General features: G+C 51.6%; 7 protein-coding genes across 10 annotated transcripts; 5 read left to right on the top strand and 2 right to left on the bottom strand.

Annotated features, from left to right (window-relative positions):
• Positions 1–127: 127 nt before the first annotated feature.
• Positions 128–5618, top strand: LOC136749131 (ataxin-7-like protein 2). Its single transcript, XM_066703098.1, has 11 exons — positions 128–257; positions 1203–1271; positions 1477–1581; positions 1689–1896; positions 2071–2336; positions 2453–2535; positions 2813–3030; positions 3177–3357; positions 3507–3628; positions 4038–4896; positions 5277–5618. Exons 1-11 carry the CDS (start codon positions 128–130, stop codon positions 5292–5294), a joined length of 2259 nt encoding a protein of 752 aa, XP_066559195.1. The 3' UTR covers positions 5295–5618.
• Positions 5619–6321: 703 nt separating this feature from the next.
• Positions 6322–9897, top strand: cyb561d1 (cytochrome b561 family, member D1). The gene is made up of 3 exons (XM_066703099.1): positions 6322–6917; positions 8001–8038; positions 8431–9897. Exons 1-3 carry the CDS (start codon positions 6755–6757, stop codon positions 8932–8934), a joined length of 705 nt encoding a protein of 234 aa, XP_066559196.1. The 5' UTR covers positions 6322–6754; the 3' UTR covers positions 8935–9897.
• Positions 9898–12866: 2969 nt separating this feature from the next.
• amigo1 (adhesion molecule with Ig-like domain 1) lies at positions 12867–20845 on the bottom strand. Its single transcript, XM_066703097.1, has 2 exons — positions 20214–20845; positions 12867–19714 (listed from the first exon to the last, which is right to left on the bottom strand). Exons 1-2 carry the CDS (start codon positions 20273–20275, stop codon positions 18061–18063), a joined length of 1716 nt encoding a protein of 571 aa, XP_066559194.1. The 5' UTR covers positions 20276–20845; the 3' UTR covers positions 12867–18060.
• A 34754-nt stretch (positions 20846–55599) lies between these two features.
• On the top strand, positions 55600–61601 carry gpr61 (G protein-coupled receptor 61). Its single transcript, XM_066703096.1, has 2 exons — positions 55600–55788; positions 58946–61601. The coding sequence occupies exon 2, from the start codon at positions 59385–59387 to the stop codon at positions 60798–60800; it is 1416 nt and encodes a 471-aa protein (XP_066559193.1). The 5' UTR covers positions 55600–55788; positions 58946–59384; the 3' UTR covers positions 60801–61601.
• Positions 61602–69169: 7568 nt separating this feature from the next.
• Positions 69170–87870, top strand: LOC136749127 (guanine nucleotide-binding protein G(i) subunit alpha-3). The gene is made up of 9 exons (XM_066703095.1): positions 69170–69766; positions 81202–81244; positions 81462–81603; positions 82867–83024; positions 84114–84242; positions 84585–84714; positions 84937–85090; positions 85878–86079; positions 86215–87870. Exons 1-8 carry the CDS (start codon positions 69649–69651, stop codon positions 86066–86068), a joined length of 1065 nt encoding a protein of 354 aa, XP_066559192.1. The 5' UTR covers positions 69170–69648; the 3' UTR covers positions 86069–86079; positions 86215–87870.
• Positions 87871–89877: 2007 nt separating this feature from the next.
• gnat2 (guanine nucleotide binding protein (G protein), alpha transducing activity polypeptide 2) lies at positions 89878–99178 on the bottom strand. Its single transcript, XM_066703094.1, has 9 exons — positions 98692–99178; positions 94454–94496; positions 93944–94085; positions 93322–93479; positions 92923–93051; positions 92687–92816; positions 91701–91854; positions 91375–91584; positions 89878–90830 (listed from the first exon to the last, which is right to left on the bottom strand). The coding sequence occupies exons 1-8, from the start codon at positions 98807–98809 to the stop codon at positions 91394–91396; spliced, it is 1065 nt and encodes a 354-aa protein (XP_066559191.1). The 5' UTR covers positions 98810–99178; the 3' UTR covers positions 89878–90830; positions 91375–91393.
• Positions 99179–101783: 2605 nt separating this feature from the next.
• Positions 101784–136401, top strand: ampd2b (adenosine monophosphate deaminase 2b). 4 transcript variants are annotated; one of them, XM_066703092.1, is made up of 18 exons: positions 101784–102040; positions 116756–116886; positions 117178–117308; positions 118125–118193; positions 120399–120510; positions 120671–120857; positions 122721–122862; positions 123050–123139; positions 123437–123566; positions 124732–124926; positions 125049–125180; positions 129522–129685; positions 129845–129971; positions 130112–130275; positions 130387–130507; positions 130712–130885; positions 131078–131188; positions 131504–136401. In XM_066703092.1, exons 1-18 carry the CDS (start codon positions 101977–101979, stop codon positions 131717–131719), a joined length of 2460 nt encoding a protein of 819 aa, XP_066559189.1. In that variant the 5' UTR covers positions 101784–101976; the 3' UTR covers positions 131720–136401. The 4 variants fall into 4 exon arrangements, with proteins under 4 accessions (XP_066559189.1, XP_066559187.1, XP_066559188.1 ...); XM_066703090.1 differs by lacking the exon at positions 101784–102040 and adding an exon at positions 104741–105164; XM_066703093.1 differs by lacking the exon at positions 101784–102040 and adding an exon at positions 112313–112438.
• Positions 136402–140160: the final 3759 nt, after the last annotated feature.

The following is a 140160-nucleotide window of genomic DNA, read 5'->3' as shown; positions in this document are numbered from 1 at the left end:
GTAGTGTGTCTCCCTCTCCATCCGCCCGCGTGCCCTGGTGTGCGCCCGGCAGCGTGAGCGCGCACGTAGCTACTGCTGCCCCCGGCGGGAGCGCGGCTGGTGACGTAAGGGGCGTGCCCGCACAGTGATGATGGCGGTGCGTGAACGCGCAGCGGCAGTAATGGCTGCTCTAGATCGGCGGGTTCCGAGTCTCGAGGATTTTGCGGGCCAGAGCTGGAGCTCCTGGGTCGAGAGGGCCGACATTCCCGCGGCGGATGGTGAGTGAGGCCCTCGGCCACAGCCCGGCCCGGTTCGGCGGCGGCTCGGTTCCGGGCGCGGGCTTATTTCCGCAGAAACGCGCGGAGTCCCCGCACTGTAACCCAAACAAAGGATCCGCTGGGTCCTAGTGCCGCCCAGGTACCGCGCCGCTCGGTCCGGCAGCCCTCCCGGGTCCTAGAGGATTGAGCGTCGCGAGTGGAAATGCCCACCACGGCGAAATGGGCCCCGGGGCGCCGTGCGCGGAGCGGGGGCAGCGCAGGGGGCCCTGCGGCTCAAAGCTCAGCGCTTTAAAGAAGTGCCGGACTCTGCTGGGGAGTTCAGGGAGAGATGTGTAAAGTAACTGGGATGCATGCGGCCGGTGAGGGAGGGAGAGAGAGTTGTGTAGGAGGGGAGAGTCCTCTCACAATTGCTTCTATCTTGTTGCATAAAAACGGGTTGCAACTCAGTGGCAGTGATAGTGAAGCGCAGAGACAGACAGACAGACAGACAGACAGCTGTTGTAGAGGATGTCACCTTTCTGTCTCCGCTCTGTCTGGGAGTGTCTCTCCCCGTCATTCCTGGCGCTGCTGCTCTCCAGTCCAAACACACGGACTACAAATGATGGCAAAAACAAAGCCGCGCAAACTCACCAGTTGCTGCCCTGGGAAGCGCCCGGAGCGGAGCGGGTCCTCCATCTCTCTGCACTTTCTTTGAAACGCTTGACTTCGGTTCATCTGTTTACACGTCCATTCCGCCAATTTGTGTAGAAAACTAAACTGCTGCACAACAACAGAAAGCGACGAGTAACGGAGGAGGTGAACGTGTCGCCTGCACACAGCGTGAGAAACGCACTTTCAACCGGCACCGTTTGTCTGCATGTCTAGGAAAAAACGAAATCGGTCTCTGTGTCCTTCTGCCTGCTAGTCTGTCTGTGTGATCACTGAGTCTGTCTGTCCCTCCTGCAGGACTGGATGTGGAGGAGGGCGGCAAGAACGGGCGGAAGAAGGTGGAGGCGATGACACTGCGAACAGAGGGTGAGGCCGGCTGTTCATTTACCGCTACTCTCTCCCATCCTTCTCGCTCCTCTTCCCTTCCCTCTCAGCAGGGATGTGAAATGGACTTTCTAACACAACAAAGCACTCCATGCCAATCAACAGCGTCCTGCCCCAGTGATCACTGTCGTCACAGTTGTGGTGCGTGTGTCTGTGTGAGCTGACTCTCTCTCTCCCTCCCTCACAGACATGTCTATCTTCGGGCTGTGTCCCGCACACGATGACTTCTTCCTGGTGGTGTGCAGCCACTGCAGCCAGGTCGTCAAGCCTCAGGCCTTTGAGAAGCACTGTGGTGAGCAGGGGACAGGCAGGGAGAGGCTGTGCGAGTGTTTGACGAAAGCTGTTCTTTAACGAGGTTTACAATGTCATTTCTCTGCACCCCTCCCCTCCCCTCTCCAGAGCGCAGACATGGGCCCCTCAGCAAGCTGTACAGCCACCTGCACCCCTCCCCCTCCGCCCCACTGCCACGCCTGCGCCCTGGACACCCCCCTGCTTACCATGGGACGTCCCGGGCCGGCAGAGACCGGCCTCAGGGGGTGACCCCCCCCCGAACCCCACTGCAGCCGCCCCCACAGAGGAGCGCCAAGGGCCAGAAGGATGGAGGCGGGTAAGATTGGGCTTTATATAGTGCCTTTCAGAACGCGTGACCCAGAGCAGGTGGGGAGACAAGGAGTGGCTTTTAAACATCGCTGCCCTGGTCTTAAATTAACTGAAAGATGCGAGGAATGCAACAGGAACGTCAGTTATTCGAGTCTGTTGAACGATTCTCTCTCTCCCCCAGCAGCCCATTTGCTCCGGCAGTGAATGTCGAGAAGGCGCCCCCCCAGTTGCCGAGCGACAGCCCCAATGTGAAGCTGCCCGCCCCCCCCGTGCCCCCCCCGGCACCCTGCTCCCCTGGCCCCCGGGACCCTCCCAGTGTGGGCTCCCCTCTGTCCCGCACGACGCAGGGCACCCCACCCTCGGAGAGAGCGCTGTCCCGGCGGGGGGAGGTCAGCCGGACCCCCGAGACACCTCGCAGTGGACACAAGACGTACAAGAAAGTGTCCAGTAAGTCGGGACAGACAGACAGACAGACAGACAGACGCACACACACACACTTACGTATACGTCTGCTTGCACATGCACTCACACAATCGCACGCTCACGGCCCCGTCTCTCTGCAGAGAAGGAGTGTGACCTGGACAAGCACTGCGGGGTCCTGGACCCGGACAGGAAGAAGCTGTGCACCCGGCTGCTCACGTGCAATGTAAGTCTCTCTCTCTCTCTCGTTCCCTCTCTCCTGCGCTCTTGTTCTCTGTGGTTTGCGGAGCACGAGACAGGAAGTGTGACCTCTGTGACACAGGATGTAAAAAAACAACAGCATAGAAACACGAGGGAGGGCTGCGCTGGGGTCAGGGATGTCCGGTGATACCGCTGACCCTCTTGAGTCATGGGAAACATCTCTCCCTTCTTCCTGTCTCTTCCTCTATTCCTTCCTTTCCCTCCCTCCCTCACCTCCTCCTCCTCCTCCCTCTCATCCTCAGATCCACTCGGTGCACCAGCGCCGCAAGGTGACGGGCCGCACCAAGAACTTCGACCAGCTGGTGGCTGAGCTCAAGACAGGGGCATCTCGGGGGCGGGAGCGGGGGGCTCCATCCCGGGACAGGTCCGGCCCCCCGAGCCCCGACACCACCACCCCTCCGGGGGACCCCAGCGCCGCCCCCAGCTGCCGGCGCCGACTCCCGAACTGCACCGCGCTTAGGTATGGGCCCGCCGGGGCAAAGGGAACACCCTGGACAGCCCGGGTGCTGCAGAGAGGGTTAATTAGACTAATGAACTCTAACGACGCACCAGTGACCCGCAGGGGCCGCGTGGAGCCACAGGGTCTGACTCTCCATCTGTCCGCAGGTCCGGGACGTCGTCGGACAGCGGCGGGGAGGGGGAGGGGACGGAGCCGGACGCTGAGCCCCTGTGCCCCCCCGAGCACGAGCGGCTGTCCAGCGAGGAAGAGGAGGAGGAGGAGGAGGAAGAGGGAGCGGAGGAGACAAACGACTGCCACTGCACGCCCTGGCACCCCCAGCCTCTCGGGGTGCGGCCACCGAGCATGCACAGACGCACACACTCGCACGGATGCACACACACACGCGTACACAGACGCACACACGCTCACAGTGGGCTTGTACACACCTGTGTCGTGTGCATGGCTGTCCCTGACCGTGTCTTCCCCCCCCCCCACAGCTGTGCTCGTTTGGCAGCCATGCTGTGGGCCGTGGCGTCTTCACCTTCGACCGGCGGCTTCACCACCTGCGTGCCGCGCTCAGCAGCATGGTGGAGAGACACCTGAGTGCTCACCTGTGGAAGTGAGTGCCACGCCCGCTCCTTTGCCACACCCGCTCCCTCCCCCTCCATGCCTGTATTAGTCTCTTCCTTCTCATCTGTCTTTGTATGTGGTGTGTGTGTCATCGTCATGCTTCTGGTCTCCTGCGTCTCTCTGATTTGAGATCCAGCCCCTCGTCCTCTGAGTGTTGAGCTCAGGTGCTGCAGGTTGTGTTGCTCTGCACACGTTGTTTCTGTGCTCTACATTGTGAGTTCTGGTCGTGGCTGTTCCTAAAGTAAACCTTCTACCCGCTGTTAAAAGCTCAGTCGCAGCTCTGCCGTGTCCTGGTCAGCGTCCAGAGACTCTGGTCTCCTGTGTTTACGGCTAATAAGAGCTGCAGGGTTTGATAGTGAGGCCCCAGAAATACATTTTGTGTTTTGTTTGTTTCACAGGAAAATACCTCAAGCAAAAGACCTCCAATCACAGCGTACCTCGGCAGCCACCCCAGCCTCCTCCTCCTCCCCTTCTTCCTTCCAGCATTCTAGCTCAGCTGCTAGTCTTCCCAGCGCTTCCTCCCTCAGGCCCTCCTCTTCCTGTGTGATGTCATCGGCCCTCGCCAAAGACGCCAGGCTCCAGCCGTGCCCCGCGGCCTCGCCCGGCCCTGGCACGAGCAACGTGGGGGGGGGCGGGCAGTCCATCACCTCGCCGCTGCCCGCCAACACGCCCTCGCCCTCCCCCTCGGGCCCCGGCCGCACCCCCACGCCCGCCGCCAAGCTGGGCAAGCCGTGCCGGCTGAAGGAGGGGGCGGGGCTGGAGCACAGCGCCGCCTCTAGGAAGAGGAAGAAGCCGCCATCGCTGTGCAGCGAGGGCCCCTCTGGCCCCGACCGGAGCCGCGCGCCGCCGGAGAGGGCGGGACGTACGCCCGTGTCCCCCCCAACAGAACCCCTCCGGATCGCCCCCGCCCCCTCGCAAACCCCCTCCCCCCACGGACCGCTCAATGGGACCCTCTCCCCGGGCAACAAGCCCCGCCCCCCACCGCCTCCCTCTCCGCGGCCCCTGCCCCCCCCTGACCCCGGCTCCCGCGGCCGGCCTGGGGGGGGGCAGCCCGGGCTGCGCTGCAAGACCGTCGGGTATGACCACGGGGGCCTGGGCAAGAAGCGCAAGAGCGCCGGCCCCCCAGCCCCACCGCCACGGCCCTCCAAGCCCCACCGTGCCGCCCCCCCGGCCCACTCCAGCTTCTTCTCTTGGAAGAAGGACGTCAAGGGGGCGGCGCTCCCCGCCGGGCTGGGGAGGAAGCTCAGCACGCAGAAGGTGGGTGTGAGTCGTGCGCCAGTGAAGACGGGCAACTGACCCACGGTGTCGGCCGGGCCTCGGACACCAGCGCAGCCGTGTCTCGGCACTTCTGTTCCAGCCCAGCTGTCAATAACTTGGGTGTCCTGATTACACTGACTGTCTGAGGGAGGGTCATGCCTCCCTGCGGGCTGCCAGTGATGTCACTGGTCTGCGTGTACCTGAAATCGTGATGTCACTGGTCGGCGTGTTCCCTTAATCCAGGAGAGTCTTTTAAGCCATGCAGATGTGTATGAGTCAGAAAGACTGCAAGTGGTTATTTAAGTGAGACAATAATTGAGGTTAATTGAGTACAACTGAAGAACACGGTGGTTATTTATTTTATTTGATCTTTTCCGCAGCCAAAACTGCATCACTGAGAGTGCCTGCCTCTGGAGCCGGGAGGAGTGATGGCCGCGGCCCTGGGGCTCTGGACACTGGGAGCAAATGGCCTTGTGAAAGACCTGAATGTGTCTGCAGAGTGAGTGAGAGAGTGAGTGAGCGAGAGTGTATGAGTGTGGATGGATGGATGGATGATGGATGATGGAAGCGAGTGATTACTTTGTGTTTATGTATAGAAATACCTCAAGAATTACCTGTCATGCTGCTAAACAGAAACTTTGTTGAATTCTTATAAAAAAACAAAAGGGAAAAAAAACTTGCAAAAAAACAAACAAACCCTGGATTAAAATATCCTGACCACATCTGACCGTCTTCTTGTCTTTATAATCCTTTGGTTTGCCTTTGTGTCCCGTCCCACTCCGCCACCTCGTCCAATAGCAGCGCAGGAGAGACGCGGGTCACATGCAGAGAGCTGGTAGCTTGCAGTATCACGGGGGTGTCAGACTCTGGGCCTGCTGGGGCCGTGGCATCTGTAGGTACTGCTCAAGAGTAACACTGGCAATAAGTGCAGATTGAGCTTCTCACCCTCACGCTGACTTCCCAGTTTTCAGATTGTGATGAGGACTAGCGCTGAGGTTCTGGCCAGAAGAAATAGTCACTCTGGTAGGATTGGTTTGGTTGGTTTAACTAGCAGTGCATTGCCACACACACTACACAAACAGTGCCTTAAAAAGCAAACCAGCTAACGTCAAATGTTCTGTGTTTGATCTCGTATATTTAGAGGTTAACTCTACCTTGTCAGTTGCCAAACAATAGTGAGGTGCTACCTAAACATGTGAGGAACAGAAAATGCCAAACAAATATACCGTAGAGTGGATTCATTTCTGTATCGGTGAAGTACGTGCTAAAATTCGCGGGAGTAAGAGGCGAGGCCGCTCAGGCAGACAGACAGACGGACAGACAGACACAGCCGCCGGTCAGCTGTCTCCCTCGGCCCGGCCGCGCCCACCCTGAGCCCCTGACGTCATGGCGTGGGAGAAGGAGACGTCACTCAGGCCCCGCCCCCCGCCCCACGCGTATCAGAGCTGTTCCCGTCCGTATCCAGGAAGTGCGTGTAAACAGAGACGGACGGACGGACTGACAGCGCAGGAGCTAATCTGGCCGGCGATCAGCCGCCGGGTTCAACAGGGACTGCACAGGGGCGCCGCCGGGCCGCTGATCGGCTCAGCTCTGTCCCACTGACGCCCTGTGGCGGAGCTTGGTCTGCAGGGAGAGGAGGGACAGCATGCCGCCCGTCCCCGGCTCCGCCACTCCCCGCAGCAGGGCTTCCCTCCAGCAGCGAGGCTGATCGGATCAAAGCGGGCTGCGGAGCCTTGTGGACTAACCTGTGTGTGTGGAAATGTGCGGACCCGCCATCTGCGCTCTGTGACGAGGCGGCCGTCGTGCGATGTGCACCTGAGCCGGACCGAGCCTCCAGCCTGAGACGCCGGTACCGTCCATGCGTGGGGACGTGGAGTACAGCCCGGTGGGGGAGGGCCTGGGCCTGGGCCTGCGAGAGTTCTGGCTGTACGGCTGGCTGCGCACGGCGGCGGTGGTGGCCGCACACGTCGTGGCGCTGGGCTTCACCATCGTCATCACCCTGCTGTCCCGGCCCGGCACCAGTGAGTTTGATTGTGGTTAACCTGTCTATTTTAGCATGTGTACTTTGTTGGCGTTTATATTTTGCAGATGCGCATTCTTGACATGAACACGTTTACCCTTGAAGCCTCAGTGATTTGTAACCGGTGGAACTGAAATCTGTGCATTTCCTCAACCGGTTAGACAGGCCGGCCCGCATTGCTGCCCGAGGTGCGGGGAGGTGCGGGGAGGTGCGGTGGCCTGACGCCCGAGTTGTGTTGTCTGTCTGAACGGGGACACAAGAGCCTGCACCCAGGGCAGCAAAAGACCACCGACCCAACGGCACACAAAATGAATCAAATGACACCCTACAGACCCGTGACCTGGCCTGGTACATTATGAATGAGCTCACACAGACCGGCAGGAATGGGAGAGCTGGTGTTTTCTTACAATTGTGAGTGAAGGCACCTGGGATGTGCAGTATAGTCGCCACCTCTGTTTAAGCTCGCATCCAGCGAGGCAGGGTAGCAGACGGCTCAGTCACAGGGGGACAAGTGTGGCTCTTGATGTCCGCTCCCCCTCGCCTCCGCTCCCTCTAGGGTCTCTTGTGTTTCCCGAGCCTGGCCGGGCCGCTGCAGAGATAACAAGAACAACGAAGGCAGGCCGGGCATGGAGAACCAACAATGAGACGCACAGCTGTGGAACAAAGGCGACGCCGGCGCGGCCACATGGGCACAGGAGCCGAGGCAGACGGTGTCGGTCGCAAACAAAGGGGGTGGTGCTGCTCTGCCAGCTCCATGAATTATTCAGGGCCCCTCTCAGTGTGCCGCATGGTGTTTCCGTGCGAGTGTCTTTATTATTCCGTCTCCACACAGGCAACTTACAGCTGTAACATAATATCACAGCATTTCTACCCTTTTATACACTGTAATGAAGTGCCTCGCTCCAGAGTACAACACACTACCCCCCCAGGACTGAACCCAGAGCCTCCGCTCAGCAGTCCAGGGCCCTGACCCTGTAGGGTGAACTGACACCCCCCACAACAGCACCGCAGTGCGTTACACTTCATCTGAGCAGTGTGTTTAACCCCCTGCGTCTCTCTCTCTCTCTCTCTCTCCCCCCTCCAGGCCTTTTCTCGTGGCACCCCACCTGCATGTCTTTCGCAGTAAGTGCTCCAATCCTCCTCTCAATGCTGTGGCAGGGTGTCGGCGGGGTGGGGGGGACTGACTCTGACTCTGAGCCCCGGCAGCCGACACTGCCTCACCGGGCTGTCACTGCCTCACAGGCACCAGATTAGTTATGCAGGCAGGCAATGAATAATAAATTACTGAAGAAAACAAGAAAGCAAGAGGAGTAATTGCAGGCGTCCTGACCCTCAGTGGCACTGCTCCATTTTGGAAAGTGCACTACACAGACACACACACACACTCGGACAGACAGACAGACACACACACACAGCTCAGTCTGTTTGGTGAAGAGTCACGAGTTCCTCTCTGCGCGTCAGCAGCACTCTGCTGTGGTGCTGAACTGCCTCTCCCGCTCTCCTCCTCTCTGCAGTTCTGCCTGTGCGTGACGGAGGGGGTGCTGCTGCTGTCTGCAGAGGGCTCCCCGCTCTGCCTCCGCTCCAGGCAGGGCCGCGTGCGAGTGCACTGGGTGCTGCAGGCCCTGGCCGGGGTCGCGGCCGCGACGGGGCTGGGCTTCATCGTGGCCAGCAGGAACGCGTCGGGCCTGCCGCACCTGTCCTCCTGGCACGGGCTGCTGGGCGCCGGGACGCTGGCGGCCACGGCCTGCCAGGCGCTCTGCGGCCTCGTGCTGCTCTTCCCGCAGGCCCTGCAGGGCCCCTCGCTCGGCCGGCTGAAGCTGTACCACGCCACCTGCGGGCTGCTGGCCTACCTGCTGGCCACGGGCACCGTGCTGCTGGGCATGTTCAGCGACTGGTTCCAGGGCATCATCAAGGGCGTGGTGTGGTACGCCTTCCTCCCGCTGCCCCTGTTCCCTGCGCTGGTCGTCATGAACCAGATCACCAGCGCCTACCTGCCCAAGAGGAAGATCACCACCTGACCTCGGCCCGGCCGGAGCACGGAGACGGACTCTGAGCTCCACGAACTGCAGAGACTGAGTAGGACAGCAGAGGGGCTGCGTGTGCGTGTGCGTGTGTGAGCGATGTTTGTTTTAACGGCCAGTCTTGTCTGTATTCAAAGTGGTAAGAGGTGGATTTTATTTTATTGATCCTGTTCTGCGATGCTGTTAAACTACACAAGACCCCTGTCGTTCACTTTGTTTATTTCTGTTGTGTGTTTTGTTTTGTTTTTGCACTTGTTTTTAATATGTAGTGTTTTGGGTTTTAGTTTTTACCATTACGTGGTGTTTTCTGTCTTTGTTGCCTGTCCTTCATCCTGCTGTTCTGAGTTGCGTGTGCGTGTGCGTGCGGTCTGGCTCTTCTGCACAGGTGATTGTGAGGGCCCTTTACATCGCTTTTTGATCTATTTGTATAGAAGCACTGATGTGGGAGGAGGGGACACTAATAATAATACAGAGTAAACTTTATTCCAAGTTTCTAATGCCGAATATATGTACACCTTGAACCTCCCTTCAGTGTGTGGACAAGAACTGCTCAACCAAAACGCCAGCACCACAGCTTGTCCTACGCCACATGTGACCTTTAACCTTCCCCGGCTGGGCACTCCTGCCATCTCCGGCTTGGTTCCCCAGCTCCTGCGGCCCGCGTGTCTCGTCCCGGCGCTCCTCGGGCCTGAGTCGAGGAACGACAGAAGTAGAGACGTACCGGGTTCTTCTGAAGCCTGTTAAGCTGGACTGTTTTGATGCATCGGTATTGATGTGGAAGAGCCTGTGGGCTGCAGATCATGACAGCAGGTCGAGCGGCATCCCTGGGACGAACGTGGCGCTGCTCGGCGACGCCTGCTCCTTCAGCCAGAGAAAACGGTTGCCGAGTGCGGTTTGTTTTATTGTGTGTCTTTTTTATTCTTTTTCCCTGGCTCTGTCCATTAAAGCTCTTCTCTGGTTGTTGTGGCTGTTGTTTGGCTTTGATAATGGGGATCCGTGTGCTGTGCACAGAGCCAGGCTGTGCCAGTGCGTCGCCCTCGCCCCTACACGGTGGAGGGCCCTGAGTGAAAGAGGGTGTCTCAGATGAAGAGTGAATGATTGAGGGGGGGGCTGGACATCAGGCATTAATGTGGAGAGAGATTTCAATCCAGGAAGCAGTGCCGGGCGGGCTGGGGAAAGCTCTGTAGCGGTGCTGAGGCTCTACAGGGGGACAGCATTGGGCTGGCGAGGGTGGGGAGTGATGGAGAGTAATAAACACCCAGAGAGCTGTAGAAAAGAGCGGGATTAAAGCAGCAGTGTGTAGGGGGCGCCAGTGCGTAGTTTTCACAGATCATCCGAGCCGCTGAAGCACAGGGCACAGGGTGCAGTTCATCATGGGGTCACTGGGTGGCAGTGTCGAGCCGTGCCGCAGGGTCGTCATGCCCGGCTGCGAGTCTTCTCTCATTACACACTTCAGTCTGAAGGACACACTGCAGCAGCGGTGGAGCAGGGTACAACATGGTCAGTGTGCACTGCACTCCACCTGATCCTATTTTACCATTTATTTACCATGGTGCACTGTATGATTTTATGATGTTTTTATCATATTTGTATTATGATTTTACAGTTTTAGCGGGGAGGGTCGTAACCCCTTTTTGACGTTGCCTGCCATACAGACTCGTCTCTGCCGAGAGAGCCTCTGTCCCCGCTGGACACACAGATGACCGCTCCTCACAGGCCCGTGTGTCCCGAGCGCACGCAGCCCTGCCCGGATCAGAGGCCTCTGCACAGCAGCATACCTGAGCAATGGCTCCTCTCTGCGCTTGCGTTTCTGCCTTTGTTTTTGAGTTCTGCTGATGTTTGTGCTGCTGTCTGTCTGTCTCTCGCATATCGTTTACCCCACACACATATAAATGAACAAGACAGACGCGCAGGACGCACACCGCACACGCACTACTTTTCACCACAAAACTCACTGGCACTGATCTCAATGATGTCTGAAAGCGACTGTGGCGAATTAGCCCATTTGTGGTGACTGAGGGGTGCAGCGCAAGAGTGGCCCTCACACCATCATCATCATCATCACCATCACCACCACCACCACCACCACCACCATCATCAGCAGCAGCGATGGCTCTGGTTGGAAAGCTTGTTTCCAGCAGCAGCGACAGGCCCGGCCTCGCCCTGTCTCGGTGAATCAGGACCCGGCTGTGCTGCAGGCGCCGGCCTGTCGGGTGCTGTTCCCGGCCCGGGGACCCGCAGGCCGCAGCGGAGCAGTAACTGCACATCTCTGCGTCTGTCCTGCGCAGCTTGTAGGCCTGCAGCCCAGCGTGATTTGCATAGTAAACGCAGGCCTGATAAGTATAATAATAATAATAAGGCAGGCCTTCTGAAAAGCAAAAACATAATATAAATAAGTTCTGCTTTCAATGACAGAATGCACATATACATGTCCCACCGTTAGGTTAGTCACTGTGTTAATACTGACTGAGCTGTTCTGATTTATACTGCACTGAATAAAGATGAATCAGTATTCGAGGAACTTTATTAACTTCATTATCTTAAATTAATTAATTACGGGGGCGTGGCCGTGCAGCGCAGGAGATAGCGGTGCATGGCGGGAAACCCGCGCGTTGGCGGGAAACGCGTGTCAGCACGGGGCTTCTACTGCTCTTCAGAGGAGGACGAACGGCAGGACAAACTGAGGTAAACTAATATATAGAGCGAATAAAGTGCAATAAAACAGATACACGACACAACTCAACCGCCTAGCATTGAAGCCTCGCTAATGAGCAGAACATTGATCTCACCGCGGACATTGCTGGTAAAAAAACCTTGAAAACATCCTTGACGCTGTCAGGTAGGATACCTATATATATGTATATATGTCTGCCGATACAGCGCTGTTACAGTAGCATCTCATTATGTATGAGATGTTATTAAAGTGTAAAAGTTGCTCAGGCTGGGTTGCTCCGCAGCGCCCCCTGGCGGCCGCCACTGCTCGCCGGTCGTGACGTCAGTGTGTGTTTAGAGGGGCGCTATAAAATGGCCAACAAGAGACTTGTCTTGATTCTGATTACAAACCTGTAAGATCACGCCCAGTTTTAACTAATAATACCTTTTACTATTAAGTAGGACCGTTTTTCCCTTATGTAGCATATTGACTCACTAACGAGTGTCTGATGTTCAGGTGTAAAGATTACAGCGCTGTGGTGTGTGTGTCTAACACTGCTGTCTGCAGTCTGTCCTCCACCGCTAATGACTTGCTCCTAGAAGAGCAGGAGGGAAGTCAATTATTCATCGCTGTGTACTTTTAGCGCTGCAGGAGGAGGAGGACATGGGGAGTCTGACGCAGCGCTGGGTGTCTTTCTCTCTAACCTTGTCTCCTTCTCTCTCTGGTTATTAATAGAGCACGTGTAGGATGTGTCTGCCCCCCCATGAATGCAGGCCTGTGGATAGGGAGTCGAGATGCAGAGAGACCCGGAGCCGCTGCCCTGGTGGGAACGAAGGAGGAGAGAGAGAGAGAGAAAGAGGACAGGCAATGGCACTTGGCACAGGTAAGAGTGAGCGGGACGCCTGGCCAGCATCCTGCCAACACGCCTCCCTTCTGCCCTCTGTTTCTCTCCGTCTGCCCTCTGCCTACACGTACAGCGCGCTGCCATATTTAACACAGAGATAGGTGTGGAGAGTTGTGGAGGCACAAGCGACAGGGCTGGTGTTGTGTGATGCGGTGTGTGGCGGCCCTGGGGTTCCCCTCCACAGTGCTAATCATAATGACCTCCGCCCGCCCCACCCCCACAGCAGCAGACCCCCCGCTGTGTCGTGCGCCCGATGCCCCCGCAGCACCGCAGCGCGCTCAAAGCTTGGTGTTTTATGTATGAGCGTCACACGACGCAGAACAAGCACAACAAAGACAAAACACAGGCCTGGACTCGGAAAACATTCTTCTCTCTTTTATTTTTGTAAATATCTTTTCCCCTCCTATATAATGTCTATAACCTCTGTCGATCGGGGAATGGAGGCCTGTACACGTTCGCACAGACAGCCCGAGCCCTCCTGCTTGATCAGTACCATGCGTGACATTATTACAGCGGGCCTCTGTGGTTCTGGATGTTGTTGTTTCGGAGACCGGTGCACAGCTGGGCGGTGGCATCAGGTCGGGGTGACTCTCTGCCCAGTGCTGCCGTGGTCAACAGACAGCTGCTTCTCAGAGCCCTGTGAGGGCAGGGCGGGCCTGCAGACACAGCCTCTGCACAGTACAGTGAGAACAAGACAGTGTCTCTTCCCCCACTGGTGTCTGAGTGCTACACAACAGGATGTAGCAGGACAGATATACAGACAGCTTCAACGTGGACTGTGTTACTTCTCATACAGTGGCACTGCCAAATTGCATTGAAAATAAATACATACATACATACATAAAGCTTTACAGAGATAGAAAAAATAAATAAAACCTGAATGTTAAACCTCGCGCCGCAGCTGGCTGGGTTGTACAACATACTGTATTTTGATGCGGATTTTGGTGAATTTGGGTTGGATGCGCGAGCTGTCTGCAGGGTGTGAGCTTGTAGGACTGGCTGCCTGGCTCCTGCACGTGAGACTGGGTGTGGGTTCCCTCACAGCGTGCGTGAGATCGGTCTGCGTCCGGACCCAGAGCCGCAGCTTTGCGTTACTGCGCTGCACTGCCGCTCACCTGGCCAGGGAGACCTGCCTTTGCTGTCCCCTCTGCTGCGCAGCCGCTGACACAGAGACTGGCGCTTTTGTCACTGTCCCACTGTGCATTGTGTTTTTTTAGTTGTATTTTTTGCATGGTTGTGTTATTGCAAGAAATATATATATTTAATATTTTCTAGCCCATTTGAAATAAGCAAGCAAATTACCATAGACGTCTCAGTGCAAAAAAAAGCTCTCAACCAACATCTGTTTCCCTCTGGTCCTGAGCCTGCACTCTGGCACCCTGTTGCACAGCGCCCGAACCAGTTGAGCCCACAGACTGGCACCCAGTGGCACAGCACCTGATCCAGTTTAGCCAGCACTCTGGCACGCTGTGGCACAGCGTGTGAACCACACACCGTCTCGGGCAGAGCAGCCAGGAAGCAGGTTCTGGCCGCTCTGATCCGATTGCTGTTCCTCGGCTGCGGTGCAATAGATATCTGCAGGGTTTGAAACCGGCAGCTGTTACACACAGGTGACTACAGCCGTGTCATGCATTATCAACTTCCTTTTTTTTTTAATGTATTTATTCACTTGTGTAACTTTTAGTTTTTGTTATTACGGTCGTCATGTGGTGCTGCTGCAGCTCTGAGAACCAGTCAGTCCATGTTTCTGTTCCCAAGAACCAATCGGAAGCGACTCTAAACATCTCCGGCAGTCCTCTGAAGTCTGGTAACAGAGCGCCGCAGCTCAAGACACTGTAACACTGACCCTGAAGACGCCACTGACGGGATGCTGCCACTGCAGTAAAGACAGACACCGAAACATGCGCTGCTCATGAAACATGAGGTGCATGAGGTGGACGAGAGCCTGGGTCCGCCCTGGAAAACAGCGCTTTGCCCTGGGTGTACAATACAGCACTGCAGTGTGTTTCATAAAGATATACATTTGTGAAGCAATCTGTAATTTTTATTACATAAACACGTCACGATCGGGAGACAAAAAAGATGACAGAAGTGTTGTGTTTATTACAGCGAGCCGGATTCTTGGAAGTGCCTTTAGATTATTCAAACACAGCGGTTTCTGGTGCCGATCCAGCACTTCCTGGCCCGAGATCACAGCCCGGCCGCGCCGTGTGTCTGGGCTGCGTGTCTCACCGCGGCAGCGACTGGAAGGGCCTCGTCTCCACTGAGGCGGGCGTGATCTGCACGTCGGCCGGGACCTTCATTATTAGTGTGTGACTTTCAGGAAATGTCTAATTAGCCCTTAATTAAGCTGGCATTAAAACACAGAGCAGCCTAAATTGCACTTCTTTACACGACTACAGCTGCCAAAACTGTGACACAGCGGGCGGCTTGCCCCCCGACCCCGGAACAGACAGGGCCGTGTTTTATTTCGCTCACGCACACTTCCTGTGAAGGAGCGCCTGCAGGGCTGGACACGGTGACACAAACACATCAATAAACGAACAAACACACACAGACGCATCACTGAACAAGAGCTACCCTGACTGCTTTCCTTTGCAAAGTACGAGAGGTTCCACCACAAGAAAAGAAAAAGAGAAAAAAATAAGTGTTTATTCTCAAACTAAAGTTTAATGTAACTTAAACCAGGCCGAGAGAGAAGCCTTTGGTCCCCTCTTATCTGCGTAAAGATTTTATTGTCTCTCATCTGATAGATTGGCCTTTGAGTAGCAGAACTGCTTTCACTAATTAGAAAAATAAATAAATTCTGCACAACTTGTGCGTGTATCACAGTGAGACAGATGCGCACAGTTTCAGGGCGTCCATTACGTCTGGTGTTCACACACAACAGGGTGAAAGTACAACCACAGCAACGGAAACACTGGAAGTGGCTTCTCCTTCACCGCATTTCACAGATCTGTTCTGTGCCGGCTTCTACTGGCCCAGACAGGCACATATATAGTTTCACACAAGCCGCATCCCCGGCTGCTTGGGTCTCCCCGTCCCGCCCGTCCTGCAGCTCCGCGGCGTCCGACACTGCCCTGGACAGCTCAGGGTAACTAATCCCCAAGAGGCTTCTGGCATCATCTTGGTCTGTGGATGATTCGTAGCCTGTACTCGCCCTTCCTCCTCCCTGCCTTTCATTCTTCTTTCTTTGGTATTTCATGTCCACTTCCAAAGGCACCACGAGCGGGCAGGGACAGCAGGCTGGCCGATGGCTCTGCCTGATTTTGATGGTGCTGTGAAGCGAGTGTGCTGAAACAAACAAGCAAACAAACAGAAACAAAAGAAAGATCTGACTGAAGCCCGACAGCCAGGCGAGCCTGAGCGGTGTCGGCGGCCGGAGTGCGGAGAGCCTCTGCGCCTCGTGACTGTTCTGTGTCAGCACTTACATTTCCGAAACAAAGCCGTCAGGGCTGCTTATTCGTTGAAGAGAATTAATTAGCCCGCTGCAATTTGGATGTCTCTCGGTTGTCACGACAGACTATCTCTGTACCGTAAGCCGCTCTTACCTTGACAGTAATGCTCTGTAAGACATTGGTAAAACTGCTGCGCAGATGTTTCCTTGTTTCATCTTTTCTTTTGAGATTTCCGAGCTGCCTAGGCCGGTCATACATGCTGGCATTATTTAGTTAATCCCTCATGCCAAAGGGAAAGTTGGGGCTGTCCGCGGGAATGAATGCTGTTCCCTGTCAGAGTTTGCACAGACGGTGACTTATTGTGCTGCACATCAATGAAGCGGCAGCCTCCGAGCAGAAGGCTCTGTTTTTACACGCCGTCCGTCAGCGCTGGGCAGGACTCTCTGAGACAGGCTGTGCATGTTCACCAGACTGATAAAAGGACCAAGGACAGCTTGGGCCAGTCATGGTGGGCGCTGGGGAAGAGAGATGCACGCCTTTTATACCGCCATGCTGCACACATGACCTGGTCTTGGCTTCTGTTTTTTTCTTTGTTTAGGTTTTACAAAACAAAGTGTAAGTCCTTGTATATTTACAGTGTTCAGTCCTGACACGGTAAACAACAGCACACGCAGGAGCCCGGTTTCTGCTTTTGTTTGTTTGCTTGCTTGCTTGTTTGGTTTTGTTTTCTCAGATCTGTGTTCAGCTGCCCTCGGTCTGTGCGATGAATCGACACTGATGTGCACAGCTAGTGTATATATATACATTTATATATATTTCATGGCTTCTTGTATATACAACAACAAACTGAACAACAAAACGAACAGTAAACCAGCTAACCTGAGCTCTGAAATCCAGCCTCTTATTGTTACGACTACAGACGGCAACTGAAGGGAGGGTGACCGTGGGGGATATTTCACAGTACAACCAGCTAACGTCGGTTTACTAATTGGGATCTTCTCTCGCTCTCTCTCTCATCTTTCCTAGTTCATCTTGATGCTCTCGCTGTTTGACATTCTCCCTTCTCTGCTCAGCGTAATGCCACTTAATACCAAACGCCTGACATTTCATCAGCATGTTTTGATGTTGTTGTTTTGTTGCAGTTTTCCTGCCTGTAGGTTTTACTAGATCCCTGTATTCTAGCACATAAACCCTCCCCCCGTGTCTGTGCTTCCCCAGCATCCTGCCTTAGACATTCAGCATGTACATCACTGTGCAAATAATACTGCTGTTCCCCGCTACACTTGCCCACCCTGTCTGGCATGACGGGGCTATTTTACATTCAGCATGGCAGGTCTACTCTTGGACTAAAGTGCCGAGCTTCGTCTTCTTCGGTTTCTTCTTGCATTGACTGTGTTTTTCTTTTTGTTTTTTTTTCATTTTAATGTGACATGCTAACCCTGCCGTGTGAACTCCGTGTCTGCTGTGTGTGCTGGCGGGCGCAGTTGACATCCTCTGCAGGTAGAGGAGCTGTTAGTTGGTGGCAGGCCGTGACTGTGACAGTGGCTACTCATAGCATCGTGCTCCGGTCTGTCGGCAGCAGGGTGTTATCGTTCTGTCTTTCTGTCGGAAAGGGACCACTCGGATGTTTCTGTTCAGTTACAAAATCGGTGCTACAAGGCTCCTGCTCAGATCTTATTTAGCGAGACACAACTTTTATATGCACCTTTCCTATTTGCTTTGAAACTATTATTTTCTCAGACTATTACTATTATTATTATAATATTGTTCTATTTGCCTTTTTTTTCCCCTTCCCCAAATTTTGCTTTTCCATGCCTCTCTGTTACCAGACTGTTTCACAGTATAAATATGAAGTGCTACAAAAATGAAATTGCTGGAAAGGGTTCATTTTTCATTATTATTATTATTATTATTAATATTATTCTTATTAGTATTAGTCTTTTCCTGTTAAGTCTCTTACACCAGGTTAATAATAGAAACTACCCCTACTGAAGCCAGCCGCTCTCTGGAGTCCTGTTCGCACGTGGGCTGAGGATGTCAGCCTTCATCGCCCCACCTTCCCGTTTCCAGAGAAATCCCAGCAGGCAGCTCTGCGGGGGGCGGCTGGGTGGCCTGGACGGAGCACGAGTCACGCAGCGTACACGAGAGGAGGCCCCCGGCGCCCGCTGTTACACCACTATGGGGGTGTCGGAAAACACGGAGCTGATGGACTCTGCGTCCGACCTCCTCCTCTGGCCCCGCTCCCGTGAGCTCTCCGGCCTGTCCTCCGCGGCGGGGTTGACCTTGCCGTTCTGGCCCTGCAGGTCTTTGGAAGGCTCGATGAAGGCCACGTGTCTGCTGAGCCCCGCCTTGCTCAGCACGTCGTGGGTGGGCGTGGTGCTCAGCATGGAGGAGTGGATGCTGTCCTCCTGCTGGCTCTTGGCCTTGCCGCTGCCCGGGCAGCAGAAGCAGCGGCAGGGCGTCAGGTACAGGTAGATAAGCACCAGCACCACGCTGGCCAGGCAGCCCACCAGGGTGGTGTAGGCCGTGTTCAGGGTGTTGTTGCCGCCGTGCATCGTGACATTGTGCACCTTGACCGTCACGTACAGCGTCTCGTTGAGCGAGGTACTCACGGCGAAGCAGGTGTACACCCCCGAGTCCTCGGGCCGCACCAGCCGGATCTGCAGGCTGTCCTTGTTGAAGACCAGGTTGGTGTGGTTGGTACTGACGTTGGTCACCACCACGTTGTTGGGCGTCACCCAGGTCTTGACCATGTCCCTGTGGCGCGTGTCGCAGCTGAGGGTGAGCATCTGGTCCAGGTAGGCCTCCTCGTCTGCCTCCTTCACCGCGCTGCAGTTCATATGGTCCCCGTTGAGCTGGAAGACGCCCACGCTGACCTTCTGGGGGCCCGGCAAGGTGCAGGTGTAGTCGTCCTTGAAGTCCACGGCGGAGCTGAGCCGCCGGATGTGCCAGAGTGCCAGCAGGCTGTAGAGCTCGCAGACACATGCGATCGGGTTGCTGTGGAAGTAGAGGCCGTTCTTGATCCAGGCCGGCAGCGCTTTCAAGTCCTGGATGGGCAGCACTTTGATCCGGTTGGAGGAGACATCGAGCAGGCTGAGTTTGGGCAGCCGGGTCTTGTCCTTGACCAGCTCCAGGGGGAAGCGGGACAGCTGGTTTTGGCTCAGGTACAGCTTATGCAGGCTGTTGAGGCCAGAGAAAGCGGAGCGGTCGATCTGGGAGATGTGATTGTTGTAGAGCAGCAGCACCTCCAGCTGCTCCAGAGGCTCGAATAGGAACTCGTCCAGCTGCCGCAGCTTGTTGGAGGACAGGTCCAGGTAGCGCAGCTTGGTTACGTACAGGAAGGCCTCGGACGAGATGAAGCTCATGCTGTTCTGGTTCAGCAGGAGGTTGTGCAGCTTCAGCAGCTTCACTTTGGTCCACTCGGCCGTCAGCCTGCTGATGGAGTTGAAGCTGAGGTCCAGCACGGCCGTGTACGTGGGCAGGGAGCTGGGGATGGTGGTCAGGTTCATCTTGGAGCAGCTCACGATGTTGCTGGCGCAGATGCAGACATTGTAGTTCGGGGTCAGAGCCGCGGACCCAAGAGGCAGCAGCGCCAGCAGGGCCAGAGAGAGCAGGGCGGCGCGGAGGAGGAGGCGGGCCGCTGAGGTCCCGGGAGAGCGGTCCTGTATCAGGACACTGGACGAGGGGTCCCCAGCCGCGCGGCTCGGGGACTGCATGGCGGGGGGGGTGCGCAGAGCGAGGAGGTCCGCAGTCAGGTGCTTCTCACAGCACGGGGCTGCCGCGCTGCCTCTGGGATCCCTGCCACCATCGCAAGAACTGCAGCTGCAACGAAAACCCAAAACGCGCCTCATTAAGAGCTACAGTCAGCAAGTGAGCGAGACAACCTGGAGTCCCAGACCAGGAAGCAGCATCACCTGCCTGCCTCTCATTTCCCACTGACTGAACAGCCCCACGACCGTCCCCTCCCATCACACTAACACAGCTCTCACCACAACAGTCTGCGATGACTAGGCTTTCGGGATTTGATATGTATTTGGTTAAGAAACACTTCACACTGGCACATGCTTCAGCCTGGTCACTGGTTGTACGATGGCAAGTATGTGTTACCACATGAAAGACACCGCATGTTTGGACGAGACGAGCTGCCTGCATCACAGGCTGCATTTGGCATGGAGTTGCAACAACAACAACAGCAGCAGCAGCAGCAGTATACACCAACACAGACACTCTCACACTCACACACTCATGTTGACAGACACACTTGACACAGACACGCACACACACACACACATCCGAGTAGGCAGAAATGGAGCCATCTCACCTACTGCAGTGCAGTGAGCACGTGCTGAACCTCGCGAGTGTCCAGTGGAAACAGAGGACCATGCTTGGAGCTGCCGTGGGCCCAGGCTGTGCAGTGAAGTTGTCAAGTGTTGCAGTGCACCATTCTCCAGCCTGCGCAGAGGCAGAGCTGGCGCAGAGGGCACACACCAGCCCGGTGAGCGGTGTGGGGAGATCACACCGAAGGACAGGGCTTTACTGCCTCACTCTCTCCTGCTCTCACAGCTGTAGCATTTCCCCAGGCCTGCTGGATTTAAAGTCTGCACCGAGCAGCAGACTGCATGTTGGTCTCTTCCTGCAGCCACCGATAACTGGTTCAAGCAAGCTAGGCTGCACGGGAAGCACAGATAATATTGGAAAAATTATAAAAACTCTCCTTTGTGTTTTCCCTCAAAGACAGAATCCAGCAGGGAAAAAATAGCCACGTGAAAACGTATATCGAAGCAGGAAAAAAACAAATGTCTGCAAGAAGAATCCCCTGCCAATTAAAAACCACGTTTAATTGTTGAAAATACAAGATGTCAATGGCCAGAAGGGAAAGGAAACATGTCTCTCTCTCTTCCTCCTTTTCTTGGCTGCTGTCCCTTTCCCACACCACTATCCTCAGCAAGGACCCCCTCTCCTCCTCCACCTCCTCCACCTCCTCCTACTCCTGAAGCAGACGAGTTATGAATGCGTAAATCAAAAAGGATAAATACATCCCCAAAGCAGATCGCCTTTCTTCCCAAGGAGCTGGCCGTCCGTGTTGGTGCGTCTTCTCTTGCAGCTTCTCAGGCTCATATAATCAAATCCCGGGTTCCTCGGAGGTGCCCGATAAAAACCCGCTGCATTGCTCTTTTTTTCCCTTCTTCCCTCTTCGTGGAGTCGGTGAATGGGAGGCGCGGAGGACCGGGTCTCCGGAGCAGGCGAGCGGCGGGGCTCGGCGGGGTCTCCGCGGCACTGAGGCTGCGAGCTGACGAGCGCTGTGTTCATAGAGAAACAGCAGCCCCGCAATGCCTCAGCATAATGCAGCGTGCGTGTGTGTGTGTGCGTGTGTGTGTGTGTGTGCGTGTGTGTGTGTGTGTGTGTGTGTGTGCGTGCGTGCGTGCGTGCGTGTGTGTGTGTGTGTGTGTGTGTGCGTGCGTGTGTGTGTGTGTGTGTGTGTGTGCGTGTGTGTGTGTGGAGGGAGAGAGGGAGAGAAGTGAAGGACAACTTCACAACACAGCCCCAGTCTGTAGCATCAGGTGTTCAGCCAGCTGCGACAGAACTAGTGTCGTGTTGTGCTGCACTTGTCTTGTGTATTTACAGCGTCGAGGGCTGTAATCCGTGTGTATAGGGAATTATGTGTACATAAATACATATATTTGTATGCACACACACACACACACACAGCTATGCACTCATAACCCCCGTGACACGGGACTCACCCTCCTCGGCAGTGCGGCTCTCCGGGCTCGTCGGTCTGTTCTGCGCCGGGCGGGCGGCTCCGTCAGGGCTCAGTGCGGCGGGGCGGGCGGCTCGGGCTGCTGTCCATGCCGGCGGTGCGAGGGCTGTGCGCTGGCGGGGGGAGGACCACAGCAGCTCCCCGTCCGTGTGCCACAGGGGCGGGGCGCCATCACGCACACCATCGCCACACCACAGCGCCGGGAGATGCTTATTTTTCCGGACGCTTCCGAAGTCGTTGAGTCGAGTCATGCTTTCACTCTTCTGTACTGTTAATACTGTAATTATTCTTATTATTAACAGTGTGTGAGAGCTGTAATGCAGCTGCCCTGTGAGTTGTGTGAGGGACCGGCACACCAGTGGGGACACACTGATACAACTTTGCCTCATTCGCCCTACGAATGTCTTACCTTGTATATAAATTACATGAAATAAAGCTGAATATGTAATGGAGGGAGAGGGGTGTTTGGGATCGCAGGGTATTGAACGGGTCCTGAAAAGGACAGCAGTCCATCAATTCATTTTCACTATGGCTACTGCCATTATATCATTATTATTATTATTATTATTATTATTATTATTATTATTATTATTATTATTACTGAAAGCAGAGTTCGTAAGATACCATTCTGTTCCTGCACGTATGTGCTGCATCGCTCTGTTAACAGTACACTGTCCTCCCCAGGGGTCTCGCCCCCCAGTAGGGGTCTCTGAGCCTCTCACTGAGGCCCAAACGCGGCCACTGGGCCTGGCTGCCCCTGGCTGCCCCCCACCTTCCACTCATCAGAGTTGGTCTTTCCCTGAGAGAGGAGCCCTACCGCCGGCCCAGGACCAGAGATCAGCAGCAGATGCAGGACAACTCACACTGGCCAGGATGCAGGGCACTACCAGTCATGGTTATGACTGACTGGGGCTCATGACTTTGGCTGAGTCTGATTTCTTTATTTTAATTTAATTCTTATAGTGCTGTTCTCTGCTGCTTCACTAGTTTCTTTGTCACCAGACAGAATCCATGAGCCTCCATTGCCTGCTTTGTGCATGAGAGTATAGGGGTGTGTGTGAAGGAATATGTATATAAGTATATTATCATCATCATTGTCCTCTTCAGAGGGCACAGGGTGTGTCATTCCAGAACTGATCTCTGTATTGCGTCGTGCTTTCTGCCATTAGTCTCGGCTGTCGGGCAGCGTGTTCCCGGCTGCGGTCAGGTTGACATCCCCCCAGCGTGCAAGGTTGAGGAGGTGAAGGCGCTGGGCCCCGTCACAGTTCGCTCACTCTCCCAGCGGTGGCAGATGGGCCTTTGACTTCTGCTGCTTGTGTTTGCTACGCAGAGCGGCGCTGGGAATAATCGAGCTGCTCGTACTGCGCTGCCTGTGCTTTGTCGTCAGCGTGCACCAGCACCACTCTTGTGCCTTACATTAAAGCTATGCAATCTGTTTTTATGGCCTGCCATTCTTTCTCGGCCAAGGAGATGCAGTCATGATGCTGTCCTGCTATTATTTGCCCACATTCCACTGATTGCATTCAATATGCCTTTTATTTTGCAATGTGCAGTGCAGCCCTGCCTGTCCTTCCCTGCTTTTATTGGTGGTTCTTCCCGTGTGTCCTGGCACTGCAGATGATATGACCCTGGGGTGGAGCTGCACAGGTTTCAGCTGGTGACCTGCGGTAACAGACCATCGATGCTTTGCAGACATGTTCGCATGTATTGATGAAAGTGCAGCATGGTCTCCCTCCTGCCCCTCCCCTTGTCCCCCGCATAGTCATATAATGAGGTTATTTTGAGACAGATCTGCCTTTCCAGGTACAATTAATCCGTACCCCAGTGTTGATCACCAGCTGTCCGTGCTGCCCCAGGTCTGAGATGCCCTGCCAGTGGTGAAGTTAATGGTCGTCCTGCTGTTTGCTGAGCAGAGGGAGTCTGTCCTCTCGTGACAAGGGAGTCGGTTCTATGCGTCTGGGAGGGCTGGCCCGGCTGGGGCCCCTGACCTGCGTATGCCTAGCATGTGGCTTTGGTGTGCTGCTGGTGCTGCTGCTGCTGTATTTATGTATTTATTTAGTTATCTGGGCAAAATAAAATGCGTCAGAAAGAGCCCTAGAGAGAGACTTTGCCCCATAAAAGTGCATCATCTTTATGATTTAGTCACCCGCTCACTCTCTCGCTCACGCAATCATTCAGACACCCTCTCTGTCACTCGCTCACTCACTGCCTCTCTCAATCACTCACTCTCACTCACTAGGTGACTCATTCAGACACACACTCACTCACTCACTCCCTCCCTCTCTCAATCACTCACTCTCACTCACACACCCAGTACTCAACTGTAAATATTTTGCGGCTCACCATTCGTTGCTTGATTCCGTCAGGAACTTATTCAATATAAATAAATGGAAAGTTTAATTCAATTATTGATTTTTTTTTACATTTCTCTCATGTGTGAAATGTCCCTGGTGCACCCACTGGTGAGACCCAGTGCTGACCTGTCCTCTGTGCAACGTGGGGAGGAGATTTGTTTGCAGGGGGACATGCAATCAGTAGAGCTGAATGTGTGTCAAACTGGAGGAGACCGTAACGAATGGGGGTCACCTTGCTCATTTCTATCGCCTGACGAGGTGCCTGACAGATGGGGGTTTGGTACTGTGCCTGCTGTACGGCATGACAGAGGAAGAAAGCAAACATAAAGTGCTGTAAGTCATGTTTAAAAGGGACATTTATTGAAGGAGGTGGAAACCATTAAGCATCCGTAGAGATTCTATAAGCAGATCTGAATATGGGCTATTACAGAGCTGTTTGTTTTCCTTCACAGTCTGAAATGCTGCAGATGTGTGTTGTTTGGATATTATCTTCTGCCATAAGTCTCACTCAACCCATCGGCAGTATAATCCTGAAGATATCCCCCTCGGAAGATCCTGCAGAGAGCCGAGACTCACCAAGGACTCGTACGGAAGCTTTTACAGGAATTCAACTACAAACAAGCCTAAGAGGATGTTGGCGTGTATTCTGCAGGTTTTATGTCATGTCAGCATGTTAAGGCTGTCAGACACAGAAACAGGGATGCGTGTGGAGAGGGGTTTTGCGCGTGCAGCGTCACGTACAGGGGGACTGCACTGAGCAGGGTGAAGACTGACACCACAGCCCCGGCCCGTCCCCGAGGAGCGGGCGACTGACATTCAAGGCTCTCTGTCCTGCCGTCGATGATGTAACCGGGGGCACGTGACGTGCAGGAGCTTCACGGGCTGTGAAAAGACAGGAGCCGGCTGACTGGCTGCTATGACAACAAACGCTGCAGTCAAGGTTGATTCCCCGGTCCTTTTGTATTCTCAAGAAGATGAAACGCAGCAGCCAGGATGGAGAGCGGAGACGGCTGGGAGAGAGGAGGGTGGGGGGAGAGATGGACTGAATTGGAGGAGTAACGCGTGTCCCCTTCCGTTCGCTGTCCTTCTGACCTCCCTCTCTCAATGTGCCACTGGCTGTGTGTGTCCTGTCCGTCTCTCCCTGCCCTGCTGTGGGTTTGGGTTTTTATTGTTGCTGATGGGCAGCGCCGGTGCCATCTCCTGAACTAGGCTCGGGGCAGCACTGTGTTTGGTACAGAGCGCACTAGGGCACAGTGGGAGCTGTTCCCTTCATCTGATATCCTTGGCCCGTGTGCGAACAGGACTCCAGAGAGCGGTTGGCTTCAGTAGGGGTAGTGTCTGTTATTAACCTGGTGTAAGAGACTTAATGGGAGAAGACTAATCATAATATTAATGAGTTATCACATGACTCATCAGAACAGGGTCTGTGGACCTGGCCGCTCAGTAAGAGTAAGAGTCTCCTGTCCTCTCTCTCAGACTGGCAGTGTTCTCGGGGGGGCGTCACTCCCCATCCCTCTCTTCTGTGTGAGCCAGTGCTGCATACGTTTTTGTTGTTCTTCTCCGAGGTGGAGTGAGCAAGAGAGAGGGAGGGAGGGAGGGATTCTTGTCTGGGTGTGTGTGTGCGTTGTTGAGGATTGTGTTTCAGGCAGGTTATTTTGGTGTCGGTAAGTGTTTTAAATTAAGAAGGTTGCACTTTAGCAGGGGCTAAAAGGAGAGCCTGTCAATTGCTCGTATGTCAGTGTCTGAGGGGTCTCTGTTACCCCCAGACTGAGTGCGTGTCAGTGTGTGAGGGTCTCTGTTACCCCTGGACCAAGTGTGTCAGTGTGTGAGGGTCTCTGGCTCACAGCTGGGAAGTGGTATTGCTCAGAAAGCACATCCTTACCCTACTGTGTAATCAAGGCACCCTTGTGTCGTTGTAAGCTGGAATTAACTTTTAATTGCAGCACAGATGTCTATATAACAGCATGGGCTTTCTGTGGAAAATGCATTCTTCCTCTGCGTTTTTTTCACCTCATGTAATTCAGAAGCAGACAAAAATCTTTAGTCACACAAACTGATACCAATAAAAAGAAAGATACAGAATGTGCAATTGAATTACTTTGTGTACATTGTGTGTGTTTGTGTTTACTTCCTGAAGCTGTTTGACTGTCATCTCCTTTTGCGTCATACATATTATTCCTGCCTGCTGTCTGCTGCTACATTATTTTATTTTGTGAATGTTCTTTTAATCTAAGCAGAGTCAGAGTTAAGACACCTCACTGATCTTGAATAACCAGTGTCAGCAAGAGAGAGAAGGAGATGCAGAGCGAGGCTTTTGGGGACAGCCAGTCACTCGGGATGGTGTTGCCATAACAACCTGTGATCCCGGCACCTCGGCAGGTGACCTGGCCTCCTCGCCGGGAACGTGTGAAAAGGGCAGGCGCAGGGGGGCGCGGGGAGATCACGGCGCCGAGGAGAAAGGCCTGCAGCTCATCAGTGAGTTTGGGCCACGATTCTCACCTCCTACGGCTGATTTACACCGTACGGGAGTGAAGGGAAAATCCAAGCTGTTGCGGTTTAAAGAAACCAGAGACAAACACTTCATGCAACCTCTTTCCTGAGTCCCTGAATCTACCGTCATCCTTTCTTGTTATAGGTTTAATTTGTTTATACATTTATACATATATTATGATGCCTTCCTCGGTCTTTGTACAGTGGCAAATGGAGAGCCAGCCTGAGAAAGTTAACTCTTTGTGGTGTGCGTGATCTCGGCGTGCGTCAGAGCCGTGCTGCAGGTGACGGCTGATTGAGGCCCGATCCTCGATGAGCAGCTCCCGGCTGTTCAGAGTCAATTGTGTTTCTCAGCGTGCCGTGGCTCCCAGGTAAACAAGACGCAAGAAAGATGTTTAGTTTAGATTTTTTTGCCAACTTCACAAATTAGGTGGGAGACTAATAACAAAATAAACTCTTCACACACACACACACGTGTACACGCACACACTGACACACACTCACATGTGAATAACAGGTGCTTGGACTGCTTCAGAGGTAGACTTGGCGCGTGTCTCTCCGTGTCACCGGAGCCTGGGGTGTGATCGCGTTCCGTGTCACCCAATAGGACGCGATGTCAACACAGGCGTGTAAAGGAACCCCTCCACATTGTTCCTGCTGCTTATGTATTTTTGAAGCTGTCGTCAACAACGGGCTGCGGACGGCCACTGGGGCGAAACAGCAGGGATCATCTGTCTGTTTGCTTTGGCTTTCCTGGCAGGCTGCGCATCTCCTTGCCGGCCGCTGTAGAGCCTGTGTTTATGTTCGTGGTCCTGGCGCCGGTCTCAGAGTCTCCGAGTCTCGCTGGCTTTGCGGGAGCTCCAGGGCTTCCCTGTGGGGGGTGGGGGGGGGGTGAGCTGGGAAGTGCTGTTAGATAAGGAGGAGCAGGGGGGTGTCTGTTCGGGAGCATGAAATTGCTGTACGGTTATAAAAAGGACTTTCCTGTTCCATTATGTATGAGCGCAATTAAATATTTATGGATAAATAGCATGACTTTTATTGCACGGCAGATGCTTTTTGTATGATACGAAGCGAACAATCTCACGGATTCACGGGCTGGAGCTGAAATGGAATAATTCAGCTGTTTTGCGGTGCTTGTCTAGCTTGAGTTGGTAAAAATATCTTGACGGCCCCCCTTCCCTGTCCATTACCGGGCTGTGGAGGATGTAGGATGTGCTGCATAAGTGCTGCCCCGTCTCACTGGCCCGTGTGGAGTCACGTGCTTGTGTGTGTCCAGGACCACTGCTGCTGTGGTCAGTGCTGGGTACAGTGTGCCAGGATACAGGGCAACACCGCCCAGCATGGCACGCCTCACACCTCACCGCACATGCACCAGGACTGCAGACCTGTTTGGGGAGGACTTCCTGCCTACTCCCATGCTTCCCATGTTTGTTGCAGGACAGGGATGTCAGATTTATGTTTTAGGCCCGGGTGGTGTTTGATGTCTTCCACTGGGTCAACACTTTATGTGTGTCGTCTCTTGGACCCATAATGACTGTACTTTTACAAAGGGTATGTAAAGATTAATGACAACAAGCAGGAGATGCAGGTGTTACCAATAACACCCTGTTCCCAGGTGTGTTTTAACACATTTGAAACGCATCCTGCAGTGTGTGAATGAAGGTGACATTACTGTGTGTAAAAAAATCACGTGATCAAAATGCAGCAGGGCTCAGGAGACCTAGTCGCGCCTTGCTTCAATGTTACATGAAACGGGAAGTCTCTTTTCTACCTTGTTCAGGCACATGTTTCTGTCTGTCCTTCTTTCTTTGTTTTTCTTTCCTTCCTTTCTTCCTGAATACCGCGCACGCTGGCTGTGACCGGCCCACTCAAGGTCACCTTGGTCTTTGTCTTCCCTTCGCCTGCGGTGTCCGAGTGGTGTCTCCGCACCGGTGGTGCAGGAGGGAGAGACGGAGCAGAAGGAGAAGCAGAGCCCCCCTGCTCTCTCTCCCTCCCTCCAGCACTGCGCAAACACTCGCTCTCCTGCTCTCGCTCTTCTAGTTTGTTTCTCGCACAGGAGGAGGCGAGTCTTGAGAGCTGCCAATCTCAGAGTGCTATTGATTGTCACAGTCTTGCAGGCAGTGGAGCCCCACTGCCATGGATTTGAAGGGCGTGGGATCAATTCTTGTGAGAAGCCGGCCGTCTCTCTTCTCGGAAGTCCTCCAGTGCTTTGTCAGCAGTGGACTCGGGACACCAGAGTGGACCCAGTCTAAGCCGAGTCCTTCGACTCCCTCCGTCCCGCTCTGGGGCTTTCCATATAACCTGTCTGTCCAGGGGCCTGTGCTGCGCCTCTCTACGCACCATACCCAGGGCAGGAGATATGGTAGTCATGGCTTTAGCTGTGCCCTGTGTGTGCGTGTGTGAGTGTGTTTTTGTGAGAGAAACAACACATCCTTGATGTGACTTGCACACTCACACGTTCATAATTCTCCCATGGATGGGCTGTAGAATATATGATCTAGACATAAAAGGCACAAATGAGTCACCATGTGTATATGTACATGTAACATGTAAATAAACATACTTTATACAGACCAAAATACATTAAAATCATATCCCATGTATTTTAAATGTACAAAGAACAGGACAGTTTTGTTGTGTGAAGAATGTTAGGATCACACACCCGTATCACCAGATAGTAAGAGTGCCTGGCCAGCGGAGATGGGAACGGCTGCAGCCCCTCAGCCACAGGAACCCGCGCAGTGAGCGGCCGAGCGGCCGGGGAGAGACTGGGATCTGCTGCATCAGCTGAGTGCAGGGGAATCTGCCTGGTCGCCATGGCAACAGCCCCCCATTGTGCTGCAGGTGTTCTTGCCCTGAATCCCTCCTCTTACACTGCAAACACAGCAACACAGATTATTATTGCCTGTTATTATTGTATTTTTTACCTCTGAAAGCTGGGGAATACCCTGACACAGTTCTTCCTGTCGTCTCGTGTTTCGGTTGTTTGTTTGCCTCCTGTCCTCCGCGCCTCTCTCTCCTGCTCTGGCCAGCGGCCCTGCCTCCCCGTTTGCATTTCTCTACTGTGATCGAATATTGAGCGGAGCCTTTAACATCTTTATGTGTATTTATTTATTTATTCACTGTTTCTGCTGCTGTTCATCCACTAGAAAACCTGCACAATCCAGACCTCACTCTGCAACAGGGCAAGCTGCTGAGGAACAGGGTGCTGCAGCAGCACAGGCTTATTTAGCGCTTTTCAGGGCTGTATGGGACTATAGGGTGTCTGTATGGATCTGTCGGTTTGTCAGTTGTCTTTATGGGTCTATCAGGGTCTGTATGGGTGGAAACATCTCCCGTTTTTTTTTTTTTTTAATCAACATTATCTGCTAACCTATTTGTACAATCCCTGCAGTCAGAGTTAAGGGTGTGCGGTCTGTTTACACGGTCCCTGCAGTATTATTATTATTATTATTATTATTATTATTATTATTATTATCATCATCAATCTTTGGTGATGAAAGCATCCCGCTGTATCACATTGTAATGACCAACTTTGCAGTCACTGAAAGACACCAACGTGAGGAAAGTTCCCCCCACTCAAGATTTACTACCTATAGATGTAAACATCCCTTTCTTTCATATCTTCTTTTCTTTTCAATGTAAGTGCCCATCTGACCTACTTAAGAGAAAGCTGGTCTTGGTGTTTTCAAGCTGTGAAGTGTATCGCTTCTTTTTCATCTCCCGTGTCAGCACTGTATTCAGCGACCCTGAGATGTGAACACTGTCACGTAGCGCCTTCTGTTCAGTCCCTGTTGTGCACCTGGGAAGCTCCTTAGAAAACAGCATAGAGACCAGAACCCAGAAAAGACCCTCCTGCCCCTGCCCTATCCACATGCCCCAGAGCCACACCCACTTGCAGGGCCAGTCATTGTTTCAGATAGGGATGGTGAATTAGTGATAGAGAGAGAGAAGGAGTGTGTGAGAGAGAGAGAGAGGGAGCGCAAGCAATTCATAAAATGTCATCCCTATGCTTCTCTCATGTCTCATCACTTAGCAACAAGGAAGAGATGAACGCATTAAAAACGCATTGAGGATGCACTGTGCACCTTGCCAACACTGGAGCCCTCCCCTCCCCTCCGCTCCGCTCGCTCAGACACGTCTCCCTCCATCACATTCACAGACTCTTCCCGGCTGCTGTTGCTGCTGCTTTGGCTACTTAGTTTCAGTGTCCCTCTCGTGGACTCTCGGGCCCTCCAATCCACTTAACGATGGATGTAATCCCCGCTGCAAATCCCGCTTTTGATAACAAAGCTGCTTCATCCCAGTTAAAACACACCAATAATGCGTTTACTGAGGTCCGGCTGTAGCACAGGGGTTAGAGGTGCTCGACATGAGCTCCATTCTCTGAATCCATGTAAAAATCCTGGACAATGAGCTCCTGACCCTGACAGACCCTCCTGGACTGGCTGACATGCTGCTACATTACACAAAGTAACAATGGAGTTGTGTGACTTAGTTGGATGGACAATGGAGTGTCAGAGTGTGAGAGTGTGTATGTGTATGTGTGTGAAAGAGACACTCAGACTAATAATATATCATAAGTCCATTATTTTACAGCAGACCTCTTCCCTGGAATGTGTCACATTGTATTGGATTAATGCTCTTAAGCAGCTGGAACCAAAGACTAATTTTGATCGGTACTTTATGAAAACGTGTTTTCCAGCTGGCGTTTAAGAATCAAACAGAGGAGAGCAAGAGAGACCAGGGGAGAGGGAGAGAGAGGGAAAGGGAGAGAGAAAGACAGATGGAACTAATTTTCTCTGTGCAACAACACTAATTCAGATAAATCCTTCCTGCCTTCAACAAGACTGAGAGCATTGCTTCCCATTCACAGTTTGCATCGAGGGCTGGGAATTCAGATGTACTAATTAGGCGCGTGAGTGATGGGAGGGCATCCCCACGGCGCCCGCGGGCCTGGCCGTCCACAGAGCCGGAGCCGCAGTCGAGCCGCTATCCCTGGCTCCCTGGGAGACCCCGATCCAGCCCTGCTCCCACCAGGCGCCCCCGATTCAACACAGCAATAACCGCAGTCCTCGGCGGCTGTCTTCATAAATCAAACATCTGAAGCTGAAAAGCAGCAGGACGTCATCCAAGCAAAGCCTCCTGTGATGGAAGAGACGACAGAGAGTGGGAAGGATGGCCTGGCGCAGGAGGGGACGAGCTGGCAGACTCTGTGCGGGGTCTCCATCTCCGGGTTGCCCCTCCGGGGAACTCTGGCGCAGTCGGGGACCCCTGGAGGCTCTTTGCCGAGAAGCCCAGTCTTTCCGGAGCACAGCACTGGGACAGGGGCCTCTGCTGGGGACGCCTTCCCACGTGTAGGACCTGAAACTGGACGTCTCCAAAGTCACTTTCAGTTCCTTCTACGTTAAATAGGGTTGCGTTACACAATAAAAGTGTAAAAAAAAGTGCTTCCTGCGTGCAACGGCTGTCATTGCCCTGCAGGGTCTGTCCTGCTGCCCCGCTGCAGTGTGCTCTAGGGCTAGGGCTCTGCTGCTGGGCACTCCCCCAGTCTGAAGCTTTTTACTCTGGCCATCCTTTCCCTTTGTCCCCAGCCAACTGAGGCTGAAACTTGTTTTCACCAAGATCGCAGCCTGGTCACTGGATAGGCCGCGAGCACGGAGCAGCGTGAATAATTCATTTGAGTAACAACTTTTCAACTATAATGGGGAGCAGGAGAAGCCGAAAAAGTGGCGCAGACTTTGTGTGTGTGTGTGTTGAAATACAAGGCCTTTAGTGTAAAGTTAAAGATGAACTACAGGTGACCCAGCAGTGACCCAACGGAGAACAACCGTGATGAACGCACAATGCTCAACACAGCAGCCCCCCATGCCGCAGCCAGAGGGAGCGACGGAGGGGCTTGTGCAGCGGCCAGAGGCGGGTCAGTTACAGGGGACCTTGGGGTCTTAATGGAGCATGAAAGGTCAAGGCTCTGTGTGGCGTTCCCTCGGGAAGCTGTATTCGTAGAGAATAACTCAGAGGCACTTCCCCCAACCCCCACCCCCGGCTTCACAGACACATCCTGAGGTTCCTGCCTCCCCGACTCGGGCTGCAGCTGCCTCTTCACTGGAGCTGCTGTTCAGGCTGCCAGCCGTAATGACTGTAATTGCCCCAGATTAATTATAGGCTAATTGTGTTGTGGGAGCTGGTGGGGAGGACAGGAGGACACGGCTGCGCGGCGACTCGGCACTGGATGAAGCCTGTTTGTGCCGGGATTCATGCAGTCTGTGTATTATTTCTGTACATAGTCCCGTTACTATTTGCTGCGGCCCCCCGGTACACCGTGAAGACCACCGTCACAGGCACCCGACCCGGCACCCACAGACAGGTGTGGGGTGGGGGGCACCCTAACGGGCCCCCGCTACACAAGGCAGACAGGGAGAAAGGGCTCTGGCTCTTGGAAAAGGATGCTCGGCTGATGAGACCTTCCTGGCCTGGGCCTGCTGGCTCTGTTGTGAGAAGGTCATGCCGATGTTTTCCCCCTCGTCAGGTCAGGTGAAGCATGAGGACCAGCTGTGGAAGAAAGAGGAACAGCTCTGAAATACTCCCAGCAGGTTTCCACGAGCCCCACTCCGGACTCCCGATGGTGCAGTCACTTATGTTGGTTATATCATCTCAAAGAGACCTTCTGCTCCTACCGTGCCGACCGTGTGTGACTGGGGTTGGCAGCAGACGTAGGTGTGACCCGCTGACATCACGGCCCACTGGAGTGGCGATCATTACCAGCACAAAGAAAGCAATGAGGGTCTCAGTAATGGACTTATGCATGTTGCAAAGAGGGTGCGACATAGATAGATTGCATTATAAATCGTTTAAAGTGTTTCTTAAAAAAAAAAAACATCCTGGCTCGATGGCAATTAGCAACACCATTATGTGTAATTCGGCTCAACTGCGTTTATGATTGCGCTTTAAAATGTAATCGAAGCTCTTAGCTGGGCTTTTAGGCTGGTGGGCTGGCTCCTGGTATCGCTCCTAATGCAGTTTGTGAGTGCTGTTTGCGGCCGGCTCCTGTTCCCACGACCACTGCTGGGAAATGAGCCGGAGCTGTGGGAGCCGGGCTGACCCATCCCGGAGGAGAGTCTGACGGCTGAGGAATCTGATTGACGTCTGTGCATCGAAGCGCAGATAAAATTACATCGAGCAAGAAGGCTGTTCAAACAAACTCTTAAAAGCAGGGAAGACACGGGAGTTGCGGGGCCATGGCTGGGAGGTGCTGCTGCCACGACCCCTCCAGAGGGAGTGTAGTGCCTGGAGTCGGACACCAGATTTGGACCACTTTCGCCCCAAATAATCGAGGAAACTGCCACGCCAATAAAACCCTCCAATCTCTGACTGTGGGGGAATTATTATATACACCGGAACCCCCCCATATAAAACAAGCTCCATTTTATTTTTACTTTTTTCAGGTAAAGAAAAACAAGCATGTGCCCCTTCCCAGATATCAGTGGGGTTTGTCTTTACGTGTTGTTGTCAGAACCGGGGGGGGAGGACTGCAGATAAAGAAATTACAGGACAGAAAAGGGCCGTGGATATCCCTGTTCTAGAGACATGGGATTATTATCACTTTTATTTAAAAAGAATCTTCCCTGAAATCCTCCAAACTCCATATAACTTAAGATCAGTATTTGTGGATTAATTATTAATCCAGAGAAGCCCCTGAGGGGATGAGACAGCAGGGCTTCGTGTGTACAGAGCCGGCTGTGCTTTTAATGTCTGCAGGAAGCTTTTAATGACTCTTCTACATTTTAAAGCACCAGGTGGATTTTTTGATGCACTATTTCTATCTATATATATTTTAACTATATTCACCCGCCTGGGTTTTCACTGGGGACTGTTCCCTGTGTTGCTGTGGACTGTCCTATCCTCCCCCATCTGGCGCACTCAAGACCTTGCGCTAATGGATGGCTTTAATAACTTCCCAGCTTGCTTATTGCTTCTGTAACATTTTATAAACTTTGTTTCCAACCTTCCAGCTCTGATTTATTTACATGGTCACATGGTCCTGCTGCTGCTGCTGCGACAAGACAAAACAAAACAAACAAATAATAATAATAATGGAAACAAAAACACACCTGGCAACCAGTCTAGATATCGTCCCCAGCAGAAAACAATCAGGGACAAACCCGGAGCACAGCTGCCCTCGTCCAGGCTAGTGTGTGTGCTCTTGTTTTATGAGGGTTGTGTCAGATATGGAGTCCATTTCAGCGATGAAGACCCCTCAACATTAAGCGGCATACTGGCCATAATGGTGCAGTGTTTCCGAATCGCAGGGGCCCCCAGAGCCTGGAGGAGCCCAACTGCCTGTCCTGCCGACTCCGTGTGTGCCAGTCCGTCGGATCACATCACGATAAGAGTCATAATAATAATCGGTGTTACTAGAGGGACTTTATTGGTCAGCTCGGGTGAGAGGACACAGCCAAATACATATTTGCCAGTCTGCCTCATGTAATCTGCTCTTCTTGCCAGGGGAGGGGAACTCTTGATGGTTAATTGAATCGGGAGCCTGAGGAACATCAGGGCCTGGCTATGACTGAATGAAACCTGACTTATTCAGACGCTGTTAAATAAGCAGGGGACTGTGACCTTGCTTTAAAGCAGTTAGATAATAAGCCCCAAGTCTGCATGTTATGCAACCATTTGGTCTTAAATTATTTTGTAGAATCTCTTATCTCCAGATGGGAGAGCAGGATGTTTCTTACGGCCACGTGGCTGCAGTGCAGTGTCGGTACAGTGACAAGAGACCCTCGGAGGCACTGCACGGGACCCTAGCACACTGGGACTAAATGGAGAACTTCTGCTCACTGGACTGTGGGTCTCATTCATTAAAATTGTAAACTCGGAGACCGGAGGCAGGCTGCACACGCTTTTGTATGCTCTCATGGACGCCTTTACATAACCCCAGCAACAAAAGACATATGCACAGAGGAATGTGCGCCCGGCGTCGCAAAGGATATCTGATCACAACAAACTGGAAAAAAAAAAGACCTCAGATCCACACGGCAAGAGGGGTGGTTCTGAGGACAGGGTGCCCCAAGGTCTGGGCTGGAGTGGAAGGGTCCCACATGTGTGTGTGTGTGTTAGTGTTAACCGGGACCCTGGGTGTGTGAGCTGTTGGGAATAGAGCGCATTCCCGTTTCCCAGTTCCTGTGTGTGGTATCCAGTGATCGGTACAGGGCCCATCTCCTTCTGGTGAATGCGTCCTCAAGCTGCCTGGGAAACTGGGGTAGCTGCGTCTCTTTGAATAAAATGCCACATCTGGCCCGTGTGACATTCGGAGTCTCTGATGTTTATAATTAACCGCATGGCATCTGCTAGAAGCTAATTACATCTTCCCGGTCCAGAATTTAGTTTTCAGATGTTGAAACCAGAGCGTGTGTTGGGGGCTGGGATGAAGCAGAGATGATAAACGCCAATAAAAATAAGGGAAGATATTTTCCTGGCTGCAGCCATCTCCTCAGAGAACTCCCCGGCCGCCTTTTCCGATCAGTCGTCCATGTGATCAGCGTTTCATCGGGGGGGATAGTCAGTGATCCTCTGTGGATCTGTCTCTCTCTGCATCCTGAAGGCGGTTTTGTGATGGTCCTTAGGCCTGGCAAATGTGTGAGGTTCAGGTGTGAGGGGACGATGCAGGAAATGCACCCCCGCTTGCGTCTGCGCGGACTGAGACAAATCGAGTCGAGAAACGGACTTGTGTAATTCCAGCGCGGCTCCCAGACCACTGCCCTTTAGACTGGATTGCATAGCATCCCGGCCCCTCCCTTCTCCAGGCTTATCTCAGTCCCGCAGGTCCTGTAAATGTCATTCTGCAAATGTACAAAATGTCAAGCGCTGCCCCACCTGACCCTTTCCACGGATTGGGCTGCGGAGTTTAGATGACCTCACCGCACTCCCAGAAGCCCTTCCTGTGACTCTCCCCCATGTGTTCACGTGTCCCCACAGGACGGGAGGGGCGGGAGAAAGTCACAGGAAGGGCTTCTGGGAGTGCGGTGACTTTGCAATCACGTGACAGCCTTGTTTCCCCTCGTTCATTGCAGGTGATACAGGGTATTCCACACTGATGTGTGCAGCACAGTGTGCCCTGAATCGAAACCCTCTGGACACGTAGCAGACTCCGCTCTCTCCCCTCCCGGCCGAGTACGGCACCCGCAAATATAATCTTCTTACCAAACAGAATTAACAGATCACCATCTTTATTTTCTTCTGAGCCCCGTTTCACTCTTGCTGGTGCAGCTGTTACTGACTCGGGTGCCAGAATGACCTCACGCTGTTTCGCACATTCGGGGGAGATTAAGCCCACTCGTCAAAACTGGTTTACACATGTGTAGAGGAGGCCGGTGCAGTGACGTCGATCCCCCGGCTGTTGAAGTGTTACTCCCGTGGGCTGGGCCATCCAGAGGTCCGTGGCTGGAGTCTGGGGCCCTTGGACGGCCCTGCTATGGGTTGGCTGACAGTTGCCCCCAACCTCAGTGAATCAAGAGGTCTCTACAGTCAAGGACCCTGTGCGTCAGCACGAGGGACACACAGCTGCCTCTTCAAGGTCAAAGCCTTGAGCCCAACAGCCCGGCCAGACTGCGTGGAGCCCGGCACCAGTGCGGCGATGACACAGGAGCCCTCCTCGTAAACAGCAGCCACTAGCCCCCTGGGCCTCTCCACCTACGCCCCCCTACCATAATCCTGCCGCTTCTGAGCAGCTGCCTCTCGCCCACTTGCATCGGTATGTTAACTGCACCCCTGGCTCTGGTGCGCAGCCTGTGTTTATCAGATCTTTGCCTGGAAAAGGGCTTGAATCTGAGGCTCCGTAGACGTCACTCTGCCGTGGGTTCAGGAGGCCAAATCCCTCGTAAAAACAAATAAAAAAGATCTGTGACCTTTGATTGCTTGGTGTTGACCAGGGTTTGGCATTGATGTAACACAATTGTGTACTGTGGCAAGTCTTGCTGTTTCACAGTCAGGTTAAGATTTTGGTTATTATTTAGGAGAATCATTTCCCTTCCTTTTCTGAAAGCAGGTTTGCCGAGTTTAAGATCGGTAACCCATTGATGTGATACAATAAGGCTCACCTGCTCACCTTAATGTATTTCGTAAGTTGAATAGGTGAGAGGTTTATTTTTATTTATTAATTGTATTTTTCTTACGAGTGACGGTTCAATAATTCTGTGGGAGCCCTGTGCAGGCCTGATGGCACACAGGTTCTGCACGGCACACTGACTGGGAAGCTCTTGTGCGGACAGTGTTGGGAAGTGTGTTCAGACAGGACTGCAGGACAGGAAGAGCGTTACACCCATCTCTGTGCTGGGTCTGGTCAAGGCCTGAGATTTGTGCTGCGCATGGGAGACGAGCACAGCTGCCCAGAAGCACGCAGAGCCTTATCCCCCACACAGGGTAGCAGCGCATAAATGCAGTGGTAGTTTATAGATCCACTCTGCCGTCATTGCGGTGCACATACATGACAGATGGCACGGGAGAGAGCCTTTGCACCCTCCCAAGCATGTGAAAGTATGACACAGAGAACAGTGTCTCTTGCTGTCAGAGTGTTAGATGACTAGGAATCTCATTAATCCCTTGATTACGAGACTCCCCTCTTTCCTTTGGCCCTGTCTGACGAACACCCTGCTGGGACGGTTCTTTACACTGGTCTTCCCCTTTAAGCTCTCGTTCCTGCAGGGCTATGTCTGTGGAAAGCTGGCTCCGGGAGGCAGTTTGTGTGTGTGTGTGTTGTGTGTGTGTGTGTGTGTGTGTGTGTGTGCGTTTGTTATCGAGGATCTAAAACTTCAAAGTGAGGAAAAGAAAGTGTCCCATCTTGCCGTGTTCCTGGAGTGAGAGGAGGTTCCTGACAGCAGCCGCTCCTAAAGCAGGGCAGTGCGAAGCTGGAGGTCTGGAGGGAGCACTTTGCTTTTGACAGAAATGGCACAGAGTCTAATGACTGCTCCTCCCCTCACACACACACACAAGTCTCTCTCTCTCTGACGTGCGTCCCCAGCCCTGACCTGTGGCCTCTGTGATTTTCCTGCATTGAGCATTAATGGCTGCTTTTCCAATGCGCACCGACTCTGGAAACCTCTCTCTCTCTCTCTCTCTCTCACCCTCCGAGACCGCGGCCCTCACCCGGCTGGAGTTCAGCAGGTCCGTGCTGCAGAGGGGCCTGGGCTTTGCCCCTTCTGAGCTGAACTGTGTGGTAAAACTGCCTGGACCTAGGGACGTGTTCGAGGTGAGCTTTAAGAACCCTCAAGTGCTGGAGAGTTTTTGGAACCTGTATAGGGAGAAAAAAGACAGCATGCCCCTGAATGACTTTGTGGTCGACGCCCTGACAGATAGAGAGATTAAAATTGTAACTATTCAGTTTTACAACGAAGCAGTGGCAGAGTACGACGTAGAAGTATGGCTGAGGAGACACTGTGAGATCCTGTCTGAAAGTAGGAGAGTTAATGATGAGGATGGGGTCTGGACCGGTGCTAGGCGGTGGCAGGTGCGCCTGCAGGTGGAAGTGGCCGCCATCGGCGGAGTACGCCATCTACCAAGCACCGTGGTTTTAGGAGCAAATAGGGGGCTTGTCTTTTATCATGGCATGCCCAAATTATGTAGGAACTGCGGGGCCCTGGGTCATTTAGCCGCAGCCTGTACCGTTGTTAAGTGCAAGGTCTGCGGCGGGGAACATCAGACCAGGGCCTGCAAGCAGGAGAGGGCCTGCAACCTGTGCGGTGGGGGAGGGCACCTCTTTAGAAATTGTCCCTCCTCCTATGCAAATAGGGCGCGGGCCCTCGGGGGTGGTGGAGAGAGAGAAAACCAAGCGGAGGCTCCTCCAAAGGTGATACCCCAAGATGGGGGTAGAGAGGAAACAATCCTCAGGAGCCTCATAGGCTCCCTCTCTGACTCTGGGTCAGAAGTGGAGGCAGAGGGAGAGTGGACAGTGGTAGCGGGGAAGAGAAGGAGGGCTGAGAAGAGGAGCATGGGTAGGGGGGGTATGATGAAAAAGAGGATTCATTCTGCAGATTCTCCCCCCCCTGCCGGCTCCTCCCCCGCTCCAGAGTCCCCTCCCTCTAATTTTTATACGCCCCACTCTGACTCCGGAGAGGAGAGTGGTGGGCCTTCTCCACTGCCCCGAGTGGGCAGCCTGGTAGATGAGAGGCCCCCTAGAAATAACATTCCTCCTGCCCCACAACTGAGACTCTCCCAGGGGAGGGGTCAGGTATGCCCTCCCGGCAGTAGTGGGAGAGCCGCAGGTCCTCAGGAGACGAGAGTCGGCGCCAGTGTCCTTTCCCAGAAAGACATCAGGGACGTGATGGCAAGGTCACTGGCGCTGGGGGAGGAGGCCTGCGGCGGCAGACAGCCGGGAAGGGAGAGACCACCCCCTCCCCCACCATTAGTTAAAAGAACGACTAGCGGGGTCTATACAGTTTTCTCCCCAGTTGTACATAAAGCCTCTGCCCTGCCATCTGTTCGTCGGGCCTCGGCCTCAAAGGAACCAGGGAGAACCTCCAGCACCACGGGCCCTGAGCCCAGTGGAGTTTTGCCCGCCTTACCGGGTGGCGGGAGCCGAGCCCCCCCCATAGTCTTCCTAGAGGATCAAGCGGTGAGGCAAATGATTGAAATGATGGGTGCTAGCGCTAAGCTAGGTGAGGGAGAAGAGAGGAGTGGGGAAGAGAAAGGTTTCTTTACATGATTGTTACGGAGCGGGTAATTGCCCTCACAGCCATTATGGCATTAACCATTATTTCAATTAATGTGAGGAGCATTGCTGAGGTGAAAAAGAGGACCGATGTTTTAAACTCTCTGGCTGGAATGAAGGCGGATATTATCTGTTTGCAGGAGTGCGGCATCCCGTTCCAAAAAGAATACAAAGATCTCCGGGACACTTGGACCCTAGGAGAATCCTTCTGGTCGGGGTCCAATGTGTCCCGAGCGGACGGGATTGCCGTACTCCTGAAAAACCCCTTCTTAATAGTTAAAACATTCAAGGTTATAGAGGCGGGCAGACTGGCCAGCCTCGATTTTAAATACAAGGGGGCTGTATTGAGGCTGGTCAATGTCTATGCCCCCACCAGCCAGAGAGAGAGAGTCCTCTTTCTCCCTCAGCTACGCCCGCTCCTGATCGGCACCTTGCCAGTTATCATTTCAGGTGATTTCAACTGTGCTCTGAGGGATGTAGACCGGAGTAAGCCCCGCAACGATAGATCCAGCAGGGACCTCGCTGCGTTCGTGGAGGACTTTGAACTCTGCGACGCAGGTCGGGACCTGGTCCCCTTGTTCACCTGGGTGAGTTCTTCTGGCTCCTCCTTCTCCAGGATAGATCTCGTCCTCCTCAGCAAGCCACTGGAGAGGACCGCCATGTCTTCGGAGGCGGTCTTCTTTTCAGACCACAGGCTCCTGACGACAGAGGTGCTCATTCCGAGCACACGGGAGTCGGGGCCTGGGGTCTGGAAGCTCAACACCTCTCTGCTCGATGACCCTCGTGTGATTAAGACCTTTAGCAGACGCCTCGAGGAGTGGAGGACCCTGAAGGACCTTTTTGATTCTCCCATAGAGTGGTGGGAGATGATGAAGAAAAGAACCAAGGGCTACTTCATTCAGCTGGGGAAACGGAAAGCTCGCGAGAGGCGGGCGAGATATTCCCATCTAAACGCCCGCCTCCAGCGCCTGAGTCTTTTACAGCTCAGAGGCTTCGACCTAGCTGAGGAGGTGGCCCGGGTCAAACTGAGTCTCTCCGCCCTCTATCGGGAGGAGCAAGAGAAGATCAAGGTCCTTTCCAGGGTCCGCATCATGGAGGACGATGAGAAATGCAGCCGCTTCTTCTTCAAGAAAACGAAGGAGAGGCGGCCTGCAATGTCCTCCATGATCGACTCCTCGGGGCAAGAGGTGGAGGGCAGAGAGGCTGTTGAGACAGTGGTGCGGGATTTCTACAGGGAGTTGTACGACCAGAAGGTGGTGGATCAAAATCTGATCCATCACTTTCTGTCCCTGTTGGAGTCCCGCAATGAGGGGGACGAGGAGGAGGAGGAGGATCCAGAGATCACCACCACTGAACTCTCCCAGGTGATAAAGAGTCTTAACTCTGGAAGGACACCGGGTCCCGACGGGATCCCTGCTGAGTTCTATAAGATCTTTTGGGAGGTGCTTAAGGAAGATCTGGGCCAGGTCCTGGGGTCGATGTACAGAGAGGGCAGATTGGCCCCTTCGATGAAGAAGAGTATCCTCTCCCTTCTTCACAAGAAGGGAGACACGAAAGATCTGAGGAACTGGCGGCCAGTCAGCCTCCTGTGCACCAACTACAAGATACTGGCCAAAGCACTGACGCTCCGGCTGCAGCGGCCACTCCCTCAAGTCGTGGGTCCCGACCAGGTCTGTGGTGCCCGGGGGAGATCGGCGGCCGACAACGCCATGCTGCTCAGGGATGTCGTGGCCTACTCGAACGAGAGAGGGCTTCCCCTGGTCCTAATCAGCTTGGACCAGGAGAAAGCCTTCGACAGAGTGGGCCACGAATACCTGCAGCTTGTTATGGAGAGGATGGGTCTCGCTCTTGGCCTGAGGAAGTGGGTCAAGATCATCTACAGCGGCCTAAGCAGCAGGGTCCTTGTGAACCGCCACCTGACCGAACCATTTCCGGTCAGGTCGGGGGTCCGGCAGGGTTGTCCCCTGTCGGCCCTGCTGTACGTCCTCTGCTTGGAGCCGTTCATGCAGGCGATCCGCCGGGACGTCCGGGTGACAGGTTTCCATCTCCCGGGTTCCGGCGGAGAGCAACTGAAGGCCCTGGCCTATATGGACGACGTGGCCGTGGTCTGCACGGACGCTCCGTCCGTGGCCAGGGTCGAGGAACTGCTGGACGGCTTCTGCAGGGCGACGGGGGCCGCTGTGAATAAGGCCAAGAGCGAGGTCTACCTCTCCAGGGCATGGCCTGTCGGCCGGGGCCCGCCGACCGTGTTCCCTGTGAAGCCGTTTATCAAGGTTCTGGGGATCACGATCGACGGGACCAACACGGGCACCCGGAGCTGGGAGGAGGCCATAGCAAAGGTCCAAAGGAAGATCCACGGCTGGAGCACAAGGACCTTGACGATGGCTGGTAAGGTGCTGGTCGTAAAGGCCATCCTCTTCCCGATACTCCTCTACGTAGGAATGATCTTCCCCCCAGACAAGGGTATCGCAAAACTAGTGACCCGAATTATATTTCGGTTTGTCTGGGGGAGCAAAATGGAGAGGCTGAAAAGAGTGCAGATGGTGAAGGGTACCCTGGATGGAGGCAGGGGGGTCCCGGACGTTGTGCGGCTGATAAAGGCGCAGGGGCTGGCCTATGTGGTTAAGAACATCCAGGCTGCTGGCAAGAAAGTGAGTTTCATGAACCGCTTTTATTTTGCCAGCAGCCTGAGACCATTCGGCCTCTGCGCCATGGACAACACTAGGCCGCACTCGTGGGATCCCCCGCCGTTCTACAGGGCGCTCCGAGCCTTTGCGCTCGAAGTAGGCCTCCATAAAGTCGTGCTGGCCTCCTGGGATTATAAGACCATCTGTAGTCAGATGAGATCTGCCCAGGAGACCAGCCGGATAGAAGATTTCCCTCCCGAAACCTGCCGGTTTATCTGGGCTAACGCTACGCACGTTTGCCTCACGAACACGCAGAAAGATGTCTCCTGGATGGCTGTGAGTCGGTGTCTCCCCACCCGAGTGTTTATGCACAGAAGGGGCATAGCTCCTTATGACACCTGCCCCTATAAGGGTTGCTTGGGGAAGGAGACGGAGGCTCACATCTTTAGTGAGTGCCCCTCCGCCCACAGGGTCTGGCTCCTGTTTTCTCCGTTCCTCCACAGGTTCGCCGTTCCTGCGCGGGCGACCGCCCAGCAGATCCTATACGGTCCAGCCAAGGGAATTTCTACATCTACCTTGAGGTGCTGGTGGCGTGTCGTCTGCGCAGTGAAGCAGGCACTGTGGGAGGGACGGAACATCTGTTTGTTCAATAAGCAGGAGCTGGACCCGATCGTCATCGCGCGGAGGGGCATGGTGTTTGTGAAAGACTACGTCAATCTGGAGGTCCATCAGAGGGGCAAGGAGGAAGCCTTTAAGAACTGGCGCATACAAGATCTGGGGGAGCTCAGGATCCCATGATGGGACCCACCTCCGGGGACGGTCAGTTCCCCCTGCTGGAGCCCGAGTCCAAGATCTTTTAAAGATCTTTTAAAGATTTTAAGAATGATTGTTTTTAAAAGAAGATTTTAAATAATGAATCTTAATTGTTTTTAAAGATTTAGTTGTTTTTAAATCACACTGTTTAGGGTTTTTGGTAGAGTTTTGTTATATTTTTTTGTCAAATACATTGACCGTTTTGGGTTTAATTTAAAATGCATTAGACTTTTTTGTTTGTTTTTTATTTTTACTTTTTAATTGTTTTTTTAATTTGTTTAATGCATTTTCTGTTATTTTCAATGTATTTGACTCTTTTGTTGGTGTGCAATTTTTTTGCTTTTATCACGTTTTGTTTATTTGATTTGAGCACGTTTATTTTAAAGTTTATTGTTTTAGTTTTGTTAAAAATCACAAAGATTTAAAAAATTTTAAGTGATTTTAAGAACTGATATTTTAAACGATTTTAATCATAAGTATTAAAATTGGAATTGTTTATAATTTTGTAAAATGTGAAATACTTAAACCAATAAACAGTATCTCTCTCACCCTCTCTCTCTCTCTCTCTCTCTCTCTCTCTCTCTCTCTCTCTCTCTCTCTGTCTCTGCACTGCAAAACTGACTGTGAGATGGAGAGAGAATACGTTTTCTGTGTTGATATAATTTTTTTCAGAAGTGACCATTATAATTTAAAGGTTTAAATATCATGTCATTATAGACAATCACACACACACACACAATTTCATTCATTGTACTCTTTTTGTGCTAGTTTGTTCAAATATTTAGAAAACATACTGTATACTGTGTGTCCAGTGCTCTGTGAATGAGTGTGTGTGTGTGTGTGTGTGTGCGTGTATGTGTGAGTATGTGTGTGGGTGAGAGAGAGAATGAGTGTGTGTGTGTGTGTGTGTGTGCGTGTATGTGTGAGTATGTGTGTGGGTGAGAGAGAGAATGAGTGTGTGTGTGTGTGTGTGTGTGTGAAGGTGAATTTCACTCTGTGTTTGTTTGTTTTGTTCTCTTGTCTTTTTTGAGTTGGTACTGTAACTGTGACAGTGGAGGCCAGCGCTTCCTCCGCTACTCAGCCCGAGAGTCGTCTGAATCCCCCCCAGCAACCCGGCCTCATTACCACAGACATCAGATCTGCTGCATTCAAAGGTGCTTTCATCAGGACCGGACCAATGTCTCTGGCATTAGAACCCAGTAAGATCCATTACCCCCAAACCCTGAGTCACCCAGAGGCCATTGTGTTCTGTTTAAAAGGCACAGGGATTCCCCTACTGTCTGTCTCACTGTCTCAGTTCAGGACACACCGAGGGTTGGCACCCAGACACAATGTAATGAAAGTCCATTATTGCTATACAGTATAGATGGCCAGGGGGAGTTTTAAAAGAGCATCTGCTCCACTGGCAGCGCTCACTCGAGGAGAAACCGGCGCGGCGCGTTGGTCTGGATGAATCTGACAGCCGGCAGTGAGACGTGACAGACTTCCTGCATCGCTGACTGCACTCATGATGCACAGAGAGATTCGTGAGACATGTAGAGATTCCTCTTCACAAATCACAGGCAAACCGAGAGGAGAAAACGGGCCGAGGGTAGGAGACACGCAGCTCCTCAGCTGAGCTGGAAACATTCAGCTCTAAAACAACATCTCATTTCGCAAAGCTACTCCCTGGCATCCCAGTCGGATCGGCTCTCCGTGTCAGACAGACCTGAGACCAAGCACACTGCCACTGCCTCTTTGTAATAGTGCATTCAAACGGGAGGGCTCTGGGTCCAGATCAGACCGGCTCAGTCGCGCACACAGTGCCACAGTGCAGCCGTGTGACACAGGGCTGCCGGTGCCATGTCGGACTCAGACAGCGGCTCTGACCTTCACCGCGTGGCGAGCAGGTTCCACGGCACGTCCCCACTAGGTGTGATCAGCCCTGGTAAACCCCCAGTACATACTCACGGCTCCAGCTGGTGAGCCACTCATCCCACAGAGAGCGAGAGAGAACGGGAGAGAGCAGAGAGAGAAAGAGGTGACAGAGCAGATGGTAGTGCATTCACATTCCTGCCCCCCCTCCCAGGGCAGAAGCACAGAGAGAGGCTGGGAGCTCACTATGAGCTCACTATGCCCCACTGACAGACCCCCCTGATCCAGCCCGATTCTTACACACAGAGCCGCAGTGCTGCCCGGAGCGACACAGCTGGACTCCAGCGCCTTGCATACAGTCACCAGCGCCTGAGGGTTCCAGCTGGCGTGGGTCCTGGTTTTGCCCCCATGTGTTCTTTCCTTGGAAGCTAAGCCGGACTGGGCTGGATCAGCACCGCAGGCCTTGGGACATGAGGGTCAGACTGCAGCACCGGTGGGGGGTGCTATTCTCTGTAGCCCTCAGACACAGACAGGGGGCACAGCAGGACAGGCCATCTTTCCTTGAGGTGCGGTGTCAGCCTGTCTGTCTGTCTTGCCTGTAGGTCTGTCTTTCAGGCCAGACTGAGGGCACCAAAGACTCAACAGCACTGGATCTCCAGGCTAGGCTGCTCTGGGCCTCGGTGTACCTGCCCCTGGCTCAGTCCGGCTGCCCTCTCTGCTCTGACTGGTCTGCTCTGCCGGCGCCCCTTGCAGAGCGAGCCGCGTGTTTCCGCTCAGCGCCTGGAGAGCGCTCGGCCCACACCACTGTTCATTAGAGCTGTTAGCCTTAAAATTTTTAATACATCGCAGCACTAATTGCCCACAGTCACCCATTAAGAGTGCTTAATGAAGGAAGCACTGTGCAGAGACTCGCCGCCGGGACCCCAGCAGTGCTCTGGTAGCATCTCAGGCGCCGCACGATCTGCAAACAACCCGTGTCTGATGCTTTTCTCTGGCCGCGGAGGGAAGAGACGATGGAGGGAATCTGTACTCTATACTGTCATACACATCCACACAGCGGCGTGCTTTAGGAGACTGGGAGGGTGGGCTGGGATGGTGGAGGTGGGAGTGGAGAGCGATACAAAACAAAGACAGAACAAGACACACACAGGGCAGGGAGCGGGAACTGGGAGTGTGGATGCCACGAACGAAAATTATCCTAGGTAAACCCCCCCTTCCTCAGAGGTCACAGACGGAGGAGGCCGTGTCTCACAACACCCTCGGAAAGCCTCTCCTGCAGACTCAACTCGGTGCAGACGGCGCCCAAGGGTTTCTGGAGGGAATGGCGAAGGCAGCTACAAAACAAATGCAAATATGTAAATTGTAGGTAAATCGAATTCCCCCTCCCCCACTCTCTCTCTCTCTCTCTCTCTCTGTCTGCCTCCCATCTGCAGCGGAGGGCTCCGGGCATTCCCTCACAGCTAATGAAAGCATTTTACAGTCGGATCCAGACGGCTGAACAGAAGCCATCTGAACGTAGAAATCTAACATTTCCTGACAGTGTCTGAGAATCAGTTACAGATACTGCTGTCTCTCTCTCTCTCTCTCTCTCTCTCTCTCTCTCTCTCCCCAGGGGAGCTCAGCTGCTCTCAAACCCCATCCTGTTGCCTGATTCTGCACAGACATGCACACTGCTGCGCGTGTGGCCGATGGAAGTCCTCGAGGCGGCAGTGGCGATGTCTTGGAGAGGCAGGGCTGGGGGGGGATAAAGACGGATCAGTTGAGAATGTCAGCCGCCTATTCCCCACTGGGAGACTCTATTACTCTCTCCACAGGCTGCTCACTCCAGGAAAACAAGGAAACACAGGGGATGGAGCAGGGCTATTCGCTCCCCGGGGGACGGCAGTCCGACTCCGGCCACGACGCCGGTCCCACCACCGCTCATGAACCACTGCACACCAACAGCAGCCACACTGCCTGTCAGGGATCCGGGGGACAGGAAAACCGGATCCTTCTCTTTGCACACGAACTGCAGACGAAAACAAACCCGGATGCAGTCAAGTAAAAAAATTGATAAATTGGCATGGTATCCAAAACAAGAAACTGAAAACAGGTGTGTGGGAAAACAAGCATCTTTCAACACTTTTCTTTGAGTCGCTAAGGCGGTAAACCTGCCACAAACCACAAACCACAAACCACAAACTTCCACAGGGAAGTCCCGGGTGTTGAGGGCGAACCTGGCAAACACAGTAGCAAGTGGAGTCTTAGATGTCTTCGTCTCCGCAAATTCAGTCTGCGTTCGCTGTGGTGAAGGTCCCCCCACATCCCTTCTGGCAGAGCGCCTCGCCCGTTTAAGAGACCCGAGAGGCAGCCGCACAGTGGTGTGAACGCAGGAAGAACGGGGAGGAGCATTTTAATGGAAGGCTGGCATTTTACAGCGCTGATTATACTGGCTTATACCTCAGTTTGCTGGCCACTTGTTTTAACTTCTTCGTGCTTGGACATGTGGCTCGGCGCTGCGCTGCTGGGTCCTGCAGGTGTTTTTCACAGCCCTGCAGTGCCAAGCTGCACAGCTGTGTCTCAGTCAGTCTCCCTCTCCACCACCTGCCAAGAGTCACTGTATTCTCCTGGCGACCGTTCCTCCATGGCGTATCCCTCCATACTGCTCAGAGCTGCATTAAGAAAGTAGTGTGCAGGCGGGCAGACAGAGAGACAGACGGACAGACAGGCAGGCAGGCAGGCAGACAGAGAGACAGACGGACAGACAGACAGTGTTTTCATCAGGGGTTTACGTATAGCTTGACAACTCTCTCCTCCAGGTCCCAGGCAGGCTGACCCCATTTTGCGAGGCGGCGATGGTTTAATTATAAAACAGATCTGACTCGGAAAAATGTAAGTGACAGTGAAGTTAATCAGTGGGTTCACCCTCTGTGTGCGGGGCTCCGGTGAATTAAGAATAGCATTAAATTAAGATTTTGTTCTTAAATACTCCACATTCACAGAGCACTGTACACACACACACACACACACACACGCACTCACACACACACAAACACACACATACACGCATACACACTCACATAATCGCTCTCACACACTCACCCACCCACACACACACACACACATCCACCTGCTCCCACACGTCTAGATTGTAAATGTACGCTCTCCCTCCAGTGCGGCACATTAACCCATCTCTGAGGACTGAACTCTAGAGCTGCGCCAGTCTGCCCGGGGCACATCTGGGCACTGTCTGTCGAAGCTATAATAGGGCCGGGCACACGCTGCTCTCCAGACACTCACACACGCACAGAGAGTGCCCTGTGAGCCACGCTGCGCTGAGCACAACATTGAGAGGTAGACACAAGCTGCACACAGATGTGTCGGGCGTCTGCTCTGGCTTAAGCAGAGTGTTTTGTCACAGGTGCACTGCCTGTGTGCCAAGGCAGCTTGTTCTGACATGCTGGGCGTCTGTGTGTGTGTCTGTTTATATACACTGTGTATAAATATGTATATGATCTTCTAAGGGAGGCCTTCATTCAGCAGTGGATCAATATAGGCTGCTGATACATATATATATTTCTGTATAGTGTGTCTGTCAGCTTACCACATGAAAGGTTTAAATGTTCTCATCAAGGTCTCTCTCCCACTCTCCCTCTCACCTTCTCTTTCTCTCGCTCTCTCTCGCTCTCCCCTAATGCAGTTTCACAAGGTTCTAGAATCCTGTAAATGGAACCTTGGAATGGCAGAGCGGAATGGCTAATTTCCTTGAAGCCAGAATAATTTATGTTTTATTTATTATTTATTGTTGATAAAAATAGGGGATCTTTCCACGGCAGCTGACGGTGAGTCATACAGCCGGGTTAAAATAAGGACACTGTTGTGCTGTGGAGGCCCGTCTGTGTGGTAATGTCACTGAGACGGTTGCAGCCTACCCGCCGTGGCCCAGCCTGAGGCCTCTCTCTCTCTCTCTCTCTCTCTCTCTCTCTCTCTCTCTCTCTCTCTCTCTCTCTCTCTCCTTCCTAAGCCCTCGCCCCTTGCCCTCACCGTGGCCTTCGGTGCTCGGGGGCAACTCAGCAAATGGGGTCAGGAAAAAAACAGACATCAGAAAATAAATAGACAAATAACCTAAAGAACAAAACAAAACTAGCCTTTTATCTGCATCTGTCACTCAGCATCACTGACCCACATTCCCTCGCAGCTTCTCTAGCGTTTCCACGTCGCCTGCGATCCTAGAGTGACGGGCTGTCGTGGGCAGCAGCTGAGGAGGCCATGTAGGGCATGAGCGCTGCGCAGTGTGTGAGTGCGTACTCATAGCCTTGACACAGCGGTGACTTACTCTCACACGTCTGCACAACGGCCACGGGGGTCGGGGGGGCTGTGTTTCGCAAGTCGGGTCCAGACATGAATCACAGAGGGGACGCCAGACAGCAAAATCACTGGAGGAGAGTTAACAGCACAGAACGAGAATAACTCCCCTCCACACTCTACTGTGTGTGTGTGTGTGTGTGTGTGCGCGCGTGCATGTCTGTGTATGTATGTGTGTGTCTGCTTCTCTATGTGCTTTCATCTGTGTGTCTGTGTGTGTGTGTGTGTGTGTGTGCATGTCTGTGTATGTATGTGTGTGTCTGGTATGTGTGTGTCTGTGTGTGTGAGTGTGTGTGCATGTCTGTGTCTGTGTGTGTGCGTGTGGTATGTGTGTGTTTCTGTGTGAGTGTGTGCGTGCTGGTGTTCACATTCCTCCTCACCGCCTGTGTTTCTCAGGTTGTTTGACAGTGCAGGAGCTCCAGGAGATGACAGTCCCCCGAAGCGTCTCGTTCCCGGCGGACCCGGCCGCTACAACACAACTCTGAGTCACGTTCGCTCTATATTTAGCAAAGGACTTAAAATAAAACATGACAGTGGAAACACAGGGAAAAGGAGGAATGCGCCTCCCTGACACTTTCACTCTTATTTATGTATCTGTGTGCTTATTTATATATTTATATGTGGTTGACTGAGACCACAGCGCCCCGTTCACAGTGAGACAATGTGGGAGTGTGTACCATGTTTCAAGCCACACTGGGGCCGTGTCCCTGCCGTGTCACAGCATCATGCTGAACATGGTTTGCACTTGATACAGTGCGATCAAAGTGAAGTATATGACATGAGGTGGGGGGAACTAATGAGAAAACCGTGGGAAGGCAGGGTTTTTGTGTTTGTTTTGTTAAAGTGAAGAAATACTCCCTGAAATGTGACTTTGCATCCTGAGGTGCACGTGTTCAGACGCTTCTGTTGTTGGGGGACTGAGACGCTGATGAGGAACAGGGAGAGATGCTGCCCCCCTGTGGCGATACACACACTGCACCGTGTTTCCAATCCACACGGGGATTCGCACCGAACGCCCGCTGGTCAGGGAGAGAGTGTGAAGTGTGAGCGCCTTGTAGACAGTTTTAAACACGGGGGTTCTTGGCACAAGTGTGGGGGTGCATGTATTTTTCTTGTTCGGCATTTTACCAGCCTCCCACCCTCAGGGCCCCACCAAGGTCACACCAGCACTCCCTCACTGCAGGGTGTGTTGTGCACCAGCCTCCAGCACAGAGGGGCAGGGCAGCTCAGGTGTTGGACCTTGGTGGGGCCCTGAGGGTGGGAGGCTGGTAAAATGCCGAACAAGAAAAATACATGCACCCCCACACTTGTGCCAAGAACCCCCGTGTTTAAAACTGTCTACAAGGCGCTCACACTTCACACTCTCTCCCTGACCAGCGGGCGTTCGGTGCGAATCCGGTTATGTGACTCTGCCCTGGGTTTCACTGTCCATTAATTAAACACTGTGCAGGTGTCCGATCACGGCTCACAGAAGCGGCTTTTTCCATCCGCTTGCACAGAGTGAGTGTGTGTGTGTGTGTGTGTGTGTGCGGCTCATACACAACAACATGGGGTGCAATAACGCACAAGCCCGCAGACTCTTCAGGGATAGGGGTCCGAGCTGTGCTGAGTCACAGAGCCTCCACTAAACACAGCCTATACTTCACTGGCCTGTTTGTTTATGTATTGATTCATGTGTTTATTTCACTATGTATCCATTTATTGTGACACAGGCGCTTTCATACGCAGTGGACAGACCCAGCGTCACCGCGTCACGCTCAGACCCCGGACGCTATGGACCGGCGACTCCGCAGCACCGAGCCGTCCCAGAGGTGGGGGCGCAGGCGGCTCCGGGCCGGTGCCCTTGTCTTCTGCACAGCCACTCGTTCCCATCGCACGTGGTGATGGCACTTATTTAAAAGCCTGTCGCCCCGGCAACCCAGGTCACATGACATGTGTTTAGCCTGTCATTAATATGTATGAGCAGCCCGACTCCAGATCCGAGGCAGAGCGGATGTCAAAGAGAAGCAGCTGGCAATGCCCTCGGCCCGGTTTCTTGTGTGTGTCTGTGTCAGTGTGTGTGTGTGTGTCAGTGCGTGTCTGTGCCAGTGTGTGTGTGTGTTTGTCTGTCTGTGTCAGTGCGTGTCTGTGCCAGTGTGTGTGTGTGTTTGTCTGTCTGTGTCAGTGTGTGTGTCTGTGTCAGTGTGCGTGTGTCTGTGTGTGTCAGTGTGCGTGTGTGTGTCAGTGTGTGTGTGGGTGTCTGTGTCAGTGTGTGGGTGTCAGTGGCGTGTCTGTCAGTGTGTATGTCTGTGGGTGTCAGTGTGTGTGTGTGGGTGTCTGTGTGCGTGTCTGTGTCAGTGTGTGGGTGTCTGTGTGTGTGTGTGGGTGTCTGTGTGTGTGTGGGTGTCTGTGTGTGTGTGTGGGTGTCTGTGTGTGCGTGTCTGTGTCAGTGTGTGGGTGTCTGTGTGTGTGTGTATGTCTGTGTGTGTGTGGGTGTCTGTGTGTGTGTGTGTGTCTGTGTGTGGGTGTCTGTGTGTGTGTGTGTGTGTGTGTCTGTGTGTGTGGGTGTCTGTGTGTGTGTGGGTGTCTGTGTGTGTGTGTGTGTCTGTGTCAGTGTGTGGGTGTCTGTGTGGGTGTGGGTGTGGGTGTGGGGCCAGGGGTTCTGGTTGGTTCTGACTGGGGGTGTACTAAGCCAAGCAGGCATTTTCTGCAATATAAGATCTCTCCTCTCCTCAGGGCAGGATGGATGTGTCTCCTCTTTGCCCGCACCGTGGCTCTTGCCCGTTCTCCTCCGACACGCACTGCCCTGCCGACTGGCGCGGTGACCCTGGCGATGAGCTCGGCACCGCTACGCCCGGAGTGTCTGGAGAGCTTTAAATAACAGCCGATCGATGGGTGTGAGATTCATCCTGCACTCCCTCTCCTGTGAGATTCGTTCTTTTGTGTCGTGTGTGTGATTTTTGGGGGGATCCATTCGGTGCAGCGCAGGTGTCCGTCATAGGTCATGGCTCGACTCACAAAGGGGCAGAGTGGACCCCGGGTCTGGAGGTGGACAGTGTGTTTGTGTGCTTTATTTCCCTGCTAGGTCTCACTGCGGGGTTAATTCAGTCACGCTTTCAGAGACTGTGGACGTAATCTTGGTGATGCATGTAGAGACAGATACGAGTCCTGTAGCGCACTATTCCACTGAGATTGTTATTATTAAGGTTACTATTATGATGATGGGTATTCGTCCTGCCTAGCAAGACATGCTGTGTGTTTGTAGGCTGGTGATGTGAGAGCTCCCCCTGCTGGCCTCTGATCTCTGACTGTCTGGGAGAGAGACGGACAGATAGCGTGGGCTGGATCAGAGCGGCAGCACCTGGAACCTGCAGATAAGAGTCCCTTCAGTCTCCATCTACATATATAGATATTCATTACTGTCAGACTCCTCAGATCAGGGCCCGTTACACAGCTGTGTTTCCCTGGGCTTCATGCACGTCACAGCGGGCCTTTGTTCAGCTCTCGGGCAGGGTGAGTGTTTTATTAGGGTTTAGGGTTTAGAGTAGGGATTATGCTCTGGGTTTAAACATCGCCTTAACCCTTAACATGACCTTTAACCCAAAGTGTGACCCTTAACCCTGACTGTGGCCCCAGCTGTAAAATTACACAAACCTGCCATGCACTTAGTGTCTGTTTCCCCACAGATATTCTCTGGTCGGCCCATGGAAATTAGACACGAGCAGAACAGCCACCGACGTGTGTGTCTGTGTCTGTATATGTATGGGTAAGTGCATGTTTGTGTGTCTGTGTATGTATGAGTGTGTGTCTGTGTGTGTGTGTGTGTGTGACCCCCCAGCTCAGACTACACTATGGCCCTTGATGGCCCTGCCGAGACACCCGGCTCAGACTTCACTGTGGCCTTCGGTGGCCCTGTGGTCCCTGGCTGCGCTGCGTTGAATTCAAGATCCGGCTTGATTACATCTTGTGTTCCGAGCTGATTCGCGGCGGCTCAGGCAGCGCGGGGGGCTGTGCTGCATGCTTGTTTACGGCGGGTTATCGTGTGGGGTGATGGAGGAGTGCGCCGCGCTATTTTTGAGTGGGAAGTGACTATTTTATCAGTTGTCATGGAAACAATTGTATTTGAAAGCAGCTTGCCGTGGAGCAGCTGCCAACGCAGGATCTGCTATTTCTGTCATGACTTGAACCGCTAGGCATGAGTCCTGATTATACACACTGACACACACACACACACACACTGACGCTCTCTTACACACACACTGACGCTCTCACACACAGACACTGACACACACACACTCTCACACACACACAAACTGACACACACACACACACACACTGACGCTCTCTTACACACACACTGACGCTCTCACACACAGACACTGACACACACACTCTCACACACACACACTGACGCTGTCACACACAGACACACACAAACACACACCACACACAAAGATACACACACACACTCTCACACACACACAAACTGACACACACACACACTGACGGTCTCTTACACACACACACTGACGCTGTCACACACAGACACACACAAACACACACCACACACACAAAGATACACACACACTCTCAAACACACACCACACACACACTGACTCTCACACACACAGTAGAGGGGAGTGCCTTGTGCTGGCTGCTGTGCAGGAGGCTCTTGTCCACACAAAGCTCTGAGGACTGGAAGGGCCTTTTGAGAAAACAAACCTCGTCTTCTCACCCAAAACACAAACATTACCCTTTTACATACAGGCACAACAGAGCGAAAGTGCGCCGCCTGGTCCGTGAGTGTCGTCCCCGTGCACCTGCTATGTCTGGGAGCGCTGGGAGTCTCGGGTCTGACTCCACTCTCTGGGCCGGGCAGAACCGAGAGAGATCCCGGACCTGAGCTGAGTTTCTTTATATAGGAAAGGGAGGGAGAAATGCAGTACCAACTAAACACAGAACTTTGTTTTCTCATCCCTGGTTGTGATCCAGGGCCAGACCCTCCCGCTCCACTGACACGCCTCTCCACAGGGGGACATCTTCATTTCCGTTTTTCCAACAAACAGAATTCCTGCACAGACACGAAGGGGTGTGTGTGTGCATCTGGTGTGTTTGTGTGTGTGTCTGGTCTGGCTACAAACACACACACACGCAAACCTGCATGCCCACACACACACACTGCACACTGTCCTGCCCCGGTGTGGTAACGCACAACAAAGCACACCCCCATGACGGCCAGGCGAGAGAGTGTAGTCCTGGAAGGGAATCCAGGCGTCTTCAGGGCCTCAGCCTGGCTCTCCACTCAGGTTCTTTCCCACAGGAGCACCCCCCCAGAGGGGACACCCCGTTTACAGTAGCGTGTGAGGACAGCTCAGAGGACACAGGCAGGGACAGCGTCACATTCTCCTGTTAGTCATTGGGACACAATGGCCTGACAATTAGCACTAGCCAGACTTGGTGGGGGAGGCAGGCTTGGGAACAATAGGATTGGTGATGAGTGTTTTGCATGGAAAAGGTGAAAACCACAGGAGGGACGGGTCAGCAGATAGACTGAGCGAGACGTCACTAGATAGTGCTTTTCACCAGAGAGGACAGGAAGCTGCTCGGCGCTGATGGGCAAGACGGTACGGTACGGTACAGCCAAAAAGTTTTCTTCTGCTCTTTAAAAATGTGCAGGAAAGGATGGATCTCAGCTTGATCTGAGTTCTAGGATTTTCAAGACGGGAGAGAGTGGTGGGAGAAGATGGCAAGCAGAGAGAGAAAGAGAGGGAGGGAGAGTGTGAACGGGTAGGGCTCTAGGACCCAGAGCAGAGAGTGGTGGGAGCTGCTGCCTGGCTGTGCTCCTCTCCTCACTGCAGTGTCTGTGTGCAGCAGCCTCAGAGAGGGGACCTGTCTACAGCTGCGCCCACGGCACGCAGCCCAGCCGTCCTGGAGCCACTGGGGCGAGAGCAGGAGCAACAGCAGCCCAGGTAGGACCTGCCCGCCATGCGGCCACTGAGCACCGCCGCTGCGATGGAGCGCCCTGGACCAGGGAGCCGAGCCAGCACCCATTACTGAGCCTGACGGTAGCGGCACCGGGCTGCCTGCGCTCAGCTGTTCCATCCTCTCTCTCTCTCTCTTTTTTTTTAAAAGCAATGTGGCTTTGCTGATGATTGGACAAGATAGGGTTCTCTGTGGTCCCCCCAAAAATGAGAGAGAGGAGGAGAGGGAGATAGAGAGAGAGGGAGGGAGAAAATAAGACAGAGAGAGAGGGGAGGGGAGGCAGGGGTGGCCAGGGAAGGGGATGGCAAAACCGACACACTAATGATAACACAAATAACAACAGCGAAAAGGGAAGAGTGAAGCCAAAGACATTTGCCCAGGAGCAGCGTGTGTGAGGAAGCCAGTGGCTGTGCCGGGGATGGAGAGAGGGGTTCTGTGTGCCAATAATTGTGTCGGGATGGAGAGAGGTGGTCCAGGTTGCCAGTAGTTGGTTTGTGGGGCTTCGGAGCTGGGAGGTGGACACAGTGGAAAGAGGAAGTTGAAGGGACTAGGTGCTGGGGCTGTCCTCAGGGCTGTGTGTCAGGGTGCGTTGTGAGGGCTGAGCAGCTTGTGCGCCCCAGTTTGTACACTCTCCACCTGTTCCTCCACTCATGAGTGTCCTCTGCCTCTGTCCCACACCTGAGATGGAGGGCTATGCTTTGAGTCCTGTTTCTGTCTCTGTTCTGTATGTAGTTATTTAGTCAGATAGAGTCCGGTGAGAGCGGCTGTGTGGCTGTTACCATGGAGGCGGGCAGACGAGGGGCAGCCCCTGCTCCCTGTAGCATCGCAGGACAAACAGAAACATGCAGGTCCACTCACTGATAGCGTCGTTTATTTCACACTTCATCTCAGTGTTTTGAGTTGTCAGGCTGGGGCCCAATGTCTGTGTGTCTTTGTGTCTGTGTGTGTATTGGGTGGTGGGGGGTTGATACGAGGCCACCGCAGGACTCGGGCTCAGGGAGCCAGTGAGGCAACGCTCTCCGAGGCCCGAGCTGGTTAGAAGCTGCGCTGTGGCACAGTGAGATCACGGCCCAGTGAGGGACAGCAAGGGGGCCCCACAGGCAGAGGAGTGGGTAGAGCGACCCATGGAGAGGGTACAAACTACGGCAGCCAAAGCACACGTGGGGAAAACAATGCCAACAGCCGTGCCAGATTACCTGGCAGAATGACTGAGATCAGGGCTATACAGGAGGGCTGCGGACTCCAGCCATGTGTGTGTCCAGGACTTCTGCCTGGACAGACCCCCCCCCCCCGGCTACAACCAGTGCCAATGTTATAAAACAAGATTTTGTTGTGCGGGGGGGGGGGGGGTCGTGGCATATTGATTGATAAAAATAGTATCAATTTTTGCAATTGAGAATTTCACAGGCCTGCTCTTCCACGCCTAGCAGGGGCTCGGCTCGGCTATTGAAGTCTGAAGTTCAATCACACGGGGGAGGAGGTGTAGGGGGCAGACACGTGACAGTTGGGCTCACATCTTTTCCTTACTTCCCTCCTGACGAGGCACACAGCATTTTTTCACTGGAACCTGTTATTTAATTAGGGTCCCTTACTGTTGTGAAATTAATGAATTACCCAGGTGTGCTGGGACAGTCCGTGAGGGAGGCTTTATAGCGCATTAACATCCTGGAGTAGAGGTGTCCCTCATCTCAGAGGGGCTGAGGGGCTTTTAATAATAAATACATATTATTAATTTACTTCCTAACAGACACCCTCATCTAGGACAACTTAGAGTTGTACAGTTACAAGAAACATTCCTCAAAGCATTATATATCTATTTGTTGGTTAGTTAATTTGTTTATATATCAGACTACAGCAGAGAAGAGCAGGGGAGCGAGTGATATCGGTCTCTCTATACTGACCTTGCTAAAGAAATGGGTGACATTGCGCTGTGCAATTAAAAGGAAAAAACTCGTTGGCCGGGGGTGTAGGGAGTTCATGGGGGCTGCGCTGACTGCACGGGGTGGAGAATATCGTGCTGGAGACCCACTGCTGAGCTGAGCCTGTCCCTGTGGAACACAGACTTCCCTTCTCGGCATTATTGTTGTTGTTGTTGTTCTTATACGTGTTCAAGCGACTGTAAGTCTTAACCCATCTGCACTAAATACTGATGGCAAAGGTGTGTGACCAGATGCCCCCACAGCTCTGACTCGTATCGCTAACCCCCCCCAGAGCAGCTGCAGCTTCCGGTCCTGCTTCCAGGCCCCGCTCTGTGGATCGGTGTCGGCCCTGAGGAGGGACTGGCAGCCCCAGAGCTGTGGCTCTGCAATGAGCCAGAGAGGCAGCAACACACCTGTTTTTAACCACACACATCCATCCAGCTGTTCCAGTGGCTGCCTTGGCCTCGTACTGAGCCTTCACACCTTCTACTGAGAGTGTGTGTACGTGAGTCTGTGTGTGCGTGTGAGTGTGAGCTACAGCACAGTAAACCAGTGCCAGTGGTTACTGTAAACATGAGCCCCAGTCACATGTCCTGCAGCTTCATTGCTTTCTAACCCCAACCTCTCCGGTGCTCCAGACCCGCACAGCTTCCCTGAGACATCATCAATACGTACTGGCGCTTCCCACAGCAACCCAGACAGCCCTGTTTGTGTTTATTTATTTGATTGCTTTTTATTCTTCATTTTTCTTCTGTTCTGTGTGTGAGGGTTTATCCACGGTCAGAAGCAGCCATTCCCGTTAACCAGACCTCAGCAGGTCAGAAGTATTTTCACAGGGGTGAAAAATTTTCTGCTCCAGGGGTTGCTCTTAAAGCAGTAGAAGTGATTTCTGCCTTGTACACAACCGGGTATGAGAAGAGACAGATGAAGGCCTCTCTCATTCACAGTGGCCACCATCTGAAGCTCAGTCGGGCCATCTGTGATCCTGGGCAGACCGTTCCTCTGGGTGCAGTGCTGGGTGCGTTATCAATTACGGGGGGAAGATGTTTTTTAATTAGCAGGCTCTGAATAGCTGGTTCTCTTTTAAAAATAACAACAACAACCAAAAGTTTTTCTGCTATTTCTATAAATAAATTAATAAATATTAATACAAAAAAATAGTCTCTGTTGTAAAATATGCTTTGCAAATTGTTTGTGTTTAAATCCATCGTTTGTTCTTCCCCAGGTGGGTTTCAGAGCGGGAGAGGAAATGAGCAAATGTGCAGAGTGTGAATTGCCTGAAAAAAAAGAAGAGGAATAAAACAGTAGATAAAAAAGTATCAGCAGGAGGAAGAGCGAGAGAGAGAGAGAAAGAGAGAGACATCTACCTTCTGCTACCACCTAGGGGTTGAGAGGCGCTCCCAGCCCCCGACCGGGTCGCACAGGTGGGCTGCTGGGGCTGCTGAAGAAGGTTATGTCGCACGAGCTGGGGGGCGTGTCTGAGGCATCCAGATAAACACCCTCCCAGGGTCACCCCTGGCTGCCATGCCCTGCTCTGCCGTGCCCCACCTGGCCGCTCTAGACTGAGGCCCACAGAGCGACTCCAGGTTCTGGGTCCCGGCTGCAAGGAGGATGGGTGATGGACCAGTGAGCCTCAGCCTTCGGTCCCCACTTTCCCGTCACCGATGGAGCCGACTGCTTCCAGCGCTCCATGGACCTACAACATCTCCCAGCGTGACCCGCGTCTCCAGGGCTCCCAGCAGCTCCTGGCGCAGCCTGGCAACTCCAGCCTGTCCCCCACGGAGGGCAGCGTGGTGTCCCAGTCCATAGCGCTGTTCTTCATGCTGCTGGTGGACCTGCTGGCCGTGGTGGGCAACATCGCGGTCATGGCGGTGATCGTCAAGACACCGCAGCTCAGGAAGTTCGCCTTTGTGTTCCACCTGTGCCTGGTGGACCTGCTGGCCGCCCTGGTGCTGATGCCGCTGGGCATGCTGTCGGACCGGGCCTTCTTCAGCGAGGCGCTGTGCCGCGGCTACCTCTTCCTGAGCGTGTGCTTCATCAGCGCCTCCATCCTCTCCATCTCAGCCATCAACATTGAGCGCTACTACTACATCGTGCACCCCATGCGCTACGAGGTGAAAATGACCCTCAGCCTGGTGGTGAGCGTGCTGGTCTGCGTCTGGATCAAAGCCATCGTCATGTCCGTGGTGCCGCTGCTGGGCTGGGCCTCCCCGGGGGGCGGCCCCTTCCCGGCAGGGGAGGCTGTGGGCGCGGCCCCCGGGCACAGACACTGCTCGCTGCACTGGGCAGGCGGTGGCTCCAACCGTAAGGTCTTCGTCATCTTCTTCACGCTCTTCTACTTCCTGTGCCCGGTCCTGGTCATCCTGGTGGTGTACGGCAGCATGTTCAAGGTGGCGCGGGTGGCTGCCATGCACCACGGGCCGCTGCCCACCTGGATGGACACCCCCCGGCAGCGGTCCGAGTCCCTGAGCAGCCGCTCCACCATGGTGACCAGCTCGGGTGCCCCACGGACCACCCCGCAGCGCGCCTTCGGAGGGGGCAAGGCGGCCATGGTGCTGCTGGCGGTGGGGGGGCAGTTCCTCTTCTGCTGGCTGCCTTACTTCTCCTTCCACCTGTACTCCGCCCTGGCGGCCGCCCAGCCCGCCTCCGCCAGCCAGCTGGAGGACATCGTCACCTGGATCGGCTACTTCTGCTTCACCTCCAACCCCTTCTTCTACGGCTGCCTCAACCGGCAGATCCGTGAGGAGCTGGGCAAGCACCTGGCCTGCTTCTTCAAGCACAACCCCGAGGAGGACCTGCGGCTACCCAGCCAGGAGGGCTCCATCGAGGAGAACTTCCTACAGTTCCTCCAGGGCACGGGGTGCAACCTGGAGGCCCGAAACTCGCACAGCACCTCCAGCCCCAAGAGGGACCCTGTCTCGCAGCCGCAGCCCCAGCAGCAGGCGGCCATTGACTTCAGGATACCAGGGCAGATCGCGGAGGAGACCTCGGAGTTCATGGAGCACCACCACCTCAACAGCGACTTGACCATATCGGACAACTGCATCAGGACCATGCCTTCTCCCAAGCCCGAGGTGTAGCTGGGCGGAGAGATCTGATTGGTTCAGGTGTTTTTTGTTTTTGTTTGTGGGTTTTGTTTGTTTCTATTGTCGTCGTCGCTGTGGCCGGTTTATTTCAGTGTCTGTTCTAGTTGATGAACAAAGGGGGGGGTCAGACTTAAAATAATGCCTCAGAGGAATCTGGTGCCGAGCTTCTGCTCTGGTACTTCGGGTCCTGTGGCCCGGGTTCTGGAGCAGATGCGAACGCCTCCACAGGAGAACCACTTCGATCAGGGCTTTTATACGGATCCAAACAGAAGCGTGGACGTGGCGGTTCTCATTCCATGCCACTGAATTTACTTTGTGTGTTTTCTGTGTGTGTTTTTTAATTGTGTCCATGTTTCGGAACTGCAGGGTGTGTAGATGATAGATTTTCTTTCCATTTTCCACATTGTGAGACTGTGAAGTTGTCTGCATTATTTTAAAGTAACAATCAAAAACAAACCCTCCCTTGAAAAAAAAACAATCCCCTTTTTTAGGGGAAAAACAACCCAAACTCCTGTTGCACTTGACAATCGAAGTTAGCTTTAGTGTGGTATAATGCAGAACAGCCTCCCTCGCCTTGGCTTTCAGAGACTCGCAGCTTGTGTTGTGACTCAGTATCTCAGTGGCCAGTTTTGCACTGATGTACTTCAAAGCTGGTCATAAGAAACCAACACATCACTGCTCCTTCTCCTGAGAAGCGCAAGGCCAAGAGAATACCTCCTCAAGGAAACTGAAACAGTTCAGAAACTCTTAGGGTAAATAAAGTCAAATATAATAAAATGTCCATTCATTATTGTCCCCTGGCCTTCTCTTTGTACTGGAGAACATAGGAACTAAAGAGAGGTTACACACACTGGTTCGATTCACCGGCGTAGCTGGGGATTGTGAAGACACCCCTGCACTCGGGCCTGTTTGGGGGATCTTGGGCACACCCGCAGCAGTGCAGATGGCATCGGTGTGCAGTTTGGCACTGCCAGACTCTCCTACTGTCAACCGTACTGAGGCTGACACAGCAACACGGCCCAGCCCTGGCCGTCCGCCTGCCCGGTGTTTATCAGTAAACCAAAAGGATTCACTGTAGGTTTTGAGTGCCTCTGTGTTTTGCCATAAGCAGAGTGGGCTTGTTGTGGCTACAGCACAGGGTGGTGGTGCTCTACCTGCCCCTGATTGGATCTGCCCTTTGTAACGGAGTGTGCTCCTTCCTGCGGTGGCACTTGACTTACACTGCAGGGCTTCAGAATACAATACAACAAAATACAACACAACACAATACAACACAGTACAGCTCAACAAAGACAAGTAGACATGAACTACTGGTTATGAGAGCCCTTATCCACAAGCACATATACATACACACATGTGTGTGCCTACATATATAAATGTACATAATCATTATTTTCAATACTGTAAACCTTTGTTTTCTAAAAGAGACATCCTGCCAAATAAGGGTGGGCAAGAATTGGTTTTGTCTTTCACTGATGAATGAAAACTAGGAGATACAAATGAACCCACAGTAAAAAGCAGGGGATGTGAACGACTGGCTGCAGCTGAGGCCTCGTGCCGAAGGGCTTGACTCGGCTTACACTCTCTCTGTAGTGTGTCTGTCAAACGACAGTACATGCAGCGCAATGACCTTCCTCTGAAGAAGTGTGAATCGTGCATGTCAGTGTGTGTGTGCATGTGTGCACGTGTGTGTGTGCCTGCCACTGGTCTCCCATTGCTGGTGTGTCCGTCTGGTCAGCTGCGCATGTCCGGCCAGAGAGACAGGTCTGAGAGAAGGGGGTTGGGGCTTTGCCTCTGAAGGGAGGAGGTGGAAGATCTCCATCCTTCCTCTCTCTGGGTGCTCACGCCCCTGGGTGGCCAAATGCCCATTGGTGTGTGTGTTCAGCGTCTGATTGTGCAGCATGGCTCACAGCGGTATAGCAGGGGTCTGCGGGTGTCTGAGGGGGCGGATGCTTAACTCCCTGTTCCTAAAATCTGGACTTCCTCTGTGACGCATCTGACCGACGGCTTCTGGATCAGGACCGGCTCCACGGCTCTGTCGATAGTTGGCCCCAAAACCCTTCCATCCTCCCAGCACAGCCTAGCAACAGCGCCTGGCTCTGGGGCCCGTCCGCTCGCTGGGGGAGGAGGTGGCGTGCCGGGGGGGCTCTGAGCGCACATGAAAGCAGGGTGACATTTTAAGCAGGAGAATGAATCGAAGGCGAGTGGGGACAGGGATCAATCGCCTGACCAGCCAGGGGCCATCGCCACTCGGGGCTGAGGGGGGCAGGGGAGGCAGCAGTGCCGGCTGAAACTGAGGCCTGTGAGAGCGTGTGTGTGTGTGTGTGTGTGTGAGTGCTTGAGTGTGTGAGTGTGTTTACGGAGGACAGGGACTGGGATTTGAGGGATGGGGGGTGGGTGCGTGAAATATCTCGCCGTGCGTGTGTGCGACGCTCTCCGACCTTCTGAGATTTGAATTTGCCTCCCAAGAAAGGTGTTAAAAAACAGTCATGAATTATATATCTGTGTTGTTTCTGTCTGAGGTTTGCTGCCAGAGCAGAGCGCCGCCTTCATCACGCCTCATGAATGATGTATTGGACAGCAATAGGTGTCGCTAACTCTTTGTGGTTTTTGATCACCTGTCAATCCCCCTCTCCACGGCGAACTGAGACCCTGTTCCTCACAATCGGCACGTCTTCAGACACGCTGTCTCCAGCCCCGCACTCAGAGAGCCTGTTGGTTCTTTTGTTTTGCAAGGCATTAAAAATAGAAGTGAAATCCAGACATGAGGAATGACAGAGAGACCTGTAGTTCTGTTGTGAATGGCTCACCGGAGGTCAGGCCCAGTGTTCCTGACCCACAGGGCCGCTGCAGCTGAGGTCCAGGTCCAACCCATCAGACCCTGCCTGGGGTGGTACCGCTCTGAGACTTGTGCTCTTCTTATAGACTGTATGTGTGTTAGTGTGTGTGTCAGTGTGTGTGTGTGTGTGTGTGTGTGCCAGTGTGTGTCTCAGTTTGTGTGTGTTAGTGTGTGTGTGCCAGTGTATGTGTGTTACTTTGACACGGCAGTGCGCTGCAGAGCAAATCTGCAAACAGTCATCTGTGGAAGAAACATAATCTGTCTACTATTGACACACTGACACACATACAGCGCACACACACTGGCGCACACACACAGTAGACATGCTGATGTGGATGGACGGACGGGCATCATGTTGCAGCGCCGTCCGACCGGCCCACCCTGTGACCACAGAAACACAAACAAACTAAGAAACTTTGGAAGAACAGACTGGTTTTGTGTGTGTGAGCGTGGGTCCTTTCATTGTCTTTTATTAAAGCTGAATTGAAGCTGAACACCTGCACTGTGAGAACAGTGTGAGAGAAGCAGCGTTGAGAGGTGTCAGGGACAGTGTGAGACGGGCAGCGTGTTGAGCTGATTGTGCACATCAGACCAGTCACTCCTGTGCAGCAAAGAGACTGAGAAGGGCTTCCCACTCCAAGATAACAGGAAGCCAATCACCCACAGACAGAGGCAGCATGTGACCGAACGACAGAGTTGAAAATAAATCAGAATCTTACAGTGCGGTTTAAACTTTCACCGTAAATATCAAAACAAACACCCTTGTGTGATCCTAATGGAACGTGTTGTGCAGATGTTGTGACAGGCTGGCCCCCGCCCGGCCCCCATGGCCCGCTCTGCTCGAGGCGCTGTGTCTCATCAGCCCAGGAGAGGCAGCGGCTTCTGACTCACCGCTTTGAAGCTCCCCGGGGGGGCGGCGGGGGGGGCTGTTCAGAAGCTTGACCTTTCTGTGGCATTTCAACTCCGGCGATGGGAAAACAAGAGCTTGACAGGAAGCATCGACCCTCCTCTTCCTGTTCCTCCTCCGGTCCTCTTCCTCGGGGCAGCTGGGTTAGTGCTGATGGCTGATTGATTGATTGGTTGGTGAAGAGGAACACAGCACTCAGAGGGCAGGGTGGGTGGAGAGAGGTGGATCAAGGGCCTGAGTGGACAGGGTGGACAGGGGGCCTCTTTGTCCAGGTGTGAAGATTTGCCAAATTTTAATACTCCACTCCCACTCTGTGTCAATCACCGTGTGTGTGTGTGTGTGTGTGTGTGAGTGTGTGCGTGTGTGTGTGTGTGTGTGAGTGTGTGTGTGCGTGTGTGTGTGTGTGAGTGTGTGTGTGTGTGTGAGAGAGTGTGTGTGTGTGTGTGTGTGTGTGTGAGAGAGTGTGTGTGTGTGTGTGTCTGTGTCTGTGTCTGTGTGTGAGTGTGTGAGAGTGTGTGTGTGTGTGTGAGTGTGTGTGTGCATGTGTGTGTGTGTGAGTGAGTCTGTGTGTGTGTGTATGTGTGAGAGAGAGTCTGTGTGTGTGTGTGTGTGTGAGTGTTGTGTGTGTGTGTCTGTGTCTGTGTCTGTGTGTGAGTGTGTGAGAGTGTGTGTGTGTGTGTGTGTGTCTTGTGCAGCAGCTCCACAGTGACAGCGGCCGCAGCAGCGCAGTGTCGGATGCCTTCAGGTTCTTTGGGATCCAGGGTTTCCATAGCAACCTGTCCTCCATGACATTTTCCGGGGAAGCCCCTCCTCTCCCTCTCTCTGCCCGGCGCCGTGCTCTCGCTCCAGTCCTCCGTCTCAATGAGCCACTGTGATGGAGGGCAGCGCTCAGCCTTCATCTCTGGCTCTGGAGCCTCAGAGACCCTCTTTATAACCCCCCCATAAAGATCCATCACATGAGCAGGGTTTTCAATTGAACTGTCACTGCAGGGTCAAGACAAACAGGCTGTGTGTGTGTGTGTAGTGGGGGGGGGGGGTGTCAGTGTCCCCTGTGTGCAGTTTATGATGCAGCGCAGGCACGGACTATGTACGTATTGGGAGCTGGGAACGGAGGGGTTAATGGGATCTCGGGAAGTGTACTGTGAATACCCACATCTGCCACGGTGTCACTGTACCACAGAATCAGGGCCACGGTGTCACTGGTCCCCAGAGTCTTGGCCACGGTGTCCCCGCACTGCATTCGATTGGGCCACTGCAGGGTTTAGTCCTGCAGACAACACATACTATTATTATTATTACTTATTTCTTGGCAGACAATTAGCAATTTGGCCATTACAAAAGTAGTTACATTACAATCAGTACACCATGCAATGAACACACATCCCAGTTCGATGAGGTGATGAGTGCAGGTCTGTGCCAGAGGGAGACATCACAGTAAAACAACAGAGATCTAACAGTGCGTCAGGGCTGTGCAGTGCAGAATCACAGCTGAGCAGCTCAGGAGAATACGCTGCTGTATCACAGGTGCAGACTTTTCACCGGACGGCGGTCAGGTACAGTGAGCCTCGGGTCACTCCTGACAGCAGAGGCTGCGGTGAGGACGAGGATCCACACCAAGTCACCTGGTGGGTGCAAAACAAATCCTCGTTCTTAAGTGTCCACATCTCAATATGTTTGTGCTGCATGTATATACACTCACCTAAAGGATTATTAGGAACACCTGTTCAATTTCTCATTAATGCAATTATCTAACCAACCAATCACATGGCAGTTGCTTCAATGCATTTAGGGGTGTGGTCCTGGTCAAGACAATCTCCTGAACTCCAAACTGAATGTCTGAATGGGAAAGAAAGGTGATTTAAGCAATTTTGAGCGTGGCATGGTTGTTGGTGCCAGACGGGCCGGTCTGAGTATTTCACAATCTGCTCAGTTACTGGGATTTTCACGCACAACCATTTCTAGGGTTTACAAAGAATGGTGTGAAAAGGGAAAAACATCCAGTATGCGGCAGTCCTGTGGGCGAAAATGCCTTGTTGATGCTAGAGGTCAGAGGAGAATGGGCCGACTGATTCAAGCTGATAGAAGAGCAACTTTGACTGAAATAAGCACTCGTTACAACCGAGGTATGCAGCAAAGCATTTGTGAAGCCACAACACGTACAACCTTGAGGCGGATGGGCTACAACAGCAGAAGACCCCACCGGGTACCACTCATCTCCACTACAAATAGGAAGAAGAGGCTACAATTTGCACAAGCTCACCAAAATTGGACAGTTGAAGACTGGAAAAATGTTGCCTGGTCTGATGAGTCTCGATTTCTGTTGAGACATTCAGATGGTAGAGTCAGAATTTGGCGTAAACAGAATGAGAACATGGATCCATCATGCCTTGTTACCACTGTGCAGGCTGGTGGTGGTGGTGTAATGGTGTGGGGGATGTTTTCTTGGCACACTTTAGGCCCCTTAGTGCCAATTGGGCATCGTTTAAATGCCACGGCCTACCTGAGCATTGTTTCTGACCATGTCCATCCCTTTATGACCACCATGTACCCATCCTCTGATGGCTACTTCCAGCAGGATAATGCACCATGTCACAAAGGTCGAATCATTTCAAATTGGTTTCTTGAACATGACAATGAGTTCACTGTACTAAACTGGCCCCCACAGTCACCAGATCTCAACCCAATAGAGCATCTTTGGGATGTGGTGGAACGGGAGCTTCGTGCCCTGGATGTGCAGCCCACAAATAATATCAACTGCAAGATGCTATCCTATAAATATGGGCCAACATTTCTAAAGAATGCTTTCAGCACCTTGTTGAATCAATGCCACGTAGAATTAAGGCAGTTCTGAAGGCGAAAGGGGGTCAAACACAGTATTAGTATGGTGTTCCTAATAATCCTTTAGGTGAGTGTATAATGTGTATAACTACCTAACTAGTGCTATAGTACATGTCAGACAGCCTCCTGCTTCTCCTGCACTCTTACACAATTCAATGGCACAGTCTGGTGGCACACTGTGCCGCGCCACACCCGTAGGCAAACACTGGTCCAGGGATTTAACTTGTGATAAAGTACCAGGTTCTTTCATCTGTGACCATATCTCTCAACCCCCATAAGAGGGCGTACTTTAACCAAAAGTACATCACAACACGATCACTCAACAGCAGCAGCTACAGTCGCAGTCCAGAGCATCCAGGTTAAATCAGTGTTTAGTCATCTAACACACACACACACACACACACACACACACACACACACACACACACACACACACACACACACACACACACATATACCCAGGAGATGGAACCCAGATGGCTCACCAGCAGTGATTTAAACATCCACCACAAACACAACCCACATAACAAACTCAACAACTACCATCGTCATTCAGAGAAAATAGCTTATACTTTACTCATTTTGTGGAGACGAAATTCATCACAAAAAGCATGTATAGGTGCTGCTCCTCACAGGGAAGAAAGGATACCAGTCGGGGGTTAAAGACCTCGAGTTCAGCTGCAGACACCACAAGCCGTTGGGTGCAGAGCATGAGTTTGGATATAAATATCTACTGTGGCCAATAACCATAAACACTGACTCAGCGTGTGTGTGTGTTTATAACAACTAATAACACACATCTCAGGAGTTATTTAATATTTTTGTGTTTAAATACCTTTCTACTCATTTAACTTTCTCTTGCAACCTTTACAGTGAATGATTCAGCTTCATGACAAACAATTATTATGCCAACATATACAGTGTGGTTAGGGCTCAATCTGAATGGAATAGTTTCTGCTCTGATTTAGTTACAACACTGCAGTATATTTATTTGTTGGTGTAGTTAATTTAACCATACAAGTAGCTTCAATTGAACTGGCTAAACTGGCTAATAGGTACTCAGTTACAACAAGCTCTCGATCAGCTGAGAGAGGAGAGGAAGAGAAGGCAGGGCTTCACATTGTGTGTGTAAGTACATCAAGTCATTATACCTGTATATATTTATTATGTGTATCCTATTGTCTCCCTGTTTATAAAGGACACAAAACAAGTCACGGCTGCATGTGCTGGATATGTTTTCAGTGATGTTCAGTTATGATTAACAGGAGTGTGAAACCAGTGTGTGGTGCTCCCTGAATATTGATTACAATTGACATAAAATAGAGACAGGCAGAGTCCCCTCCACAGACTTACAATTGTTACAATATATCACGTGATCATTTACACACAGTTACACACTGGGGCTTTGCTCAGGGGTGTCCATGAGTTCATAATTTATTAGTACTGGCACTATTAAACCATTTTATTTTAGAGAAGAAAAAAAAATATAAACAGAATTGTTAACACCAGTTACACAGAAAAATCAAGACACACACATTCAATATTTCATTATGAAAGGGGGTCTTGTGTGCTCTGTGGGCTCACTGCTAGGCCTTTACAATGAAGACTGTGTTTTATATCCCTGTAGTCTTCTTTATTTTGCGTATGTTTATTGTTGATACATTAACGGGAGTACTATAATCAGGCTAGACTGAAGACATACAAAACTACACTTCCCGTCGGGCTTCATTTCCGCCCTCGCCCTTCAGACGCGCTCATTTCCGTTTCCTGTGCAGCAGCGCTCCTCATTTGCATACAATTTGGTGTCTTTTTTTCCAAGAGCAACGGAAACGGCGCGGGCGCAGCACCGGACTGTCGTTCAAACTCGCCGAGCCGCGGGTCCCGCAGCCCCGCAGCCCCTCCAGTCGCCGTCGGGTTTCCTGGCTCTTGTGTCTTTTTGTTTTCGCCGGCAGTGTTTTGTTCGACCCCGAGGCTGAAAAGGCAACGCCCGTTTTCGGGACCACTGATCGGCGAGAGTCTGAGCGTCACACCCGCGGACCGAGCGGCGCCGCCGAGCCTGCCTGCACCGGGCCGGTACTCCCGTGTGACAACGCCTCTCCCGCCGGGTCTCCAGTCTCTCCTCCCCGCAGAAGAGCATCACCCGGGTCTCGCTGCTGGTTTTAAACCGAATTAGCGGTCCTCGATACACGGCCCGTACCGATCCTGTCCATCCGACTGCCTGCCTGTTTCTCCCCGCCCGTGCCCGTCGGAGAGCCGCCATGGGCTGCACGCTGAGCGCCGAGGACAAGGCGGCCGTGGAGCGGAGCAAGATGATCGACCGCAACCTGCGGGAGGACGGCGAGAAGGCGGCGCGGGAGGTGAAGCTGCTGCTGCTGGGTGAGTCCCGCACGGACACCGCGTTAAACACACGGGTTTGAATGGACTGAAGCCACCCTGACACCACACCCCCCCGATAGACAGACAGACAGACACACACCCTGACACCACACCCCCAGATATACAGACAGACAGACGGGGACACACACAGACAGACAGACACACACACACCCTGACACCACACCCCCAGATATACAGACAGACGGACACACACCCAGACAGACAGACAGACGGACACACACCCAGACAGACAGACGGACACACACCCAGACAGACAGACAGACGGACACACACCCTGACACCACACCCCCAGACAGACAGACACACACCCTGACACCACACACCCAGACAGACAGACAGACACCCTGACACCAGACAGACAGACAGACACCCTGACACCAGACAGACAGACAGACACCCTGACACCAGACAGACAGACACACACCCTGACACACAGACAGACAGACACACACCCTGACACCACACACCCAGACAGACAGACACCCTGACACACACACAGACAGACAGACACCCTGACACCACACACACGGACGGGGGTGTGACAGGCCGGGCAGTCGGTCACTGAGACCCCCGACACTGAACATGTAGCGGGGCAGTAACACAACACGAGTGAGACACGAACACCTGCATACACGTATACACACACACACACACACACACATATAAACACATGTATACACGTACATATATACACACACACATATAAACACATGTATACACACACACATGTATACACGTACGTATACACACACACATGTATACACGTACGTATACACACACACATGTATACACGTACGTATACACACACACATGTATACACGTACATATATATACACACACATGTATACACGTACATATATATACACACACACATGTATACACACACATGTATACATGTACATATATACACACACACACGTATACACGTACATATACACACACACACACACGTATACACGTACATATACACACACACACACACGTATACACGTACATATATACACACGTATACACGTACATATACACACACACATGTATACACGTACATATACACACACACACACACACACATGTATACACGTACATATACACACACACGTATACACGTACATATACACACACACACACACGCTCGCACGGAAACATTACATTTGCCACATCTCTATGTAGTAGCGAGAGCCAGGAGCCGTGTTTCCTGGTTTGATTACAAACAGAAATGAGATTCATTTCACTGTTAATATAAATTAAAATAATCTGAAAACTGCCATAAAATCACCAGGTCTGCCTCCCTTACAACGAGTGACCAAACCGTTCAGAGCTCTGGTTTTGCTAGTCACAGTGAGTGCCGTCAGGAGTAATACAGGGCAGGTCTGGGGTAAGAGGCCGGAGACATCCGCACACTGTTCACAGCCATGCTATCTGAATGGAGGAAGCAGCTTTTAGACACTTGCTGAATGAAAAAGCCCAACTCGCAGATGCATAGCTAAGGAAGGGCTAAAAGGAGCCACACTGGAGAGGTTGTGCTGGCAGTGTGCCCGGGCTGTGGGCAGGTAAATCGTGCCCATGTGGCCAGTGCACTTCTCAGCCTGGTGTAGCAGGAGCTGCCCCTCAGCCCTCTCCAGAGCTCTCCTCAGCACTTCCACTGCAGAAGAGGACTGTCGAACAGGGGGCTGTTCCTTAAATGACTGCATGACAGACGCTTTGTCGCAGCAGCGGGCATTTACTACGCCTCAGCGCAGAAGGCACTGCATAAAAAAATGAGGATTAGCCAACTTCCACGATCAACATGCACCCCCTCCCGTTAACCAGGAGCTCGCCTGGCCGCCAGCGGGGATAAGCTCCTCTCGGCGAGGTGTACATTTCACTCCAGCTCATCAGAGGGGATACGGGCGGCTTACTGTCCCCTGAGACTGATCCACTCAATCAGAGCGCATCCCGGCACACCACGGCTCTCAGCGCCGCTCCCCATGTTTGAAGTGTTCCTGTATGAAGTCGTGTTCTTGGTCAGTCAGATGTGAAATCACCCAAACGGCTGTGGCAAGGGCCTGCGACTGCTGCGTTCGAGAGAGATGAGCACGGGCTCATTCTAGTGGAGAAAGGGAGTGTTGTTAGTAATTCATATCCTTGAAAATGTGGCAGCATATCTGTATTCATATTCGTGTGTGTGTTGCTCTGTATTTGGAAGTCATCATACCCTCTAATTTCCAGTAATCTGGTTTAGAATTTCCTCCTTTCTAACATCTCTCTGAAAGACTTGTGACTGTTGTCTTCCCAGCTCATTTGCTCATGCTTGAAAACCTCTGTCCGCTGTTTTTGCATGTGTGCGATATTAATGGAAACATTGCAGCTCAGTGCCTGTGCAGAGCGTGGCGTGTGCAGGAGGGCACTATTGTTGTGGTGCTTGTGCCCTGCTGTTCTCTGAAACCTGGGGCAGATGCAAATGGGGGTATTTGCATGGCTGCCCACGGCTCATCAGATCGTGGCACTGGAACACAGTGTGTCTGGAAGCCCCTGTCAATTGGGCGTCTTTTCGTACCTGCTCCTGACGGGCCCGAGTGCCTCTCCTCTGCCTTGGCGCGACAGGCTTCTCTGCAGCCCTTTCTCTCAGTGCAGTTTGGTGTCCTTCTCCAGCACTCGTCCCTCTCTTATCCCATCAAGACTGTTCCCTCAGTCTGTTTCTGTCACAGCATCGACGGTGTGCTTGATCACAGCCCGGCCTACCTTCCTCTGCAGCAGCTGTTTATTGTGCAGATTACTCTGCTGCACGAGGGTTCATCTTATCTCCTCCTGCAGCACTCATTTCCTGTGCTGTGTACAAGTTGCACTGACAGCCTGGCCATTCGGGTGCCAGTAGGTGACAGATTAGGGACACTGCCACATGCAGGTTATACACAGCCTCTCACTGCAGGTTGTGAATATGCATGTTGTACAGCCCTCAGCGTGCGGGGGTCTGCCAGGGTCTGCCTGAGTGGGAAACACTTTACAGCACTGCGGGACATCGTTAGCTGAACAGCGTTCTGTGACTGTACAGCTCGACACTAATAAGAGTATCTGTCTCCCCCATTTCGGTGCCTGTAGCCCCAGGGTACATGGCTCAGTGCTGTACAACACGCATATTCACAACCTGCAGTGAGAGGCTGTGTATAACCTGCGTGTGGCAGTGTCCCTAATCTGTCACCTACTGGCACCCGAACGAGCCCAGTGGGAGCAGCGCTCTCCTCTCATTTGTTACCTTTTATTCATTTTCGTATTTGAAAGGCCCTCCTGCAGGCCATCGGGGTATCTCAGGGGCAGCTTTAGTGATTAGTCTTTTAGTCTCAGGCCCAGGCTGCAAAAGAGCTGCTTTGCCTGGAGCGATGGTGTCAGACAAGGCACTTCTGCTCCATCCTCCCCTCCGGCGGCTGGTGCTATGAGCGGACTGTACCGTGGAGGACAGCTGAGCTCTGTCTCTCCTGTATCCACAGTGACACTTCGCTTGCTTTCTACCTCTGTGTCTGTGGTGCAACAGCATGTGCAGACTCGAGGATATTAGTACAGGAGATTCACTGATAAAGTAGCCCCTTTGGGTTTTGATCAGATTTGAGGTTTATACCTCGTGTTGATCTGTGGTTTAGACCTCAACAGTTGTTCACATCAAGGCTGGAGTGAGAGCCAGGGTTAGTGCAGACTGCAAGGAGGGCTGGTGTAACATTTTATTTCCTCCTCTCCCTCTCCCTGAAAACTAATTTTCTGGAGCCTTAACTTGAATTCTGTAATTTGGAGCTGGCTGTGCTTGCCGTTGTGCGTGGGCTGTTAGCCGTGTGTCATTGATCTTACTGCTTCTTCCCTCTTCCTTGGTGAGATTTGAGTGCAAGATGCTTCGTGCTTGCAGGGACTTTCCTGCTAAAACCGACAGTGAGGCCCGTGTGGTGGGGAAGCACAGTGGTCATCTCTGCAGCAGTTGTGCTCAATGGAAGTGATACTCTGGCGCTCTGTATTTATGAGAACCGACTCCTTACTTCTACTGAGTGCAGTGGGGTTTTTTGCAGTTTGCAGTGGAGTTTCGCAACTGCGGTTTCTGCAGAGTCCTGTGACTTCCAGGCCACGGACTGAGCCAGCAGATGTGTTCTCTGAGAAACTGAAAGGTGGGCTGTTGAGGATCACACTTAATCCTTAGTTATCTCGCCTCAAAAATCCTCAGGGAACAAAGCTCCGCTGTGATACAGTGAAATGGGGGGGAGTACAATTTGAGGGAGGCACTTTCCCTGTAAAAGTAAAGAGGGGGTCTGTTTACATCATCAGGAGCAACTTAATGAAGGGGCCCCTGACACTCCCCCACCCGCTCCAGCCAGGCATGTGCTTTGCCAGTCTGCCACTGGCACATGGATGGCATTGTGCTTTAGGTGCACTTGACCACCCTCTCGTGCTCGTGGCTTTACTGGGCAAAAAGTGCAGCGTTTGGAAACTGGGATCATGAGGCCAGAAGCAAGTGGCTCATTCCCAGCAGCCACAGGGAGGGCCTCAGTGCGGCGAGCCTCTGCAGAGTCCAGTGTGTTACTATTTAATAATTTAATCGCTTCTCTGCAGTCCTGGCACGTCTCTCTGCCGCCTGTTAGTTCTCCCTCTGGTAGTGACGTTTCTGAAGTCGTAACATCGTGGATTGTGCCTGCTTCCTTCACTGAGGCATGGCTGTGTGTAAAGGACAGCTCTAACGTGTGCATGTGCTCTGTGCTGCTCACTTATAACTGTACGTGTGTATAAAGGAAGGAGTGATTAAGAAACATCTCTTGATGAAATTATTAATGTAATTGCATGACAGTGAGCAAACGCATCCTTTGTAGGACTGCTGGTGTGAACTGCACTAGATTGCTGTCTAATCTTGTGCACAGGGTTGTACAACATCCTTGGTTCTACTCATCCCGTCGTGTTTCTGATGTGTGGATACCCTGTCTCGAGAGGTCGTATTGATGTAATAAGTGTGAATTCCCTGCTGTCTCGCACCCTTCCTGTGGCTGCTGTGGCCCCGGGGCCCCGCTCCTGGTCCTACTGCTGCTAGGGCTGGAGTCGGCCATGGGACAGGGGTTTGTGTTTGGACACACCGGGGAGGTTTGGCTCCCCTGAACACGCAGGCCACAGGATTGCACTTTGTCTGCCCTGGTGCCTGAAATAGAGCCAGATGGTCATAAATAATCATGGGTTTCAGACGCATACCGAGGGGATTATTCAGTCCTTACTGTTCCCAGGGCTAATGCCATTCAATTGCTGCAGGGGAGCTTAATAGGCCTTCATTTTTCCTGGTTTCAGCAGCCTGCAAAGAAGTTTTCCTCTTGGAACTTTTTTTTTTTCCTTTTCTCCTTCCTGTCTTTGTTTAGTGCAATTGTAGTCTGTCCGTTCTTATCCCGGAGGCCTGGTTCCTCTCTTTGTCTCTCTATGGACTGATGCCCCCCCGACCCTGGCTGTTGGGCTGCTCTCCCTCTTTGTGTCAAAGCTACCGCTGATGTACTGACCACGGGGGCCACTGAGGGTGGGGGCGCTTGACACAGAGCTGCCACATCGCTCGCTGGCTTACACCTCTCTCCTGCTGAGACTGTCAGAGAAATGATGACACGTAATAAGTAATGGAGGAGTTACTCTGCCAGATGAACTTGGGCCTGCTGACTGTCGTGAACACGCTCAAGTGTCGGGCCACTCCTTGTTTAGGGACGAATGTGTAGCCACGCTTCCTCTGCCTCCTTGTACTCAGTCAAGCAATGCAGCGCTGTGGACCACAGATGTTTTCTGAAGGTGCTTCACTAAACGGCTTTTCATTATTGCCCTGTGGGTTCCCCTGTGAAACAGGCATGGGGCTGTGCCAGGTGTCTGCTGAGTGGGGCTGTGCCAGGTGTCTGGGCGATTGGGCCATGCTCTGTGGGGACGCAGGCATCTCTTCTTGCACAGTTTCACCTAGCCAGTTCTGCCTATTGTTTATGGAAGGGTGGTTACTGTGTTTTTAATGATACAGATCACTTTTGTGTAAGTAAAGCCACAGTAAAAGGTTAGCAGATTCTGACCTTTAAAGCCCCAGCTCTATCACAATACAAATGTCCATTGCAGCTGATTCCATTGTTGTGGTGGCAGTGCCGGCACCGCAGGCCCCCCCTTGCGCCATGGCACAGTCAGGGAATTCAGACAGGAGGGGAATTCTCTTCATTGCTTTTTTAATATATTTTTTAAACTTCTGCATCATGTGCTCACATAACATTCTGCACATCTGTCTGTCTGCACGTTTATTTCACGTGTCAGAAACACTCGCATCCTCTGTCCAATGTATGTGGGAACACAGAGCCGGAGCTGAGCGGAAATATAACTGGAAACTGCCCTGTGCCTGGTCCGCGCCCTGTCAATTATCACCGTCTTCGCTCTGGCCATTACCCATCCATTACCGCTAGATTATACGCCAGCCTGAGGGCTCATGTCTGTGGGGCGCTGTGTGCTTGGATCATCCACCGAGCCGTGCATGTCATCCAATCCGCTGCCTCCGTCCCCCCTGATGGTAGAAAGCTCTCTCTGTGCGTTACTCTTTTCTTTTTTGCCCCTATCTTCTCATTGAGGAGAATGTGGAAAGTTTTTAAATCAGGAGAACAAAAGCGGCAGTGTTGGTAGTTAAGCTCCTACTGCTGGCTCCCAATAAAAGGATTCCTGTTTCTGTCGAAGGCAGTGTTTGTGGTGCGATAATGTGCTCTGGTATTCGCAATGTTTTAAAATTGCCAGTGTAGATAAGCTGATAGCGGGTTGTGCTTCAAGAATGTGCGTTTGTATTGATGTGTAGGTGTCGCTGGGCCCTGCAGAGCTGTGTGTGTGTGTGTGTTGCTGTGTGAGTGCAATCTGGGAATGAAACATGTCAGAGCAAGATCCTCCTCGGCTGTGCTGTTGCAACGAGCAGTTTAAACAGCTGGCAGATAGTCCTGTTTTACTGCTCACCCCCCCCCCACTGTTGTTTATTTTTGAAACACTGTGCCCCAGCATTGAGGAAGCAGTCTTTGTTCGTGACCAGAGAGCGCCTTCCTCCCCGGGGGAGAGCAGATGGGTGACTGGCCGTTTGCTCTGCTGTTAACATCTCCAGATGTTGAAGTGGCCTCCTCCCGCACAGCTCTGACCTTGCTGCGTGAAGCCCTGCTCCCCTCGGTGTTCCTGCCCTTTATCACCCGCTTCCCCGAGCATTGCCCGAGCCTCGTTCTCATCCTGTTTGTTTACATCGCCCAAAGGTTATCACAGCTGCAGGAGTAGCCGCTTCCTTCCCTCCACAACGCCACTCGCTGTTCTTTGTCTCGAAACCTCTGCGTGACAATGGCTGCCGTGACCATCTTCAGAGCTGAGAGAGATTTGTGGGAAAACTTATTTTTTTCGATGACAGGAAATGCCTGATGGTTTAAGTTCCCTAGAACACGATGCATCCTAATTTGGTCATCTGTGTTTCTGTTTGAATCCTATATTGGACAGTCGTTTCCATCGTGCTCAGTTTGCTTGCTCTCCTGTCTCCGCCTGTTCTCGTTTCTAAGAAAACCTCTCCCCAACCAGTCCTGGATTGACTCCCACAACAGGCCGTGCCGCTTTCTGGCAGCTTGTCAATGTTTTATAGTAGATGCATTATTCTGTCTGCAGTGTTTCCTCGCTTGCGATTCTTCTGAGATTAATGTGGAAGTATCTGATAAGGTGTTCATTTCTGTATGATCTGAAATGAAAGGGGTGATGCCCGCTCTGTGGACGGGGCAGTCCTTCCTGAGTGCGGTAGTTACGCTCTCAGGCTAACGTTAAGCCAGATGAGTGGCCTAGCCTGGCTCCTCAGCGCACCACCTCCCCCTCTTGCTCCCCAGTGCAGTGTGTTGGTTTCAGCGCTCTGCCTTTCCTCCCTGTCATTGTAGCTCAGAGCCCGTCCGTCTGACTGAGGTGTGGGACATGATTGAACACACACTCTGGGCGAGAGGAAATCGCTAGGAGGCAGGCTGAAATGTTCTCGGGAATTTAAAACTAATCCCCTTCCATTAATCTCGAAAAGAATTAAGGCACAAACAGATTTTTCACATCTTTTTCAAAACCATAAAACTTTGTTTAAAGGCCTTGAGGTCCTTTAAACCAGTGACTGAAGGAAGTGGTAGAGGCCCGTGTCCAAGCTGTCATCTTTCCCTTGTGATTGCATGTTATTTGAGAAATCTGTTACATCATTAAAATGCTTCAAGACACAGCCTAGCACTTGAGACCGAAACATTGCATCAAAGAAGACCTGCGAAGAGTTTGAGACTTCCTCCATTTTACTTCTGTAGTTGTGTTGAAGAGAACAGTTTCTAGGCCCCACCCTGTGTTTGTGGTTTTCTATTGCCAGAGATTCCTGGTGTAGATCTTCTTCCACTGGCACAATATCAAATTACCTGATTAAGGATTCCTGAAGAACCCACCAAAGACTGAGGACCAATAAAGTCATTCTTCTGCTTTTTGTCATACTTGTGGGTTTCTGGGCTGCATACTGCACATTTGATTCCATATGTGTGTTTGGAAAGTCTCGTAACTGAAACTAAAAGCCATAGTCCCTTGTTTCTCTTTCTGTCATCTCTCAGTGGTGAGAGAGCCCTGCAGGTGGACGGTCAGTCTTGGACACTGAACAGATTTTAATAGTTTTCTCCTGTGTGAGGAGAAGTGAAGCGTGAAGTTGGGCCCTGCTTGAGCCTGGGGCCGTGTTCGTCTCGCTCTCCTCCTGAATAACTCGACCCTCAGAGGCGACGGCACGCAGTCCAGGCTCTGTTGAAGCTCTCGCCTGTTTCGCTGAGTGGCCTGCGCCACCTGGGCCTGCATTATCGAACTGTTGCGCTCGTGGAGAATTGGATTAGCAAGCGACTGGCAGCTGCGCTTGGCAGCCTGAACTTTGGACCGCAGATAAAGCTGGCAGGGGCTGCTCTCCTGGCGCCGTGGGCAGATGGCTCCCCGGCAGGGCCTGTGAGGAGCCCAGCCCCGTGGTGTTGGAGGCTCACCTGAGGGCACAGCGCTCTGCTGCAGCGCTGTGTGTGAGCAGGCGTGTGGCATCTTGCTGGGAATGAAACACAGGAATTTTCCACGCATCCCAAAGGCTCTCCCTGCAGCCCAATGCATGCCGTGATCTATAAATACAGTCCAATAGAGCAGGGCTACAGAGATTAAAACATTAAGTTTGCATGTTCATTAACACGCTGCTTTGTCAGCCCCATGCTGTAGGAACGGAGCAACGTAATATTAGAGGGGCCCTGTGCGATGCGGAGAACACAGACGGAACATAGCATTCAGGGGAAAAATGTGAACCTGGCCCTTGAACACGTTACAGCAAAGTCAGTTTAAACATACTATACATGTATTAAACACACACCGAAATAGCATTGTGTTGATGTAACGAGGCTTTGAAAAATGCAAGAATCATGGGAATGCAAGAAAAATATTTTTAGCACCTTTCATAAACCCTACACAACCTGTAAAAAAGCGTCGCCTCCTCACTCTTGCTACTGTAGCTCCAGTGAAAACAACCAATAAGTTATAATTTACAGCTCCTGATGTGTCAAAGCGACCTTCGCTCACATCCACAGTGAAGCCAGACTGTACAGCAGTGAGGTTGTCCTGTTTGCCTGGTACTTGCAGAGCGGGTCGGCTCCGTGGAAAGTCATTCAGCTCCATTCTTAACAACGACCACGCTGCTAGGAAGTTGCTGTGACAATGTGGGAAGCGCTCACTTGGCGTTTTAAATGGGGCTTTTTTATTCTACATCTTCTTTTGGGAAATGGAGTCCATCTGCCCAAACCTTAAACGCTGTTTCAGGGTTTCCCGCAGAGAGAGAGAAAAAAATGTTGCATACAGGGCACACAAAATCCAAACCTTAACAAGAAATGTTATCAGACAAACATTTTCTTTATTTGCCCACAATGGTAAATTGCAGGGACATAACAACTGTATACAAAACCTCAAAATATTACGATTCAAATTAGCAGTGCAAATCCCAATTTAAATCTTTATCATATGTACAATATTATTTATATTAAATTTAGAAAGTGTGTAAATCACTAATTAGAGAACAAAAGAACAAACATGGGAAGCAGTGTGTGTGTGTGTGTGTGCGTGCGTGCGCGTGTCACAGATCATGTCTGCTCGCCACTTTTTCATATTTGGCCCTCTTATAAGAGGACAACCATTTTGCTGCTACCTGGCTAGGGTTAAATTGCTCCAATTGGCAACCTTCTGTGCTGATACAGATTGTCTTCAGCAGTGAAGACATGGAAGTTAATGCAATCGAAGTTCCGTTCATGCTGCACCAGCTTCATACTTTACAGTGTAATCAGAAAATTGGCCATTTAATCAGTTCATATCAGATTAAGTAGCTTTACAGCCCTTTAATAAACTTACATTAGTAAAATGTTTTATCACTGCTCATTGTTGGGACACTTAAGGGTTAAATACTAACATACTGATCAAATTAATTACAACTTAATTTTTTTTGTACAATGTTATATTTACACTGGTTTCGAATCTACATCAAATGTGTGATTTGAAAGAAATACACATGTAAAACATTTTGTATGTATTATGGATTTCCTTGCCAGGTGTGCAACTTACAAATGCACATAATATGTGAAAATTAGGTTAAAATGTATACGTACACCACTAAAACATGCATATTATTTTACTGTTGAACTGACAATCTTTAAAATATTATATTTATGTTGTGCTTTGCCATATATAGCATGAAATTCATAAGATCCTTTATGACATGACTCAAGGGCGATTCACACCCCCTGACTAGGTGGCGCTGCCCATTCAGGGAGCTCTGTCTCTAGCAGAATCACATCTTTGTCTCACAGTGCTCATGTTGTGCAGTCCCTTCTGAGCAGCTGTGCGGCTGTGCACACTTTTTAGTCTGTGGATGCGTGACCTGGTGACGTCTTTTCCAGCTGAGTTCATGCAGACGGCTAACTTGGACAGATTTGTCGCATAGTCTGTGAAGATTCTGCGTGTTGTGAACGCAGCCATGGACTCTACGCAGACATGATTTTCAATCACATAATAGACTACAGCCACCAAGTAGAATAACGATGCGCCATCGATTCACCTCACACACAAACAAGCACACAAACCCTCACTTCACATACAAGCAGCTCTGTCTCACACACACACACACACACACACACACACACACACAAAACTGTATCGCACAGGTGCAACTGCGGTAAATTCATTCATCATGCATTTTATGATTTTTTTTCATAGCACATGACATATGTCACACTGTACAGTCCTGCAGTACGCCCGTCTCCCCCTGCAGATCTCAGCTGATCAGGGGTTCATACTGCAGCCTCTGTAAGCCCCCTATACAGGCAGGAAACGCTCATAGATCAGCGATCGTGTTGCCCTGGCTGACGATGTCACTTTTTGTTCTTGTTTTGCAGGAGCTGGGGAGTCTGGGAAGAGCACCATCGTAAAGCAGATGAAGTAAGTCCAGTTTACTCATGATGCATTTGAAAAAGGGCATTGAAATAAGACGTGGAGCCAGATCTCTGCCCTTCAGGATAGATTTAGTGCCGTGTCAGTCCTGTCTGTAATTATTCCAGCCCCGTTACCTCAGAGCCCCTTTGAAGCCCGTCTGTCCCCCAATAACTCGTACACACGTCCCCATGTCCGCTGGCTCTGACACACCTCCTCTCCCTAGGATCATCCATGAAGACGGCTACTCTGAGGAGGAGTGCAAGCAGTACAAAGTGGTGGTGTACAGCAACACCATCCAGTCCATCATTGCCATCATCCGGGCCATGGGCCGCCTCAAGATCGACTTCGGGGACCCAGAACGGGCTGTGAGTATCGGCTCCATAGCAGTGTCTGTGTGTCTGTGATTTTGGGAGCTTTGAACTGCTGCCCCTACTCTGCTTAACTGCACACCGGCTCTGAATATTATAATGTAAGCAGGGACCTTGTCTCTCCACGCCTCCAGCCCTGACGGTAGTCATGCCTGTGGTAAAAGGCAATTGATGTAAAAGATGCCCATGTGAGTCTGAGTCGGTCTCCAGTAATGAAGGAATGTTCTGACCATTAAATTGGAAGCCAAGAGGACAGTCTCTCAACACTACAGAGCACTGAAATCTGATCCTGCCACCAGCGCGTGGTGAGGAGCACATAATGATCCCCCTGGACCTGCCTGGCACCACGAGCGCTCTGTGGGGAAGGACTGGACACGGGCCAGTTACAGACGTGATGAGGACTGAGGTCTAGAACAATGTATTAAAGATGTATTTCTCCTGGCGCACAAGGCAGCGAGCAGCGCTGGGCCCGAGACACCACGACTCGCTCTTGCCAGCAATGAGCTGTGAAAAGACACCTACTGTCGTTTTTGGACACATTAATAAGTCTGTATTGTTATAATTTGAGTGGAGTCCAACTCTTTCGATCCTCTGCTAGGAGACGTGTGCGTGGGTTGTTGAACGAGTACCAGTAGGTTTCGTCGCACCAGACGACTGCTCCCGCTCTCCTCCGTGTCCGACAGGGTGGCTGGGCCTGCCGCTCAGTGCTGTGGCCGCCTTTTCCAGGTGGCGCGGTCTGGCCGGTGTCACTGAGCCCCCGTGGCCGGGGCAGTGTGGGGATGCAGAGAGCGGCAGGCTGGGTTTAGTCGGTACCAGCCCCGTCCTCCTCTCCCAAACATAGCACAGAAAGCTGCTTCCTTCAGCACCTGCGATGTGGGTCAGGCTGCAGCGTTGTATTTTATTCATTCGCAAACGTGAAATGCAGGCTTCGAGAGAAAAAAGACGTGTTGGGTATGTCGTGTCTTCCATGTCTGTTTCATCCCTCATGTACAGCGGAGTGCCGACACTGCGGGCAGCTCACTGCACTGCGTGTTTACGTGTTCAGATGACTTGTCACGTGTGCCGAGTCGACTCTTCGTGTGAAATCTGTTCCTATCAAAGGCTTTGTAGCAGAGAGTTGTTCTTGTACCAATAATAGGGAAGCAGTGTTGAGTGTGGATTGGATCCTCATGCTCTGTTCTCCGATGGCAGGAGTTGTGAGTGTCTGTGATACAAATCTTTAAAATGCTCCAGCCTCACTGTGTGTTGCTGGCCTTGCAGGACGACGCCCGGCAGCTGTTTGTGCTGGCCGGCACCGCGGAGGAGGGCATCATGACAGCCGAGCTGGCAGGGGTGATCCTCAGGCTGTGGAAGGACGGGGGGGTCCAGGCCTGCTTCAACCGCTCCAGAGAGTACCAGCTCAACGACTCGGCCTCCTAGTAAGAGCCTTTCCTCTTCTCACACTGCATAACACCGCCTGCTCGGGTACTGGGTCTGATGCACGGATACGAGCACAGAGGGAGGCGGGAGGGAGGGAGTATGAAACCTCGTCTCAATGTGCACTTTTGTCCCAACAGGAGCTAAGTTTAGAAGGAAGGAAATCCTTATTACTTGTACAACATGTATAACTTGTTTATTATAGTAATTTAAAATGTATTCATGATCCATTTGCCCCCCAAAAAAAAAAAAGTGTTGATGGTTTACAATCTGTATGATTCCCCATGGTTTGCCAAGCGGTGTGCTTGTAAAAACACAGCAGAGACGCTGTTACTCTGGCCTGCACTGTACCTGCACGGCCTGGGGCATGAAGTCACACGCTTCATCTCCCTCCGCTGCTTGTGGGAACTTGTGTTAGAGATAGAAATGATCCCAGAGAGAGAGAGATGTTGCTTCTAGCTCTTCGCTCATGGCTTCCTGATATGTATTTATTTAATTAATGTATAAAGTTGATGAGGGAGATGTGTCAGACGTGTGAGCTCTGCTCTTCCAGAAAGCTCATCAGATGCAGCTGAGAAACGGCTCTCTGGAGCGGCACTTTGCAGTCTTCTCAGATCCTGGTTCGCTCGTGCGCTCGGTGCTGCACTGCTGCTGTGATGTGGAAAACTCAGAACTGCAGCTGTGGGCTGATGCCACACGATGCTTGTCTTCCCTGCAGCGACGCTGAGAGAGCTGTCACAGTCCTATTGATCGCTGCGTCCCAACAGTGTGGAGCCAGAGTGCCATGTCATGTGGCACCCTTTAGCTGCCTTGCTTTTTTTTTTTATCCAGGCTGAACGATCGCCCTTATCATTTATCCGTCCCTGAAATACAAAGACCCGTACTCAAATTAATTTATGTTCTGTCGTTGTTATTTAATGTGGCAGAGCCCCATCCTCTGTCAGATGCTTTCAGTTTTGGTCTCGATTCATATCAGTTTGTCAACATCCTGTTTTTGAGAGACCGGTGCTGTGTGGGGTTGCCACATTGTAACCCGAGATCATACTGTTCAGAGACGGATAAAAGATGTCGTGTCACCCTCCCCCCCGTAGTTACCTCAACGACCTGGACAGGATATCGCAGCAGTCGTACATCCCCACACAGCAGGATGTGCTTCGGACCCGAGTGAAGACCACGGGCATCGTGGAGACGCACTTCACTTTCAAGGACCTCTATTTCAAGTGAGTAACTCAAGCGCACCAAAGAGCGTCTTCCTCTCTGGGGGGGATTCTTGGTTTGCTGGAATCGTTGACCACCATGTGACCTGCGCTGTCTGCCCCCCCCCCCCCCGTCTTGTCGTTCCATCGGTGTGACCCAATTACACTGTGATCTTTCCTCCGATTGAATCCATTAGCTGCGGCGCGGGGGAGTCTGTGACGCACGCGCTGTGGCCTGTGGGACCTTAAGCAGCAGAAATGTCACCGTCACGCTCTGTCATGGGCACTTACCATCAGCCGCCCCCCTGCCGGTTGGTCACCTCGAGGAGACCCGGGTTTTAAGCATGTGACTCGTCTCACTCTCAGGATGTTCGACGTGGGTGGCCAGCGGTCCGAGAGGAAGAAGTGGATCCACTGCTTCGAGGGCGTCACGGCCATCATATTCTGTGTGGCGCTCAGCGACTACGACCTGGTGCTGGCCGAGGATGAGGAGATGGTGAGTCGCACTGCTCGCTTCACACTCATTGCACATGCACACTAAACAGCAGCAGTGGGGGACAGGATTCATTATTATCCTGGGCTCTCCAGGCCATGGAAATGACTGCTCTGAGCTGCTCCTGAACTTTCTCACTATGCACGTATGTATGCATGCGTGTCATTGTGTGACCAGTCCCCGACGCTGTGGCATTTAACCCCTCACTGCCGCCCTCTCCTGCAGAACCGCATGCACGAGAGCATGAAGCTGTTCGACAGCATCTGCAACAACAAGTGGTTCACCGACACCTCCATCATCCTCTTCCTCAACAAGAAGGACCTGTTTGAGGAGAAGATCAAGAGGAGTCCCCTCACCATCTGCTACCCCGAGTACCCAGGTAAGTGACACGCTCGGCTCACGCTCGGGTCAGGGGCCTGTGAGAGAGTCTGCACACAGCCGGTTTCACAACCCTCCGGCCCGCTGTGGTGAACGCCAGCTGAATCGGGTTCTGCAAGTCTCGAGGGTGTTGTTGGGGGCTGAGCTGGGGGCTGTGGTGACATCTGGCACTGAAGTCGGCGCTCGTGTCCAGCTGTTTCTCGCATGGGAGAGAGATGTAGAAATACAGTATCAACTGACACATTTTTCTCAATTGGTCTGCCTGAATCCATCGCGCATCATAAACTGAAACGCGAAGCCGTCTGGGAATTTTTAACGGCACAAACAAATGTTTCTGGTTGTGCAACGGTGCTTTATTTTATTATTTAGAAGAAAAACATTGCTATTTTTGTCGCAGATTAGCACTGCAGACAAGAAATAAATGATTAGTCTTGCAGTGCTGGCTGGAAGACATGGAAACGAATTCATCTGCACCCCGAACCGCGTCTGTAACAGTTTCACTGTGCGCTGTCAGGGCGTTATCAGGAACTGCTGACCGCCGCGTGAAGCAACACGCGTGGTTAATGACACAACGTGCTTGTTTTCCGTGTTACAGACCGGTTCATCCACTCCGTGGGCCGAGCCGTGTCTGCAGCGCCGGGTTTGCCAGGGTGCGGCCCCCCTGCCCCGGACCTCCTGCTTGTGCTGCTGTGGTGTGAAGACCCGTGCAGCTATTAAGTGATCTGTTGGAGTGGCAGTGTGATGCGAGAAGAAGTCCCCCTCCTCACGGCTCTGTTCTTCTGTTTCAGGGTCCAACACGTACGAGGAGGCGGCCGCCTACATCCAGTGCCAGTTCGAGGACCTGAACCGGAGGAAGGACACCAAGGAGATCTACACCCACTTCACCTGCGCCACCGACACCAAGAACGTGCAGTTCGTGTTCGACGCCGTGACGGATGTCATCATCAAGAACAACCTGAAGGAGTGCGGCCTGTACTGAGGGTCTCACAGGTGGGCCCCCCGGTGCCTTTACTCCCTTTAACTGTGCTGCATTCGGGGGCCTCTTCCTCCCGCTGCCTTGACTGCTCTGGTCTGTGCGTCTTTGTACAGAAGTGTCCTCTGACCTCTGCTCTGTTCTGTCCGCAGTTGGCCGGAGAGCGAGTGGAGTAGGAGGCCCCTCTGCGGAGGACGTCCCGTCTGCGAGGGATGGCGCCAGCTCCTCCCCTGCCCCCCCACTCGCTGTGCTGCATGCAGAATCCTATCCCTCTGCCAAATTCTGCATTTTGGATTATTTTTTTATATAACTCTTATTCTGCCTGATGCTCCGGCACATCGGACTAAGACTGTGTAAATATAGTGTACAATTCCTCTGAGACCATGGACTTCTGCCAGCCCCCCACTCTGGGACACCGGAGACAGTGTCACGCCGGTTGAGGGTGTAGACGTGTGATCAGCACGCAGACGGGGGTTTAACTGCGTCGTCCTCCCGGCGGCCGTACGCAAATTCATCTGCTTTCAGTGGCCTGTTGTCCCTTCAGTCCGTGGTGTCTCGCTGCGGAGAGAATCACTCGACTATGCACAATGCCCAACACCTCCCGCTGGTCCTCTCCGCTGATGTTGTGCTCAAACCCTTTCTAGACTGTTAGAGTAAAAATATATATATATATATACACACACAATTATATATCTAATTGTGTGTGTATATATCTATATAATGAGGACTTTTTTAGGCTTTTACTCACTGTGTTTTGTATATTCTGACCAGTGTTTCCTTTTACTCCTGTTATTTAAGATAGTGTTAATTTCCTTAAGCCTCGCCCCCCCGTCGCTCTGGGGTCCGAAGCCGTGGACTCGTATCGTTTCGGGTCTTATTCGCTCCAAGTGGCCTCTCCCTCCACTCGACAGCTCGCCTCCGAAAAGTTGAGTTTGGTTGCCGTTTAATGACCCGTCTGATTGGCTCGGAGTGGCTCGGGCAGAGCGGCACTTTCCTCCGAGTCCATGGTTGTTTTTTGCTTCCAGAGCGACAGAGTGTCCTGGGGTTTAAAGAGGGACGCTGATGGGAAACATCAATCTGTATTTTGCCAATTCTCTTCATTCTCACCAAGACCCCTCGATAGGAGCGGATTGTTTTTATATCCGAGTCCACGTTCCATTGCCATAACCCGCTTCCTGTGGGGTTGTTGACGAGATTGTCCTCACCGGGCCTCTGTCCAATCTCATTGACTTCGCATGGGGGAGGAGAAAGATCTAAGTATTCACTAATGGTTTGTTTTGATATTTTTAAACTCTTTTGTGTCATTAATTTTCCAGGGCTTTGAAACCAGAGCTCCAGTGTTCCAGGTTGATCTAAATGTGTACCCCCACCCCCCCTTAGCCGGGAGTGCTGCGAAGGGTCAACCCTGCACCGCAGTATCGCATGCTTTCACCACAGTATCTGAATCCTGCCCATTAACACGTACATAGACAGCTGCATTAATCAATAGATTCAGAATACATCGACAGTCACGGGGCCAGTGGGGTGTTGGCTTCACTCGTCCCGAATAAACGGGGTCGAGTCGAGCCCTGACTGTGCCGTTTAATAGCCTCCTGTACAATAGCTCCACGGCATGCCTTTACGCTGTGAAAGTGTCACCGCGTCGCCAGACCATCTTCCCGGAGCGCGCCTGCTGCTCCGCCACTGTCTGTACAGGCTCGTTTATCTTGGCCTTATTAAATGGCGGTGATAGGCTCTTGTGTAATGCCTTGTTTTTTTGTTCCTTTTGTTTTTTTGTTGTTTTTTAATAAAATATGGTTTTGGTGTCAGCCTTTGTCTGAACAATCAAACTTACAGCGGACCTGTCGATGTTGGGTGGCAATGGTAACGGGCGGGGGCTGGATTAAGGGCCTGTGTCTGAGTGATATAGTCTGTGTCTTGTCTTGGGAATTACCTGCCGTTAGAAATGCAAGACTTCACAGCCAGGGGACCCCTAACATGTGACCCTTTCTGTTCCACTGACGCATTCTCAGCCTGTTGTCCACTCTTGGAGACTCAGTCTTTGTGTACTAGTGTGTGCAATGTTCTGTGTGTCTTTATTATGAGGAGCTGAAGACAGACATCTAGGTTTGAATTTCCCTTTCGCAGAGTGAGAGTCTTATCACAGTGACACGAACTCCCCATTGCGTCCGTTAAGAATCCTCTGCTGCACCAGCCGTTTCGTCACCGGCCTGCGGGTGTTGCAAGATCACTGCCGCCAGCCTGGGAGGATGACCCTGCGGACGGTTTCTTCTCTCACCATCCCGGGGCGGGCAGGGAATCGAAATCGAAAGGGCGTCCTGCAATGCCGGGGTGTGGCGGAGCCGCCGGGTAAGTGTTCAGAGAGCGGGTTCGTTCTCATAGGGGTGGCGAGGGTTTGTAGTGGAGTGAAGTTTCACATGATTCACCTGCTCTGTGGGTTTGCCTCGCTTCCCAGGACGCGTCTGATACCTGCTCAATACCCACCTGCGTCCGGCCCCGTCTGGCATCGCTGCCACGCAGACCCGGTCCCCATCAAACTGTGCCCGGACACATCTCCCCTGTCCAATCGGTGACGGCGTCAAGCCCAATACTCCAGAGAAGTCTGATCTTTAACGGATGATTTCCTTTGTCATACAGGACGAGTTCAGGCCTGCTTTTGTTGTTGCAACTGTGATTCACTGGAGGAACAGAGCGCCGGATCACCCGAGTGGTGGGTGTTCGGCGTCAGGTTGGCTCGCGCTGCCGTGCGGAGGACCGCCCTGACAGTTTCAGACTTTAATCTGCGGCCGAGGCATCAGGAGAAACAAAGCAAAACCAGCTCACAGCCGAAGAACTTGTCACGGGTACCTCTGCGCTTTCACTGCTCAAATTATAGCCCTTCATAGTCGCACGTTTTAATTACAGGCTTTACAAAGCGCTCTGATGCTCAGCTGCAGTTTGAGATCTAAAGGGCAGAGGAAAAAAGTTTTGACAGGCATGTGATTTCCTGAATGAACTTCTTTTGCACCTCGCCGGTAAAGACATGCGTGAGAAATGTCTCCCTGTGATACGTAGGCGGTCAGTTTGCTGAAGTATGACCCCCCCCCCCGAACCCAGTGATGCTGCTTCATGACTAACGTTTCCCCAGCGAGTCCCAGGTCACGGACCAGATTCCCCCGAGGAACAGAAAACCCCTCGACTGCTTTATCAGTCCTGCAGTGTGACGCGCAGCCGTCGTAAAAGTGTGTTTTAAGTCCAGAGCTGTTGTTACTCGGACCCTGTTCCTGCTCTGCAGTGTGGTATACACTGTGGTTCCTCATATCAGTACTTGCATGAAATGTGCATGTCATAGTTGTGTGTTTAGTGCGTGACAGACGTGTACAGCAGCTTCCTTCCTGGACTGGGCTTCGCTGTGTCAGTGTTTGCCTGTGGGGGATCGGGGGTATGCCTCTCTAACCCACAGGAGCGTCGGTGACCTGTGAGCGTGTCGTGACGCACACAGACCTATTCCTCTCGCCCTCGGAGAGGCTGTACTTTTGTGGGAGAGCTCCGGGGGGAGGCCCCACGGGTTACAGTTGCCCAGATCTGCTTATTTTTTCCTGCGCTTGCAACGGTGTGTGAGCGAAGGGTTGCGTCACTGCGGTTCATCAGAGAGAGAGTGTGTAGATTGGTGGGGAGACACAATTGAATGCCACATGTATGGAATAAAAGGCTGTGCGTTTAAATTGCTCTCCATTCGGGTGCATCTCCCGTCGTTAGGAAGACTTGTTTTGTTGTGTATTGTGTGTCTTCTTGACGGATGGGGGAAGGAGTACAGAAGGAGCCAGACACTGGAGTGTATAATGCATATTCTTTATTTTGTGCCACTACAGTTTACCAGCCAAAACGGATACAGATTTACAGTTTTAGTCAAAATAATGCAAAATTCTTGCCTAATATTTCACTTTTTTTAAATCTTTTAAATATACAGTTTTTTTGTAATACAGAATAAAGCTCTACTTCTTATTTACAGAATACAATACTCTAATGTTTGCTTCAGGGATAATGTGTGATTTCATATATTTCACACCAGGAAACGTAAGCTTGTTTAAATACACAGATAAGATCAGAGCAAATCTTTAGTGTTTTTGCTTCTCGGTCCTCGTATCGCAGAGTGTCTGGTGGAAACGATGCGCGTTTAAAAGTCATAATATGAGAAATGTAGACTAGACTCAATAATGTGAAGATGCACAAGGTTTCAACTGTTCTTGACCCGTTGAAGTACTTTTAATAGCCTGGCGCAGTGTGTTCAGTGCCCTTACAATCCCAGAGAGGAGTGTCCCGCTCTCTAACTTCAAATCAAGAACTCGAAGCAGTGCAGTTGAGTTGGGTGGCTTTGTGCCACAGGGAAACCCAGCTGGACTCGCCAAATTAAATTCCCAAACGCTTTCAACTTGAACACTCTGCCCCGTTATTTATTTTTTAATAATTTACTTTTATCGTCATCGTTATCTTGTGGTTATCGGACGCCTGTGTGGGGCGTGACATTTCGTCCGGGGAGGTGTGGGGGGTCGGGCGGGGCTCAGCTGGTGTCGCTCGGTTCTGGCGTGTATCGGGGGTCCTCCTGGGTGTGGGGAGCTGTGCCTTGGAGGGTTGAGGGGCTCTGCGGTCGGTTCTCTCCGGAAACAGGAGCGGCTGCGCGGGGCTCGGGACGCGGGAGGCCGGGGCACCTTGGGGCTCCTCTCTCGTAGCGCCGCTCAGGGTGAAGCGAATTGACTGATTAGGTGAGGGAGAGGGGGAGAGGGAGTATCTGTGGAGAGAAAGGAGAGAATTTGATCTTCTGCTTCTTGGTGACATGGGAGTGAATTGGGCAGTTTGGGGCCGATCAAAGGCAGGCCGCTCTCGAGCTCTGACGGACCGTCGCCTTCAAAGCTCAACTGATAGTCTTGTAAAAATCCCTGGGAGAAGACGACTGGCAAATGAAGGTTTAGTGCGACTCTTATTAACATACAATTCAGGCTCTTAAGTTGGTAGCCTGAAGACATAAGTCCGCTAAGACGAAAAAGAACATTAATTTGACAGCTGCCCAGAGGTTGTCTCCAGCTGGACTTCATTACAGACAGGTATGATGTTACAGGCTGGGTAGATCCAGTGAGATCACAGACAGACTCATTAGGGCTTCAGTCTAGTCTCCAGCTGTGTTCTCCCGCAGAGAGCGCAAAACACGGCAAACGCGACACGCTTATTGCTTTTGAATTTGTGGAAATGTTATGTCCGTTTCAGCGGCTCGTCTATTGGGAATACTGTGGCTTTCGAGCAGTGCGTGTGGGTGTGCGTGTGCCGTGAGGACTCACTGTCTGCAGGCCCGGGGTATTAGAAGAGGCCACAGTCCTTCAGGTTCTCTTTGATGATGATGTCTGTGACGGCGTCGAACACGAACTTGACGTTCTGTGTGTCCGTGGCGCAGGTCATGTGTGAGTAGATCTCCTTCACATCTTTCCGCATGTTCAGGTCCAGGAACTGGTTCTTGATGTAGTTGCCAGCGTCTTCGAATGTGTTGGGACCTGGGGGGGGCGACCAAACAACAGTTGAATTTATTCTGTCCCAGGGGTTATCCAGGTCAGGACATCGGGCAAACTCTTAAAGGCCTGGGACCGAGGACCTGGCCGGCAGTACTGACCGTCATAGTCGGGGAAGCATATGCTGAGATGGACCTTCTTGACCTTCTCTGTGAAGAGGTCCTTCTTGTTGAGGAAGAGCACGATGGAGGTGGCAGCGAAGAACTTGTGGTTGCAGATGCTGTTGAATAGATGAAGAGACTCGTGCATGCGGTTCTGCAGAGGAGGGGGGTGGGATGGGTGGGAATACAAAAAGAAAAAGTAAGATTTCAGTAGGAAATGAACTTCATTGCCATGGTGGACAGCCATGTCACAGACCCAGTCACCGTGGCTTTACAGAAAAAAAGAACTGAAAGTAGATGACACGGTAGAATCCCTGGTGTCTGTGTGAGAGTGTGTGGCCACGCTGAAACTGTTCTGCTTCTTTTCCCCCCACTCTGTCCATTTGAGATACAATTCCTGTCTCGTGGGGTGGAGATGAAATTCTAAAGCCAACCAACGTAGTTTCCAAAAAATAGGTTTTGTATGCAAATCGCTATGAATCATCTCTGCTAACGGAAGTCTACGTGCTCTTGGTCATATTAACCACAGGAAAAAGACTCATCACTGCCACCCCGTGGTGCTCTCCTGTATCGCAGTCGCTCATATTACAGTCAGTCTCTGCATCGAAATGCCTTTGCACTCGAAACAATGCACCCTTTTTGGCACAATCGGTGCTTTCGCTATAAAGTTGGATTCCTCGTCTATTGGTCGAATCATTACCACCTCCCCCCAGCAGTGGTCGAGTGTGTGACAGGCAGCCCCCTGCTCTGTTCTGCCCCTCTGTCTGTCACTGGAGAGGAGAGGGAGGCGCACACGACATCTTCACTCATCTGTGGCAAACGGCCGTGTTGGACTGCGTTAACAACAACAACAAACAACCACTGATCTGTAGCAGTCTGGATTTTTACTTCCATTCCCTGCTGGTGTAAAAGGTCTAAGCCTCCTGTGTGATCGGCACACTTTCTCTCTCTTCCCCTTCTCCCTCTCTCTCCCCCCTGAAACCCACCACTTCGTCGTCCTCCACCAGCACCATGTCGTAGGCACTCAGTGCTCCGCAGAAGATGATGCAGGTCACACCTTCAAAGCAGTGGATCCATTTCTTGCGCTCTGACCTCTGACCCCCGACGTCAAACATCCTGCCGGTGGAAAGACAGAGGCTCAAGACTTCACAGTGACCCCCCAACCCACCCTTCCAACTTAGCTGAACCAGAGCCCAGGGCAGTGTGGAGCACAGCCGCCTACCTGAAGTGCACGTCCTTGAAGGAGAACTGCTCCTCGATGATTCCTGTGGTCTTGACTCGGGAGCGCAGGACATCCTGCTCGTTGGGCAGGTAGTTGGGTTTGGTGATTCGGTCCAGCTCGTTCAGGTAGCTGCAAGACAGGGCAGTTTTCTTTTGTATCAACAAAGGGACTGAAAAGTGTGGGTTTGCCCCACGAGGGAACACAGAGGTCAGGCTTGGCTCCCGGCCCTCTGCAACCAACCTGCCTCGTGGCTGCTGCGTTCTTCATCTTCAGTAAATAGAGAGACAGAGATGACAATACAACACCAAACATATTCTGTGCATCTGTGTGTGTGTCTGCCAGTGCCTGTGCCCGTGTGTGAGCATGAATCTGCCCCTGCCCCCCAGCTGCCCCACTCACTAGGAGGCGGAGTCATTGAGCTGGTACTCGGCCGCCCTCTCGAAGCACGCCTGCACCCCAGAGTCCTTCCACAGCTTCACGATGACCGTCACCAGCTCGGGCGGCATTGTGCCCTCCTCGATAGAGTCCGCCAGGTTGAACAGCTTCTGCCCGTCATCCTGGGGGACAAAGACAAGCGTTGGCACCACGGGAACGGGTGGGCGCCCGTGCGTGGCTCGGTCCTCTCTCCTGTGCCATGCTCATTGCAGAGGGGAAGCCGTGTGGCGTGTGTTCGTAGAGATTACTCTGTCACAACGCCATCGTTTGGTGCCACATCATGTGACCTTCGACCCCAATCCCACACGGCTGCTGTAAAGACCCTGGTGGCACTGATAGGTAACTGTTACGCAGACTGCCAGGGGGAAGATCACTGGCTCTCGCTAGCTCTTGGTGGGGGTCTCTACAGCAGTGGGTAGGTAAAAGTTGCACAAGATTAACAGACAATAGTGCAGCTACTTCCCTCCTGGAGAAACAAACACGCCTGTACACAAGGGGACTGGTGTTCTTGGCAGCCGCAGCGGGCTCCCCCCGGGGGCAGGCGAGAGCTGGGCGGTCAGTGTTTGGGGGCCGGGGGGGTACTGACCGCTCGTGAGGAATCGCCGTAGTCAATGCCCAGGGTGCTCATGGCCCGGATGATTGCCAGGATGGACTGCAGGATGTTCCCGTAGATGATGGACCTGAACTCTAAGCACTCCTGTTCCGAGTACCCGTCCTGATGGATAATCCTGAGAGGGGGCGGGGCGCGGGGGTGCGGTGAGTGGAGGAGGTGTGGAGAGAGGTGAGGAGTGAGTGGTGGAGCAGGTGAAAGGTAAGGTGGAGGTGCCCAGACAGAGAGGAAGAAAAAACCCCAGTCAGAATCATATGGTGTGTGAGTTGATGGAGTGGAGGGGGGACCTTGATTAATCTTTTCTATGGCCCAGTGCCCCCCCGCTCTGTATGTTCAAGGTGCCATCTGGTAGTGGAATCCAGCAATTGCACAATTTCTCACAGACTTGTCTGTCACACTGTACTTCTCTCTCTCACACACACACGGACTGTGAGGTGTATCTGTAGCCGGGGGGGGGGGCAGAGAAGGCTTCTGGGTAATACTCACTTCATCTGCTTGACGATGGTGCTCTTGCCTGACTCTCCTGCCCCTGAAAGGAAGCACAGACCATGGACATCAGTCAGAGCCCCAAAACACATCACAATTACCGTAGTGGGGGGGTTTAGGAGAAGAACGGTAGTCTGATAGTTGAGCACTTTAAAATAAGGAACGAGACATGAGGAGCAGACCGCTTCACCCAAAGGGGCCGCTGAGCCGGCTGTCAGCCCTCCTGCTCCCTCCTTACCCCCCCAGCTTCTATTCAGGATGGGCCATTTGACAGCTGATGGGATCAGGAGGCACAAGAGGAAACTGACCCAATTGGATTTGCGTGTCTTACGTACAGCAGCCGGGCAAAGCCTCTCGGCATCTAACCTGCGATTAGCCCAGCCTGCCTTGTGTGCGTGTCCCTCCCTGTGTATCTCTGTGTGAGCCTGTGTGTCTCCGGCCTGTGTGTGTGTGTGTGACTGCTGGGCTGTGTGGTGCAGTGCTGTCACCACTAAGCATCTTATCCCCTAGCTTATCCCGATTGGCTGAAAGCGTGGGGTCATCGGCTCGCCTCAGAGAGAGGGGCTGCACTGACTGGGGATGTGACCGGGATCCCCATGGTGACCTCTGACCCGACCAGGCCAGCAGGCAGGATGTGTGGGGGGGGCGGGGCTAGTTTGTTTATCTCTGTATGTGTTCTTGAATTAATAATGTTTTTAGACGGAGTGTCTATGGAAATGATTTTGTGCTTCGCTGGAAGTCTCTGCAGCCAACAGCATGGGAGTCTTCAGTTCGAACCCACCTGCCTCACGGTTCCCAGAGGAGAGGAAACAAAACGGAACAAGACGAGCAGACCCTGGAGAAAACTGGGCCGCCCCAGACACACCCAAGTCTCCCTCTGCCCCCCACACCACCCCGCCTGTCTTTATTACTTCGCAGACGCAGATACGAAAAGGACTGATGACCGATTGGCTTCAGTTAGGTGGTTAGTTGTTCACCCCTCTGGTGCGCCTCGAAATCCGAATCGCAATTGGCCCGAGTTTAGCCTGTTGTAATGTGTAGATTTCTCTCTCTCTACACTCTGTGTTAGTGGGTAACTAAAGCTTGCCATCTGGGTGACTATTCCAGCAGTGATGTCAACCGTGGAGCAGCAGAGATCGCTTGACCCTTCGACTGGAAGAGGCACCTCCATTAACCTCCGCCGTGCCACACTGCAGCCAGTGTTGTTTTCACTTGTTATTGATTTATTTATTTTGGGGGAGGATTGCTCATCCCTCTGTGTCAGTGGCTGAACGTGTCAATGAAACACACCAAGCCCTGTTTGCACGGCCTGGTGTCTCGATGTGTCACGACGAGCCACAGGCTGCCCCTCGTGGCCCAGTGGGTGGTGTGAGGGTGGGCGGGCAGTCCTGCCTGGGACGTTCATACGCTGTGCTCTGTGATGCAGCCAGTAATCTGCCAGCCTGGTGGAGTCCACGACCGCGATGCCGGAAAACACACGACACCAACAGTAAGAGGCCGTGGGAATGAGTCCTGTGTGAACGGCTTCTCAGGAGCATCTGACAACAGCCAGATGAGCAATCGCTGTCTTCCTTTGCTGGCATCGTGTCCTCTCTCTGACAGGGCCTCTTCACAAACACACCCTTGTTTTGCATCTTCATTTGGTTATTCTGGAAATGCCAGAAAGGTCCTGCTGCAGTCAACACCCATCAACCATGTCTCACCCACAGAGTCAGCAGTACCAACCAGGGACACTAGAGGGTGGGATGAGCACAGACTGCGGAAAGGGCTTGCTGGCAGGAGACGGGACGTGTGAGGGTGTCCAGGTGTCTTCAGCACGTCTGACAGGCCTGCTGATGGATGTATTGGGACGTCAGGAATTCGGGTTTTGTGTCCTGGCCAAACGTTCGTGGTCTGAGCGGATCTTTGAGCAAGAGCAGAGTGAGGCCTCAGTCACCACGCTGAAACAAACTGACTGTAATCGAGGAAAGAAAAGTAATACATTAAAACTGGAAGATTGTTTCAGAGCATGTGGAGCCTGAAGGACTCAGAATCTCAAACCAGGAGTCCTGAGGACACGTCCTCTGGGGCCCTGGGGGAAGGACAGGGAGGACAGCAAGGAGTCCACTGGTCCCCTGGTCTTGGTGTAAGTCAGCGGGTCAGAGGAGACGCCTACAGTGTCTGTGATGCACCGAGAGGAGGCGCCACTCCGGCTGGGAGGAGGCCTGCTCTGCACTGTCGGCCCTCACTCATACATACACACATGCGCACACACACTATCTCACACTCACACACCTCAAATAGGGCCGCAGCATGTGACACTGGACACGCATCCCGTGACACTCCAGAGCTGAGCTTCCCTGTCATTACTGCCAACCCGACATTAAATCGATTTTGTTACTTTTGTTTCTCCATGATGCTCTGCTCTTGTGTGTGTGTTTCTCTTTGTGTGGGGGGAGGTGTGCTCGCTGCCTGCAGCCTTCAGAGAGAGAGCAACTGAGAACTGGAGTGTGTGTGGGTGTGAGAGTGGGTGGGCTTGTGGCTGTTGGCACAACCGACCTTTCTTTCTGTGGCCTCTTGTGTTTGTATGCGGGAGGCTGTGCGGGGCTGGCGTGTGGGGACAGGGGGACAGTGCCATGAGTTTGGCTCTCTGAGACCTCGAATGCTGGCTCCTCTCTCCAGGAGCACAGCGATGGTGCTCTGAGCCACGGCACACGCCAGTCAGGATCGCTGAGTGGCAGCACGGAGGCAGGGAAACTGAACTCAAATCGTTTGTAAAGCGTCAGGCTGCAAGACGCAACCTAAATACAAAAACGACAACAACAAAACTGAGCTGACTTTTTAGCAGCGGAAAACAAGAGCGATGCTGAAACTAGTTGTGTGTAGGATTCGGGATCAGATGGTTTGGCAGTGAGCGCTGGGAGGCCGTCTGTAGTATCACCACCTGTCACCCCCTCTGTGCCAACATACCCCTGGATTCCCAGCCCAAGGGGAATGTGACAGGTAAAAAAAAAAAAAAAAAAAAAGGGGGGGGGTTGTTTCAGTGCCACGCTGTTAGTGGGACTCTGGGTGTGGTGATTTATGAGGGGCGGTGCACATTGGGGGGGGCTGCAGGTGTTGCAAGAGCACCATGAGATAATCCCGGTTTAAGCCGGAGAAAGACGATTAGGGTGAGCAGCGCGGACAGGAAGAGCGTGTAATGGGGTTAGAAAGAAGCCTGTGGAAAAGCCGTCCAAATCCACACAGCCGCTCCGAGCTGCTCCCCGCCTCGACTGGACTACCTGCACCCCCCCCTCTCTACCTCCCTCATCTCTCTCTTTTTCTCCGTCACTCTGATCCCTCTGTCCATCTACTGGAATCTATCGAACTTGTTCTGTTCGGGATGCTTCGCTTGTGTGCAGCATACTAGGCAGCATAAACACCAGAAAAACGTCCAGGCAAAGGGGACAGCACGTCCGCAAGGGGACGGTAATGCGGTGTCCTCGCACCGTGACGCCACACTCCTGTCCTAATCTCCTGGCACCCTGACTTAGCAGCGCTATTCTCAGCCTGATCCAATTTAGTGTTTTAGCCCTGAACAGTAGCCACCGCAGCAAAAACCTTCCTGAAACAAAGTTACGGCAACTGACAATGTAGCATCACCTCCTCCACTAATCAAACCACCCCCACGACAACACACGGCTGGAACAAGATCAAGACGTGGTGATGGTTAGAAATTAACAATAGAATAGGAACCGCGTTGCCATCAATCCTCCTACAGCAGTGATTGTGCGCTGAAGGGTCCGTCTCATATGATTACAGAGAGAGAGAGAGCTGAAAAGCATTTGCTCTAGTACCATCTGACACCGTAAGATCTTGTCTTTATATGCCAATCAGAGCCCTGGCATTACCAATCCTTCCCCTGCCGACCTCCCCGTCCTCCTGACTACCATCACTAACCAGTTCTCCAACACTGGACCAGGCTCCGCCTCTGTAAAGCAGCAGTGACGAGGTGCACACCGGGCTCTGTGCTGCACCGGGAGTCCCTCTCTCTGAGCCCTGCGCAGCGCTCCCCTACACTTGTGTGAACACAGCTTTTCAGCAACAACTTCAGTTTTCAATCTATTTTTCTGAATCAGCGTGACGTCCCTCTCTGACCAGAACCCAGGAGGGCTCTGGTGGCACCGGGTCTCCATTGAGGACTCAGAGCTTTCTGCTACTACGTGCCCCCTGCACCCCGTGCCTGGTCAGGCGTGGCCACCGATCTCTCGCTGTCTTACCCAGTAGCAGCAGCTTGACTGTCTTGGACTCCTTGTCGGCATCCTCCTGGAGCTTCTTCTCCAGCTCCTTGGACCTCTTGGCCAGCTCCTTGTCCTCTGCGCTTGCGCCACTTCCCATGTCAAGGTCGTCGTCGTCCTCCTCCAACTCAAGATCCGAAAGGTAGGAAATCTTGAAGGCTGTGTGGAGGACCTTGTGGAAAGAGAATTTGAGGGGCAGCGAATGTGCTGGATGGCGGGAGGGGGGCAGGAGGAAGAGGAGGGAGGGTCACAGGAGCAGCAGGAGCAGGAACAGGATCTGGAGCTAGGCAGGGTGGAGCTCAGAAGGGAGCCGAGAGGAGATCCAAGCAGGGAGACGGCCACGCACAGACTGCTGAGATCCGAGTGTCAGGAGAGCGTCCTCTGCCCACGGTCCACTTCTCTCACCCCCTAATTCCCCTCGCTTAACCCAATTTCTTAGTTGCGGAATGGGGAGGGCTCTCTGTGTGTGTGTGTGTGTGTGTGTGTGTGTGTGTGAGTCTCTCTCTTTCTCTCTCTGTGTCTCTCTCTCTCGGTCTCTTCTCTTCTTGATCTTCCCAGGACAAACTGGCAAATCCAATTAGCCGAGCGCAAGGACAGTGAAGGTTACCGGGAGGAAAAAAAAATGCAAGAAGAAACCGTCCCACATGCACCATTGCACAGAGAGCAGCACCAGAGATAGCACCTTGTGTGGGAGAGAAAGTGATGGGGATTCTCATCCCCCACCCCTCTGGTTCTGGAGAGAGGGACAGGGAGAGGAAGCATGGGGGGGCATACGGGCACCAGCCTGAGCGGTGTTAGGGCATTGGCACAGGGGCAGCTTCGCACAGCTCTTAGCGATGCAGAGGGATGCAACTTTGCAAAGTGCATATTTCTTTTTGGTGCTTGACTTTTCATTCTCCTTTATCATCCTTCCTTTCTTCTTTATTAAAGACCAGTTGCACGCCATCCTGGCTGACACCAAGACCCTGAGACTGCAGGGATTGTGTGGGACAGAGCGGCGCTGCACCTTAGCGCAGGTGTCTCAGAGGGGAGGGGGAGGAGGCTGAGATGGCAGAGACCTGGCCGCGCTGCTTGACTGCGGATCTTGATGACATACTGAGAGCTGCGGCCTTCCTAGTGAAGACAGCAGAGGAAAAGAGGAGTGGGTGGAGGGAGGGGTGCTCCTGCAGGGGGTAAACAGGCTGGGCAGTGAAAACGGGATCTGTGACTTCTGCACCCCACCCTGCCTGCCCCCCCCACCACAGAAGAGATTTAAAGTCACTTTCAATGGCAGGATGGACTAATGCCTAATGACAGGTAACAGAAGCACAAAATCCCCAAATGCTTGCAGGAGGAATATAGTGAGGTAATCAGGCTGCCCTCTATCCCCGGTGCCCAAATCCCATTACCGCCCCTCTCCTGCCCTCCCACCCCCCAAATCTGAGATGGGATTGGCCCAGTCGCGCTGATCTGTTGACAAGATTACCTCATTACACACGAGGTCCCCGGTAAAGCCCGTAGGGCCAGGCAGCTAATACTGGCACAGGATCATTTCCTTCCTGTAGGAGCGACAAGTGAGTGACAGTGAGTTTGTTTGTGTGATCATATATGTGCGTGTTTGTGTGTGTGCATGTGTGTGAGAGAGAATTACAGAAAGAGAGAGACAGAGAAAACAATGGGTGTGTGTGTCTCTTGTCCAAATCTTAAGCTGGCTTTTCTAACCCAGATTCACTGGTTATTTTTACTGCTGCTGGCTTTGCCCTAATGAGCTTGTTTCACAGTAAGCCTCCTTTGCCACTTTCTGTGCATGTTAGTGTTAAGAGCCCATGTGTGTAGCCTGTGCCCTGCGCCTGGCACCAAGGCTGCACTGCTGACAGAACTGCAGCAGCGGACTGTCCCTCCAGTGTGGCATCGCTCGGCTCCACAGTGCAGGCTTGACACACACACACACACACAAACACAGAGCACTATACAGCTGCCACAAAACGCCAAGCAGAAAATGGAGCAGACACCAACACACCATGGCTTGGGGCTACGGGTCAGGCAGGAAGCGTATTGTATCTACTGGGGGCCGAGCCAGGGTTTGAGGAGAAAATGGATCAAACAACCCCCCCAAATTGCAGTTTATTTGAATATTCATGTATTTTAGCAGGGTGCTCATTGTTATATGACAGGGACAGGAATCACCATTATCATTATCTTTACTAATGATGCTGCTAATCATGGGACAATGCACAGCGTTTTACTGCTGCATACATGACTACTGCTGCCCTGAACTGCACACGATCAGCGGTACCTGCACTGCACTGCACTGCACAATACAGGGTCCTTATAAATGATGCTAAAAGTGCCGACACAGGCAGACTATCTTTGAAAACAACACGTATGTCACTTTTTACCCCCATGTGGCATTTGTTCGCCTTTAACACTTTTTCGTGGCATCTTGGGTGATTCACACGCGTGCGCAGTTGTGGGCCTGCAGTGCTGTAATGCACGGTGATTGTGCACTGGACGTCCTTTTCGTTTTCCATGTCTGTTTATGTATTTATTCACAGAAATCACCGCAGCAAGGAAAACGACTAATATCGGCCCAAAACTATTAGTAATTATTGTTCCTTGTAAATATGTTGGTGGGCAAAGTGTCAAAAATGTGTTTAGTAGGCGAATGCACTGGATAACGGGACTCAGCGCTGTTTGCTGCAGGACACGACGTCACCAAAGACCGGCATCTGCACACAGTTCCAGCTCGTCTTACTACCACTGTCCGTGCACAGCAAGTTACTCTTCATACTCATCCTTCGCCTTTAAATGTGCGACCTGCCCTGCTACACTTCCCGGAACCGCGATGAGGTCACACGGTGCGTCATCATGAACTTCTAGAAAACAGCGGACGCGCTGATCAGAACTTTTCATTTCCCGCCGCGGACGGGAGGGGGTCCATTGTGTCGCAGCCCACCCAGCACCGGCCGCCTCGGCTCCTCGGTGTGAGAGAGAGAGAGAGAGAGAGAGAGAGAGAGAGAGAGAGAGAGAGAGTGTGTGTATCTGTGTGTGTGTGTGTGTGTGTGTGTGTGTGTGAGAGAGAGAGAGAGAGAGAGAGAGAGAGAGTGTGTGTGTGTGTGTGTATCTGTGTGTGTGTGTGTGTGTGTGTGTGTATCTGTGTGTGTGTGTGTGTGTGTGTGTGTGTATCTGTGTGTGTGTGTGTGTGTGTGTGTGTGTGTGTATCTGTGTGTGTGTGTGTGTGTGTGTGCGCGTCTCTCAGTTCACACCCCGGGTGCTCCGAGCGCGGCGATGGACAGGCGCAGAGACGGCGCTGCGGGCGGCGAGGGCAAGAGCGCTGTGATGACAGTGGCCGGTAAGTGTGTTTAGAGTTGCCCCTGTGCTGAGGGGGTGATGATGATGATGATGATGATGGTGGTGGTGGTGGTGGTGGTGATACTCATTACGTACGGTGCTGGCGCTGCTGCGGTGTTGCAATGATCAGGAAGTGAAACAGCGGCGCAAAGTCTGTGTTATCAACAGCTGCGCTCAACCACTGCACTCTCTCTCCCTCTCTCTCCCTCTCTCTCTCACACACTCACTCTCTCTATCTCCCTCTCTCTCACACTCACTCACTCTCTATCTCCCTCTCTCACACTCACTCACTCTCTATCTCCCTCCCTCACTCACACGATCCAGTCCTGTAACTGTGCCGAGCTATTAGTTCATCCCATTACCGTTATAACGATGGTGGGGGGGTGCGGTGTCGCACAGCTGGCAGCCGCGCAGTCGCAGTTCTCTTTACACTCGTTTCTATTCTTCGTGTTTCTTGTTTTCACTCGCGCAGTGGAATGTGCTGTAGCACGTGGCTGCAGTTTTATTGTGACGTTTCAATTGATCCCCTGGGCGCGAGACAGGCGTTTAACTGCCAATCAGAAACCCTCCTCATCATCATCATCCATCATCATCGTTTAGCAAGAGCACAAGTACTCGATGATGATGATGATGATGATGATGATAATGATAATTCTATCAATAACTGGGAAATGTGTGACTAGTTCTTTGTCCAGTCCCGAAACTCACTGCAGGCAGCTCTGCCCTGTGGTGTCCTCTGCTGGCAGGACGTGGGTACTGCAGGGACTTACAACTTGCAAGTTCAGTGAAGTGTGTGCTGTGGGGGGGTCTGGTGTGGTGGACACAGGAGAGGGGGGAGGGTTAATAACCTGAGAGCGAGCATCTGTCTGGACCTCTTTCTCCTGACTTGTGAAAAACAGTGTCCAGTGTATAGACACCAGCCTGCTAGAGGAGAGGGAGGGGACCTGTTCTGTTTGTTTGAGTTGTGGAAAGGTAGTGGGGGGGTGTATATTAGCTCTATCATAGAGATTATTTTCTAGAAATAGTTTCTTATAATTTCTGTAAAGCTTTGGCAATACCAATACACTGTTGCCATGACAATAAAGCAAATTTAATGTAATGAGAGAGAGCGAGAGAGACAGAGCGATTGAGAGGGTTGACTCCGCTGTAGCGTGGCCGTGTTCGGGGAGCAGAACCTGTCACAGCTGCTCACACAACAAGGGTGACCCCTGCGTCTCAGCTGCGCTGAGGGGACATGGCGCAGGGCCTGTGTTTTGATTGATGTATGATGCTGGGGGGGCAGTGTGCCTGGCTGCAGGTACCGCACTGAGACGGAAGTGTGTCTGTCTGTGGTAAAAAGACCCTGGCACGGCAAGGGTTAAAACACTGGACTCCTCCCACTTTCAGGCTTCCAAGACAACCTTTGTTCTCCCGCTGTCACTCGGGGCCTCGGTAGCCAATCAGAGCCTCGTAAACAAATACTGGAGGTGGACCACAGCCCTGTTGTGTCTGCTTCTCTCCAGTACAAAAGTCCCCTCTACCGACCCGTCCCTCGTGTCTGAGGGGCCCGTGTGCCGCCGTGCACTCACAATACATTTGTCCGTCTCCCTGCACCTCCCTGCGGCTCCATGTCCGAAAACAAAAGATAACACCCCCCACACCCCACCCCCACCTCACTGCCCACTGTGAACCTGGCTGTCATGCACAAACTGTGTGTGTGGGAGTGGGTGTGTGGGTGTGTGGGTGTGTGTGTGTGAGAGGGGGGGAGTGTGTGTGTGTGTGTGTGTGTGTGTGTGTGTGAGGGGGGGAGTGTGTGTGTGTGTGTGTGTGTGTGTGTGTGTGTGTGTGTGTGTGTGTGTGTGTGTGTGTGTGTGTGTGAGAGGGGGGGAGTGTGTGTGTGTGTGTGTGTGTGTGTGTGTGTGTGTGAGGGGGGGAGTGTGTGTGTGTGTGTGTGTGTGTGTGTGTGTGTGTGTGAGAGGGGGGGAGTGGGAGTGTGGGATAGTGTGTGTATGGGGGGGAGTTGGGAGAGTGTGGGTCCATGGGGAGGTGAAAGCTCTGACTGTGCCGGTCCTCTGTTCTGTTCCCTCCGCTCTGGAGAGACGACAGCACTTTCTGTAACCTGGGCACAAGCTCGGGATCAGCTGCCTCCTCAAGGCCGTCTTTCTGTCCTGCATTTTTTCAAACTCATGTTTTAAAACTACACAATCACACACTCGCACACGGCCCCTCTCTCGCTGTGGAGCGTGTGTGTAGCGGGCGCTCGGGCAGCTGTGTGTGCGCCGGACCGCACGGTCCCCGCGTCCCGCACTCCCAGCCCTCTCCGCCCTGTCACTTTATTTATACTCGGGAATGCCAGGCATGGAGAGTGACATCAGGCCGGCCAGCCGCCCCCTTCCCGGGAGCCCCTCGCTGTGCGCGCGCTCAGCCACAGCCGCTCGCTTTGCCCCCCTGGCTCTGGCTGCTTCTCTGCTCTTCCGTCGCGCCTGACTTTGATTTGCTTTGTTTTTTTATCGGTTTGCTTTTGCTCGTCGCTTGCTTTTGCACAGTTTTTTTGCTGATCTCTTTTCTTTTCTCCAGGCGCCAAAACTTCTCGTGCTTTTGCATTTTTCTTTCCCCTGCTCTGCCCTGCGTCTCCTTGACATTCAGACCGATGCCTGCCGCCCCTGCCGCCGCTGCGCTGGCTCGGCTCTCTCGGCTCGGCTCCGCCAGGCTGCTAGCATGGTTGCCAAGGAAACCAAGCGGGCTGTGGCCCAGCGCGGTCGGGGGAATCCGAGGGCCGTCCTGCGGTCCTCCCCCGCCTCGCTTAATCCTTAACCTGGGCTGGGGAGGGAGGAGACCGCCTCCCTGTAGCTGTGACAGAGGCTTTTCAACCAGTAGCGGCCCTCTCCGCTCGTACGGCCCCTTCTGCAATAAGAGTCCCCTCGGGATCAGCACTCCCTCTGTAGCTGCCGCCGCTGTAGCTGCTGCTCCTGCGCTCTGCTCTCGCCTCGCGCCACGCTGTGCCTTCTGCAGTTCTGACTCATCCGTGCCAGGCAGCACGAGAGCACGGAGACGCGGGAAGATGTCCTCGAACCCCATCCCCATCAAGCCGAAGCCCCGCTCCCCCTTCCGCAAGAGAGCCAGCCTGCAGAACACCGCGGCGCCGGGTGAGTGGTGGGCCGGTGCTCCGGTGGGCAGCGGTGTGGCGGGGCTCTGGGGACGCAGCTGGTCAGAGAGACCGCCTGGAGGGTGTGCGGTGCAGCTGGTTGTGTGTTTGCTGCAGATCTGTGTGAGTCGTGCGAGTCGATGGATCTGAATCGCGTCTGCGGGGCTCTGCTGTCTGTGTGTGATGGCTGGTGCAGCTGTTGATCAGGGAGATTTTCCACTAGTGCAGTATGTGAATACACTGAAATGTATGATATATATATATAGAGGAAGAGAGACGGAGAGACAGAGACGGGGCCAGAGGGACAGACACAAACAGAGGAAGATTAATGTCACACAAAGAGCACCAATATCATCTGTGCACAGCTGCCCCCCTGCTCCCTGTTGCTCTGTCTGTGTATCGATGTGCTGTTTTCTCAGAAGAAGATAATCTGCAGTCAGTCGTGCAGTATACCACACAATCATAGGGATGATTGTGTTTCCTGTCTGCTGTGCGGCTGGTGGTGAGGAGGCTCTCTCCAGCAGGAGCTTGTTTGCAGGGGGAGTGTGCCTCAGGTACTGCGCTGCCTGTGTGGACGTCACACTGTGCCGCAGGGAGCTCAGCGCTCTGCAGTCGCACCGCGGACTGTTTACACGGCTGCTCCTGTGACCGGGAGACCAGACCTGACAGAGAGAGACCGCACACGCCTGCGGTGTTCCTCCGTCCCAGAGAGGGAGACTCCCCGGACCATTCCGGCGCTGTGGCCTCTCCTGGCGTCCGACAGCCGCCCTCCGCATCGAAGTTCCTCGAGATTCATCACATCACACCACGGCACGTCCCCCAGCTGCCCCACCCCTCCCCTGCTCCCGCTGGGAACTGTGCAGTGTTGTGTAAAAAAAAAAAAAAAAATCAACAGCAAACTGGCGAACCGCACTCAAGAGTTTGGCGCACAGATGGCGGTGCCCTCTCCCTGGCACCGACCGCACGCCTCTCTGGACCGGCACACCGGCCAGCCGTGAGGAAGACCGGGGACGACTGGTGTCTGTAAACGCCAGCAGGATCGAAGTCTGAGGCGTTCTAGATGTTCTGTGTCACTTCAGTTTCTTTCTGTCTCTCTGCTCTTGCCCTTCCTCTCTGCCCTGGTCAGCTGCCCCATGTTCACACACACAAATAGCAGTAAAGAAACAATCGGGGAAACGGCCTGCTTTTGTTTGACAAATTTCCAGACTATGAAGTCTTGACTGTGCTGTGCTCTTTGCCGTCTCTGCCAGCTGTGCAGGAGAGCTCTTGAGACTGTGGCTAGCAGGGAGTGGGGGGTGTTTGGCGGCAGTTCTCTGGGTGGCCTGGGTTCAGCGATACACGCTTTCTAATCCGCCACCGAATGACATTGTCGCTGTTACTGGCCGACTCCGCTTTCAGAGTAACTGGACACCCCAGTTGTTCACAGTCGCCTCCGGTACTCGAAATGCGGCTCCGGTGAGCGACCTTGTCTGTTCCCCCCCCCTCCTGCAGCAGCACTGAGTCATACAGCACAGAGATGCAGGTCAGAAAGGTCAGGGTGTGTGTATGTGTGTTTATAATCTCAGGACTTGGACTGTCTAGCTTGGGATTTGGACTGCAGGATTGTCAATCAATCACTAACAAACACACTTCACAAACAAACCAACAGAAGAGGAATCTGTCAGCCAATCGGCACACAGAGGGATCCTGCAGGCCGGGTGGGGGGATGTGCTCTATCTGCGGCCTCCAATCCCCCTCTGTTTTCCTGTCCTGTTGCTGTAACAGGCGCACTCTGACCTCTGTACTGTGACCTGCCTAACCCTGCAGCGTTATTATATATTTATCTATTTATTGCCTCCTGTTATTGCACTGACTGTAGATGCCTGCCCGCTTTCTGCTGTTATCTTTGACCCTCCCACAACACATTCTAGAAACACGTTTAACTCTTCAATGTCCTGTAGGTGTGTGTTGACATGGAGACTGTGGGCAGTGTGAGACAGCAGGTTGGGAGTGTGAGACAGCGGTGGAGTGTGAGAGACAGTGGTGCTTTAACTGGAATGAATTGCAGTCCAGTGCTGGGGAGGGTTAATGTTCGACGCAGAGAAGTGGACTCTTTATCCCAGTTGTGTGGATAAGGTCAATCCATAACAGTGGGCCCTGAAGCCAGCACGTCAGACTGATAGAAGACAGTGTTGTCTTGCTGGTTGTGTGTTTTTTGTGTAAAGACCCCCAGTTCCGGGGAGCTGGTCAATATCACCTCCAGCTGTAATTGCAAGTCACCAACCTGCATTGGTCACTATATCCCTTGTTAGGCTGCTTGATATGAGTACTAGACAGTCTGGTTTTCCTCGTTTAATACGAAAGCAAGGAGACCTGCGCTGGGCCCTGCTTCACTGATCAAAGGGAGAAGAGCACCCAGAAAACATCCTTTATTCATTTATTTATTAATTCGTTCATTCATTAATTTGCTAATATCTCCTACCTTGTTGGAAGCAGTCATGTTTCCTTTTGCTGGCCACTAGAGGGAGCCAGGAGCCCAGGTTGTGCCCTGGTGGTGCCAGGATGCTGGGGCAGTCCTAGAGTCATGCTCTCCCTCCCTTCGGAGGGAAAGAGAACACGAAATAGACAGAGAAGGAGAGATGGAATGAGAGAGAGAGAGAAGGGTAGAGCCCACTTTGGGAGTTTGCATAATTTAACTGTGGTGTTTTCTAAATGTGAGTAATGGCTGTGTGGAGGATTTTAAAGGGAAGGGGGATTTGGTGAGGGCCTTTGTTGACCGCCCTGTTTTCTGTGGTCCGGTGCGATCGGGGGGGGCAATAGCATGGCAGGCGCCAGCCCCCCATTGTCGTTAGTATAACCAGAGAGAGTCGCTCATTCTCCCTCCCGGTGGATTCTCCCACAGAGCTCGGGCTGCTGCTTGTCCGTCTCTGTGGGGCTGCACTCCTGCTACAGAACCAGGGCCTCCTATTAACCTGTGTATGTATTATTACTGTACTGTGCTGTGCTGTAGTGGAGCTGTGCTGTAGTGCTGTGCAGTGGATAAGCCCAGAGGAATGCATGGCCCATAAACAGCTCATGAATCAAGGCTGAGGTGGTGAGAGGAGGCTGCCAGGGCACGGGTGGAGGTGGGGACGCTGGGTGTGAGTGATCTGGGTCAGCCGGCGGGAGCTCAGCTCAGGAAGCCCCACTGACATGGACACCGGCCAGCCAGTCAGTGGCTTCACGTCATATATTCTACTCTTTATATATCCTCCTTTGAGTGCTGTCTGTCCCTGTGAGTCAGCGATGCACAGTCCAACGTGTCCTTGCTTAGGACAGCGTCTTAGACCAGGTATCATTGCCTGCCTTCAAAACCCACAGGAGGCCAGTTTGTTCACTGCCCCCACCGTCTGCTCCCGTCCCTGTTGCAGCAGCAGCTGTGATGTCAGGAGTTGTTTGCTCTTCCTGATGAGAGTTTCTACGGTGCCCGTTCTCACGACTCCTCTGCACCTCGGCTCCCCAGCTCGCCTCTCTTTATCACTATCATTATCATTGTTGTATTTTCTGTCTGTTTGTTATTACCTCCACCACCCCCCCTCATCCAAGGAGACTCGCACTGAGTTGCTCAGTTGCCTTAGAAACCTGAGAGAGGCTGGCGCCGTGTGCCTGTGAAGACCGGTGGCATGGGGTCTGCCGGAGTTCGGGTGTGCAGCGAGGGGTGTTGTGTTGAGAGCGCTTCCCCAAGCAGGCTCCCAGCGAGATCAGGACTGGCCCAGGTGAGCGGGAGATGAGGTCAGGGCCGCAGGGCCTGGAGACGCAGCTACCCGAGTGACCAGCGTAGAACAGGCGCAGCGTCGGCCACGCTTGGACAAAATCAATGAATGACTGCAACGAATTATTCACGCACATGGGATGCGTTTAGGAAGAACTAACAAACACAAACACAGATCCTAAATCTAACGTTTTAACGAACAATTGAATCTAACAAACTTTTACTTTTTCTGCAAATATCCTTCCATTAACCTTCCATCTGAGCGATTTGACAAGATGTGGCCCCCGAGCAGAGCGGGGGGGTTCTTGTGATGTACACTCGCCTGCATGCGGCTCTAGTCTCGTCCGGTGGTCCCCGCTCTCTCACCGTGGCCGTGTGTTCAGGCTGCTCACCCAGGATTCACCCAGGATTCATATATATAAGCCTGGCTTCCCCTCAAGTCACAGGACGCTCCAGTCACCGTCCAGGAGAAGAGTGCCCCCAGTCCTCGCTGGCCCCCAGTCCTCTGCAGTGTCTCAGCTGCATGAAAAGGAGTTATTATTGCTTTGTATTTATGGTGGAAAAGCACAGGCACACACTCACTCTCTCACACTTTCACACACTCTCAGATTCAAATTCCAGTTTGCTTTATTGGCATGACAAACAGGAGTAGTATTGCATTGTCAAAGCAATTTTTACACACACGGTACAATAAAAGCTGCCCCTGTAATGAAGTGTAGACCCAGGGAGTGTGAGTGAGAGTATGTGTGTTTGTGTGAGAGTATGAGTGTGTGTTTGAGAGTGTACTGAGGGACTGACGGTGACAGCAGCGGGGGTGTTGCTCTGTAATTCCCTTATTTACATGGTTATTAAGTTGTCAGCTGTGATGTGGGGCAAGGGTGCCACGCTGTGTGTGTGTGTGTGTGGTTGTTCTGCTGTGTGTCTGTGGTTGCATTCCTTTGTGGGGGGATGAGAGAGAGAGAGAGAGAGAGAGAGAGAGAGAGAGAGAGAGAGAGAGAGATTGTATTCGGCCATTGGGAACTGTTAATCCCACTAGACGCAGGCCCCTCTCTCTCTCCCTCTCTCTCTCTCTCTCTCTCTCCCTCCCTCCCCTGTGCTGAAGGAGAGTTCATTAACCCAGCTCTCTCCCAGCACGTCAGACAGTAGTTGTGCGGCTGGCAGGTTGTTCAGTCTCTCTCAGGGCTTTGCCACAGACCCACAATCCACACTGCGCCTCAATCTGCCAAAGAGCAACACAATCTGTTTGTTATATTTGCAACAAAAGCAGGCTGCTTTCTGCCCCACACACACACAGACTCTTCTGCTGCAGTCTCTGAACATGGGCTATGTGGAGTCGTCCCCCCGTGTCCGTCTCACTGCGTCTCTCGGAGCAGATCGTTCCTGGAGAATCTTCCTCATTAAATATTGATGTATGAAGGCAGAGGAGGAGGAGGAGGAGCAGAGCGAGCGTTGGGCTGCTGTGCTCGGTACAGCAGAGCGCTGAGCGGTGCTGCGGCCCGGTGTGCGGGCAGAGGGGTGTCGTGTGGCTCCATGACCGTAGGGGGCTGTAACTGTATATGTTGGGTCAGTAACCGTAACAGTAACACTAACACTGTGATGGTAGTGCGGTGACAGTATTGTGTAGCACAGTGATGGCACAGTGCAGTATGAGTACAGGTTAACACAGTTGGGGTGTCGTTCAGGAGAGCTCTGTTGGGATTCAATCGGCAGCCTTTCAACTATATATCTATATACAGAACGCCATGCAATTGTGTTTTATATATTTTTTTCATTTGATTTTAAATTGCTGCGATCAGATGCCTGTGTGTGTGTGTGTATTGAATGTGAGTTGTTGAAATCGTGTGTTTGGCCTTGTCCTGGCAGTCACCAGCAGCCAGCTGGGGAGATACGGTAAACACCCTCCGAGCTCCCAAAACACGGCTTCGGCCATTACACACATTCCTGGAATTCACTGCCAGGGAACTCAGACTGCAGCATGTTATCTGGAGAAGATGAACGCTCATTTTACCTGCTGTTTGTGTGGTCGTCCCCTGGCACACTTTGTGGTCAACCTGCTAGACACCGTGTGCCAAAAGGGAAAATCAGAAACAAACTCAGCTCTGCGCTGTCGGGGGCGGGGAGATAATCAGAGGTTGGAGTGCTTATTTTCGGGTGTGCGAGAGCCAGTGCCCATACTTATGTCCCAGACAGACAGACCGCGCTCTTCAGACCAGGATTTTCTGCAGAGCCAGTTTAGACGGGTATTTATAGCTCGCTGCTGGAGACGGCGCTGCGCCTCTGTGTCAGCGCTGCTGCGGTAATGATGGCTCTCTGCTAACCAGTGGCTCTGAGCAACAAGGGGAGGGGGTGCATCAGTGGCTCAGTATCGCTGGTATTGTTAATGTTAAAGATGCGTTTGTTTTGTTTGTCTCTTTGTGATGATTTGTTTAAAGAAATGAATCAGTGAAAGGAAGCATGTGATGAGGAGAGGGAGGGAGGGAGAGAGAGAGACAAATGTGACAGAAAGAGGGAGGCCAAGCTTCAGGAGAGAGCGATGGTTATGTAACAGTCATGTGACCAGCAGGAGACTCAGGACAGAGTGTCAGAGGGGTCTGGCAGACGTTGTGGGAATGTGTGTGATTCCCCACTCTCCTCCTCCTCCTGTACTGTAGATAATAATGGAGAAGACGGGCTGTACAAAAGGACAGCCCAGCAGGGACAGCAGACAAACAGAGGAGCACAAAGAACCAAAGCAGATGTATAAACAAATAGATAAACAGGAGAGATCAGTGTCGGGCTCGGGTTACGGCCGTGTTAGAGCGCCACGGCCACAGAGGGGATCAGTAACCAGCAGAAGCACGGGGTGCGGGGAGACGAGCTGGAACTGCAGCGTCCCGACCCGGGGGGAAGGCCTGCAGTCACACAGGGAGGCCTGGTGCGGTCCGTGATGTTGTTGTCCGGGGAACAGGAGAGAGAGAACACGACATCAAAACACAAACAAACACAGCCTAATTAAAGTGAAATAAATGAGCAGTGACATCCTCAAAACATGGCCTGGCCGAGAACAGAGAGCCGTGTTTCTCTTTCCTTTTTTTAATGTGGAAAGTGCCAAGAGTAGGAGAGAGCGAGAGCACTGACTGGAAAGCAGCAGGAGACGGGGGCACGGGAGGGGGGTGTTTTCACAGCACCGCGGCCGTGTGGAAGCCCTCAGCCTGCAGAGGGGAGGGGAGGGGAGGGAGACGGGCTCCCCCCGGGGCTCCGCGCCGAGTGGTACAGCCCGCCTGGGTGTCAGAGGTATTTAAATGCAGAGCCGTCAGCCACTGCTGCCAGAGCACACAGCTGGCCTGAACCAGGAAGAGGAGAGGGGGGAGAGCAGCTGAGCTCCTGCCGTCTGCGTGTGTGTGTGTGCGTCTGCGCCTGTGTTTCACTCCTGTCCTGCACATCTGTCGGGCTGCATCGCCGAGGCAGGGCCGACCAGCAGCCGGTGAGGGGGGCATGCTCCAGCGCACACAGGGAGCTGGGCTCTGGGCTGACGCCGTGTCACACAGCCCACCGGACACAGAGAGGTACAGAGCGCTACACTGCGGAGGGCTTCTGCATGCATATCTCACGAGTGTGTGTGAGTGTGTGAAAGAGTCTCAGTATGTGAGCTTGTGTGTGTTTGTTTTTCTGAGTGTGAGTGTGTCTGGCTGTTAATGTGTCTCAGTGTGAGTGAGTGTTGGGGGGGGTGCTGCTGATCAATAGCCCAACACAGCGCAGAGTGCTGACAGAGCAGTTAAACAGCAGAGCGTCTCAGGGTAGAAATGATGCAGGAGGGGATAGAGAAGCACAAGGAAACGGCAAAGGGAAAAGCTGTGAGAGTGAGTGAGTGAGTGTGTGTGTGTGTGTGTGTGTGTGTGTGTGTGTGTGTGTGGCAGTGACAGTGAGAGTGTGTGTGTGGCAGTGACAGTGAGAGTGTGTGTGTGACAGTGAGATTGACAGTGAGAGTGTGTGTGTGACAGTGAGAGTGACAGTGAGTGAATGTGTGTGACAGTGAGAGTGTGTGAGTGATAGTGTGACAGTGAGTGAGAGTGACTACTTGAGAGTGAGAGCAGTACTATGTTACCGCTCTTGTGTTCATTCTCTGGGTTTTAGAGTGTGTCTGGCTTTGTGTTCGTGTTGTTTTTCCTGCTCGCTTTGTGTGTATATATGATCAACTCAAAGCAGCGGCGGTTCCCTGCTACACTGGACTGGACTGGACAGTACCGGACTTGACTGGACTGGACTGCACTGAGCTGTACAATGGTCTGGACTAGACTGGACTTCATTACACTGGACTGAACAGGGGAACAGTGGCTGTGACTCCCCGTGCTGGCTGGACTTGCAGAATTTGGACTTTGTTCTAGTTTTAAAATAATAATAATAACAACTATCATTAATTAAAGAAAGCAACTAATTTGTGGTGGCTGTGGCTTCAGTTATCAAATGACCGAGTGTCGGGGGGCCAAGTGTGTCAACAGTGTGGCTGATGCTCCAACCGTCGGCAGCGCTCTGTTACACTCGCATACCTGTCACACCCACTTAGGACAAGAACAACACCTGGACAAGTACACCTGGAGCTCCGTGTGCCTGTGTGCAGCAGGGAGCAGTGAAGGCCAGAGTCCTATATTACCAAAATTGCTCCTATAAAATGCTCCGTACAGATTGTGTTCTTATCTGCACGTGTCACTTACATCCCCGGTCAACGGTAAACTCTTTTAACCTGTGAGAACCCAGGATGGCCTGCGTCGTCCCTGACCTTCTAACAGGCCTGACACAAATATCTCACCCCCGGCAACCCGGCCTGGCTTTATTAAGCTTTATTTCCTCATCAAACGAGAACAAAGCGGTCAGATGAGTTCAGACTGTGATGGACACACAAGGCGGGCTCGGAACTCAGGCCTGCTGTGGTAACCGATATATATAGATATTGCCTGGCTGGGATGCTGTGCCGGTCCTCCCGGGCTCGTGAGTGTCAGAGCTCCCTGATGCCGCGCCTGGCTGCCCTCCGTGTGAGCAGTGCTGTTGTGCCGCCAATGCTCCCCCCCACGCTCCTGTCATTCCTGGCTGATCCTGCCAACAGCCAAGGGAGAGCAGCTGTCGTGACATCATAAAGGATGAGCTGGAGAAGGGGCGGGGCTAGGGCACAGCGTTCTGCAGGAGTAACAACACACTCAGGCAGATGCGCACAGCTGGGCTGGGCAGGCGACTGCCCCTGAGTGTGGCTGACCGATTTCTGTGCGAATGCCGGCTGTGTGTTTCTGACATCCGGCTGCAGCTTGTGTGTTTCTTTCGGTTTCTATATTGAATTAGGCGCTGGACATCTCATGCTTTAGATTTCAGTCGGTGCCCTGGGGGGGCGAGGGGGCAGGGGGCAGGGGGCAGAAGCGATGAGTTGAGCATGAGTTTGTGTGTGTCGTCTTCTATGTGGACTTGGAGTGGAGCGGAAAAGAGCTGAAAAGTTTTGAATTAACTGTCTATAAGGGTCTTTTAAAATAAAATCCCAGCGAGTGGCAGGGTGCTGTCCGGTCCCATCTTTAGCCTGTCTCTCGGCTGTCAGTCACAGGCAGGTCGAGGGTGGGGGGGGTGTTCGATGCCAGTGGAAGGAGCTGCCTGATCTCCCGGACACCGTACTGTTCCTCGACACTCGGCATCCAGCATCGCGCACAGCTGTGCTCAGTCCTGCGGGTCTCTCCTCACGGCAGCGGCCAGGGGAAGCAGAGCTGATGGGTTGCAGTGCCCAGACAGAGGAGGGTAGCGAGCAGAGACGCCACCCTGCAATTGACACCCGAGAGCCAGAGAGGCACACGCTCCCTGGGTCCTGCTGCAGCCCATTAACTATTGATGTCTGCCTCTCATCGTTTAATTATTAATTAAGATATTTTTCATGTATTTTTATCGTCTGGAACACGTCCCCCAAGATCAGGGTCCCCAACGCGGTTCTGAGCCCCTGTCGCACTATACTCCACCTGGGTCAGACACCCCAGGGTACAGTGCGGACCCTGCTCCTGACCCGGGTCGACATGCTTTCACACTCATGCCAGTCAGGACCAGGGTTGCTATAAAGCCTGGTGTGACCATGTAGAGCGGCTCCAGAGGGACTCGGAAGACTGTAGGACTAGGAGATGTGTGGATGACCTACAGAAGGAAGTCTGGACACACACAGATGCGTGAGGTGACCCTGTGACCACAGACAGATCCGCCACACTCGTCCCTGCTCGGCTACAGCCAGATCTGCTGACCTCTGCCTGGACCCTGCAGGTGTGCGGGAGAGCAATCGGAGATAGAAGTATGACCTTTGACCCCTGGGGCTTGTTCATGTGATAAGTGCACACACACACACACACATTGTCTCATTGTCTTGGTGTTAAGGAGGGCAGGCTGTGTGTCTGCAGCTTGCCAGTTTGTAAAAGAGAGACTAGGCTGCATCATACACTCTCAACAAAAACAAAAATGGCTGCCATCTGTATGGGACAGATAGCCTGCTGTGAGTATGATGTCATACGCACACAGACACACGCTATGCTAGCGAATGTGTGATGTCATCTCCGTGCTCGGGGCCTCTGTGCTCTGGGTATTTGTTTCTGTTTTGCATCTTGTTTTGTTTTTTTGTACCCCCCCTGCCTCGCACAGACAAGAGCACTGGTTTGAATGCTCTCTGATTTCAGAGAGTCCTCCGGCTTAGAGAAAGTACAAACATCTGATTGTTACAAAACGCTGTAATTCGACAGCCAACACTGAACAATACTTTGATATCTGGAGCAGGATTGCAGGTGGATTATATCGGGGGGAGAGGGGAGAGGGGGAGGGGTGCGGTGTATGGCACTCCGGCCTGAGCTGATCCCAGGGCAGTGCTCTCTGGTGCAACAGCAATCAGTTAACAGGTTTTTGAGTTTGTTTATATGATATGGTATAGTTTTGTATATTGTATATATTACCTGGCAACCAGGCGCAGCGCACACAACCAAATATAGAACACTGTTATTGCCTTGGAAACGGGGAGAGGTCCTCTTGCTGCAGCAGACTGTGCGGCACATTACACCACTTCACACAGTGGAATAAATAACTGAATATCTGAAGTGCACTAGTCTCCGCTGACTTCCTCTCTGTCAAGGCAGGTAGGAGAGTAAGAGTGGCTCACCCTCAAACCCTGTCTGTCTGTCTGCCCACACATATGAGTCTGAGCAGCCTGGGGCGTGGAGGAGAGGGGCTGCCCTGTGGTCACATACAGCACTGTCCAGCCGGCACCCAGGCACTGGAGTATGACCCTGGAAAACCTGCAGTCCAACACAGGAAAGACACGGCAAAATCTGTGTGTGTTGTGCGTGAGCTGTGTTAATGGCCTGCATAGCTCTGCAGTAAAAGTGCCACAGGATTCTGCCACAACACACTTGCCTTGTGAATTTAAGCAGTGTCTTAATTTAGGAGTCTCTTCTTGCATTAAATCTGCCATTGATCTCTCTCCATTAAACTCCCCGCAGAATGGCTGCCTCTCCCTCCCCCTCCCTCCTTCCTTCGCTCTCCCTTGCACTCTTGGCCGTATCTGCCCACAGAAACCTGACTGGGCAAATGCTTAACTAAGCGCACTCTGGGGTCTCTCTGTTGGGATTAATTACGCTCACAAGTACTGATCGATCTGCTCTGAGAGGAAAGTGGCGGGGCAGTAGAGCAGCGCAGGAAGCAATATTGAAAACACAGGGCAGTAGAGGGACATGGACAGTCCCCACACAGCTGCCTCTGTAAACTGTGCTCATCCTGGCCTGTGCTCTTGTGCACTGCACAGTGTGTTGCAGAAGGGGGGTACAGACTGTCAGACTGTTGTGAATAGCACAGATGGATGAATATTCCCTCTCTCTGTGCTGCAGACCTGCGGGGTGTCGCTGGCTCATACCCCCTGACCTCCCAGCGCTCCCTGCCTGGGACGCCCATCTCCTTGAAGCACTTCCCCATCGACCTGCGCACCTCCATGGACGGGAAGTACAAGGAGATCGCCGAGGTGAGACTCCCCCGCCGCTCTACCTCCCTGCCAACTCCGTCAGTGTTGCCCCAGTGCTGACTCCTGTCTATCCGTCTGTCTGTCTGTCCTTTACACCAGGGTGTTAATTGATGAGATTTTTTTGAGTCCTTCACTGGCTATTTTCTTAATTAGCTGTGTGTGTGTCTCTGTCTCTGTCTCTGTCTGTTTGTGTCTCTGTGTATCTGTGCATCTGTGTGTGTGTGTGTGTGTGTGTGTGTGTGTGTGTATGTGTGTCTCTGTGTGTGTGTATGTGTGTCTCTGTGTGTATAGGAGCTGTTCTCACGCAGCCTGGTGGACAGTGAGATGCGCAGTGCTCCCTATGAGTTCCCAGAGGACAGTCCCATCGAGCAGCTGGAGGAGCGGCGCCACCGGCTGGAGAGACAGATCAGCCAGGACATCAAGTACGACCGCTCGGGGAGGGGTGGGAGGGATGAGGTTGAGGACTGGGGAAGAAAAGAGCAGTGGGGGGGTTGGCCGAAGTGGAAGTGGACAAGAAATGGGGATTACAGGAGAGGGGGACGAGGGGCGAGACGCAACGAGTCGAGTGGATTGTCTGTGTCCTGTGTTGGGGAGAGAGAGAGGAATGAGAAAAGAGGGAGGGGAGGGGAGGGGACAGTGCAGTGATGGGAATGATGGGCTCACGGCTCAGGGCTCAGGGCTCAGGGCAGCCCTTCCTGCTGCTGCCGCTGGCGCTGCTCACTAACCGGGGTGGGGGGAGCCTGTGACGATGAGGACGCACAGCAGCCCCGCTGGCTTCTCTCTGGCACACGGGGGGAGGGGGGAGTGATGTGCGGGGTTAACCACTGATCAACTCTCTGATTTGTGTTTGTCTTCTCTCTTTGGGTTTCTCTGCTCCCTCTCTCTCTTTCTCTCACCATGTCTCCTGGCCCCTGTGTTTGTATGTGTGGGTGTGTCTTGTATGGAAATCTGCATATGTGTGTTCTGTACTCTATGTAAACTTGCATGTGTGATTTTGTGCGTGCCCTTTTATGCAAACTTACAAATGTGTGTGTGTGTGTGTGTGTGTGCATGGGGGGGTTTGTGTGTGTGGCTGTTGCTCTCTCCCTGTCCCTCTCGGTCTCTCCATCACTCTCTGTGTCCCTGTCTCTCCCTGTCTCCCCATCGCTCTCTGTGTCCCTGTCTCTCCTGATGTCTCCCTGCCTCACTGCCTCGGTGCATCACTGCCTCGGTGCTTGGCCTGTCTCACTGCCTCTCAGACTTGAGCCCGAGATTCTGCTCAGAGCCAAGCAGGACTTCATGAAAATCGACAGCGCTGCTGATCTGGAGTGAGTGCCTGGCTTTTGGTTTGTCTGTTTTTTGTTGTTGTTGTTCTTGGCCGTGATTCCCTCTGGCCGCTCCAGTCGCCGTGGTGCTCCTCCGGTCTGGCCTCCTCTCCCAGTGTCTTTGTGGTGGTGCTGGGCTGCTGGGTCCGCTGGGCTGGAAGGAGTCCCTATTGGTTCATTTCCATGCTGTTACGATGACGTCTGTCCTGGGCCCCATTCCTCTTACCTGGTTCAACTAATTCAGGCTAACCAGTCGTTCGCCCGGATTCAACTAATCTGATAATTTAAGTCAGGATATCTCCGTTCCTCGAAGCCGAATAGAGGCTAAACTTGTGTCGTTAACTGGATCCTGACTTAAGCCGCCTCATGAGAGGACTGCGGAGCACAGAGACGCCGATCCGCACCGGAGATGACGTCACAACAGAGAGCAACTCGTGTCAAGACATTCTCATGGAAAGTTTTGAGGAATATTAAGTCATTTTCACAGTGCGGCTGCTGCCAAGTCCAGAGAGTAAACATGGCAAAAAATGCCTTAATTTTAAATACATATTTTTTATTAGGCAGGCTGTATTTACCCCAATATAATAATGTCACACACATCCAATTTAAATCTGCACGCTTGTAGTAATGGAATATAACACGGACTGAGAGTTTGCTGCATCAGAATCCTTAGCTCTCTATCTCTCTCTATTGTCATATTTTGCCATTGTTCTTTTTAAAATATATAATACTGCAGTATTATGTTTTACTAGTCATGCTAATCTGTCTGATATAACTGGCTTCTTTGCCTTTTTAGCCAAATTAACAGGAAATTATCCCATCATATTGACCTATGAGATGAACACTATTAGCTCATTTCATATGTAAGCAATGATTTCTGACAAATAAGATTATTTCCTACACCTTGCTCGAATCTCTGACACAATGCACAGTCTCTGAATATCCCTGAGTCGTGCACAGAGCCTGGCCACTTGGCTTCAATATTTGAAAGTCACAGATCATATGGGAAAAACTGCGGTCAAGCCATGGGTGATGTACTGTATTATCCAAAATCTGATACCCCACTGTCCAGCACTGGCATTGTATAATTGTCATTAAAATTGTCATTAGCGTCATAAGCACCTGTACATCAATGCTGTGAAATGATTTCCTGTTCACAAAATCTCATTTGGTCCTGAGGTGCCCTGATGGGGACCTGACTGTACAGCGCAATGACTGTGTGGATCTCTGCATAATAATGTAGTCTGTAAAACTATAATGATAGGATTACATATTCATTAAATTACATATAACCTCGTAGCAGCAGCTTTGCCAATATTTTGAGCTGAGTATAGGAGTGCAGAAAAGCGCAGCCCTGCATATAGTCTGTGTCAAAGCATGGCTGTGCCCGGTGGTGTGTTACAGCTCAAGTAGATTTATTAGGTAAATTATACCTTGCCGACTGAATTTATAGCTCAAATAAGAAAACATTTGAATGATGCAAATGATCTTTGTGATATCTCAGTTCTCGTTCCCTATTTAAAGCTAATCTAATTAAAATTGCTTCTTGATCTCTAAGGAAGGGCCACTTCAGAGGGGTGTGTCGAGTGCTTTCATTAGGTAGAAGCACAAGCTTTTCCGCACAGATCTGGGTAACTCGGAGTGCGCCTGCGCTGGAGCAGGTTTTCGATTAAGGATGTCTTGCTTACTCAGCGGGACTTTAATCCTGCTTCGAGGAACGGAAAAAGCCGGACTTGTGTCAAGTTAACCTCAAAGTTATCTGGCTTGGTTACACAGCGACGAGGAGCGGGGCCTGATCTGGCCTCCTGCGCTAATCCTGGGTTTCCCTGCCCTGCCTGTGCAGTGACCTCTGGCCTACAGCCCAGCTCAGCACCTGGTTACGCAAATCCAGCTCTTTAATCGAGTGCAGAGCCAGAAGCCATGCAAGCTCGTAATAATAATAATAATAATAATAATAATAATAATGTGAAAAAATAATAATGGAAAATAACTGTAGTAAGGTAATCCCCTGTATAGCTCCTTTGCTCCTACTGCTGGTCACATGTGGAAGTGCCACTCAACCACTCTCTCTACAGACAGCTATTCCTGCTCACCGGGAGACTAGGATTAACTATTAAACCCATTCTCTCACTCCTTCTCCCACTCCCTCCCTTCACTCTCCCCCTCCAAATACTTTTTCTCCCTCCCCTTCTCTCTCCCTCTCTGCAGGTACATGAATGAGCAGAACGAGGTAGCCCTGGACCACGGCCCCAAAGAGCGGGAGCCGCTGCTGGAGAGAGAGTACCAGCGCGTCACCATCTCCGGGGAGGAGAAGTGCGGGGTGAGGGCTCTGGGTCGGGGGTCAGGGGAGTGGGGTGCTAGCGGCAGAGTCTGGGATGTATTTGTTCGTTTCTTTCTCCTCAGTGAAAATCGATTTAATGATACAAAATAATATTAATAACAGAACATAATAATTTTATCCCCCCCACCTCCCTGGCCAGGTGCCGTTCACAGACCTGCTGGACGCGGCCAAGTGTGTGGTGAAGGCCCTGTTCATCCGCGAGAAGTACATTGCCCTGTCCATGCAGAGCTTCTGTAAGACCACGGCGCGGTACCTGCAGGAGCTGGGCGAGAAGCCGCTGGAGCTGCGCGTGTATGATGAGATCCCCGAGACGCCGGTGGCCGCGGGTGAGAGACGGCACAGTAGACGGCCCAGTTATCATGATCATCATAATAATAACACACAAACCCATACACACACGCACACATTCATATATAATTCGGTCCTCCTGAAAGATACGATGTCTGGGCCCCCCAATGTCGACATTGCTACTATAACAAGATCAAAACTGTACAATCCTCTTGCTTGCCGTGATCGTTTGCCATTATCGTATATACTCTGAGAGCGCCCTCTCAAGGTAATTGCATAAGCTGAGCTCAACCGACCTAGTCCTCCGTGCAGCTCATGTTGCTCAGCTCACCTTTCAAATCCTTGGCTCGCCTAGAACTAGTAGGTATGCGACTACATTTTCAACTCTCACTAGTTACCCCTGACATTGGTGCAGTCACATAGATTTGATTCCAAAACCATGCCTGTACAGTGAACACTAGATGCTTAGAGCACAGATCATGACATTTATTGACAAGGCAAAAGCAGAAGTAAACAAATAACTGACAAAATCAATAATTATTCATTACATAAGAAAATGCAATTGTTAATGTCTATAAACATTTAAAATGTGATCTGAGGTGAAATAATTGAACTTCGATGTAATGGGATAGTTTAACCAGGACAGAACGATTAGTTCACAGATTAGTCGTCTCGCTGGTTTGACTGGGAGATTTTGGGCGTTAAATAACTACTTTTGAATCAATTAATCATCTCGAAACCTCGACAGTATTTTGATTAAACATAATATTAAATGTCTATTTACCTCTTTTTGTCCAAAACCTCAATTTGTCACAGAGGAAGGAGGAAATGGGCGATGATTTGAAATGAAGCGCAAAATATGACAATTTGACAATTTAAAGTGAGGCAGTATATGTTACCAATAACTACTGCCACAAAAGGCAACTATTTTCTAGGATCGCCCTCTGTGTGATGTGCAAGTAGCAAACAGTAACTGCTGGAGAAAACGGCAGCTGCTAATCGCATAGATTTTGTCAGATCTAGAACTGCAGCTGGTGTGGTGGGGAAAATTGTCAACAATCGATTCCCAGCATTCTGACTATTTTTTGTCTGTTCCTTTTTGGGCATCAGATTTTACTTTTGGTCGTGACATCTTGTCAGCCACCAGTTGCAGGGCAGTTTGCTATCTTCACCTTTTAGTGCTACAATTTTGTTTTCCCTCTGAAGGTGCAGTTGTGCAGGAGCACATATGCGACTTGGGACGAATCATTTGTCATAGGGAGGATGGGGGGGGTGGAGGTATGCACCAGTTGATTTAGAGAGAGTGAGTTGTATATTCATTAGTGATTAATTCACACATTTTATTCAATTTACAGATGAACACTATTGAGTTATGTAAACCCACACCACACCCTTTTCACCCCATTTGAGTCGCTCCTGCGTACATACACATAATGCTTACATACATTAACATGCACATAAAGTATACATACACACACAAACATGCATACTTACGTTCACACACACAAGCTGTGAAAGTTTGTGTAAACTGTAAAGCGACCTGGATTAGGGCATCTGCCAAGAAATAAATAAATAAATGATGATGATGATTCCTTCATTTATCATCAATAACTGCTTCATCCAGCACAGGACCGTGGTGAGACGGAGCCCGTGGTAATCACGACAGCTATGGTGATAATATCAATCATTTCATAGTATAGAGCTGCTATTTGTGGGTGATCGGCGGCCGGGTGAGTCGGGGGCTGGGAGAGCGCAGCAGTGTGCGCGCTGTGTGTGGCGTGAGAAGGGCGCTGGGTTGCCGAGTGCCGTGGTGCAGGGCGGGGCTCCTTGTGCTCCTGTCCCCGCCTCCTCATCTGCCTCCTCCTCTTGTCGTTCCCCCCCCCCCCACCCCATCCCCGCAGACGCCCCGGTGCACCCCCCCGTGTCTGACACGCACCCCTACGAGAACCTGGATCCCAAATGCATGCCCCCAGACATGGGCTTCGGCTGCCAGATGGTGGACGGAGTGATCCATGTGTACACCAAGGCCAGCCAGATGGAAAAGTAAGGACAGTGTCTGTGGTGTGTCAGTCAGGGGACGGAGGGGAGGGGGGGGAGTGAGAGGAGAGGGAGAGAGTGATGTATACAGTGATGTATAGTGGTGCTGTATAGCAGTGATGTATACGGTGCTGTATGCTGTGCCGTATGCTTTGCTGTGTGCTGAGTGCTGAAGCACTGTTTCTCTGCCCAGGACCACCGAGCTGGACCTGCCATACCCAGACCTGCAGGAGTACATTGCAGACATGAACGTGCTCATGGCTCTCATCATCAACGGCCCTGTGTGAGTGCGGACCACAAACACCAGCCCAGGCTTCTCTCTCTTGCTCGCTCTCTCTCTCTCTTTTATCTCTCTCCCTCTCTCTGTCCCAGTTTCTTCCCCTGTCTGCTCCGATTTTTCCAGTTTGAGATTTCCAATATGAGGATTATTTTTATTTATTGATGTTAATTATTTATTACTTTGCTGTATGAAATCCCCCCAAAACATGAGTCTTAAACAAAACATTCAAACTAACAAGAAGACAATAAAAGCTGCCTTCCTCTGCGTCTCTCTCTGTCTCTCTCCCTCTCCCGCCGGCAGAAAGTCGTTCTGTTACCGCCGGCTGCAGTACCTGAGCTCCAAGTTCCAGATGCACATCCTGCTGAACGAGATGAAGGAGCTGGCGGCGCAGAAGAAGGTGCCGCACCGCGACTTCTACAACATCCGCAAGGTACCACAGCACTGCTGCACTGTCCTGTCCCACACTGTCCCACACTGTACTGTCTCACTCTGTCCCTCACTGCACGCAGTGTTAATTCAGTCATCAGTTTTTGATTTAGTCTTAGTCAGGTCAACTGAAATGTCTTTGAGATCTAGTCACATTTTAGTCATTCAATTTTCTTTATTTTAGTTAGCTTAAGTCAACTAAAATTACATGAGTTATAGTCATATTTAAGTCATGCTATTTCATTGTTATATTGACCTGAAACCTGCATACATTTAATTCAGTTTTAGTCATTGGAATATTAAACAAATTACGTTAATTTAGCTTTTTAACTTTACAATTAAGACAGTTTTAATTTGTTAGCATTTAAATCCTTACAATAATTGTGTGGCAACTTATCAAAAGAATTTAAGCAATGAACAAATTCATTAAACAAATCTAAACTATTACTCTATGAATATATAAGAATCACGGAATGAATTACATTCAAAATCATGATTTTATCTACAAAGCCTTCACATGCTTGTCTAAGAAATAAACGCACAGATCTTACAAATGGAATTTGATTTATTCGACTCTTCACATGTTGCTTCAAATTCCTTGTATTTTGTCCAGTCATTGAAGCCACATTCGGTTCAGTTTCCTGCAGTTAATATCTTAACAGATGTTTTCTTTTTCTCACTGTATTTGAAGTGCTGCCAGACTGCAGGTTTCTTTTCAAGTCTTGAATGAATGGTTACTTGCAGTTCAGGCACTAACCAGTAGTATCCACCGTGCTCGGTTGCCTAGCTACTGTTTTTAATCAGTTTGTGTTAATGATGATGATGATAATGGTAACATTATAGATAACGTAATTAGCTTTTTGATCAAATATTTGTATTTATTTTGGAGAAAATGATCGCACTCTCAAAACTCTTGGGTCTGTGCTACAAGATCATGACCCCCACTAAAATGAAAAAGTTTGTTGATGAACATTTTCATCATCAATTCTGTCAACAAAATAAACACTGACTGCATCACTCTTACATTTTCCTGTCCAGTTCCATACTGTCCTGTGCTGTCCCATACTGTCTCCATACCTGTTCCATACTGTCTCTTACTGTGCCACGCTATCCCACTGCCCCCCTGTCCCCATCTCCTCAACTCTGCGTCTCTCCGGCTCCCCCCGCAGGTGGACACGCACATCCACGCCTCGTCCTGCATGAACCAGAAGCACCTGCTGCGCTTCATCAAGCGGGCGATGAAGAAGTACCCGGGGGAGATTGTGCACGTGGAGCAGGGCAAGGGCCAGACGCTGATGGAGGTGTTCGAGTCCATGAACCTCACGGCCTTCGACCTCAGCGTGGACACCCTGGACATGCACGCGGTGAGGGGGTGGAGAGGGAGAGGGAGAAGGAGAGGGAGGGGGCGGGGGTGTGTCCACACCGAGGTCGAAGGCCGTGAGGTTCATTCATTTCTCTTCCATTTCTCTGCCGTTCATTCCCTCAGGACCGCAACACATTCCACCGTTTCGACAAGTTCAACTCCAAGTACAACCCCATCGGGGAGTCCATTCTGCGTGAGATCTTCATCAAGACGGATAACTACATCGAGGGGAAGTACTTCGGGCACATCATCAAGGTACGCCCAGCCCAACGGGGGGCAGCGGTGGGATTTTTGCCTGGAATGGAGGCCCTGTATTGTAGACCCGGGTCAGACTCTCTCGCGGCCATCATTGCAGTCTGCGCTCAAAGGGGCGACTGGACACGGGATGCAGTGTCCGTGAGGTGGACTCCGGGTGCTTATAAATAAGATGGAATGAATGAATAAAATGCATTAACACCACACTAGGGCTGGGCGATATGACTTAAAAATAATATCTCGATATTTTTAGAAGTTTGGGCGATACACGGTATACATCTCTATTTGTTGTTTTTATCCAATCAAGCCACAAAATAAGACCAAAGACATTCAAACTACAAGTATTTCGTTAATCCTTCAATTAGCGAAACTAACAAATACTACATGCAGGCTGTCATGGTAAATATATGCAGAATGCAACACATTACAGGGCAAGTGTTGTGTGATTACTATTACGTGTGTTATGTTGTTATGGGATATATATACTTATACACACACACACACACACATTTATATATACACTCACCTAAAGGATTATTAGGAACACCATACTAATACTGTGTTTGACCCCCTTTCGCCTTCAGAACTGCCTTAATTCTACGTGGCATTGATTCAACAAGGTGCTGAAAGCATTCTTTAGAAATGTTGGCCCATATTGATAGGATAGCATCTTGCAGTTGATGGAGATTTGTGGGATGCACATCCAGGGCACGAAGCTCCCGTTCCACCACATCCCAAAGATGCTTGGGGCCAGTTTAGTACAGTGAACTCATTGTCATGTTCAAGAAACCAATTTGAAATGATTCGACCTTTGTGACATGGTGCATTATCCTGCTGGAAGTAGCCATCAGAGGATGGGTACATGGTGGTCATAAAGGGATGGACATGGTCAGAAACAATGCTCAGGTAGGCCGTGGCATTTAAACGATGCCCAATTGGCACTAAGGGGCCTAAAGTGTGCCAAGAAAACATCCCCCACACCATTACACCACCACCACCAGCCTGCACAGTGGTAACAAGGCATGATGGATCCATGTTCTCATTCTGTTTATGCCAAATTCAGACCAGGCAACATTTTTACAGTCTTCAACTGTCCAATTTTGGTGAGCTTGTGCAAATTGTAGCCTCTTTTTCCTATTTGTAGTGGAGATGAGTGGTACCCGGTGGGGTCTTCTGCTGTTGTAGCCCATCCGCCTCAAGGTTGTACGTGCTGTGGCTTCACAAATGCTTTGCTGCATACCTCGGTTGTAACGAGTGGTTATTTCAGTCAAAGTTGCTCTTCTATCAGCTTGAATCAGTCGGCCCATTCTCCTCTGACCTCTAGCATCAACAAGGCATTTTCGCCCCCAGGACTGCCGCATACTGGATGTTTTTCCCTTTTCACACCATTCTTTGTAAACCCTAGAAATGGTTGTGCGTGAAAATCCCAGTAACTGAGCAGATTGTGAAATACTCAGACCGGCCCGTCTGGCACCAACAACCATGCCACGCTCAAAATTGCTTAAATCACCTTTCTTTCCCATTCAGACATTCAGTTTGGAGTTCAGGAGATTGTCTTGACCAGGACCACACCCCTAAATGCATTGAAGCAACTGCCATGTGATTGTTTGGTTAGATAATTGCATTAATGAGAAATTGAACAGGTGTTCCTAATAATCCTTTAGGTGAGTGTATATATATATACAGTGAGGGAAAAAAGTATTTGATCCCCTGCTGATTTTGTACGTTTGCCCACTGACAAAGAAATGATCAGTCTATAATTTTAATGGTAGGTGTATTTTAACAGTGAGAGACAGAATAACAACAAAAAAATCCAGAAAAACGCATTTCATAAAAGTTATACATTGATTTGCATGTTAATGAGGGAAATAAGTATTTGACCCCTTCGACTTAGTACTTGGTGGCAAAACCCTTGTTGTCAATCACAGAGGTCAGACATTTCTTGTAGTTGGCCACCAGGTTTGCACACATCTCAGGAGGGATTTTGTCCCACTCCTCTTTGCAGATCCTCTCCAAGTCATTAAGGTTTCGAGGCTGAGGTTTGGCAACTCAAACCTTCAGCTCTCTCCACAGATTTTCTATGGGATTAAGGTCTGGAGACTGGCTAGGCCACTCCAGGACCTTAATGTGCTTCTTCTTGAGCCACTCCTTTGTTGCCTTGGCTGTGTGTTTTGGGTCATTGTCATGCTGGAATACCCATCCACGACCCATTTTCAATGCCCTGGCTGAGGGAAGGAGGTTCTCACCCAAGATTTGACGGTACATGGTCCCATCCATTGTCCCTTTGATGCGGTGCAGTTATCCTGTCCCCTTAGCAGAAAAACACCCCCAAAACATAATGTTTCCACCTCCATGTTTGACGGTGGGGGATGGTGTTCTTGGGGTCATTCCTCCTCCTCCAAACACGGCGAGTTGAGTTGATGCCAAAGAGCTCGATTTTAGTCTCATCTGACCACAACACTTTCACCCAGTTCTCCTCTGAATCATTCAGATGTTCATTGGCAAACTTCAGACGGGCCTGTACATGTGCTTTCTTGAGCAGGGGGACCTTGCGGGCGCTGCAGGATTTCAGTCCTTCACGGCGTAGTGTTACCAATTGTTTTCTTGGTGACTATGGTCCCAGCTGCCTTGAGATCATTAACAAGATCCTCCCGTGTAGTTCTGGGCTGATTCCTCACCGTTCTCATGATCATTGAAACTCCACGAGGTGAGATCTTGCATGGAGCCCCAGACCGAGGGAGACTGACAGTTATTTTGTGTTTTTCCATTTGCGAATAATCGCACCAACTGTTGTCACCTTCTCACCAAGCTGCTTGGCGATGGTCTTGTAGCCCATTCCAGCCTTGTGTAGGTCTACAATCTTGTCCCTGACATCCTTGGACAGCTCTTTGGTCTTGGCCATGGTGGAGAGTTTGGAATCTGATTGATTGATTGCTTCTGTGGACAGGTGTCTTTTATACAGGTAACGAGCTGAGATTAGGAGCACTCCCTTTAAGAGAGTCTCAGCTCGTTACCTGTATAAAAGACACCTGGGAGCCAGAAATCTTGTTGATTGATAGGGGATCAAATACTTATTTCCCTCATTAACATGCAAATCAATGTATAACTTTTTTGAAATGCGTTTTTCTGGATTTTGTTGTTGTTATTCTGTCTCTCACTGTTAAAATACACCTACCATTAAAATTATAGACTGATAATTTCTTTGTCAGTGGGCAAACGTACAAAATCAGCAGGGGATCAAATACTTTTTTCCCCTCACTGTATACACATACATATACATATATATATATATATATATATATATATATATGTATGTATATATATATATGTATATGTAAGTTTAAAAATAGCTGGCGTTACAATAGTTTTAATAAATCTTAAATGCGGGGTGCCTTATCCCAGGGATTTTATATAAAACAATTATCCAGTCAAGGAAGGAAGGACAGCAGCTCCCGTCTAAAAACAGTCCATATTCACCGATGTCTCAAAAATTATTTATTAGAGAAAAAGTGAACATCATGATGCTTACGCGTTTCGACTTATCTTCCTCAGAGCACATATATACATATACACAATAACAATAACACAAGTAATAGTGATCACGCAACACATGCGCTGTAAAGGTATATATTCAGGAAGATTTACCACAGCCGGGTTTATAGTGGCGCATTAACATCTACTAGACAGAGACATTTCTCCTGTGACTGTCGCGTTTCGATTCTACTTACAAGTACAGCACGATGTTAATACAAAATAGTTATAGTAATAATAATAATAATACAACTGTTGAACCACTTCACCATCTTAATAAAAAGAAAATGATACTTTCTGCATGTGTTTCCATTGCTTTCCAATTTATTAAAATTATATCAGTCTAAATTAGCGGGGGTGGGGGTGCCTGCAGATTGAGTTCAGCCCGGCGACAGAGCGGGGCGCGGCGTGTGCACTTGCGCATTAAAGTATCTCTTGGTTGTGTTGGTTATTGTGACAGGTCTCTCTCCTCGTGTCTGTCTGTGTTTCTGATGCTCATTTCTACCTGCATCTGACACGTGTGGAAGAACCGGGAAGAACGAAAAGCATCCTAATGACGAAAAATACTGCCGTAAAGATTGCAATTTGCGACACCACGATATAAACAATATAGCATAATATGAAACGATAGACGTTTTTCTATCGTCATACGATATATATCGTCATATCGCACAGCCCTACACCACACTCTCTCTCTCTCTCTCTCTCTCTCTCTGGCTCTCCCTTCAACTTTTCCTCCCTTTGTTTTCTCATCTCTCTCTCTCTCCCTCCACGTTCCTCTCTCCTCCCCTCCCCCCCTTCTTCCTGCAGGAGGTGATGGCTGACCTGGAGGAGAGCAAGTACCAGAATGTGGAGCTGCGTCTGTCCATCTATGGCAGGTCACGGGACGAGTGGGACAAGCTGGCGCAGTGGGCAGTGACCCACAAGGTCTACTCTGACAACGTGCGCTGGCTGGTCCAGGTGCCACGCCTCTTGTGAGTGCCCTGTCCCTCCCCCCTGTCTGTCGGTCTCTGTGTCTCTCTGTGTCTCTGTCTGTCTGTGTCTCTCTCTCTCTGTCACTGTCTCTAGTGTGGAGAGGGTCTTAGGCCTGTGTCAGTGTCTGATGTCTTTGTCCCCTCCTTGTGTCTTCACAGCGATGTCTACCATACCAAGAAGCAGCTGGCAAACTTCCAGGAGATGCTGGAGAACATCTTCCTGCCGCTGTTCGAGGTCACGATCAATCCCCGCAGCCACCCAGCGCTGCACCTGTTCCTGCAGCATGTGAGTGCAGCACAGAGGAGTGTGTCGCAGCTCAGGGGAGTGCAATAGGCAATAGGACACTACAGTTCAGGGCAATAAAGAACACTGTACTCGAGTGCAGTGTGTAGTGGGTGTGTGGTGACCACTGTGTCTCCGTGCAGGTGGTGGGGTTTGACAGTGTGGACGATGAGTCCAAACCTGAGCACCACATCTTCAACCTGGACAGCCCCCTGCCGGCCAACTGGACCGAGGAGGACAACCCCCCGTACTCCTACTACCTGTACTACATGTACGCCAACATGACGGTGCTTAACCACCTGCGCAGGTAAGCAGGAGCTCCCGCTGTCTCTCTCTCTCCCTCTGTCTCAGTGTGTCACGAGGGTGAGCACAGTTCCTGTGCATGTCAGACGTGTCCTCTCCCCTGTGTTCCCTGCAGGAGGCGGGGCTTCCCCATGTTTGTGCTCCGCCCCCACTGTGGGGAGGCGGGGCCGATCCACCACCTGGTGTCAGGTTTCATGCTGTCAGAGAACATCTCCCACGGGCTGCTGCTGAGGAAGGTGAGGTTGCCCCCCGGTGTCCACACGCGCACACTGCAATTATTATTATTATTATTATTATTATTATTATTATTATTAATATTATTATTATAGTAAATTGACTGTTTAGCTGAATCTTTTTATAAACGGCATCTGACAGTATCTGACTGACCCTCTCCTCCCTCTCTTTCTCTCTCTCTCTTCCCCCCCCCCCCCCCCCCCCAGGCCCCTGTGCTCCAGTATCTGTACTATCTGGCTCAGATCGGAATCGCCATGTCGCCACTGAGCAACAACAGCCTCTTTCTGAGTTACCACAGAAACCCTTTGCCGGAGTACCTGTCCCGTGGGCTGATGGTGTCACTGTCCACGGACGACCCCCTGCAATTCCACTTCACCAAGGTGTGTGTGTGTGTGTGTGTGTGTGTGTGTGTGTGTGTGTGTGTGTGTGTGTGTGTGTGTGTGTGTGTGTGTGTTTGTGTGACGCAGTGTGTGTGTGTTTGTGATGCTAAGTGTGTGTGCGTTTATGATGCAGTGTTTGTGACACAGTGTGTGTGATACAGTGTGTGTGTGACGCAGTGTATGTCCCTGCAGGAGCCCCTGATGGAGGAGTACAGCATCGCAGCGCAGGTGTGGAAGCTCAGCTCCTGTGACATGTGTGAACTGGCCAGGAACAGTGTGCTGATGAGCGGCTTCTCTCACAAGGTACAAGACACTACACTGCTATCCTGCACCTGGGCACCTCTGCCTGCCTGTCTGCCTGTCCGTCTGTCTTTCTCTATTTTGCTCTCTGGTGTACTGTATTGCAGTGTATTGTATTGTGTTGATTTGTATGTTGTGGTACTCTATATCCAAATGAACTGGCGTTACAATCACCTCTCTGTGACCTCTGTGCAACCTGTTTGTCCCTTCCTCCATCTCTCCCTCCATCTTCTGTCTGTCTGTCTGTGTCTGCATGGCGCATTGTGTGCGGTGGGGCTGTGTGTGTGTATGTGTGTAACGGCCTCATCACCCCCCCAGGTGAAGAGCTACTGGCTGGGCCCCAACTGCAGCCGCGAGGGTCCAGAGGGCAATGACATCCGCCGTACCAACGTGCCAGACATCCGCGTGGGGTACCGCTACGAGACCATGTGTGAGGAGCTCAACCTCATCACGCAGGCGGTGCGCAGCGAGGAGCTGGACACCATCGAGGAGGAGGACAGCCTGTCCATGCCCCCGCTGCCCGGGAGGCGATAGGACTGCCCCTCCAACTGCCGCTCCCTCTCCCCCTCCCTCTCTCTCTCCCTATCCTGCCTTATGTCCCCCTCCCAGAAGAGCAGCCGGAGGGGTGCAGGGTGCTCCTCCTGCTGTCATGTTAGTTGACAGAGATTCAGCTCCCTGACCCCCCCACAGTGCCCCCCCCACATGCCTGAGGAATTCACTGGGCTCGTCTGTGTGGCCGATGGAGGGCACTTCACTGGGGCGGAGCGAGGCAGGAGAGGAGGAGGAGGATGGGCGCACTTGTGTTTGCTGTTGAGAAGTGGAGCCCCCCACCCCCCCACACTTCCTGCTCGCCGCTTCCTCTACCTGTTCTTGGCTCACTGTGACTTTCTCTCATTTTGGGGGTGGGATTGTTTATGGGTCTGTAGGGATTGGCGGCTTTATTTTATTTTATTTTTTTATCAACAAGAAATACATGAACGAAACAAGGCGAAGAGGAGGACAGGGCAGCAGGTGAAGATGCTCGACGCAGACCCCCGACCCCTCTGTTCATTTGAGCTCTTCCGCCCCATGCTCTTCCCCCCTCGCCCGGCTCCCAAGATCTTTTATTTATTTATTTATTTATCACAAGAAAATTAAATTGTATAGAGAGAGACGGATATATATAGATAGATATAGATAGATATATATATATATAGATATAAATATAGATGTATAGATAGCTAGATATATATCTCAGATGTATACAAATAATAAATACTAATAATAGTATAAGAGTGGCAGTAAGACCAAGGAGCGATGTCCTTGGGGGGCGGACCAATCGATGCGGTTAATATTGTGCGTCTCCCCCGCATGGTATGCAGTCCAGTCCAGTGCAGTGCAGTGCAGAGCCCTGGCCTAGCCCACACAGCAGCCGCAAGTCCATATACCCCACATTGATATAGCACCGAGCACAAAAGGGAGCAGGCACAAACACCCGTTCTATGTCTGCCAGCAGGGCCAAGTGCAGCACACAGGGGCCAGCCGCTCCGACAGATCAAATGAGGGCCATGGGATGTGTCTTCTGGGGGTCCAGTATTCTAGGGGACACGGCCCCTCTCATCTGGTGTGGCTTGCAAACGTAAAACGGTACAACTAGAAAGAGAGAAAAATGACATGGCTGTCATCATGGAGCCGCTCTGCAGGCTGCTGGAGCTGCCGGGAACAATCTGGACCGCTGTGGAAAGACATGATAGTTGAAGAGCCCGTCCCTCTCTGCCGCCCTCTCCTCCCTCACTGCGTCACAGGCCTGCCCTCTCCGCTGGCTTGAGATGTGCCTTGAGAAACCGACTGCACCTTCATCCACTGCCCCTCCACCCTGTGCCTCGCTCCGACCTGCCCTGCGCGCCGCGGCGTCCCGTGGACCTGCACGACATACGTGTGGATCAAACCTGAGGACATCCGTCCTGCATTGCTTTATTGTAATGATTTTATTTTATTGAGGGAGATGCTGGTTTCTCCTCAGTGTGGTCCCTGTGAGTCATTACCGCCCGCGGTGGACAGCCGTGTGTCTGTAGGGCTCTGGGGTCAGAGTTCATCTGGAGCTGTTTACAGATCTGCCCTGGAGTGCAGGACTGAGCTGTGACTGACTGACACAATCACACTCTTACACACACACTCGCACTGACTGACACAGACACACTCTCTCACACTCGCACACACACACACCTGGGGAACACTGTTATACTTTCCATTTGTTTAAATTTACATTAATTTCAGCCTTTTTATGTATTTTTTAATTTCTTTTTATTGCTGACCTTTTTGTTTTGAAATGATTCCTTTGCCGTTTTTATATATATTTTTTTTAACCACATTTCCCTTTTTCCTGCCATGCATATCCAATCTGACTGCCAGTCTGTTTTTAGTTTTTTGACCTCACACAATTTACAGTGAGGTGTTTCAGACGTGTGTATAGACAGAATTGCCATACTGATACTGAGATGCCTGCAGCACCCACCTGGCCCACCAGGTGGCAACAGCGATCCCCTTACTACTTACCCCACCTAGTGGTGCAAGGCAGGTACTGTGGGTTCTCTGCCCTTCATTTCCATCCATCTCCTCAGCCAAACAGCAAATAGCACCTTGTTTACTGACTGAAGGTTAATGTGTATTGAGCCATTCTTTAGTTTGTATAAAATACAAAGTGTATTTTTTTAAACCTATAGAGAAATGTGATTTATAATCTCGGTATCCAAGTCTCTATTTAGTGTCAATAACTAACTAGAAGCTTTTTGTTTAGGTACTTAGTGGACGTCCCTCTCTGACACAATAAACAGTGAAAGGGATGTCTAGGGTTTCCTATGTATCGCAAAGTGTTATTATTATTCTTGTTTTTGTTGTTGTTTGATTCAGAAGTTTGCAGGTGTCTGTCCGGTTTCCTAACTAATTCCCTGTTTCCGGCTCCAGACGCTTAATAGGCTGTGCTCTTTTGAAAACCTTTTAATGTTATTTTAATATTTGTGATTTTACTGTGTTTACTTTGTGAGTATATACAAAACAAAATGCAACAAAAGGCCAGTTCTTTGTGTTTTTAAGTTTTAGAAAGCGGTTTCAGTGAGAGTAGCCTGGGCTACACGTTGTCCAGATTGTCCAGTTTTGGTCTGGCCTCCTGTGGATTGCTTTACAAATCTTTCCCCGATTCCTTCACACTAATGCTGGGGGACTGAGAGACAGGAATTCCAGTTCCCTGCGAATCTGCACAGACTGTGTCTGGATTGCCTGCTGGCTCTCAGTGACATGCAGCAAGGGATTGATGGGAAAAGAAAAAGCAATTTCCTGGGGTTATTGGTGCTCTGAGGTGCCACAGACAAATGTGTCCCACTGGATCAGTGTGCATAAATTGGGGGAGGATGATAAAGGTTACACCTGCTTTATTCCAGTTTGCAGTTGCTGTTTAAAATGACCTCCCCTCCCTCTGCAAATTCCTCTTCAACATTTAATTTAATTATCTGTGTGTAATTTCAGTTGCATAGCAGCTTGGTACGATTTAATTCTGTTCAAATAAAATCTAACCAAGTGAGTAACAAAAGTACCTGTTTTGTTTGTTTTGTATGTTTATTTTTTATACTTTTCATATTGCATTTATGATTGTTTCTATGAACAGATTATTGTAATTGCAGTCCTGCAATGTGGCCCCACAGCAGTTGTGATTTCAGATCTCACCCTCTCGCCTGTAGACAAGTGTGGCCTGCAAAACTTATAGTGATGAAAATAATAATTGATCTACACGTAAATAAGGATATATTAATGTGTGCATGCTGCAGTGTGTGTTTTACTAAAACCAAGAGCATTACAACCGATCATAACTGTACACGTTTAATGTAAAGACATCACGTGTTTCTGCTGGTGCGTACAAGTGCTGAGGTGATCTGGTGAGATTTAACCTTGACCGTCTTGGGCTGCGCTGTGTTACTACTCGGAGTTTGTGCCTGTTTGTTTTGTGTTTTGCCTGTTTTGTTGATTGTTGTTTGTTACATTGTTAGCTGGGTTGAAGAACCGTTGTTCTAGACTCAGAGATGGGAGCCGGGGTGCAAACCCTGACACGCACAACAGGCTGATAAATCACTGACAATAATTACGTCTATACGTCAAATTGCATTTTTAAATGGAGAGTTTGCTATCAAAATGTGTTAATTTGTAGATGTTTTTATTAATAATAGTTTTATTATGTGCTGCATGTTCAAAAACGACAAAGAAAAGATCTTGTAGGATGTGTACTGCCTCCTGCCGCATGTGCGAAAACACGGATTGTGTGTGTGTGTGTGTGTGTGTGTGTGTTTGTATGTGTATTTTATTTCCAAAACAAACAAAATTTGAATATTGCATAACTAGCACTAACCCACATTGGGATTCCTGGCCATGGTCAAGAACAGCCAGCTGTTGCTGCTGGACCACAGGGAGCCGATAGTGGTGAGGAGTGAGGCGGCAATGGAGAGGATTGAACCGTGCGGCCCAGGAACAGATTCGGAGCACGAGATGCGAGCTGGAATTTGGTTGAGATGGAGAGGAGGGGAGAAATCGTGAAACAGGCAGAGAAATAAATTTATATATTCATTAATATAAACGAGACTCGAGGACCGGGGCTGGGGACTCCGACTCTCGCCTCTGAAAGCTATGGCGGTGGCCTGAACGCTGTCTGCAGTAGACAATTTCAACTAGACTTCATTCATTCCACCTAACAACTCCTCAGAATGCCCCCAGATTGTTCCTATTATTAATTTCTTACCATACCAGTGACATAGTGAAAGCACTGGTAACGCATTTAAATTTGGCACATTTTGGGAACACTAAACAGACTTAAATAACCAACTAACCGGGCGAGCACCACTGTTTCAATCTGGAACTGGAACACTTGGCAACGTCGAACGCACTCTCCTCCGTGTGGGTGGGGGGGTCGCACACTGCTGTCTGCCTGTCACTCTTCTGGTATTCTTGTTTTCTTTTCCTCACATCCATCCCATTGCCTGCTCTCTGTAATGTAATGTACTCCTACTAATGCTGCTGTTGATTTTTTAAATTCCGGTTCAGTGATTTAGTCACTGTTGATGAGTAACTGTACCCCTCGCACACTAGCTGTACTGAATGCAAGATTATTAACAAACGATTGTCAACTGCTTGCGGATGTGCAGTGCTGTTGAATAAGTGAGTCAATCAGTCAATAAAGCATGTTTTTCAGCGAATGCGGATGCTGTCGTTTCTGGTGCTGGGAAGCGGCTGCAGGAGGTCGTCCTCTGGTCTGGCTGCCCTTGTGCCAGATGCGTGTCTGAGTGGCTGTCGTGTGTCTTACAGGCATTGAAGCATACATGTGCATGCCTCGACCTTGGGGTTATTTTCTGCTGATGATGCTTGATCAGAACCAAAACATTTACGTTTCCAAGTAAAGTTGTTACTTTATGTTTTGAAGGATGGGTGGGTGAGTCACACCTGCAGAGGAAGGAGCTCAAGTGTGAGGAGCTCCTCTCTGGCAGAAGTGTTAGCTGTCATGTTACACTCCACACCTTCCTGGAGAGGTCTAGGTATCCTATTACATTATTGTAATACTTTAATTCGTGTTTTGATCTGATTGGCATCGTGTGACAAGCCCTCCCCAATCCTCCGTGGGCCTTCTCAACCTGAAAATGAACAAGCAACACCAATTCAAACTATACCTGTTTAGTTATGCAAGTGGATGCTGTCCACAAACAACATTTTATTCTGATCACAAAAAATATTCAAAAATGTTATGCAAACCATGTCCTTTTCATAATTTTTTCATAGTTGGTCGTTACACATGTGTCTGTCTCCGTTTTTCGGTACATCTTTCTGTCTCTCATTGCTCAGGTCCTTGGGCTAGTATTCTTTGTGTACCGACGGGGGATGGCCATGATGACCCTGCCCCAGCTGTGGCCCGCCTGCTTCGTCCTTAGTCTCCCAAAAGCAGGGAGGCGAAAGAGGCGGGAGGTCAGGTGTGGGATTATCACGTGGGATGGGAGAGTAACATGCAGTGTCAATTCTCACTCAGGTTGTCTGCCGGGTTTGGGTTGTCTGATATATTTGTACCGATTCAGGGTGGCTACCCCCCACACCCCAAGCTACTCAAGGTGAAGGAACACGGGCGAGATGGTGAGATGGTGGGCATAGGGGTTGGAAATAGGCAATTTTTAAATAAATATTCCTGAGATTTCACCCATTCACAGGTGTTTGGTTCACACACGGGTACACTGTATATCTCAAATGCCTGTTGAGAAAACGAGGCGGGGGTTGGTAGCAATAATTTCCTCTCGGTTCACTTGTCAGGTTGAACCAATGATTAATTAACTTAAGGTTAAACAACAACTCTGTCCTAAAACATTTAAGCTGCACGAACAACCAACTCTATCCCACTTCAGCGGTCCTGGGCTGGGACTCTCTTCAGATTACCGCACTTCCATCTTTTACTCAGTCTTTGCTGTGTCTAAACACTGAGGGGCAGCCTTGACAGCAATCAACCGTGTAGAAAAGCCTCACTGTGCCAAGGTCTCGTCTTAGAGCCTCATGTTTGCAGTCTACTGTGCAGTTCTTTTTCAGAAGATTGTCTTAAATTTGTGTTCATAGACAGAATAAGCAAGTCTTGAGACATGGCTGAAATATTACATGACTGCTTTCCAAAACAATGAGTTCAGGCCCCAACTAGTGAGACTGGTAGGACTGACCCGATGTGCCCCAGTGGGCAGAACATGATCAGGGGGCCAGAAGGAAGGTAGATGGCGATTGAATGTGGTTAGTTTTCTGGAATGTGCTCCTGCAATAGAGACTAAATGGTTTGATAGAGAATATTGAGATAATGCTGTCTGTAGCATAGCACAGGGTCAGAGACCACAGAGAATATACACAGCACGCACGGCCATGCCAAGAGAGAGAGAGAGAGAGAGAGCAGCTAGATTTCCCTGTAAAACAAATGCCACGGCCATCCACGTGCACGGCAGCAGCCATTCAGTAAGAGAGGACAAGAAGCAGCTAAAAGAGAGAAATGGGGCGATTATGGATTAGATGCATTTTATATAACCAGCCCAGCCAAGCACAGCACAGCACAACTCTGTGATCAGCAACTATATTGAACTTTTCCAAATTAATTCCTTTTGGCTCATACATGGCCTGTGTGCCTCTGCCTTTCCTTCAGTATCTGGAGAAATCTGTAGCAGACAGAAACACAAACATTTCCTTGCCGTGACACTTGCAGGGGATGAGGTCAGCAGGGTTATATTGATAACGAACCTTCTTGTTGTTTCTGAGAGTCGTCCACAAGGTTACAGAAGTGGTGTGGTGGAAATTTACCAGATGGTTTGGTACTGTGCTGATCTGTCGTTGGGCCTCCGTTGTAAAACAAGAAATCTTCAGCCTACATACTGCACCCCCTCCCTGGTCCTGTTGATGCAAGGCAGCCTGTACCTTCTGCAGTTGCTTGACCACCACCTGTGTCCATATGTGCTGAGTGTGGAGTCCCCTGGGCCCCCGACGGAGGCTGGGCAAAACAGGCAGGTCCCCCTTTTGCCACAAATCAGCCCTGACCCGTCGAGGCATGGACTCCACTAGACCTCTGAAGGTGTGCTGTGGTATCTGGCACCAAGACGTTAGCAGCAGATCCTTTAAGTCCTGTAAGTTGCGAGGTGGGGCCTCCATGGATCGGACTTGTTTGTCCAGCACATCCCACAGATGCTCGATTGGATTGAGATCTGGGGAATTTGGAGGCCAAGTCAACACCTTGAACTCGTGATTCATCAGACCAGGCCACCTTCTTCCATTTCTCCGTGGTGTAGTTCTGATGCTCACGTGCCCGTTGTAGGCGCTTTCGGTAGTGGACAGGGGGCACCCTGACTGGTCTGCGGCTACACAGCTCCATACGCGACAAACTGCTATGCACTGTGTGTTCTGACACATTTCTATCAGAACCAGCATTCACTTTTTCAGCAAGTTGAGCTACAGTAGCTCGTCTGTTGGATCGGACCACACGGGCCAGCCTTCGCTCCCCACGTGCATTAATGAGCCTTGGCCGCCCATGACCCTGTCGCCGGTTCAGCGCTTTTCCTTCCTTGCAACACTTTTGATAGGTACTGACCACTGCAGACTGGGAACACCCCACAAGAGTTGCAGTTTTGGAGATGCTCTGACCCAGTCGTCTAGCCATCACAATGTGGCCCTTGTCAAAGTCGCTCAGATCCTTATGCTTCCCCATTTTTCCTGCTTCTAACACATCAACTTTGAGGACAAAATGTTCACTTGCTGTCTAATATATCCCACCCACTGACAGGTGCCATGATAACGAAATTATCAGTGTTATTCACTTCACCTGTCAGTGGTCATAATGTTATGACTGATCGGTGTATACTTCACATCAAAGTCGTAGGAAGCCAACTTAGCCACCCACCTCTGCTCACAAGCATCTAGTTTAGCCTTTGTCATGATGTGAGTAAGTGGATTATTCTCTGTCCACATAGTAAATACATGCTCCTTAAGCCAGTGGCTAAACTTTTCGCAAACTTCAAGGCCAGAAAGTCTAGGCGGTGAGCTGGGTACTTTCTTTGTGCCTGTGAAAGTGACTTGCTTGTGAATGCCATAAGCCTAGCTCTGCTCTCACCTTTGCGAACTTGTGAAAGAACAGCACCCAAGCCATCCAAGGAAGCGTCAGTTGACAGTATGAAAGGATGTTCAAAGTCTGGATGAGCTAGAGTAATGGAGTTCACTAACGCCTGCTGTAGTTTCACAATGTTGATATTCAGTCGTCCAATCAGAAGCACTCAACTTCCTAAATGACTGTGCATGCTTGTTGGCTCTGCCTCCCCTGCATTTCCACTTTTGGCCTGCCAACAGTGCAAACAGTGGTTTAGCTATGGCTGAGTAATTCTCCACGAAGTGCTGGTAATAATTAACCATTCCAAGGAATGATCTTATCCACTTTTGAGAGGGGGTGACACCATCTTGTT

The sequence above is a fragment of the Amia ocellicauda genome, chromosome 5 (assembly GCF_036373705.1).
Source record: "Amia ocellicauda isolate fAmiCal2 chromosome 5, fAmiCal2.hap1, whole genome shotgun sequence".
Taxonomy (NCBI): Eukaryota; Metazoa; Chordata; class Actinopteri; order Amiiformes; family Amiidae; genus Amia; species Amia ocellicauda.
This window is presented reverse-complemented; position numbering and strand designations above follow the sequence as displayed.

Bases quoted from the DNA above. Each gene is read 5' to 3' on its own strand.
- cyb561d1 (XM_066703099.1), top strand. From the start codon at position 6,755: ATGCGTGGGGACGTGGAGTACAGCCCGGTGGGGGAGGGCCTGGGCCTG. The intron at 6,918-8,000 runs GTGAGTTTGATT...TCCCCCCTCCAG, and splicing joins GCTGTCCCGGCCCGGCACCA to GCCTTTTCTCGTGGCACCCC. The intron at 8,039-8,430 runs GTAAGTGCTCCA...TCCTCTCTGCAG, and splicing joins CCACCTGCATGTCTTTCGCA to TTCTGCCTGTGCGTGACGGA.
- ampd2b (XM_066703090.1), top strand. From the start codon at position 105,080: ATGTCCTCGAACCCCATCCCCATCAAGCCGAAGCCCCGCTCCCCCTTC. The intron at 117,309-118,124 runs GTACGACCGCTC...ACTGCCTCTCAG, and splicing joins CAGATCAGCCAGGACATCAA to ACTTGAGCCCGAGATTCTGC. The intron at 130,886-131,077 runs GTGTGTGTGTGT...ATGTCCCTGCAG, and splicing joins TGCAATTCCACTTCACCAAG to GAGCCCCTGATGGAGGAGTA.
- gnat2 (XM_066703094.1), bottom strand. From the start codon at position 98,809: ATGGGAAGTGGCGCAAGCGCAGAGGACAAGGAGCTGGCCAAGAGGTCC. The intron at 94,086-94,453 runs GTGAGTATTACC...GCCCCCTCTCAG, and splicing joins ACCATCGTCAAGCAGATGAA to GATTATCCATCAGGACGGGT. The intron at 92,817-92,922 runs GTAGGCGGCTGT...TTCCACCGGCAG, and splicing joins TTCAAGGACGTGCACTTCAG to GATGTTTGACGTCGGGGGTC.
- LOC136749131 (XM_066703098.1), top strand. From the start codon at position 128: ATGATGGCGGTGCGTGAACGCGCAGCGGCAGTAATGGCTGCTCTAGAT. The intron at 258-1,202 runs GTGAGTGAGGCC...TCCCTCCTGCAG, and splicing joins CGACATTCCCGCGGCGGATG to GACTGGATGTGGAGGAGGGC. The intron at 1,272-1,476 runs GTGAGGCCGGCT...CCTCCCTCACAG, and splicing joins GATGACACTGCGAACAGAGG to ACATGTCTATCTTCGGGCTG.
- amigo1 (XM_066703097.1), bottom strand. From the start codon at position 20,275: ATGGTCCTCTGTTTCCACTGGACACTCGCGAGGTTCAGCACGTGCTCA. The intron at 19,715-20,213 runs GTGAGATGGCTC...TTTTCGTTGCAG, and splicing joins TGCTCACTGCACTGCAGTAG to CTGCAGTTCTTGCGATGGTG.
- LOC136749127 (XM_066703095.1), top strand. From the start codon at position 69,649: ATGGGCTGCACGCTGAGCGCCGAGGACAAGGCGGCCGTGGAGCGGAGC. The intron at 69,767-81,201 runs GTGAGTCCCGCA...CTTGTTTTGCAG, and splicing joins GGTGAAGCTGCTGCTGCTGG to GAGCTGGGGAGTCTGGGAAG. The intron at 84,715-84,936 runs GTGAGTCGCACT...CCTCTCCTGCAG, and splicing joins TGGCCGAGGATGAGGAGATG to AACCGCATGCACGAGAGCAT.
- gpr61 (XM_066703096.1), top strand. From the start codon at position 59,385: ATGGAGCCGACTGCTTCCAGCGCTCCATGGACCTACAACATCTCCCAG.